General features: G+C 41.6%; 8 protein-coding genes and 2 long non-coding RNA genes across 18 annotated transcripts; 4 read left to right on the forward strand and 6 right to left on the reverse strand.

The window, feature by feature from the left end:
• Nucleotides 1–5,879: 5,879 nt before the first annotated feature.
• LOC133912636 (probable inactive heme oxygenase 2, chloroplastic) lies at nucleotides 5,880–9,412 on the reverse strand. The gene is made up of 4 exons (XM_062355478.1): nucleotides 8,888–9,412; nucleotides 7,696–7,919; nucleotides 6,624–6,731; nucleotides 5,880–6,546 (listed from the first exon to the last, which is right to left on the reverse strand). The coding sequence occupies exons 1-4, from the start codon at nucleotides 9,333–9,335 to the stop codon at nucleotides 6,454–6,456; spliced, it is 873 nt and encodes a 290-aa protein (XP_062211462.1). The 5' UTR covers nucleotides 9,336–9,412; the 3' UTR covers nucleotides 5,880–6,453.
• Nucleotides 9,413–23,879: 14,467 nt separating this feature from the next.
• Nucleotides 23,880–28,293, forward strand: LOC133912637 (probable protein phosphatase 2C 12). Its single transcript, XM_062355480.1, has 9 exons — nucleotides 23,880–24,724; nucleotides 25,430–25,601; nucleotides 25,867–26,020; nucleotides 26,100–26,163; nucleotides 26,322–26,429; nucleotides 26,572–26,697; nucleotides 26,794–27,026; nucleotides 27,220–27,422; nucleotides 27,510–28,293. Exons 1-9 carry the CDS (start codon nucleotides 24,497–24,499, stop codon nucleotides 27,542–27,544), a joined length of 1,323 nt encoding a protein of 440 aa, XP_062211464.1. The 5' UTR covers nucleotides 23,880–24,496; the 3' UTR covers nucleotides 27,545–28,293.
• Nucleotides 28,294–31,344: 3,051 nt separating this feature from the next.
• Nucleotides 31,345–35,246, reverse strand: LOC133912638 (protein WEAK CHLOROPLAST MOVEMENT UNDER BLUE LIGHT 1-like). Of its 3 annotated transcripts, none has more exons than XM_062355483.1 (4): nucleotides 35,058–35,246; nucleotides 34,253–34,467; nucleotides 33,519–34,142; nucleotides 31,345–33,324 (listed from the first exon to the last, which is right to left on the reverse strand). In XM_062355483.1, exons 3-4 carry the CDS (start codon nucleotides 34,020–34,022, stop codon nucleotides 31,501–31,503), a joined length of 2,328 nt encoding a protein of 775 aa, XP_062211467.1. In that variant the 5' UTR covers nucleotides 34,023–34,142; nucleotides 34,253–34,467; nucleotides 35,058–35,246; the 3' UTR covers nucleotides 31,345–31,500. The 3 variants fall into 3 exon arrangements, with proteins under 3 accessions (XP_062211467.1, XP_062211466.1, XP_062211465.1); XM_062355482.1 differs by having other exon boundaries at nucleotides 34,236–34,467; XM_062355481.1 differs by lacking the exon at nucleotides 34,253–34,467 and having other exon boundaries at nucleotides 35,058–35,245.
• A 20,191-nt stretch (nucleotides 35,247–55,437) lies between these two features.
• LOC133912639 (uncharacterized) lies at nucleotides 55,438–64,579 on the forward strand. 2 transcript variants are annotated; one of them, XM_062355484.1, is made up of 7 exons: nucleotides 55,438–60,269; nucleotides 60,360–60,601; nucleotides 60,681–60,831; nucleotides 61,712–61,898; nucleotides 61,971–62,306; nucleotides 62,396–63,081; nucleotides 63,616–64,579. In XM_062355484.1, the coding sequence occupies exons 1-7, from the start codon at nucleotides 55,677–55,679 to the stop codon at nucleotides 64,303–64,305; spliced, it is 6,885 nt and encodes a 2,294-aa protein (XP_062211468.1). In that variant the 5' UTR covers nucleotides 55,438–55,676; the 3' UTR covers nucleotides 64,306–64,579. The 2 variants fall into 2 exon arrangements, with proteins under 2 accessions (XP_062211468.1, XP_062211469.1); XM_062355485.1 differs by having other exon boundaries at nucleotides 61,977–62,306.
• A 634-nt stretch (nucleotides 64,580–65,213) lies between these two features.
• On the reverse strand, nucleotides 65,214–71,388 carry LOC133912640 (cold-regulated protein 27-like). Its single transcript, XM_062355486.1, has 6 exons — nucleotides 71,134–71,388; nucleotides 66,669–66,863; nucleotides 66,342–66,582; nucleotides 65,841–65,950; nucleotides 65,649–65,761; nucleotides 65,214–65,493 (listed from the first exon to the last, which is right to left on the reverse strand). Exons 1-6 carry the CDS (start codon nucleotides 71,173–71,175, stop codon nucleotides 65,472–65,474), a joined length of 723 nt encoding a protein of 240 aa, XP_062211470.1. The 5' UTR covers nucleotides 71,176–71,388; the 3' UTR covers nucleotides 65,214–65,471.
• Nucleotides 71,389–74,335: 2,947 nt separating this feature from the next.
• LOC133912641 (uncharacterized) lies at nucleotides 74,336–77,424 on the reverse strand. Of its 3 annotated transcripts, none has more exons than XR_009908840.1 (3): nucleotides 76,507–77,424; nucleotides 74,954–76,413; nucleotides 74,336–74,863 (listed from the first exon to the last, which is right to left on the reverse strand). It is a non-coding gene; the product is annotated as an uncharacterized LOC133912641 (long non-coding RNA). The 3 variants fall into 3 exon arrangements; XR_009908838.1 differs by having other exon boundaries at nucleotides 74,336–74,688; nucleotides 74,778–76,413; XR_009908839.1 differs by having other exon boundaries at nucleotides 74,336–74,521; nucleotides 74,622–76,413.
• Nucleotides 77,425–77,539: 115 nt separating this feature from the next.
• On the forward strand, nucleotides 77,540–83,328 carry LOC133912643 (uncharacterized). Of its 2 annotated transcripts, XM_062355487.1 has the most exons (13): nucleotides 77,542–77,874; nucleotides 78,578–78,616; nucleotides 78,690–78,838; nucleotides 78,995–79,070; nucleotides 80,670–80,967; nucleotides 81,042–81,148; nucleotides 81,268–81,315; nucleotides 81,396–81,602; nucleotides 81,914–82,015; nucleotides 82,242–82,369; nucleotides 82,459–82,588; nucleotides 82,914–83,006; nucleotides 83,094–83,328. In XM_062355487.1, the coding sequence occupies exons 1-13, from the start codon at nucleotides 77,678–77,680 to the stop codon at nucleotides 83,116–83,118; spliced, it is 1,599 nt and encodes a 532-aa protein (XP_062211471.1). In that variant the 5' UTR covers nucleotides 77,542–77,677; the 3' UTR covers nucleotides 83,119–83,328. The 2 variants fall into 2 exon arrangements, with proteins under 2 accessions (XP_062211472.1, XP_062211471.1); XM_062355488.1 differs by lacking the exons at nucleotides 82,914–83,006; nucleotides 83,094–83,328 and adding an exon at nucleotides 82,784–82,868 and having other exon boundaries at nucleotides 77,540–77,874.
• An 8,298-nt stretch (nucleotides 83,329–91,626) lies between these two features.
• Nucleotides 91,627–92,946, forward strand: LOC133911089 (uncharacterized). The gene has a single exon (XM_062353305.1). It carries the CDS (start codon nucleotides 91,695–91,697, stop codon nucleotides 92,856–92,858), a length of 1,164 nt encoding a protein of 387 aa, XP_062209289.1. The 5' UTR covers nucleotides 91,627–91,694; the 3' UTR covers nucleotides 92,859–92,946.
• Nucleotides 92,947–135,179: 42,233 nt separating this feature from the next.
• Nucleotides 135,180–136,240, reverse strand: LOC133911090 (uncharacterized). The gene is made up of 2 exons (XR_009908590.1): nucleotides 135,712–136,240; nucleotides 135,180–135,575 (listed from the first exon to the last, which is right to left on the reverse strand). It is a non-coding gene; the product is annotated as an uncharacterized LOC133911090 (long non-coding RNA).
• A 34-nt stretch (nucleotides 136,241–136,274) lies between these two features.
• On the reverse strand, nucleotides 136,275–140,756 carry LOC133912644 (pentatricopeptide repeat-containing protein At4g33990). 3 transcript variants are annotated; one of them, XM_062355491.1, is made up of 3 exons: nucleotides 137,460–140,756; nucleotides 137,262–137,365; nucleotides 136,275–136,371 (listed from the first exon to the last, which is right to left on the reverse strand). In XM_062355491.1, the coding sequence occupies exon 1, from the start codon at nucleotides 140,718–140,720 to the stop codon at nucleotides 138,468–138,470; it is 2,253 nt and encodes a 750-aa protein (XP_062211475.1). In that variant the 5' UTR covers nucleotides 140,721–140,756; the 3' UTR covers nucleotides 136,275–136,371; nucleotides 137,262–137,365; nucleotides 137,460–138,467. The 3 variants fall into 3 exon arrangements, with proteins under 3 accessions (XP_062211475.1, XP_062211476.1, XP_062211473.1); XM_062355492.1 differs by lacking the exon at nucleotides 136,275–136,371 and having other exon boundaries at nucleotides 136,403–137,365; nucleotides 137,460–137,588; nucleotides 137,732–140,756; XM_062355489.1 differs by lacking the exons at nucleotides 136,275–136,371; nucleotides 137,262–137,365 and having other exon boundaries at nucleotides 137,443–137,588; nucleotides 137,732–140,756.
• Between the last annotated feature and the right edge of the window lie 2,488 nt (nucleotides 140,757–143,244).

Below are 143,244 nucleotides of genomic sequence, written 5' to 3' on the forward strand. Positions count from 1 at the left end.
TGAAGAAGAAGACCGAGCCAGAGGATGTGGCTTGCATTAGTTTCTACTCCTGTCTAGTGCATGGGCGTTAGGTCATCCCTAACCATTTTATTTTGTTTCCCTTCTTGATTCTTCTTCGTTCTTATTTTTTTTTAGTTTTTTTTTTATATTTAACAACTTCAATTCGAAGAAATTTACGAAATAGAAGAAGAGAGAATCCTGAAGTAAAGAGAATGAATTTAAAATTTTCTTGTAAAAGAATCGTAAAGAGAAATTATTAAAATATTTAAAAAATAAAAATTGTTTTAGAAAGAAAATATAACACGTGAAGCGAATCTGCTAGAAATATTTTTAGGCCACGGTCACCTGTAGTCCACACGACGGACACTCTTAGTTTCGGTGTGGTGGTGAGCTGTGCAGTAGCCGCTAGTGAGCGGTGACGTACGCCGGGTGGAAGCTAACTATCTAGCGATCTCCATATGGAGGCCACACAGCAACATGTGGCTCCTCACCTAACTGCCACGCACGGCTTCAGAAACTTCTTGCAGAAATCAAGGTGGGATCGATCGCGCGAGCTATGGATTGCCAGCTCCTTCCATGTGACCTCCTCCTCCTAATGCGGGGCCCTATTGTGCTGATGGTATAGTGGTGCACACTTAGGCACATGCGACAGACGTGGTTTAAGGGTTAGCTTTTGATGCACGGTAGTTATATATTATAATATGTATACCTACTACGATCACTACTTTAAAATAAGTTATTACATATAGATGTTAAATCTTATTATAGACGAGTTTGAGTTCTGTATCTGTACAAATGTTAATATCGAGTTTGTCATAGATGAATCTGTATAAGACGTGTCTCTAATATAGTTACACATATGTTAGTTTTGCAAGTCTTACTGACAAATTTTGTTAAAAACCTATCTGTGTGTATAAAGTATCATAGATAAATTTTATTGAAAAATCATCTATATGACCATTTCCCCTATAACCTATTTTGCTTCTGGGATGTCCTCATAATATGGCAGACATGCCCAGTGCAAAGTAACATCACTCTGTAATACATCACATGCATACAGATCAAGATTGAACTTAGACCTAACATCACGCGGACATACATCACAGGCATCACAAGCAACTTAATATAAGATCATGGTTCACAATATAAACCTAAACATAACATAAGAACACGGTTAACAACATAAACCTAGACACAACATAAATCTTTAAGTCTTCGATGCCTTCGAGGATTCAGCTTCAACAACACACCTACATTTCATAACAATATCAGCAGAATTATCTTCATACATCTTCTTGGTGTCATCAGGATCATGCGCTATTCTGACTAACTCATTCATATGCTAGAACTAAACATCATTGGTTCAAAATCTCTTGCCCTTATTAAGTAAGAGATGATGGTTCAAATCAGACCTACAATTCACAAAAATGTCTTCATTGTGACGGACACAAATAGAGAAATTTCTATCATGAATAAAAGAGATAAGAACACATTTTACAACATAAACCCAGTCTATAGTGGTGCCCTTCGTAGCAGCGGAGAATACATGTGCCACATGACCAAAATCGACACCAATAATCTTGATAGCAAAAGCTGGCATAAGAACAACCTCATCCTCTCAGTGCAGATATGGGGTACATAAAACACAACTCAGTTTAGCTCCAAACCTTGATAATCAAACAGAACGCATAAACAATCGCAATGTATTTTAAACTCACCTCAGTGCAGCCCCAAACCTTGATTCGTTGCCCAGATCTCGATCCTCTCTTACAAAATCAAATCCTAAAAAGAGTGAAGCATCAAAGAAAGTCCAGAGAAATGGATGAATTGCTGAGCAAACTGAGTAGATGGATTACCAAACAAAGTAAAATCGTTTGAATAAGACCTTGAATTCACAGTTATAGAAGGGGTCCAGATGACAACGAGGGAGAAACGATGGATGAACTTTGTTGTTTTAGTAAACGAGATGATCAGTTTGTAAAAGGGAGGAGAGGTAGTAGGAAGAGGAGAGCAGTCAAATTTAAAACAGTACCGGGTCTTTGACTACAGACGGATAGTTACATACAGCTTTTAAGAAAATCCATATGTAGGAACTGACATGTCTAGACGGGAGCCATGTGACAGACAATTGTTTCCTAACACCTTTGATACTCCATCTATTTTAACTATTTCTGTGGTAAGAATGTATAGCCAGAAACCTATGTAAGTGAAATAAATGTATAGTTGGATACTTGGACCAGTAGTCTAAGTGCGGACGTAGGAGAACACAATTGTGAGATACAACAGCATGCGAATGCGAATGATCATATGTAGTTGTCATTATTATAGAAAGGGTCATCCGCTCCCCTTTTTCACTATCGGTTCTTAAGCTCAGGGCAAAAAAAAAGACATGCCAGTAACAACCGGCAACGATGTTCAAATTTTCACTGCCGGTTCTTAAAAAGACGTGCATAAAAAGACATACCTTTAATAATCAGCAGTGATAATATTTATCTCAATTAGTTCGTATTCCAAACCGGCAGTGATAAATATTTATAATTGCGACTCTTAAAAATACATGCATAAAAAGATGTGTCTTTAATAACTAACAGTAATAATGTTTACCACTGTTGGTTCGTAAGCTGCATCAACGGAGCAATAATTGAGGATGACGAACCGACGATGTTAATTATTATCACTATCGGTTAGTATTCCCAACCGATAGTGATAATTTTTCTATAAATTGAACCCATCTCGACGCCCATTTCTCATTTTGCTTCCTCGAAGCCGCTCTCGAGAGGTAGTGGTAGTCGAACTAGAGAGGTGGTCACTGGCCGCCTCTATCCCTCATCCCTGGCTTCAACACCACTCACACAGGCTCCTCGTCGTAGCCACTGTTTGTCTAGCTCGAAGTCCGCCGTGCCCGCCATCGCCCGAGCCAACACGCGCCTTCCCCGCCTCCTCATTCTTCTCCTCGTGGTCTCCTCTCACCATTTCCTCATCCCCTTTCACCATCTTCCGAGCAGGTAGCCACCTTGTGTACGTTCGCCTAGCCCGCCATCTCCCAATCCAACACGCGATCGTGTGCCTTGTCTGTCTCCTCTCTCTACATCTCCACTGTGTGAATGTTGTGTGAAAATAGTTATGGTAATAGGTAGATCTAAATGAATGGCAAAAAGCACAGTCACTTTAAGCTAAATTTGAGTGTTAAAGATTGTGCTTTTACCGTTCGTTTAGACTTACTATTATCACTATCTTTGATAGTAAATTCAGTCAACTAGTGCATAAGGTGCATAACGGATGGGCAGGGGTACTGTATCAAGAGCTCTTTGATGTGGAACGTCTAAAGAGATCTTGGTACATCAGCTTCACAATATATGTTTCTATTTTTAGATTTGGGTCTAAAATACTCTACAAATCCTCATGCTGAAGAGTTCACGGTAGAGTACTTTTGCACATCTAAAAAATATTATCACTGTCGGTTCATTTGTCGATAGTGATAAACATGGATATCATTGTCGCTAATTCATTGCTGGTTCAAAAATTGATAGTGGTGTCAATTTTAAACCAGCAGTGATGATATTTTCTTTAGCAGTGTGTTGGATATTTATGCTAGGGTCAGTTGACAAGTGCGGGACACCATCATTAATACATTCCATGTGCCCCGTGATTATCTATCATTTGATAGCTAGTGTTAATTACTGTACAACAACAACAGAACATTTATCCAAACAAGTTAAGGTAGGCTAGAGATAAAACTCACAAGTTTCAACTAAAAAGATGATAATAAAATAGTAATAAGTAAATGTACTACTAATAGTAAAAAGTAAAAGTAATAATGGTATAAGAAGACTGATGCATAAGTTTAGATTACTAATTTTCATGCGCTTCTATCTATAGAATGTTCTTTTGAGATATTTAATCCCTTCAAGTCTCTCTTTACAGACTCATCTCATATTAGGTTTGATCGACTCCTGCCTTTCTTAATATAATTAGTGAGCTTTAGTATCCTGCTATATGCGGGTGACTCTTGAGGCCTCTATTGAATATGTCCAAACAATCTCAACCGATATTGGACAAGTTTTTTTTCAATTGGTGCTACCCCTACCCTATCACGTATATTATTATTTTGGATCCGATCCATTCTTGTGTGAACATAAATCCATCACAACATACGTATCTCCGCTATACTTAATTATTAGACATGTTGTCTTTTAGTTGACCAATATTCGGCTTCATAGAATGTCACGGGCCAAATCGTTATCCTATAGAATTTAGGTTTCAGTTTTTTAGCACATCTGTGTCATAGAAGATGACATAGCTTAACGTCATTTCATCTATCTGGCTTTAATTCTATGACTAACATCTTCATCGATATCACCATCCCATTATAGCATCGATCATAAGTATCGGAAGGTATCCTTCTTAAAAAACATCTCTACATCAAGACTAGCCTCTCCTTTCTCATACCTAATAGCACCGAAATCAAAATCTCATATACTTAGTTTTTATCCTACTAAGTCTAAAGCTAACATTTCGATTCTAAAGTATATCGTCATCACTCCAATTTCTTATTAACCCTATCCTAACCTCGTCGGCTAGTGTTAATTATTGTGTCATTAATTAATTACCAGAACCAATTAACTGGTGTATATCCACTAACTTTGTCTTGCTGGCTAACGACATCTTTTCAGTTTTCCCAGACACGTACGTTAGCTCCGGATGAACTTGAGGCAATACTATCGCCGAAATCGATCATTTGCTAGCACGATGCTTTTCGCCACGACTTTGCGTAATTCTAAAGAATGCATGAATAGCACCCGATTTCATTACAAGAGCATGCAAGAGTAGTGTGATCATATCTTCCGTTACCAACCGTCATGGAACCGAAAAGGGTGATAAAAGTTCATGACAGGAAAATTTACATTACGATAGCTTCAGTGCACGTAGTTCTAAGATTGAAAATTACTACGGCAAACTGCAGTGTTTTTCTTTATCTGCCGCTAGTCAACGTGAAAACATGCATATCGTAAAAAAATTCTCTGACAAACCCACCTCTCAGAGAATTTCACTGCGCGGAATTTATCTCGATCGGAGCAATAGTAATAGCACCGGGACAGTTGGACGATCCACCACCCGTCAAGTAATACCAGTAAACCTTCCGATCATCAGTATGCTCACATGTGTACCTGACAGCGTGACACCGGTATTTGCAACAGCGATGAAAATAGCTTTACGGCATATTCAGCTGAAAAGCCATTTATAAATTATAGATCGTAAAAAATTAGATTGTGAAAGTTAAATTGTAAAAATTAAATTGTACGATCTATAGAAGCTGATATAAAACTGATTGCTGGATTATTATAACCTAGACATTAAATTATATTATCTATTTTTTACCATCTAACATGCTTATTTTAACTTACGAATTATAACCGCAATCTACCAACCGAAATAAACACAACCTTACTATTCTTTTTGATACCTTAGACAGGCACAGATGATGATGCGCTCCACTGGCATTGCTGTGGCCGTTGGGAGGGGAGCAGCAGCCTGGACCAGGCCCCACATGGTCCCTGTGGGAGTGGGAGCCTGCAGCAATGCACTAAGACATGGACCATGGAGATCGTGGTCCATGAATACAGCGGGTGCTATTTTCGAGCTAAATTGTAGCCTGGTACTATATTGTTAAAATCCATAAAAAATATATACCCGGCTTTTAGCTATACTCTTCCGTACCAAAATGTGAAAGCGTACACTTTTTCCGACCTTATTGCAAAATATAAGTTATGTCGCGATCTTTCTTTGTGATGTAGCTTAAGGACAAACTGCTTTGTAGATAGTAAGATAGGGCGAAAAATATTTAGCTGAACAGCTTGCAAAATCTAGGACAGCAACGCTCGCAAAATCGAGACACAGATTACACAAGTCATCCGGCTATACATTTTGGTTCGAGTATCCAATACTGATACACCGTTGTTAGCAATTTATAAGCTACGATAATTCGAGTACAATATCCGAGGGCAGACAAAATTCTGCAGGCCTCTCTAAACTACCCTGCATGCAACTTCATTGCTCATGTTGAATTGATTTTCAGGCAGGCACCAGTGAGTGGATAGCATGATCCCATGGTTTGCTCAGACCATCCTGACAACAAGTGTGCAGATCAAAGTTGCTGAAAGGAAGGGCCTCATTCATCAAACGGGCAGCTCTACAATGCACGCCAAAAAAGGAGACTGGCCTGCCCATTTCGACATCCAAAGTATCGTGCTCACTGCTCTGATCAGCTCCATCTCCTACACCACACGATTCTTCAGACTTTTGACATGTTATTTTGCTACTAAGACCACTGCCTTTCTCATTACATAACTGCACTAAGCCTGAGTGGTAGTATCACTACTTTCCTCAGTCTTTGAGAGAAACTCTACTAAAGCATGCAGTGAGATTAGTTGGTTATCCACCAAGCATTGTGGCTCATGAGATGATCAAACGGACCATCTTTCCCAAGTACTGGAAACATTTTGCAGCTTCTTTCAAGCACAAGTTCCTGTCCTTCCGAGTCCAGTGCTGCACAGCAGAATGGATGGGCTAATCAGATTAAATTTAAATGAAATCAGGAAATGATCATTGTGTATACTGCATACCTTGCTAAGTTCATTAAGCTTCTCCTTGGCATCTTTAAGCAAAAGTTCAACATCGTCATCCCATTTGTAAAACTCCAGTTCCCTCCCTTCCAAAATTTTCTCGCAGATCTATTACAAATCAAACTTATGTTTCTTCAAAGACTTCATAAAATCCAATAACATGATTATGAAGAGATTTTTTGGCAAATATTAAAGCTTGCACGGAACCAATAGGCGGACCTAGATGGGGCGCCTAGACACCAGCACCCCCAAAATTTGTTAAGTTACATATCAGGTATATACATTCTACCAAAATCACTAATTTCTTTACAACGAATCCAGCAACCCAGCATGTGGTCTCAACCAAACTTTGTGGGTGCACAAACAACTTGGGCCGACCTCACGTGGATGCAGGGCACTACACACAGGTGCACCCAGGTTCATTTGGCCCACTTGGCTCTTTTGTAATAGCCCAGTCCCATCCCTCTGACCCTCCATAATTTCTACCTCGAGCTGTCAAATTCTCATTCAGAATCAAGCCACAGAACGTGTCCGCCCTTATCACACAGTCACCAACCAATATTCTGCCTCTAGGTAGACACCTCAACCCTTGTGTCTCAACAGAGGATGACAGCCATCAGCCTGAGCTCAGAGAGGTGCTAGGCCAAGTTGGCCAACAACATGTCAAGGCCAGGCAACACAGGCACGCAGATCAACAAGTGGCAGACCCTTAGGGTCACAACGGATGACGACCACCACCCTACTAGTGTGCCAAATGCCACAGAGGACACAGCTCACAATGCAAATGTATGTTTCATGTTTTTTTAAGAACTACGATGTACATTGTCTCTGTTTCAGGAAAAAAAAAAAAGGCATTTCTTGAACAGTTCAATTATATCACGATTCACGAGAGTGTGGAAACCTAATTTCATATCACTGAAAAATAGAGGAACATAGATTTTTCATACCAAGATGGCAGATAGGAAATGTATTACTGAGACTGCAAAGTTAGCATATGGGTATGATCATGGATCACTGACCATCATAGTTGAAAAAGTAATGGAGATTTAATCAGGTCTGGACAGAGAGTTACCTTGTTACCTATTGCCATGCCTCCAGTTGTATGCGCAAAATAGATATTGTAATAATGGGAGAGGAAGGCAGGGGCGTTGCTCTCAGCCAGCTCAGTCAGATAAGCTGCATACGTTGATCCAGAAGTACTCGGCTCTGGAATTGCAATCCCTTGTTCTCTGAACCACTCCAAATCTTTTGCAATGCTATCTGAACGTTCCAAACCACTTTTCCTGAAGTAAACATCTGAATGAACATTAAAATTAATGATATGTGAGTAAAATCTGCCATTTCTGTACCATTAATATGACATGTTTCCTAGGAGCTTGAGCCAGAATGCCATATTGTAAGCTGCGGCTACTAAGGCAAAAAAATATTTGTAAGTGCACATCTATTGGTTCATGATATTAGAATTTGTTTTCAAACAAGTTATTTTTTGCAAGATTCAAACAAGGTATTTGAATAAAACATGTGTAGATCTCTTCATGGAGATGCTCAAGTGCACTAACATGCATGAGTAACCCCTTGAACATGCTTTTTTTTTTTGCCAATATGGTCTGTCATCTTCATCTCAGAACAGCCTAAATAAATTCATATATTCGGTAGCCCACTACTAAAACTTGAATGAAAAGAGACAACAGTAGATAGCCCCCACATGCCCCATTGCATATGATTTCTAGGAATGCATCTTACACCACTCTTTAGTGAACACACACCAACATAGAAATGTATCCATTTGCTATAATGTATCACATCTCATTTAAACATCCAAACTTTTAGTAGCATCGCTGTCCAACTATCACAAGTTTGGATCAGAATACCACAGGTACCACATAGGCTACAAACTGAACCTCATAAGATGTCAAAAATATACATTGTTTGTAGCATATCTCAGCTCAGGACAAAAGGCATTTCTATAATCAAAATATGTGCTCAAGCATACCCTATCCCAAGACAATTTACCATCTTACCAACAGAAATCATACTCAAGACTCAAAAGAACAAATCTTTCACAAGCAATCCTTTCATCTCATCACAACAATGCACCGCTAAACATCCCAATGCAACCAATATACGCCCAATAACCACTATTAATCACACTCCAAGACTAAAATTCCAATTACATAAAACCATTAGGTCAGTCAATCTTATAAAGTTATAATTAACCAAAATTGTAGTGGTAGAAAAGAACGGGGACGAAAATTGTCACTCACAGGCGACGTCGGTGGACTCGGCAACGATCCGCTCGATGGTGCCGAAGACAAGCTTGCTGTCCACCAGGTACCTCAAGAATCCCTCTATACTCGGCATCCACTCCCCTTCCACGAATTCGCCGTCTTCCTCTTCCTCCTCCGACGCCTCCGCGTCCCCATCCTCCGCCCCCGTCTTGTCCTTGATGGTGGTGCGCTTGGGGTTGCGGAGTCTCATAGCTACGAACCGCATCTCCTCGGCGACGCCCACCGCCTCGCCGGGGTATTGTTTCGGGTACCGCCGCGGCTTCGGCTTCGCCTGCGGCGGCGCCTCCACGGCCGCAGGCGAAGGGGAGGGGGAGCAGCGGGGGACGGTTAGGGCTAGGGTTCTAGGAGTGTGGAGGGAGCGGAGGGAACCCGGTGGCCGGAGTGGAGGCGGCGCGACCGCCGAAGCGACGGCGACGAGCGGCATGGGTTATCCGCTTTGGCAACTTCGAACCGCATGTGCCCGCAATAAACACCGCAAACTCTGAAGAGTTATGCTTACGCCTTTCCATGGCGGTGACGTACTTGTTCCAACTGGGTTCCCTCTATAGCCAACGGTTGGATCTTCTCTCTATCGCCTCTCACAATCACACAATAGATAGAACAGTAAAGAGAATATTGCATAATTGCCACTCTCCCGACTCCCAACTGCAAACTTGACATTATAAAATGTTAGGAAACTTGTCGTGATCTTTGAAAGATTTGATTCTATCTTTTAGATATTTTTTATACTATATATGCGGGATAACATCTCTTATTATAAACGCAGATGAATAAATAATAGACAGTTTTTCCCTTACGCTTGTGTCTTCTTTTGCAATTATTCCAAAGAGATCGCTGGACTACACCCGGTAGTAGCGATTTTTCAACACGTTATCAGCACAAAGCTCTGCCGCAGATCAAGCTAGCGGAACGAATCTACCTACGACCGATCTGCACTGCATCAGTATCGAATATTACTAGTAATATGAAGCAATTTTACTAGTAGTAATACTTGCATCATTTAAATATGTAGATGGCTGGCATCACGAACAAGAAGTTCGCTGAGCTGAGTGTTGATGGCTGCAACTATCTCACTTGGGCATTAAATGTTCGGATTGTACTAGGAGCAAAAAGGCTCCGTGCTGCAATTGGTCTGGGAACAAGTAGTGCAATTGTTCCCACGGAGAATGAGAATGATCAGGCACTTTATTTTCTCTGCCATCATCTCTCTCCCACTTTGAAGGATGAGTACATGTCAATGATCAGCTCTAAGGCACTATGGGACGCACTGCATGAGCGTTTTGAGCGTCTTAAGTACACCATCAAGCCTCTCGCAGAGCAAGAATAGGTCCGGCTCCGTTTCTGTGACTATAAGCATGCCAAAGAGTACAACTCCGCACTGCACCGTATTTGCACACTACTATGTCTCTGTGGAAAAGAGATCATAGAAGAGGAGAAAATTGAGAAGACTCTCTTGTGGGGAACCGTCCAAATAATATTCTAATTAATCACCAGGAGGATCATCATTCATAATAACCACCTCGATGATTAACCAGCATATCATCCCGGTAGTCCCAGCATGTGTTTTGTGCCTAAAAATCGGAACACATACCTTCCAACATGTACATCACAACATAGCTTAATAAAGAGCGAGATATAAACATTTATATCACAAGTATTAAGCATGCACTGATTTCAACAATTTACAACAAAAGCGAGGCAGGAAGAGACAAAACCCATCAACTCCTAACCACAAAAGAACTACGCAGTGGAAAGTTAAACTTAGAGACCACAAAAGAGAACGACGCCATATGCCCTTAGGCATCGTCTCAAAAACGTCACCTTCAGAGTAGGATGCACTAAGCTTTCTAGACATATGTGTAAGCGACTAAAATTTTACCAAAACATGAGAAAGTTGCATTACAACTAACAACTTAACAAGTGTAACTGTAAACAACATGTATATCAATAAGTAACAAGTACCAACATCACCATCTCCCACATACCGAACCACAAACCATACTCGAAACTCTACGATCGATGCAGATGGACAGAAGCATGCTCATGATCGAGAGCGCGGCAATTCGATCTGTTTATACACCCTGCAGGAGATACTCCTGGACCCACACGACACCAAGACCATTCGACTTGTGCTACCGGCCAAAGTGCACACAACGGGGTACTCATGACAACCTTTCCCAACCAGCCCAACCATTTGGATCATGCATCGCTCGGCGCGGCGATACTAGAACTACTCCCAAAGCAAACTAGTACCGCTACAAGCCCGCCCGCACACACCGTTAATGTCCAAGCCCAAAAAGACACAACTGCGAAGGTATTCGGCTCGCCTTACCATTAGATCGGCATGTGGTGAGTATGGTAAGTGCTAACGCCAACAACACCGACGATCGGTGCTTAACTGGCGCAAAGCGGTCTATGGTGTCCAGTTTCCTCTACGGACCTACTCAGTGAAACTCCACATCCGGGCAGGACAAAACACCATCCTAGCACCACCCACACCTTGTCTCATACTCACCACTCATACAACCATCTCAACCTCGACAAGTGTATATAATCATAAGAAGGTCCTATGCTCGCGAACAATGGAATGCGCCGTCGTTCGACTTCTACCGAATGACCTAAGCATGGCTAAGCATATAAGTCGAATTCATACCTAGACATTGACAACCTCTCAAGGCTACAAGAAATGTAAATACACAAGTATTCACGATAGAAGAATGCAATCAGCATAGGTTTTATCCATTGGCACCCGACACTGACTCACTAAACATGCATACATACATAAGCATAATTCATCAATTTTAGACTTATCCAATTACACAAGATGGGTCAATATGCTTAGTTGCTTGACTTGTTTATTCAGATGGCTGCCCAAAGTTTCCCTCACCCTCCTGGATCACCAGCTCGATGTCCTCTAAAAAGAAAAATGTGTGCAATGCCATGAGTATAAATAAAGTGCAACAATGCATGCCACAATACTTAACAACATGCTAGAAGTATAAGATATACGAATCGATGCAATACTAAATGATCTAAACGAAACCCAAAAAATAACAGTCATCCGGAGTATCCGGACTGGTTCGGAGTATCAGGGCTCGGACCCTCCGGATAACCCTCCGGGAGAGGCGCTCTGTTACTGCCTTTTTTATCTGACTGGCTCGGAGTATTCGGGTGAATCCGGAGTATCTAGGTTCCGGAGTATCCGGGCCATCCTCCGAGAAAGACATTCATTTAGCACTATTGTAATTTGACTTGGAACCTCCGGGTTGGTCCGGACTATCCGGGATATACCGGACACTCCGAGTGAAAATTCCAAGCGGAGCTCTCGGCTACGCAATCACATAACTACCCGGAGTCTCCAGGCTTATCCGGATAATCCGAGCTATACAGATTTGGTTTCTTCACGATTTTTGCACTTGGGTCTTTTTGACTCATTTTACAAATCTGTGCTACATAAACGTGTACAAGCCCTATTCAAAGGATCCTAAACCAAACTCGCACCCTAAACTATAACCAATTTTGAACACAATTCATTGGCTGCTGAACCCGGAGTATCCGGGTGAGTCCAGAGTATTCGTGCTATACAGAAAAGATGTTCTCGAGTGGATTTTTGGTCGATTCGAGTTGCGATCTTTTCCAAGCCTAAAGGGAACATGTTAGGGATAGTCTAAGGGTACTAGAACTTGTTCATCAACTACCAACACTACTCTAGAGCTCAGATTCAACCAAAACTCCATTTTTGCTCCAAAAAGCTCAAGAGTGCCAAGAACTTCAAGAACTACTCGATTCCTCCACGAAAACTAAAATGGATTGGATAGATGAGTAGCTTATGAGCTAGAGAATGCAATGGTGCCATATGCATACCTTGAATCCTCCACTTGAGCTCGGATTTTAGAGGAAAAAAGAGAGTGAGTGCTTGAGCTTGAGTGAGAGGGGGAGACACGAGCTGCTGCTGGGGGAAAGCGTGGGGAGTGAGTAGAGGAGAGAGAGAGCAGGTGGGCTGCTGCCCACTTGAGAGAGGGAGTGGGTGAGGAGTGGGGCCACATGTGGGGCCCACATGTTAGAGAGAATAGGTATTTTCAATGCATTTTCTATTATTTTCTCCCCCAACTTTCTCTCTTATCCAAATGATTATTTATGAAGTGCATTAGCGCTCTGGATTACCATTACGCAAATTCTAAGCACAATGCTTAAGAAGCATAATTTTGCTTAAATGCGTGATTATGAAATTGGGACATGACATCTCTTCACTTTCCACCCAAATGCGGCAGAATCCGCACGCAATCACCGTCAATCAAATTACAAGAAATATTCTGAATTGATTGATGTGTTGCAACTTCATGAAGTTCATGATGAAGTCATAAACAAAAACTTTTTATCCCAGCCGTAGGGGAATAGTAGTGGTCTAGAAGTCAATCACAGCTCTTTCAATGCACGCAAGAACCGCAATATGAAGCAGGTGAAGGGAGGAAAGAAAGTGGTGGCAGACAAAGTCAAGCCTGGTGATGATAATGGTAAGACAAAGAAAAAAGTCAAGCCATATGGTGAGCAGAACCAGACATGCTATAAGTGCAGTGTTTGGGGCCATTTGTCCCAAATCTACAAAGCACCAAAGCATATTGTGGAAGCATACCGGAAGAAGAAGGAGGAGCAGCCAGAAGCACACCTCACCATTGCAGTGGGGATGGAAGAGGACAAAGCAGTCGAAGTTGAAAGGGATGCATATCACATGGAAGTTGATGACGCTCCCGCAATGACATGGTAAAAGACCTCCCAATGAAGGATGCGGAGACCTCTACTTTGCCCTCCTCTACTGTCATAGAAGATGCCATGAAGAATAAAGCAGAAAAGAAAGCCATTGAAGCAGAAGTGGCTGGATATTTCGCAGACTCTATCTAGAATTAGAGTAATTAACCATTCAATTAGTTGCTAAATTTAGGAGGATTGAATGAATAAATGTAAGCTCTAGAAGAGAAATCTTAGCTGCAAATAATTTTTTTTCGATAGTTAATAAACCATTTAGTCTTGTTGATACTTCCTCGCATGTGAATGATTGAATGTTTTATTTATAGAATATGTGTGGCACCCATATGGAGAAAGTGTGTATTATGGATAGTGGAACCAAAAACACCATCTTAAGAGAAAAGATGTATTTTCAGTCTATTAGAAATAGCTCTGGAAAGGTGATAACTGTCACTGGAAGTGATAAATACATAGTAGGTTTTGGAAGAGCCACAGTTATACTACCTATAAGAACTACTTTGCACATTAAGAAAGCATTGTTATACCCTGAATCTAAAAGAAATCTCTTAAGTTTTAAAGACATTCGCGCTAACGGTTTCTATGTAAAAATTGATGAAGAAGATGGTAGGAAGTACCTACACATCACTAAGCGTGATAGCAAAGTGAGAATACTAGAAAAACTTCCCTCCATGAGCAGTGGCTTGTACTACACTCGTATTAGGGCACTTGAAATGTTCACTACCTTGAAGATTGTGTTTCGTAGTGCAGAATTATTCTCCATGTGGCATGATAGGTTAGGCCATCCTGGTCTTAGAATGATGAGAAACATAAATACTAACTCACAAGGTCATGGCATAAATGTGAAGAATTTTCCGAATCATGAAGATTTTGTATGCCCTGCATGTTCTACTGAAAAATTAATAATAAGACCGTCTACCTTGAAGGTACAAGATGAAATCCCTGCATTCCTGGACCGAATTCAGGGGGATATTTGTGGTCCTATTCAGCCGCTTTCTGGCCCATTTTGTTACTTTATGGTATTAATAGACACATCCTCGAAGTGATCGCATGTATGTCTATTATCTACCTGCAACCACGCCTTTGCAAAGTTGATCTCGCAGATCATACAAATCAGGAATAATTTTCTGGATCATCGTGTGAAATCCATCAGAATGGACAACGTTGGTGAATTAACTTCTAAAGCGTTCGATGATTATTGCACTGGTATAGTTATTAAAGTTGAACATTATGTACCGTTGTCCACACTAAGAATGGACTAGCTGAAGCGTTGATAAAGAGAATAAAGTTCATTGCTAGAACTTTGTTGCAGCACTGTAATTTGCTCTACATGTTGGGGACACGCAGTCTTATATGCAACAACTCTCACTAATTATAGATCATCCTCCTACAACATCCAGTCACCTATGCAACTAATGCAAGGGGTAATTCCGAAGATTTCCCATTTACGCAAATTTGGATGTATGGTTTATGTGCTAATACCGCCACCACAGGAACCACTATGGGACCTTTGCGGAAAGTTGGAATATATGTCGGTTATCAGACTGCATCCATAATCTGATTTAGAACCAACAACTAGAAATTTGCATACGACCCGCTTCGCTGACTGCATTTTTTATGAAAATATTTTTCCGTCATTAGGGGGAGGAAATATACCCTTTGATGAAAAATGTTAGGAAATTATATGGTAGGCTGAAGGAATTGCGGCACATGATCCTCGCACTAGTGAAGCAAATAGTGAAGTACAGAAAATTATCAATTTGCAGAAATTAGCAAACAATCTGCCTGATCATTTTTGTGATTTGAAGAGCATGACTAAGTCACATGTGCCTGCACGCAATGTATCGGAGAGGGTGGAAGTACCAAAAGAAGGTACCCCTCATCTTATCCTAGAAGCTCCGAAAAATAATAAAAGGACAAGAAATTCGGTTTTTCAAGCCCCAAATAACCGGAGACGTCCGACGAAGGTGGGAAATGAGAGCTTACCACAGCCGATTGCAAAAGTGCCCCAAAGGAAAAAGAAGGGGAGCCAGTTGAGACCTGGCGATGGTATGGAATCTCAGGAAGTAGGTATACCAGATTTGAATCTTCCCACGCAGGAAGGAACCAGCTAAAATATGCGCACTGAAATAGACGCTGGTAAACTAAAAGACCTTGCTCCAATAGTAAGAAATTATGAAGAGCAAGATGAAAAAGCAATTGAAAGTGCAACCCATGATGAAATAGCAATAAACTATGTGAATTCAGGGGAATCTTGGAATAGACTAACCACAATAGTCGACACATACTTCGCAAATAAAATTACCACAATCATAGATCATGACCCTGAGCCTGCATCGCTCGCTGAATGTAGAATGAGGTCAGATTGGAAAGACTGGCAGAAGACAATAATAGCTAAACTATTATCCCTGAACAAAAGAGAGGTTTTCGGGCCAGTATGCCGCACACCTCCCCACATTAAACCAGTCGGATATAAGTTGGTTTTTGTTCGTAAGAGGAATGAAAAGAATGAAATTGTGAGGTACAAAGCACGACTAGTGGTACAAGGTTTCACTCAATGACTAGGCGTTGATTATAAAAAACCTATTCCCCGGTGATGGGTGGCATTACCTTTAGATATTTAATCTCAATGGCAGTCAACATGGAGTTGAAAGTGAAATTGATGGATGTTGTGACCGCATACCTTTATGGGAACCTAGATTCGGACATTTATATGAATGTACCTGAAGGAATACCATTTCCAAATCAGGATAGAGGAAATACACCTTTATAGCGTACAATTGAAGAAGTCACTGTATGGGTTAAAATAGTCAGGTAGAATATGGTACAATCGTTTGAGTGAATTTCTTGGAAAACGAGGCTACACAAATAGCACGAATTGTCCCTTTGTATTCATAAGAAGGTCCCAGAATGGATTTTGCGTAATATCAGTATATGTAGATGATCTGAATATCATTGGTACAAAGGAAAATATAGAAGAAGCAAGTTCCTACTTAAAATCTGAATTTGAAATGAAAGATTTGGGTAGAACCAAATTTTGCTTGGGCCTGCAGCTAGAGCATGTAGCAGATAGAATCTTTGTACATCAGTCAAACTACACTCAGAATGTGTTAGAGCGGTTTGGTTTTGAAACATCATTTTCCGCTAAAACCCCTATGGTCGGAAGGTCATTGCAAGCAGATCAAGATCCCTATAGACCTAAAGAAGAGGGGGAGGAAGTATTGGGACCGAAATTCCTATACTTAAGTGCAATATATGCGCTTATGTATCTGGCTAATTGCACTAGGCCAGACATAGCGTTTGCAGTAAACCTACTTGCACGATACAGTGCAGAGCCCACTAAAAGGTATTGGAAGGGCTTGAAGGATATTCTACGCTACTTGCAAGGTAGTAAAGATCTAGGCCTGTTCTACAAAAAGAATCAGGATCTAAGTCTGGTTGGATACGCAGATGCTGGGTACCTGTCAGACCCGTATACAGCGAAATCACAGACTGGCTATGTTTTCTTATGTGGTGGAACTGCAATATCCTAGAAATCGTCGAAGCAAAGTCTTATATCAACTTAGGCGAACCACTTGAAAATAATAGCTTTTATACGAAGATGCACGGGAATACGCATGGCTTAGAAGAGTGATCAATCATATCCAGCAGTCATGTGGTTTGAATACTACTAACACCCCTACCATTATCTATGAAGATAATGCTATATGTGCTGCACAAGTGCAATTGGGGTATGTGAAAAGCAACTTAACGAAGCAAATCAACCCTCAAGTTCTTTTATGCTCATGAATTGCATAAAATGAATGAAATAAAGGTAATGCATACCAACTCATGTGAAAATCTTGCAGATTTATTCACTAAGTCTCTCCCTGCATCTAGTTTTGAAAGATGTGTTTATGGCATTGGGATTATGAGGTTTAGAGAGTTGCACATTTCAAGGGGAGATTTTTCACATAATACTGGTATTAAGAATTAAATCTTAGTCAGGAAGATCCAAAGTTAATCATGAAGATTATATGAAGCATTTTGGGTGGATTGTACTCTTTTTCCCTTAGATGAGTTTTCTTGAAGTTTCTCATGTTAAGGTTTTTAACGAGGCAATTCGTGTAATCATGTCGCGGGCTATGTACTCTTTCTCCCAATTTTTCCCATTGGGTTTTTGAGAAGTTTTGATGAGACATATGCATTTCGCGATAAGTGCTCAAGGGGGAGTGTTAGGAAACCTGGAGTTTCACAACCGAATGTGAGCCCATCTCGATCTCTTGAAAGATTCGATTCTATCTCTTAGGGGTTTTGGCACTATATATACGGGGCAGCACCCCTAATTGTAAACACAGATGAATAAAGAATAGACAGTTTTTCTCCTACGCTTGTGTCTCCTTTTGCAATTGTTCTAGAGAGATCACTGGACTACACCCGGTAGCAGCGGTTTTTCAACATAAAAGACCAAACTGCAAAGAGGTCACTAGAATTATTGCTTATACGTTCCGTTTGTCACTGCCCCACCCTCCTATTTAGGATCTTTCTTTCAGACAAAAAATTGTTGAAGCTAAAAGGAAATAAGACTGCACATAGAAAGACCCAAATACCCATGTCTTTCTCTACTTCCCTATAGAGCTCATTCATTCCTTCCAGAACCGATCCAGTCTCTCGAACTCCTCCACGAATACTAACCCTAGAACCCCAAATCCTCCCCTCCCCTCTCCCTAATCATGTGCTAATACCCTCAAATCGGTCGCAATCGGTCCACAGAATATGGATTCCTGGTCAGAGGAGCAGTGGCAGGTCGGGATTTAGAGCTTTTTGGGTGGAGGTGGCTTCTGGGAACGATGGGACGGTAGAGACTCGATGCTAGATGGCCGCTGCTCGTGCCTGTGCTGGACTAGTGATGGATGCCCGTGAATCATGTGGGACGGGTGGCCATGACATGGAAGGGTATACCCATCATCCCTTACAATACTCTAGTGTTATTTCTAAGGGCCCTTAGTTGTTTCAAACTTTAGATGTTTCCCTATTTTTCTTATGTTGTAGGAATCGTCCAATCTTTTACATAGTCATCATTATGGTCAGATCCTTTTTCTTAGTATCAGGGGTCAGAAGGCATATGTGAAGGGAAAAAATGTGAAATTGAATGCTGAAAGAGATAGGTATTAGATGCTTGAGCTAGTTGACGATGTAGGTGGAAATTTCAATTGGGACCAAATCAATACATCACCTTTTGGAAATTGGTGGATGCCTCAACCCATGGTGAAGTAGAGATAACAACAGATGCAGATTTGTTGGATTGGTTTGATCAGCACAATGAGGAAGGGTTTGTCCACATACATGCTATCATCCATGATTTTGGTGGCCCATTGCAATGTTTACCTTCCCCAACTAAAAGAAGGTGCCACCCATTAGTGAGGAAGAACCATGCTAAAATGTCATCCCTTGCACTCCACAACTCTTTAGTGACCCATGGGTTGATGCTACACAGTCCACCCAACCTGAGTGAATATTCCATCCAGAGAGCTCCACTCATCTTGAGAGCACCAACCAACCTGAGAGTTCCACCCATACCGATAAAGCAACATCACCAATTAAGGCCAAATATAAGAAGGTTGCAAAGAAAGGTGCAAAGAATGGCAAATGTGGGCTAGATATGAATAACTATGTGCATGAGTACTACTTAGTGCAGAGGTTGCGGCAAACATATGCTGGGGTATGGAACCCAATGACATCCAAGAACCAATGGATAGTTGTTGATCATGGTTTCAAGTTGAAGAGGCCAAAGCTGAGAAGAAAGTCTGGGAGACCAAGGATACAAAGGTTTAAAGCTTCTAATGAGGTTGGTTCTAGGAAGAAGAGGATATGCCCGAAGTGTGGTGACAAGGGCCACTTTGCAAAGACTTGCCAGGGAGGACCTATAGCTAGTAAAAGGAAAAGAACTTCATCAACAACTCCATCCTCAGAACAAGAGAGCAATGATCCATCTATTTCACATGATTCAGCATCTAGGCCAAGGTCCAAGAAAAGCTCTACTCATGGATCATCTAGGTAAATTAGCATGAACCTGCCATTTTAATCACTTATAACTTGTTTAACACAACTTATGCAAATGTTGTTGTAGTGGCATAGCAAATGCATTGACAGCAAAGCCGCCAAGAGGGAAGGGGAGGGGGGAGAAAAGTTTTGTTCCTGTCTCAATTTAATGTCTCATGGAGCATTATGATGTACTCTTGTCATCCTATGGCCTATTTTGGTATTAGCTGTGGTGTGATGATGCTAACATGTGGCCTATTTTGCTACTTGTGCTGTGATGCCAATCTATGGCCTATTTTGCTACTTGTGTTGTGATGATGTGAATGTCTAGATTGTAATATATATGTCATATTTTGCTACTTTACTTGTGTCAGGCTGAAAAATGTAATGTGGAAACCCCGTCAAAATGTTGCATTCAAACGATATTTTTGCTGCGTTGGAATGATGAGAATGTGTGTTGGCTGTGTTGCCATGTATTTAAGGGTATTACTGTCCAATGTTATGTTAAGAACCCCTACCAAACGGTGTTAGTCAAAGGTGTTACTCTAGTGGCAGGTTTTTTGGGTTCCAACCAACTATAATGGCAAGTTTGCAGTTCCAATTTTTGTAATGGCAAGTTTACAATAACTATTCAAAATAGTGGCAAATTTGCAAAAGCCCTAACAATAAATTGGAGTAAGGACGTAAGACATAAACATGTAAGTGGCATAAGCTTTTTATTATTAATCTTTCAGCAGTTGATGCAACTAGCTGTTACTCCCTAAAGTCAAGAAAGAACATTATTTCAGACTACGAGAAGTCAAAATATCTAAAATATGCCAATCGTATGACATTGAACATCTAGAAATGGTATAGGTAGATCTGTCTAGAATGGAGTTTTGCAATATTGTAATTTTGCTATGTCTTATAAATATATTACAACAAAAATTAGTATTCAAAATTGCATTTAAGGAGGTGACAATGTCTAAAATAAATTCCAACATTTAGATCATAAACACTTCAAATCAAGCAATCTTTACTACCTAACATTGATCACTCCTCTCTTGATTCGTTTTCCTTGACTTGTTCTTTCTGATGTTTGATGAATGAAAAATATGGGCTAGACATAGCTTTTGCGTGCTGCCCTTGTTTGTTGCAGAGGTTAGTGTGAAAAATTATAATTGCTTGCTTGTGTTACGGATACCGGTCCAAGCAAGGGAAGAAGGGGCCTCGGACATCTCTCCCCATGGAATTGAACTCTGGAGGCTGAAAAGGATCAACAGTAGCCAAAAGAATTGTATATTTTGGTGTCTAGCACCTAAGGAATCAATACACTATTACAGTGAAGTATGATGGCTGTATTTATAGCCCCATCCCAATTGTCATGCGGTTCTTGACCAAAATGCCCTCGTGCAGAGGCATATTATGTGATCTAATTACTTGAGTGCCACAATATGGTTTTCGCAGCACATTTATTGGAAATGGACCCTTTGAATTGGCCTTAAAGGGTGCTCTTTCTGTGTTTGGCCCGGCTTTGAGGTACCTTCGAGTCCACTCTCCTTGACCGCGAAGATGCACCCATAGTTCCATGTCTTTGGCAACTCTGTGTTGGCCCTGCATAGAGCCAACGATTGCTTGCCTCTAGTTATGTGGGGATGATGTATTGTTCCCCAACAATGTGGTTACTTGGTCAGTGATGATTTATGTTTAAATTGAGTGTAGCCTTTTTTTGTTGTTGACTTAGAGCTTGAACCTCACCCATACATGTACATTTTATTGTAATTCAATTCATCATGCTCATTTTATTCCAGTCAGTTCTCTCTTATCTCAAAAGAGTCTCATTTTGGCATCAACACGGTCACCAATATGCTACTTTGACTATCAAGCAAATAAAATTGTAATATTGTGAAACTACTTTTCTACATAAAGGTGTCTATACCTTTTTAAAAGTTCAACTAAAATATTCAAACATATACCGAAGATCAAAATTTAAAGTGTTTACTGCACTCAACTTAAAACATCACTCTTTTTTTAATATATTAATTAGTACATAGTATAGCATTCTGGATATTAATGGTTTGATGGAGACCAAGGGATAACTTTCTCATCTGTATTTGATAAACCACCGTGTGTCATGTATCTTCTTTTCTTCTCCTTTTTTTTCCTTACTCCTTGTATTTTTAGCATTGTTCATGGTGAGTATTCATTTTTAAGTGGGTAATAGTCGTACGCATTGTGAGAATTTTAGCCTATTTATTCTTTTTTTTCTTATGTGCTGCTAATTGCCTCTCTTCTCCTTTTATTATATAATAGATTCTAAGCATGTTTATGGGGTAATGGTTGTTTGTAATGTGAGAATTTCAAGCATATTTATCATGTTTTCCTTAGGTACTACGGGTGGCCTCTCGTATCTTTCTATTGTATAATAGATGCTCACATAGCAATGCGTCTTTTAATTTATGTAAGATCTATAGTTTTGTGATACTTTCTTTGGTCGAAGTGGAGTCGTAGAACAGAATGTGATGGCATACTAAATTTGTAGTCATGTGATACAATAGTACACTAAATTTGCATTTTTACGATACAATTCCTTAAATATCTAGTTTTGTTATAGTTTTGCCAATTTATATGTAGTTTTATGAAATTTACTCCTTTTATATTACAAGCGTACTCTCTTCAACCCTCTTTCTCTTCTTCTGTTATCCATGGCGGCTCTCTGCCCTGGTTTGAAACTAGACACCTACCATACTATATTATCCATTTCTCTTTTTCACCTCTAGGTCTAGAGTGCCACAAGTTACCATCTATATGTTCTATCTTGTAAAACACCATTTTTTTCTACCAAGTGTCAGAAACCTAAGTACTTTGGCAATGCACCATGGACCAGTCTCTCTCTCTCTCTCTCTCTCTCTCTCTCTCTCTCTCTCTCTCTCTCTCTCTCTCTCTCTCTCGGCTTCGGATGCTGCCATCAACACCTTCATGCCACCTTGCCACACCTTGTGTGACTTTAGATCCTCTGACTTTGCTCTTTTGAAGTTATGGCATGCAGTCGCTCGGATCCACTGTCCATTGCATCCAACGGTCCCCTATCTCTCCTCAACTTTTGTGAGAAATCATCCTCATTTCATCGTCTTAGTTCAACTAGCCGAGGACACCAATAGCTACAGCTTGCGATGTGGAACTAGCTTGTGTGGGTACCGACGGACATGCCCAACTAGAGTACGGCCGTTGGCGAGAGCCATATTGCAGCGGCGCTCCATTTGCACGGATGGTTGCACTGGCGACGGACCAAGGGAGAATTGACGCATGCCACAGACGAATGAGGGTTATGGGATGCTCACCACACGTTCGGTTGGTCAGGAGAAGCACTAGGACTGTGGCTCAACGTGTGACTGAATCAATACTTGCTAGAGTTAGGGAAGACGATGCGTGAAAGCTTGATTTGATCGAGCAGAGCACAAGCAGCAGTCATGGAGGCCGAGGTGTCGCTGCTTGAGATGATGGACGACCTCTTAGGAGAGATCCTCCTCCGCCTCCCTCTAGACAAGCCTACATGCCTTGCGAGGGCAATATGACGCGGTGGGGATGAAGTTGGCTACGGAACACTTGTTGCGGAAGAAGCCAAGCACGAGAGGTGTCTGATGAAACCTGCGGTAGCGGTGGGGGGTGGTGGCATTGGTGAGGAGGCGGTGCCAGGGCTTGCAGATGAGGGCGGCACTAGGGCTCGCAGTCGAGGCAACGAAAACTAGGGAGAGATAAGGAACCGTTGGATGCAATGGACAACGGATCTAGATAAATGCATGACTTCAAAAAGACGAAGTCACCCCATCCAAATTCTATGTTTAGAACTTTGAGAAACTTTAGTATTCTGGTAAATGAATTGAACCCTAACTCGTTGCAACCGGTGAATATCATATCACCAGAGAAGAACACCGTAGAAAGGTAGAGACCATATTCATGCTCAATTTCTAGCTACAACAAGATTACCATACTTTTAGTAGAAACCACTTAAAGCCGCGGAAAATTTCTCATACATCTCGGCGATATGTTCTCTCGCAAAATAAAAATAATAATTCGGCGACATGTACAATGATTCTGGTATCTATACAGCAATTTATAATTTTCTGAACAAGAGGCACCTATCTGTACTCTAGGAAATTTTAAAACGGAGATTAGGTAACGAATAACAACCCCCTCCCCCCGGGTCATCAAGAATTCATTTGACAGGTCGATTCTGATCTGAGCGCCCTTCCTGGCGCGCACGTTGAGGCGCTTCTGCCCTCCCTTAACGGCTTTAACTAATTCCTCCTCCCCTCCAGGTAACGTGACCTCCCACCCTCTCCTCTCAATTCTCAAATCCGCCCCGAATTCCCAATCACCACCTCGTCCCCCAGCCCGATCGCATTCGAGGTCTCCCACTCCGCCCTCGGCCCCGTCCAGAATAAGTGCGACGGTTTCTGTGCCCCAGGTTTTGTGGTTCTTGGAGGAATTCGATCCGATTTGGCCAATGCCCTTGCTGTTTCTTGGAGAGGCCGCTGAGATTGGGATCCATGCCGCGTTAGCTGAATAGGGCATCGAGAGTCGCCGTCATTGTCCGAGGGATTCCGGTTTCTTGCGCGGGGATTTTGTTGGGGCTGGAAAAAAGAATTCTTTGATCGGATTGGCCAAAGTTCTTGGTTGATCCGTTGGAAAGGTCTCCGCTTTGTGCTCTAGAAGCCGTTTCTTTGCGTTTCTTTCCTTGTGCCAGATCCATCTCCGCCCAATTCTTTTGAGAATTGGCGAATTGGGGGTGAGGGTCTGAGGGATTTGGCGTGCGAAGTTCGGATGGAGGTGCACGCAGAGGTAGATGGCTCCGGCGTCCCCCTGGCCGTGCTCCTGAAGCGGGAGCTGTGCAACCAGATGGTGGAGAAGCCGGACATCCTGTTCGGGGAGGCCAACAAGAGCAAGAAAGGGGAGGACTTCACGCTCCTCATGGCCAAGTGCCACCGCAGCCCGGGCGAGGGCAGCAGCGGCGAGAATGCAAGCGACGACGACGCCATCTCGGTGTTTGCGGTAATGATTTACTGGTTGTGTTCTTATTTCTGTTTTGTGTTCAATGCATTGATTTGCCATTTTGGTCCCATGTACAGTTTGCCGCATAATTGTTGGGTAATTGGTCATGTGGTTGGACTAAAAGTCTTGTAGGAATCTCAGGTTATCGTAAGACATAACTAGGGCTCCCATTGATGCTTCTTGGCCTGGACTTTGTAGTCGTTTCATCATTCACAGCTTTGAATGTGTTAATGTAAAAACACCATTTCTTGACCTTGTCTAATTGTTTTTTGTTAAGCTTTAGTGTTTGTCCATAATGAAACTTTGTGCTTACTTTGGTGCCTTAGTTTGCTGTTTGTCTTTTGCATAGAGTAACATGATTGATAGGCCTGATTTTGCGGAGTGTTTGCATCAAGGCACATGAGGACATATGTCAGCTAATATTTTACTGGTCTTAATTGTCTTGATTCTATCATTTCGGTGGTCAGAAGACCACTGGTCTAGTAATATTCAAATGGAGTCTTATCGTTTTAGATCCTTCAGCCTTCCAGCAGTTGGCAATATGAATTGGTCCTAAAAAAATTCGTGTATCAACTCAACATGGTTTTCCGACACAAAATATAGCAGTTTAAATTTATAAGTCAAACCATAATGGAATATTCCTGTTATAATTCAGTGTTAAACTAGGAGTTGAGACGATTTCGTTTTCTGGTTTCTTTCCTCCAGGTTTTTGATGGCCACAATGGATCTGCTGCTGCCATATACACCCGGGAGAATCTATTAAACAATGTGTTGGCTGCTATTCCTCCAAATCTTACAAGTGAGGAGTGGACAGCTGCATTGCCAAGGGCACTAGTTGCAGGTTTTGTAAAAACAGATAAAGACTTCCAAACAAAAGGTATTATTCTTTCATTAATCTGATAAGCTCTAGTAAGGTGATTTATGCAAACATAATCTCTATTCCTCTTTTGTTTGGACAAATAGGATGTCAGCTGTGCATTTTTTTAGCCATCGTAAAGTAAAGTAATTCTCAATGGAAAGACAATCTTTACAAAGTGTACGGCATTTCTGTTTACTGAATCGCATGGTTTAGCTGCTTATATAGCTTGGAATCCTCAGTACTGTTGCACTGGAGTATAAACTGACTGTTACAATGCTTTCAGCGGCACGTTCAGGGACCACTGTGACTTTTGTTATCATAGACGGATGGGTTGTCACTGTAGCATCAGTTGGTGATTCACGCTGTATTCTAGAGTCTGCTGAAGGTTCAGTATATTTTTTGTCAGCTGATCACCGCCTGGATGCTAATGAAGAGGAGTATGTTCATATGTCCCAGCTTAGTTTTATACCTACAATATCCTCAGACTTATGGTTAACCTAAGGTCAATATCTGCAGGGTGGAGCGTGTAACAGCAAGCGGTGGTGAAGTTGGGAGAATAAATATTGCTGGGGGTGCTGGGGTATGTAGTTTTTCTTTATGTATGTTGGTCAGTTACCAAGTTGGTCATTCAGTTCATCCCCCCACCCCAAGTGTACAATACTGTATTCATGTGAGTGAACATATGCTATTTTAAGGACAATTTTGAAATCACTTTTTTCCTCTGCAATCATTATTTAGATTGGTCCACTCAGATGCTGGCCTGGCGGATTGTGTCTATCAAGGTCAATTGGCGATATCGACGTTGGGGAATTTATAGTTCCTGTCCCACATGTGAAGCAAGTAAAGGTGAGGAATCTATATGAGCTATTTATATCTGTGCAATGGTGGAAGAGATTCTGTCATGTTATTAGATAAGAGCTGACACCAATCATAAAGATCAATGGTATCCAATAAAATAGATCTGAGGTTTGATGGGAAAAAATTGCAGTTGTCCAATGCCGGAGGGCGGCTTGTTATTGCCAGCGATGGTGTCTGGGATGCGCTGCGCTTTCAAGAAGCTCTAAACTACACCAGGGGGCTGCCAGCTGAAGCTGCTGCTAATCGCATTGTTAAGGTATCAATATCTGTTTGCATTCTAGGTGTATCCCGCATTGAGAGTGCATGTTTTATGATTTTATCTATGCTCACGAGTCATGATTTTGCTATATAGGAAGCTGTGACTTCAAAGGGACTACGAGATGATACTACCTGCATAGTAGTTGACATACTACCTCCAGAAAAGTTAAGCCCTCCATTAAAGAGGCATGGGAAAGGAGGCATCATAGCTTTGTTCCGTCGGAGGCCCTCTGATGAAATGTCTGAAGATCAGATGGACAGAGGATGTTTAGAACCTGATGTCGTGGAGGAAATATACGAGGAGGGTTCTGCAATGCTTGCTCGAAGGTCAGCTATTCTTTTTTTGCGCTGTATACATTGGATACTTAGTAATTAAAGGATATGTTGTGGGAGCTGCATCAGTCTACATGCATCTGAACTGGAATATCTACAATAGATGCATTTATCACCATTAAGATTTGAACAGAAACTATACATATGCACGTGAAATTCAGCCTAAACCCTTTTAATTGATCCACAGGTTGAATATAAATTACCCAGCAGGAAATATGTTTAAGCTGCATGACTGTGCAGTCTGCCAATTGGGGATGAAACCCGGTGAGGGCATCTCTGTTCGTGGTAACATGCCAAAGCATTCAAGAGTTGACCCCTGGGGTGGTCCTTTTCTATGTTTCTCCTGTCAAGTGAAAAAGGAGGCCATGGAAGGGAAGCTGCATTCGAGAAGTACGAATGTCTTTACCTAGAAGCTATAACTTTATTTTTACACTGGATAATAAATGTGCTGAATCCTGACTTACTCTTTATTTCCAGATTCTCAATCCGCTGCCGAACCTGTGCCCAAGTAGCCCTCCCCTACAAGTTTTCTATACATTGGTTTATACACACTAACTCTCACTAACGACAACTCTAGCAAATAAAGTAGACCCGTCAATGTCATCTTATTCATCAATCAACGGTAGACAGATTCAGGAATTTTCACTGCTACATTCCTATCAAACTGGAATATCAAAATGGCCGTCAATACAGATGATAGAGATTTATGGTGTTATTTATATGAAGCACCACAATTATTGTGTAGAAGGTTCAAGTCTGATCTCAGACTATGCTTATCAAGTTTATCTATTTGGGGAGACCACAACTGACCTCTAGGTTCAAATGAACCGGTAGCCTGAAGGTGTGCTGCCTTCTGCCATTGATTATCAAGTCTGCATGACTTGGTCCTTTTGTGAATACCAGTCATTGAGCACCATTTAGTCCAAATGTAGTTTTTTTTTCTCAGGTCATGCTGTGTGATGAGTGGTCATAAAGACTAAGCTTTTCCCAGCGTCACAGTCACATGTGATGCTTTCTCCCTTGTTCATTGTCTCGCCATGAGCATTTTCCTTTCCTTTTTTTATTCTTTGCCATGTGTATAGCCATGAGGTCCATCACGTCCACTAACATTATTCTTTCTATTTGCACCACAGTTCTACAGTTGTACAATTGTACTCACAATTTCTAACAAACATTTATTCCTTTTTCCTGGAAGTTTTGCTTCCTATTGTACTTGAAATGTTACTGAATTTGAATATAATTCTAAGGTTTCTGATTGTAATTTGGTACTTGTCAATCTTGTCCTGGAAAAGAAAAGAGGAAACTTTCCGAAATTCCTTGTGTATATTTTTTTAACTAAGTAACTGTAATCTGTAAGCAAATTTACTTCTAGTAAGAATAGACATGCTCCCAAAAATAGAAAGAAAGAAAGAAAGAAGCACTTGAGAATTCAATAGGTAATGCGAATTATATTGAAGCACAAGTACAAAGAAGCTTTGGTTATATCTTCCAGTCATAATATTTAATCAAAATATTAGCACGGGAACACTGATAACTGCATCACCTCCTCTTGCATATCAAGTTCAAGCTATGGTATAAAAGTTAAAAGATAGTACTTTACAAGCTCACTTCTAATTCACTAGTGCAAGGATGAGTTCATTGAACTGCCAGGCAGTAATTATGATGCCTAGTACTTTTCTGGCCAAGGCAACATGATTATAAATATCGGAGTCATCTGTGTAGCCATTCTTATCCTTGTGTAGGGATCGATAACGTCCTAAGAAGGGGTGAATTAGGACACTTAGAACTATCTCAGCTTCAAAAACAACATAAGATAAACTTATATCAATTTCTATCTAAATGTATTCTAAATTTATCTAGTATATTTACTCTACCGATCAAAGCGTTTGTAACATATCTAAGAAGATAAATTGCAAGAATGTAAATGCGAAAACGTAAATAAGGTAGAGAGAGCAAACTCGGTATAAGGATTATTTTTTTTTTTGGTATCGATGGCATGAATGCCACCCCTAGTCCACGTTGAAGCTCTACAAAGGATATGCTCACGGTCGGTACCCAGTCACGGCCTTTGAGCTACCAAATCACAAAGACAAGGCCTCCACCTGGATGAGCCACCAAGTCAAAGTCTCACCACTAGCCTCTCTTCTAGTTCCTCGCCGCCGTGATCACTTTGGAGCTTAAGCCATAAAGGCAAGGATCTCCTCGTCCCCGCACAATCGTCTTGCTATCACTCCACACCAAGTCAGAGGGTCAACAAACTTGTCAACGAGTCACCAAGACTCTAAGATATCAGTGTACCAAGAGGTACACTGTTGGATCACTCATTGATCCACTCTCTAAGCAGCAATCACCTAGCAACTCACTCTCTAGGTCTATAAACACTAATCACTCACTAATCTTGTGCTTAATCGTCTTTGATGATAACTTTAAGCACTTTGGTGGTTTAGATGTCTTCTCAGGTGTACATGAACTTCTTTGGACTCTAGCGCCCTCAAATGATTGAGTGGAGGAGTATTTGTAGCCTCAAACTCGCGCACTAGCCGTTAACCTAACGACTCTAAAAAGATGTTAACATCGGATAATCTGGTGAGAATAGTAGTACTAACACCGGATCATCCGGTGAGTACTTTCTTAGAAACTAGCCGTTGAAACCCCACTCAAGCCTCTATGAACACCGGATACTCCGGTGTATAATTCATCTTTATCACCGAACTTTCCGGTGAGTATACCTTAGCCATCCGAGCTAACATTTTCTCTATGTAAATTGCTCTGGTGACTTCTCCGTAACTTATCATATCATCACCGGACTATACGGTAAGGTCACTGCATTCTTCCATTTGTCAACAATGCTCTGGTGTATTCCTCCGGTGTGTTCAAATCAATCACCAGACTATCCGGTAAGATCTTCTACGTCTTTTTCATCTTTACGCCGTTTATTGTCCGGTGTATTATCCGGTGTATTGTCCGGTGTTGTCTTGCTTCGTCACCGGACTATCCGACGAGGCTTTCATGCCTCTGTCCCCATTTGACAGAGATGCTCCGGTGAGTGCAAATATCTGGAGCACTGGACCATCTTGTGTAGTTATTTCTGCTGAGACTTTTTTTCAATTCAACTAAACTTTATCCTAACTTCGGTGACTTTTTCATGTATTGCATCCATAAGACCTATTAAAATATATTCTTGATAAACATGTTAGTCTCAATGACTATGTTGTTATTAATCACCAAATCACAATCATGACCTAATATGACTATTTTCGCTACACCTTGTCACCTAATGAAGAGCCCATATACTCTGCCACCATGAGCTAAACGATGCATCGGCCTCAAATGTGACCAACTGCCCATCCTTGTTGAGCCACGCCTTGAATTCGTGAGATGTCATGCCATGGTGGCTTCTTTAGTCTTATTTGGTTTAGATTGAAGCTTTATTATGGTTCCCTCTTTTATATGGGCTTGGCTCATCTATCAAGTGAAAGAAAAGCTATGTTATTGGTTACATATAGTCATATATTCCTGTCTACCTTGAGAAAAAACTTCCTCAAATTTATTCGAGGTTTATGATTTGTTCCTTTAACATCATATCCATCAAATGCTTTGCTTTTAACTTAAGTTCCATAATGATCATTGTGTTCTGGTGTTCTTTTTGCACTGTGTAATGATTGGTATTTCTCTGTGGATCCTTGCTAAGAATGGAATCACAGAAAGTCTGTTGATGCTTGCTAGATAAACATCAAATTTGTCGAGTAGCCTTTATTGCTGTATCATATAGTTTCTAGTTAAGCTGTGTGCATCAGAACACTGAATTGCTAACCATGGTTTTCCCCCCTTCTTCTTTTCTGTAAGTCGTAACAATTGGTGTTTGTTTCATTATCGCTTGGTTTGTTCTCTCTCAGTTGATTCTACTCCTGGTGCCACCGTTTTGGCAGGGAATGATATTCTGAGAATCAGTTTTCAGAAAACCTGCTGTAATATTCTGTCACATTATTGTAGAAAAAATTCACAATCTTCTGGATCTTGACTGAGTCCCGCCACTTGCTATCAAAAGCCAGGTCTAACATGACTTAGGATGACCCGAACTAGTTTGGAAATATACATTAAAATCGAAAAAACCTACCCGTCTGATATTCTTGCGTTGCAAATGATGAATCACCAATTCAGATTTCAATATGTTCTACCGTTGGCAATTACACAAAACCCCTGCATTAATTAACCAAATTTGACAAAAGGGAGGAACAAATTGCCTCCGAGGTTTCCAAAGTAAACAAAAAATAATATGATTTGAAGCGGCAGGGAATATACCAAAGAAAGATTTAAGTATCAACATCTTTCCCAAAACATAATACGAAGACGTACAATCCGTAAAATGTCAAACAATTTACAGGGTTGAAAAACAAACTTATTCAACTTTACACCATTTACATTTTACAGAAGTACAGTAACATTGTCTGTACATGATCCATCTCTCTTATGTTTGTGTCTGAGCCTTTCTAGACAAAAGGGTGGACATCTGAGGGAAGAAGGACTTCTTTTTCCGTAACTTCTGGTCCGATACAAATTGATCCATACCACTAGGTGACATGTGCAACTTTGAATCTGCAAGAGATTCTTCATCTTCCTGGTATGAGCCCTTGTGCTCTACAAATGTCCTGGGTGGAGTGTTCGTAGGATTAACTGCATGTTTTGCAGCTTCATGGGCTTTCCGACGCTGCACGTGTTCAGCTCTCCATCTTCTCAGCTCCTGTTCAGCACCAAGTTTCCCCTCGTTTGCCCTGTTAGCCCTTCCCAGAGCGAATTCGAGAGCATCCTTCTTCTGGCCCATCTCCTTGGATGCTTCATGTAGTTTCTCTAGGCACTTTGATTCAGATTCTTTTGCCAACTCTATTTGCGCCAACGCTGCTGCCACCCTCTCATTTGCAAGCTCTTTGGCTTCATGAGCCCTCTTGCTAAGAGCATGATATTCACTTATAGGAAGTGTTACTCCCCTAGGAGAATCGCCAACACTTCTTGTTTCCTCAGTCTCTTGCAGTGCTTGAGCTGCCACCAGTGCTAGCCTCTCAGATGCTTTAGACACCTCTATTTCTTTCAAGACCGCACGTAACCTGGTATCTGCAGTTGTTGCAGCAGCCTTGGTTTGTTCAGCTTCTTCCTTGGCCTTTCTCAGTTCTTCTTGTGCCAAATGAGCTGCCATCTTGGCATCTTCTGCTTCCTGGGCTTCTTGCTGCAATATCCTTGGAAGGTCCACCATTTTATCCCGGGTCTCTGCTTCTTTCTTGTGCACCATTTCTATTTCTTGTTTCATGCTAGTGAGCTCAGCTTCTAGAGAAGAAACTGTGATGGATGCCATACCCTCCCTCTGCTGCAATGTAACAAGTGAAGCTTTCTCCTTATCAAGCTCTGACATGAGCGATTCTACAACAACTCTTATTAAGTTGGCTACCTCTTTTGCTTTTTCTATTTTCCCTTGAACCTCATCAAGCTCCTTTCTTGTCAAAGCTAGATCTTGCTTGATTGACCTACTAATTTCTTTTGCTTCGTCGGAACCTTGCTCCTGAACCACTCCAGCTTCTTCACTCAATTTGTTTTCCATATAGGCAGCTAGCTCACTTTGGAGGCTAAGCAACTTGCGCACACTTTCATCAACTTTGGATTCCACATCAGTTTTGGATAGAATTTGTTCATTGAGTTGGTGCAACTCCTCTTGTGCCTGCTGCAACTCTTTCTCCCAAGCAAGGCAATCCTGCTCCTTCGCCAAAGCTGCCCCAAGTCTGTGCTCTTCTGCTTCGTGGTGTGCAGCGTGGGCTAACTCGAGAATCTCTTTGGATGCAATAAGTTCTAAAGTAAGTTCCTCGACTTGCTTCTCGGTTTCCTTTGCAGCAGAAACAACTTCCTCAGCTCTTTTGATTGCAATATCCCTTTCAGTGGTTAAGACAGCATACTGTTCATGTGTTGATCTCAATTCCTCTTTTACCAACTTCAGTTCCTCAGCATACTGTTCATGTCTTTCTTTGGCAACTGTCAACTGTGTTTGGGCTATTACACTAGCTTCATCATCAATGCCCTGCTCCATTTCTTGTGCCCTAAGCTGGGCAAGTTCAGAATCTTGTTTTGCTTGGTCCACTTCAAGCTGTGCCCTGTCCAGCTTATGCTTCAGCTCCTCAACGAGTCTCTTAGTTCTCTCAAGCTCTTTGATTACGTGTGATTTGGCCACCTCAGAAGCTTCCCAATCTTCTTTGAACCGTGGAATCTCTTGCTGAACCTTTTCAAGTTCAAGTTGCATGATCCTGCGTCTCTGCATAAAACGAAAATTCCTTTGTGATGGTGTTCTACACGATGAAAACTGTGTTTGAACAACAGTTAAAAGGTTGGTACTGTTCCTCAAAAAGGAAAGAATTGTATCTGTTCAGGGATGGAAATGCATATAAAACAAGATCATCCATATGTCTGACCATGATCCATATGCGGTGTGAAAAAAAGAGACATTACCTCTAATGATTGAGTTCTGTAGGCTTTCCAATCAACAATGCCTCCAAACTTTGTGACAGCCTCTCTTACAGACTCAAACGGTGCAATAGAGTCAACAGATCCCTTTTCTGATTCTGCTTTCTTTGTTGGGGTGACAGAAATGTTCTGATGATCATTCATATGGTCTTTGGATTTCATTTCAGCTGTTAGCATAGTACCACCAGTTGAACCATTTTCAGATATATTTTTCACTTCAGTCATATTTGTTAAAGTAGCATGATATGCCTCTTCTTTCAATGAACTATCAAATGCCTGAGCTGGTCCTAAGTGGGAAGGCATTTCCAGTGATGAAATTACAGTGTGGGCTGTCGGGGACTCCAATCCCGCATGGTGCTCTGTAAAATTTCGTGGTAACTTTTCTTGGACTTCCAAGGATGAATCTGGACACTCAACAGAAACTGGTGCCGGATTTTCAGGATTCTGTATTCTTGTTTTATCATGACCATTGCTTTCATAAACTTCCATGGAAGCAGGAAAAATTGGTGGTAAAAATCCTTCTGTTGTTGATGAAGATTTATCAGCTAGTTTATTTCCCAGGATTAGTCAACTCCATGCCCAAAGCTTAGTGTCCACAAGATTTTTGTCCTAAAAAAATTTCAGACAAAAAATGGATCAGCTTATAGAACGTGAGCTGTATCATAATTACAATAAGCAGAATACGCTCATATCTGAAACCACCTTGTCATGACGGATACCTTTTTATTTTCAATACAATATAGGAAATGCAGGTATTGCATTTGTCACTACTTAAGAATCACCCCACTTTTCGTGTGTATATCATGCATCCATCCAAAAACGCCCTTGTCTGCAGTAAGCTGGAGACATACCACCGTAACAGCCAGCACAAGAGAACTATGATCTGTTCCTATATGCATGAATCATTGCCACCGACTGACATGAAGTCACGAACCTGCTTTTCATGTCTGCAATTATTCAGCAGCTATTCCACCTAAGCTTATTTTCATGTAGCTAAAACATATTTCCAACAAATTATAAGAAACAGTTTGGTACAAGCTTTTACTTTTGAAATTTAAAGCAAAGGAAAAACAGCATGATCAAACAAGATGATTGAGACTGGGCCAACTAGTTCAAGTTCCTGTTCTAACATCGTCTCAACTATGGAGTCTCAAATTAATTCTCTTCGCCGATTACCATGTATAGACGATGTAATCACATAACGGTGCCTATGAAACGAAACAAATCAAATTTTGCATAGGACGACATTAAACAGGAACTACTTAGCTGCTCCACCAACTGCAAACCCAGAAAGCTAAACCCACAAAAACTAAAACCAACCCAGCCTTCTCCAAGCTATCGATTTGATGATCCAAGAGAGTGCCACTAACTGGCCAAAATCCCCCAGGGAAAACCACAACCGAACCCTTCAAAAAGTTCGTATTCGGGCCGCACCGAACCCAAACCCAAGGCCATCGTCAAGCTCAACCAAACCAGCTTGCAGCCAAATTAAGCTCGAACTGCAGCGAAAGGGAGGAGCTTTACCGGGTCGCGAGCAGGGCGGGTTCCTTGCAGGCGAAGCGACCAGCTGGAGTCTTCTTTTTTTTTCTCCGCCGATTCGAGTCTCCGCTCCTAGCCCCGGCCGGCGACTGTTTCTTTCCCTCTCTGTTTCCGCCTTTTCCTTGGTGCTGTGCTGTGCTGTGCTGTGTGCGCGTGTTCTTGGAGGTGGAGTGGGTGCGTGTCTTCGTCGCTTTGTCGTTTGTGCTCGCGTCACCGCGCACTCCACGTCGGAGGCTCAGCTCAGGATTAGTGATAAGTAGCAGGGGATTAGGCTACGTGGCCTTTTTGTGAAACACCCTCTTCATTCATGATTTCTTCTAGGAGGCCCTACTATTGTTGAAACTATAATGCCGATATCTTAGTAGAAATCCCGAAATCACGAATTCAATCTCTATGACAATTTGCATGTTTTGTTTGAGAATGGAGTGTTTGGTTCGGCTTACGAAATATCGTGTCAAATGCATATTGTGCAACCACTTATCTGTTTTAGGATAGAAATTTTAAAAGTAGGGTATCTTTAGCATTAAAATTTTGTGAAACAAGAGTAAAAGTATATTATGAGTGTTCGGATGAATTATATTGTTTATATTTTAGATTAAAAATATATATTTAAATCACTATATTAACCTACAAACATTAAATCTAAAGTCTTGCCAAACAAGATCTTAGTAAGTGAAAATTGATTTGGATTTGGGGATCTCAACTCAAACTCAAACGATCCTATGTATACTCCTAAACATAAATCTATTTATCAGTTTGGCAAACATGAGACTTGTGTCGTATGAAAAAGGAACTCATTCCGGTCATAAATACATGTTGTTTTTAACAAGACGCGTCTCTAACGTATAGCTTTGAACACCATATTTTATTAGAATATATTTATAAGATTCATTGAATTAGTGACAGTATGAATATTTTTCTAAGAAAAATCTACACATATGATTTTAAGGATTCCAAATTAAATATTTTAAAAGTTATTATTAATCAATGTTTTAAAATTTTGACCAATTCTTTTCTAAAACAACGTGTATTTATGACTAGAGATAGTACGTTACCTTTGAGGTGCTTTGCTGCACTAGCATGTTGAGCTCAGTTGGCTTTCGTGGCAATATGGTAGTAGTAAAAAAGATAGCATCTCATACTAAAACCACAGTTATGGAATATGGAACGACAAATTTTAAGACTCACCCAACCATGCATTCAAATCATCGCTACTCTATAATCCAAAAAGGCAAATACTGTTCGATCCAATAGCCAATGTGGCATATGTTCAATTCCTTGCACTTAGTGTCCATTTAAAACTCGAGAATTTCCCCCGTTCACTCGACAATTTTATCGCTTTCTTCAAATACCTATGAAATACTACAGGACAATACGTGGAGATTTTCCCAATCTGCCGTGGAAGAAACGCAGAATTTCCAAGGGCGTGTTCAGTGTGTTTGTTTTTTTTTTTCTTTGGTATTTTTAATGTGTTTACTTTGCAGAAAGGCCAAGGGGTACGGGTGGTTTGGTGAGTGTGACGCCTCGCCAACGGAGTCGTCGGATTTGTTTGGACTTCGGAGGCCCCTGCGCTGCGTGCACATCGGCTCCCTGTCCCCCAGGGTCCAAACTATTTCTTTTTTGTTTTAGATTTATGTCATTATAAATATCACAGTTTTAAATATGTCACTACACTTTTAGTATTTTAAAAGATATCATTATAAATTTTCTAAAATTAGACTATGACATTACTTAATCTCCAATCACATTTCATATATATATATACGGGGCTAAGGGTCCAATTGCACACATATGCTCCATCCATTTTCAAGCCATATATTTGTGCCGAACAAGCTGGATGGGACAATATGTTTCCTTCTGAAAATATTCGGGATTTAAATCTTGAACCTCTCTATTCAAACAAGTCTCTAGTTTCTCATCAATCCATTAACAACCATCTTTGTTTGCAACTGTCATATTTCTTGGACAGGCTCATTATTGGAAAAGGAGGACAAGATGGATATACAAAAGGAAATGGGTCTTATTTTTCGAGAAGCTTCTAAGAGCATCTCTAATAATATAGTCAACCACTCCCTTCTAATGACACTAGTTACATCGATTTCTTCTAATTTATTATGATATAATGTGGTATTAAAAGTCTGTATATATCTTAGAATGTGCTATAGACTGATTGCATGTTAGTAGCTACTCTTTTTAGTTCAAAATAAGTATCGTTTTGAATTGTGTGTAGTAAATTGTTTCAAACTTTAGTTACAAATTACTTTTATGTATTGAGTTTAGATACTTGGGAATGACAGGAGCAGATTTTCTCAAAAATATATTTTTATAATAGTATACTTTTGCTATGTTTTAATAATATATTATAATAAAAAGTAGTAATCAAATTTGTATTTTGGGAACCATGTCAATATCAAAATGACACTTATTTTGAACGGGAGCGAATAGCTTTTCGCTCTCCTCGTATTAACTTTCCTCCACATAAACCAAAATATGATGTAAATATCTTTACAACTAGCTGATATGGATTGTTAAAGACCTAAGTGGTGACTAGTAGCCAAAGTTTTTACAAACCTTCAGATATTGGTATCTCATTGTAAATGAGAAGTTGACTTCGTGAACGTGTGTTTTGCTCTACAACCCTTGCTCGATTTCAATATCTCTTTTGCTGAATTCACTTTGCCATCTTTGTGTGTACTGTATTCTTGTTGTCCCTATAGTGCCATGTTTTGCTGACTTTTGTTGTTTTTTCTTATATAAAGACTTAGGTTCTTGTGTGACGCCTCGCCAACGAGTCGTCGGATTTGTTTGGACTTTGGAGGCCGCTGCGCTACGTGTACTCAAGCACATCGGCTCCCTGCTGCATCCCTAGTCCGTCCAAACTATTTCATTTTTTGTTTTAGATTTATGTTATTATAAATATCGTAGTTTTAAATATATCACTACACTTTTAGTATTTTAAAAAATATCATTATAAATCTTTTAAAATTAGATCATGACATTACCTTAATCTCCGATCACATTTTTTTTTCGTTTGGCACATTGCCGACGCGCCTCTCTGTGAGGACCGGCCGCCGTCACAACATGGCCGTCACAACATGTGTTTGAGATCGGAGATTTTGTCTATCTTAAGGTGTCGTCTCTCAAAGAGGTTCGACACTTTCAAGTTAGATAGCATCACGCTATGTTTGTCCATTTCAAATCATTGCTCGGCATAGAGAGATGGCCTATCAATTGGACTTGCCTCCATCCCTCTCCGCCGTGCAAAACGTCTTTCATGTCTCTCAATTGAAGAAATTTCTTTGAGTCCCAACCAAAGTCATTGAAGTTGCAAACCAAGAATTGCAGTTGGATCTCTCCTATTGCGAACATCCAATTCGTATTCTTGAGGAAGATGAATGGAAGACGCGGCACAAGTCAATTAAGTTTCTCAAGGTTCAGTGGAGTAATCACTCTGAAGGCGAAGCGACGTGGGAACGTGAGGATCCACTTCACGCCGATTATCCCGAGTTCTTCTCCAAATTGCGAGTGTTGCATTAGTTTCTATTCAGCATGTAAATTGTGCTATAGTAATATAGATGCCATGAAACGCCCTGCATGATGTTGAGATGCATTCACTTTTCAGTATATGAAAGTTCCATCGTTCCGCCCACACCACCTGTGGTTTAGTAGGAATCTTGTATTCCTATTTTTCTTATGTATGTACTCAATCACCATCAAGTCACCAAGTAGACCACCCTCACTTTTTCTCTCATGAATATAAATAGAAGTTGTAACTTTGTCATGTCAGTGAACTGAGATGAGAAAGGATGATGAGACCACCGTCACTCACATGACAGCGACCTTGTTATCTTGTAATATCCTTATTACAAGATTAACTTGTTTAGGTGAATATGACACTCAGAAACCTAGGACTTTTCCCGAGGTCTGAGAAATATGTCATGCAGCACTGTTGTATAATCTAGTGATGTCATTATCGTTCCAGTCCTGAAAACTCCTTTTTCCTCGCTCTCTTCCCCGCACTTCACCCGAATATCAGGACAAGATTCTTTTAGGGGGGGGGGGGCGAGTTTTGTGACAGCCCAAAGTCGTTAATCAGGTCATTAAGCATTAATGAGCATCATTAGCATTATGTTTATTATTTTGAGCAATTTTTTGCATGTGTTTTAAATTGAACTCAAATTGTTAAAGTAATATTAAGTAATGCTTTGTGAAGGAACTCATAATATTACTATACAACATAGGGTTGGAAATTTAGTCCATACCATATGAAGAATATAAATGAATTTCCTAAATTTTTGGGAATTATTTTGAAGGCATAAAAATTAGAGCAAGTTGGAAAATGATGCATTTTTGAAGAATTTTAATTGGAAATTGGCTCGGGCTATTGGGGTCAAACAAGTTTAAATGGATTTCCTGTGAATTTAGTTTCACACAAAATTTGTCCTAGGATTTTTAGACCTTGGGAAGATCAGTTTTTGAGTAGAGCAAAGGAGGGGGATATTTTTTCTTTGGCCGTCACTGTTCACCATGCCCCACATGTCATCCCTCTCTCTTTGCCTCTCACCTCCTCTCACTCGCCGAGCACTGCTCAGGGGCGGCCGCCGCTTTTGCTGACTTTGGTGACCGGCAAACGCAGCATGCCATCAAGTCACGCCTGAGCCTTCGAGAGGAAGCCTTGGCTACGCATCTTATCTCCTCCTACTCGACCCTCTCTCGTCTCTCTGCTTCACTCTCCCCCTCACTTCCCTCTCTTTCGCCACAGAGCATAGCACATGGCACCACACCATTGCCCGTTTTCCTCGTTGCAGAGCTCATCTCCACCCCAGAAAGGTCCCTCGGAGCCCATTGAAGGATAGCCCAAGGTCGTCCCTGGTGATTGACGCGTGAGCCCCTGCCTTCCTAGCCGAAATTCAGGTTTGCGTGGTGGTCTTCTACAACTCAGGCTGCCTCGAGCTGCCGTCGATTCTGTCGCCACAAGCCTCCTCCTTCTCTGGCCACGCCCGCATGACATGAACCCTATCGACCGGTTCACCGTGGCACGCTGTGGCTCCCACAACTAGCCCTCGGCCGTTTCCCCTTTGGATTCGTCGCCGACCCATCATGACGGCCGTTCTTCCTCAGATTTAGCGTCGAGCTCTGTGACTCCACTGCCGACCCCCTACTCTGAGCTGCCTCTATCCAAGACAAACCGCTAGTGAGCTCCCTCGTGCCCTCGTGTAGCTAGTGCGCGCGTGTTTTTCTGTTTGGTACGTCGCCGACACGCCTCTCCCTGAGGATCGACCGCCGTCGCAACATGGCCCTCGTCGTCGGCCCTGTACGGCCAGGCCCACCAGTCTGTAGCCCCTAGGAAAGTTCCCCGTGCAACGCTTGTCCTGCTGGTGCCCTCGGCTGGCCAGTTCTTGCCGCCGGCAAGGCAGAGCCGAGCCGCTGGCCGGCCGACACACTAAGCCGCCATTGCTCCGGGTCAATTTTGATCGAAGTCAAATGCCTGGGCCTGCTTTCATGGCTTGGGCTGGTAGCCTGCCTGTGTAAAAAGGATTTAGGCCTTTTAAATTTTGCTAAAACCAAAAAAATGTGAATTTGAATATTGGTTCAACAAGTAATTCGGCTGAAAGTTGTAAAATGAATAGAAAATAGAATATTGCTCCAAAAATAGTGAACCCAGTTTTGTTGGGTTTTTATGAGCATAATCTACATGTTAAAAATGCTAGGAGCTATGAAATATGTACTTGAGTTTCATTGGTTAATAAAATAGGTTTAAGCTTTGTTAATTCATAATTAATTAGTGATAACTCCAAAATTGATGAGCAATTTTGTTAATACTATTTTGATATACCCTGTGCAGCAAAAAAAATCACCTACATGTTAGATATGGTTAAATTCCTATTTAAGGTTAAGCTTCGTGTTAAACCTAATTAATCCAGGAAAAGATTAGATGCTTAACGATAATTCAAACTAAGGAAAACCTTTAATACTTTAAAACCTATGCATGATGCATTGCATCTCCACTATTGTCATAAACTGTGGAGCATCCGTCATTGCATGCCGTTCATGCTCATCATTGCATGCGTTTTTCATTAGTGAATGAAGATCCGGAGCGTGACACGAGCGCGATTGAAGACAACGCCAACCTTCCGCATTTCTCTGAGTTTTATGTGAGAAGTATCGGGCAAACCCTAGAGCAGCCAGGCAAGCATCTAAGCATATTATACCCTTTGTTCAAATTAGATGGAGTCTAAAATTGATAAATTATGCTTTATGTATGTTTGCATGTGTTGAGTCCAGTGTCAGTTTGATATGGGTAGGACCTATGTTGATGCATTATCTCTACCTTGACTTATTGATGAATCCTTATCCTTGTAGCCTTGATGATATAGTTGGTGTCTACTTTCAACGATTATTCGAAATACTTAGCAATGCTTAGGTCCTCGGTAGAAGTCGAGCGACGGTGTTACCGTTGTTCGCGAACCTAGGGCTTAGTCAGTGTTCACAGATATAAAGATGAGGTTGAGAAGGATGGTTGAGATATGAGATTGAGGCAAGATGTGGGTGGTTTAGGGGTATCTTCTACCCAGGAGGATTCCTCTGGGTAGTTCGGGAGAGGAGCCCTAATGCCATAGACCGGTTGCATCATTTAAGGTCGTCCATCGGTGCAGTTAGCTCTAACATTTTCCGTACTCACCACATAGTAATTTAATTATAAGATAAGCCAATTATCATATGTCGTGCCGACACTTGCCTTGTGGCTCTATGACGCATAAGAGAAAAAGAAAAGGAGAAGCAAGGTGGCGGGGAGCCGAATGTGTCTGAGACACGCTCGCGGTAACCTCGGTACCCTAGGGGCATTGCATGTGTGTGGTTCCAGGTATGAGAAAGGTTGACACGAGTACCCCCTTGTGTGTACTGTCATGAGTAGCACAAGCCGAATGGTCTTCGAGTCGTGTGGGTAAAGTTATACCCCCTGCAGGGTGTAAGAACAATTCAAATCGCCGCACTCTCAGTCATGAGCATACTTCCGTTCATTTGCATCGGTCGTAGAGTTTACGAATGTGGGATAAGGTTATGGTATGATAGAAATGGTTGGTGAATATTGTTGATGAGATACTATAGTTCCTATACATACATGTCCAAGTTGTGGATTGCAGGGTAGAAAGGGATTTTTTTTTTAGTTAAGTATAGATGCTCACACATATGTGTCTAGGTTGATTACTGCATATGTTTTACTTAACCTTGTGGCCTACTCTTGTTAACATCTCAATGCATAATCCTTGGAGTCGAGCTATGTATATGTGCTATATATGATTTAAGTCTTGGGAGTACCTTCATACTCATGCCTACGCTTTCAGTTTCTGCTGGTGAGGGTGAGGCGGTGTTTGGTTACTTCGTGCCTGCCCATACAGGTGGTGGGCAAGAGTAGTGCATTCTACTCTAGTGCGGTGTAGCTTTTGGGGTAGAGTCTAAGGGCATATGACTCCACTCTCCTTTTGTTGTTGTTGAGGTTTTAATCTTCCGCTGCATAGTTCCTCTTTATGTAAACTGTTGCAAATAGTTGCATGCTTAAGAAGTTGTAATATAATTTTAATTACTTGCTCTTTCTTAAGCTATGTTGTGATGTACATGTTGGAAAGGCATGTGTTTCGATCTTGGGCACGAAACATGTTTCGGTCTTGGGCACGAAACATGTTTCGGTACTACTGGGATGGTATTCTGGTTAATCATTGAGGTTGTATTTATGAATAATGATACTTCTGGTGATTAATTAAAATAGTGTTTGGACGGTTTCTCACACTGCAACTGTCATATTTCTTGGACACATTCATTATTGGAAAAGGAGGACAGGATGGAAATACACAAGAATGTGCTATAGACTAACTGCACGTTAGTAGCTACTCTTTTTAGTTCAAAATAAGTGTTGTTTTGGATTGCGTGCAGCTGTTTCAAACTTTGGCTATAAATTACTTTTTATGTATTGAGTTTAGATACTTGAAAATAACACAAGCAGATTTTCTCAAAAATATATTTTTATAATAGTATACTTTCGATATGTTTTAACAATATATTATAATAAAAAGTAGTAGTCAAATTTGTATTTTGAGAACCGTGTCAATATCCAAAATGACACTTATTTTGAACTGTAGGGAATAGCTTTTCGCTCTCCTCGTATTAACTTTCCTCCACATAGACCAAAATATGATGTAAACATCTTTACAACTAGCTGATATGGATTGTTGAAGACGATCTAAGTGGTGACTAGTAGCCAAAGTTTTTACAAACCATCAGATATTGGTATCTCATTTTAAGTCAGAAGTTAACTTCGTGAACGTGTGTTTTGTTCTACAACCCTTGCTCGATTTCAATATCTGTGTTTCGCTGACTTTTGTTGTTTTCACTTTCACTTTCTTATATAAACATTTAGGTTCCTACGAATGGAAGATGGGTGGTCCCTACAGCCTTAAGAAAACACCGAGGATAAAGCTAAAAAGGGAAAATCACAAAAAAATCGTTGCAAGTTTTGGGGTTTTCAACACCCCCAGCCCACAATACACGACACAAAAACCCCATCATACGTCTGTCGCTAAAACTGGACCAGCACCGATATATCGTCGGTTTGCAAAGCGTAGTGGTGTTAGCGCTCATACTAATGGAGAAGGCAATGCTGAGGAAGAAGGGCGTCCACTCCACGGGTTGCAGGGCAAAAGAACCAGAAGGACCAACGTGAGATTGAGTCGGCTTGAATGTTTGTGTAACATGTGCATGGGCTCGTGTCACGACCCAAAATCCGTAATTACATTGTTAAGCATAAATATGCTTCTTAAGTATTATGTTTAATTTTATATAATTTTGTTTTGTAACTCTAGAGCAATTCGTTTAAAGTCATTCGGATGAGAGAAAGAAATCCGTGAAAGAAAAGAATAAAAATTCGCAATTAAAATAGACTTTTTCTCTAACATGTGGGATCCACACCTCTCTCCCTCACATGCAGCCCACCTGCTCCCTCTCTCACTCCCTCAGCTCACTCTCCCCCACCGTGCAGCACACAGGAGCAGCAGCTCCTCCCCCCTCCCTCACACTCACTCTCTCTCTCACCCTCAAATCCCACCTATAGAGCAAGATTCGAGGTGAGTATGTGGTACCATCGCAATCACAAGCTCCTAAGCTACGCACCCATCCAATTCCTTTTCGTTTTTTCGAAGGATTTGGGCTGGATTTGATGTCTTTTGGTGTTTAGGGTTGAAACACGAGGAACACTGGTGTTTATCCTCCTCCCGAGCAATTTTCCTCCGTTTCCTCCTTCACCCAGTGGTCAACAACCTCGGCAAAGACCCTTGGGTGAGTCCCCTAGGCTTACATGTCAAGAATCGGTGTTTTGGTTGGATAGATTTCGAATTTGAAGCTAAGGTTGTGAAGTTCTAGTGTTCTTGAGCATTGAAGGCAATAGCCGAGTTTTGGTCGATTTCGGCTTATACGTGTGGTCCTATACGGTAGAAGAGGTCAAGAGGGTGCTCTAGGTCCAAATCCCCACCCCAAAAGCCACCAGAATCATCGGAATCATCACTGATGAGCTCACCTAGTGACCCCGGCCGCTCCCAGCGGTCTGACCGCACTTTTTGGCGGTCTGACCATCGTTCCAGGGGTCCGACCATCACTCGGGCCGGTCTGACCGCCAGAACCCAAACCTCTCTGCACGCCGACGGTCTGACCGTGGTTTTCGATGGTCTGACCACAGTTTCCGGTGGTCTGACCGCGACTCCTAGCAATCTAACCGCCCCTGTTGGCAGTTTGACCATGGTCAACTCGGCAGAACCATTTTCAGCACAGTTTACTAATGACTGAAACTTATAAAATTCATAATAAATTCTTTGTAGCTCCAAAAATTATGAAATTAATTTTGTTGGTTTCATAATAACCTAATATACCTATTAAAAATATCCCCAAACATTAAATAATTAATTAAATTTATAAGATTTATTAATTAGGTTAAAGCTTCATTAATTCACCGAGTGATATTCCAAAGACAGCGTTCTCTACTCGATACGGCTTGTATGAGTTCACCGTTATGTCGTTTGGCTTGACTAATGCGCCAGCTTTCTTTATGTACCTCATGAACTCGGTATTCATGGAGGAGTTGGACAAGTTTGTCATTATTTTCATCGACGACATTCTGATATACTCCAAGACTGAACAAGAGCACATTGGGCACCTCCGTATTGTTCTGGGCAGGCTCCGAGAACATCAGCTGTATGCCAAGTTCAGCAAGTGTGAGTTCTGGCTCAGGGAGGTGGCTTTTCTGGGACATGTTCTATCAGAGAACGGGGTGGCAGTTGACTCGAGCAAGGTGCAGGATGTGCTCGACTGGGTTCAGCCCCAGAATGTCAGTGAGATCCGGAGTTTTCTTGGACTTGCAGGCTATTACCGCCGGTTCATCGAGAACTTCTCCAAGGTTGCGAAGCCGATGACTGAGTTGTTGAAGCAAGGCAGCGTGTTTGAGTGGTCAGATGCCTGTGAGTCTGCTTTCCAAACATTGAAGAAGCTGCTCACGACCGCTCCAGTGCTGGCTCAGCCTGATGTGACCAGAGGATTTGATGTGTATTGCGACGCGTCCGGCATCAGTCTCGGCTGTGTTTTGATGCAGGAGGACCGAGTCGTTGCATATGCATCCCTACAGCTGAAGCGTCACGAGGAGAACTATCCGACACATGATCTTGAACTTGCAGCTATCGTGCACGCTCTGAAGATGTGGCGCCACTACTTGATGGGCAACTTGTGCCGTATCTACACAGATCATAAGAGCCTGAAGTACATCTTCACGCAGTCAGATTTGAACATGAGGCAGCGCAGGTGGCTTGAGTTGATCAAAGACTACGAGCTGGAGGTTCACTACCATCCTGGCAAGGCGAATGTGGTCGCCGATGCTTTGAGTCGAAGGGCTCATTGTCACTGTCTTATAGCCTCGTCAATGGATTCCACATTATGTGATGATTTATGGCGTCTTGGGCTTGATATGGTGCCGGATGGTTTTATTGCCAATCTCGAAATCAAGTCCACGCTCATTGATGAGATTAAGGCTGCACAGAGGGATGATAAGGGTATGGCCCGAATTCGAGAGAAGAGGAAGATCGGGCAGGCCTTGTGCTTTACTGAGGATGATCAAGGCGTTATCTGGTTTGGGAACCATCTAGTGGTTCCGAGGGTCGAGGCGCTGAGGAAGAAGATCCTTGATGAGGCTCATGATTCGTTGATGTCCATTCACCCTGGCAGTACGAAGATGTATCAGGATTTAAAACCCCATTTCTGGTGGACTCGCATGAAGCGGGAGATTGCTAGGTATGTGTCTGAGTGCGACGTCTGCCGAAGGGTGAAGGCTGAACACATTAAGCCTGCCAGCACACTCCAGCCTTTGCCCATTCCATCTTGGAAGTGGGAAGAAGTTAGGATGGATTTCATTACCGGCTTACCGAAGACTTCGAGTGGGTATGACTCTATTTGGGTCATCGTGGACCGGTTGACAAAGTCCGCGCATTTCCTTCCTGTCAGGACCACTTATTCTGCTAAGCAGTATGCGGAGTTGTACCTTACTAGAATCGTTTGTCTCCATGGAGTGCCGAAGAAGATCGTTTCTGATCGGGGTACACAGTTTACTTCTCATTTCTGGAGAAGTTTCCAGGAGGCTATGGAAACCGAGTTGTTCCACAGCACGGCGTATCACCCGTAGACGGATGGTCAGACGGAGAGGGTAAATCAGATTCTTGAAGATATGCTCCGTGCTTGTGTGCTCACTTATGGGAAGAAGTGGGACATATGCCTGCCGTTCGCGGAATTTTCGTATAACAACAGTTTCCAGGCTAGTATTGAGATGGCGCCATTTGAGGCCCTTTATGGTCGGAGGTGTCGTACGCCGCTGAATTGGTCTGAATCCGGTGAGCGGGCTTTTCTGGGTCCGGATTTGGTCAAGGAGGCAGAAGACCATGTCCAGAATATCCGCAAGAGTATTCTAACGGCCCAGTCTAGGCAGAAGAGCTATGCGGATCGACGTCGCCGAGAGCTCACATTTGAGGTGGGGGATCACGTGTACCTAAAGGTCTCACCTCTCAAAGGCGTTCGTCGATTCCAAGTCCGAGGCAAATTGGCGCCTCGGTATGTTGGCCCATTTCAGATTCTTGCTCGGCGTGGAGAGGTCGCGTACCAGTTGGACTTGCCTCCGTCTCTCTCCGCCGTACACAATGTGTTCCATGTGTCACAATTGAAGAAGTGTCTCCGAGTTCCGACGGAAGTCGTTGATGTTGCACCCCAAGAGTTGCAACCGGATTTGACATATTGTGAGCGACCAATCTGTATCTTGGATGAAGCCGAGCGCAAGACACGACGCCATTCTATCAAATTCCTGAAAGTCCAATGGAGCAACCATACAGAAGCCGAAGCGACATGGGAGCGGGAAGATAAGCTCCGCTCCGAGTATCCTGAGTTCTTTGAGGACTTGTGAAAGATGTCGTAATATGGCATATTTGGAATCTCTCACATGAGTGTGCTCATCGTTCTCTCCCCGACTCGTACTGAATCTCGGGACGAGATTCTTTTTAGGGGGGGAGGTTTGTCACGTCCTGAATCCGTAATTGTGTGTTTTAATCTAAAAGCATGCAATTTCAGTTTCATGTTCCAGTTTGGGTCACTAGAGCACCTCACTTTGGATCAATGAGGTGGGAGAAGGAAACTAAGAGAAATAAAGGAGCTAGAAGCAAGTCTGGATTTTTCCTCTAGGTGAATGGGGCCCATTTGTATGGAAAATATCTCTCTATAAGTGGGCATCAGCTCTCTCTCCCCCTCAAACTTGCCCATACGTACTCCTCACCCACTCCACCATATAAGGCTTTTTGAGGAAGCAAGTTGGAGTTGGCTGTCTCTCACTCTCTCTCTTAGGCTCCCTTTTTCCCCTTGGGATCCCTACCTCTAGGAGCAAGATCAAGGTACGAATGTGGTACTCGTGTGACCACCAGCTCAAGGACTACTCGTCCATCCAATTCATTTTCAGTTTCTCCGAAGGAATTCGAGCTGGTTCTGAACTTGTTTGGTGTTCTTTGGGAGAAGCAAGGAAGCATCAGTTTTTCCTCTCTTCTCCAAGCCAATTTCCGTCGTTTCCTCCTTCAACTAGCGGTCACCAACCTCAGCAAAGGACATTGGGTGAGTCTGCTAGGCTCACATGGCAAGTATGCTCATTTTTGGTTGGATAGATCTTGAATCTGGAACTAGGATTGCAAAGTTCTTAAAGTTCTTCAGTCTGGGAACAAATGAGGATTTATGTGGATTTAAGTTAGGAATCATGTTGCTAGACGGTTGAGCAAAGGCTAGACCCTGTACACCCGTCTATGTATTTTTACTTTTGATTTAGAGAGACTCCCAGGTTAGTTTAGCCCAATTTTTCCCTTTGTAATGGCTGCTGTTCTGGAGCTGCACAAGGCTGATTTTACTGTAGCGCCGAGTACTGTTCACCCCATCGCCGAGTACTGTTCATCCGAGCACTCGAGGTGCTGTTCACCCCCAGGACCCGAGCGCAGTTCACCCGAGCACTTCCAGTACTGTTTCACCCCGGGCACCGAACACAGTCACCGAGCACTCCCCTAGGTACTGTTCACCGAGCACCCGAGCACTCTCGGGTACTGTTCATCCCGGGGCACCGAGCACTGTTCACTCCGAGCACTCCCCTAGGTACTGTTCACCGAGCACCCGAGCGCTCCGGGTACTGTTCACCCGAGCACCGAGCACCGAGCACAGTTCATCTCGAGCACTCCGGGGGGGTACTGTTCACCGAGCACCCGAGCACGGTTCATCCCGAGCACTCCTGGGTACTGTTCACCGAGCCCCTGAGCACTGATCACCCCGGTACCCCTGAGCACTGTAGCAGTGGTCGCAGGACGGTTGTCAGGTTTTTTTAGAAGCTGGTAGCTTGTAAAATTCATAGTTAATTCGTACGAACTCCAAACTTCATGAGACCAGTTGCGTTGGCTTCGTACGAACGTGAGCTACATGTTAAAAATGTTGAAACTCATTAAGTACGTTCTGAGAATTTATTTATTGATTAAATGTATTTCAGCTTAGTTAAAGCACAAATAGTCAATGTCATGTTCGAAAGTTATGAGACCACTGGGAAAACTCTTGTCTTGCACAGTGCGATCTGGGAAAAATATTGTCATGTATTGTGGAGCATATTTTTCTTATATGGTCGCATTTCATACATGCTCATTACATTGCATGCGTTGCTCTCTATAGTGATCGCCGATCCGTCGATCCCGGAGGCCGTGGGCGATCGTGAGGCGTCCCACCTTTCTGATCCAGGGCAGCAAGGCAAGCATCGTTCATATTGCACCGTGTCTACTTGAAAATTTAATATGTTATCTACGCTTATGTATACATTGCATGTGTCGGGTACCGAGTTGGGTAGAACCTATGCCGATGCATTATCCCATTTCGGTCACATGTCATGTGTTGTTCCTAGGAGCCTAGTGGTGTCGTCGCGGTCAAATTTTAGTTCGCTATGCTTAGTGGTACTTAGGCTTTCCAGTAGAAGTCGACGACGGCGTCCACCGTTGTCGCGAGCCTAGGACTTATTACCTGTTCACATTTGTGGTTGTGTTGATGATGAGTCGGTTTGGTGAGTGGTGAGTTGAGACGAGGTGTGGGCGGTGTTAGGGGTGTCATCTGCTCACGAGGAGTCCTCAGGCAGTTCGGGGAGGGAACCCGGACACCGTAGACCGCTTGCACCGGTTAAGCACCGATCGTCGGTGTAGTCGGCTTTAGCACATACCTTACTCACCACATGCTGATATAATGGTAGGCGAGCCAATTACCTTCGCAGACGTGGTCATGTGGGCCTCGTCATAGACGGTGTGAGTCCGGTTTGAGTCTGGGCTTTTAGCGGTATTAGTTTGCTCGGGGAGTAGTTCTAATACCGCCGTGCCGAGCTATGGTTGATCCACATGGTTGGGCCTGGTTGGGAAAGGTTGTCACGGTTACCCCCTTATGCGCATCCTAGCGGGTGGCACAAGCCGTATGGTCCCTGTGTCGTGTGGGTCCAGGAGTATCCCCCTGCAGGGTGTATAATCAGTTCAAACTGCCGCGCTCTCGGTCATGAGCATCGCTATCGCTTATCTCCACCGAGCGACCATGTTTTGGTCGTAGAGTTTCGATGTGGGTTGTGGCATAGTTGGTTTGGGGTGGTTTGGTCGGTATGTGGTTGGTGGGTTGGTGGGAATGGTTTGCTTTTATACACATGTTGTTCATATATCTGTTCTGATCAGTTGGTTGGCAGGGTTTGAGTCGGTGGTTGGTTAAGTCAGTTGCTTACACCTAGAGTCTAGGTTGCTTACCGTTTAATGAACTTAAACATGTCTTAATCCTTGCTACAGCTTTAAATGCATGATCTTTGGAGTCGAGAATATATATACTCATACTGTGTAAGACTTGCTAGTACCTTCGTACTAAGGGGTGCTGCCCTTAAGTTGCTTTCAGGTTCGCAGGTTGGCGAGGGAGAGGCAGTGTTCGGCTACTTTGTGCCTGCCGATCAGGGTGGCGGGCAGGAGTAGCACCTTCTACTCCGAACTCCGGCGTTTTTGGTATGGAGCCTAAGGGCATACGGCTCCATACTCTTTTGTTGTATAGGTTTTTCTTCCGCTGCGTAGTTGTTGTTGTTCCTCTTTTGTTGTAAATTGTGGAAGCAGTTGCGTGTTTAATAATGGTAATCCAGTTTAATTATTTGCTCTCTATTAAACTGTGTTGTGATATTTGAGTTTGGGAGGCATGTGTTCCGATCCTGGGCACAAAACACGTGCCGGGACTACCGGAATGGTATTCTGGTTAATCGTCGAGGTTGTGATTATGAATAATGATCCTTCTGATGATTAATTAGAATACTATTTGGACGGTTCCTCACACTATAGGTATGCTCCTGTATTAAAGGATGAGATTGAGAAACAAGTGTCTGAAATGCTTCATGCTAGAATCATACAACCAAACAATAGTGCTTTTTCTTCTCATGTGCTATTAGTTAAGAAAAAAGGTGGTTCATAGCGTTTTTGTGTGGACTATAGACACCTCAATGCTCTAACTATCAAGGGGAAATTTTCCATTCCAGTCATAGATGAGTTCTTAGATGAACTAGCCTTAGATAGCTAGTTCTCAAAGCTAGATCTTCGCGCTGGCTACCATCAAATTCGATTAGCACCAGGAGAAGAGTACAAAACTGCATTTCAAACACATTTCGATCACTTTGAATTTAGGGTCATGGCTTTTGGTCTTTCTGGGGCTCGAAATACTTTTCAAGGTGCAATGAATACAACATTAGCTCCTCTACTCAGGAAATATTTCCTAGTCTTTTTTGACGACATTCTTGTATACAACAAAAGTTTGGAAGAACACTTATATTACATTAGACAAGTCTTTCAGTTGCTTGTCAAAGACCAGTGGCAAGTTAAGCTTTCCAATTGTATTTTTGCAACGAGGAGTATATCCTACTTAGGACACATCATCTCTGCACATGGTGTGTCAACAGACCCTGCTAAAATAGAGGCCATTAGACAATGGGAACCCCCTTGTAATGTCAAATAGCTCAGAAGTTTTTTAGGTTTGGCAGGCTATTACAGAAAATTTGTGAAGCCTTTTGCTCTTATTAGCAAGCCTTTAACTAAACTTCTGAAGAAGAACTCTATTTTTCATTGGACTTCTCATCAAACAGCTTTTGTGACTCTACAGAGAGCATTGATAGATGCTCCAGTGCTTAGTCTCCTAGATTTCAGTAAACCATTTTAGATTGAGATTGATGCAAGTGATAAAGGTGTAGGAGCTGTGTTGATGCAAGATGGGCATCCCATAGCCTTTATTAGCAAGGCACTTGGCCCTAAAACTGGTGGATTATCTACTTATGAAAAGGAGTATCTTGCAATTCTTATTGTAGTAGAACAATGGAGATCCTATTTGCAGTTAGCTAAGTTCATCATCTACACTGATCAGTAGAGTTTAACCCACCTGTCTGATTAGAGACTTCACACCCATTGGCAACATAAAGTCTTCACCAAACTAGTGGGTTTACAATATAAAATTATCTACAAAAAAGGCAGTGATAATAGAGTTGCAGATGCTTTATCAAGGCATCCCAACCCCCCTTCACAACTCCTACACACTTCTGTTGTCACTCCTAGTTGGCTTGCTATTGTGACTGAAGGATATCAAAAAGATCCAAAGACTCAACAGATTCTGGCATCTTTATCCATTGATAGTAATGTTGTGCCTCATTTTACATACAAAGATGGGTTGCTGCAGTACAAAAATAGAATTTGGATTGGTCACCATCCTCAACTCCAACATCAAATCATGACTGCACTTCATAACTCTGCTCTGGGTGGACACTCAAGCTTCCTTGTTACTTACAGGAAGCTCAAACAATTGTTTGCTTGGAAAGGTATAAAATCAGCAACCCATACTTTTGTGCAGTCTTGCATTGTGTGTCAGAAAGCTAAATCCGATAGATCTAGATACCCTGGTCTTTTAGACCCTTTGCGTATTCCAACTGGTGCATGGCACACAATCTCCATTGACTTTATTGAAGGCCTACCCAAATCAGGTTCTGCTAACTGCATATTTGTTGTGGTGGATAAATTTTCAAAGTATAGGCATTTCATTCCATTACATCACCCATTTACAGTTTCCACAGTAGCACATGCATTCATTAGCAATGTGTACAAGTTGCATGGTATGCCTTCTGCCATTATATTTGATCGCGACAGAATCTTCACAAGTAAATTTTGGCAAGAACTTTTTCAAGCTAGCTGATATCCAACTTCACATAAGTTCATCTTACCATCCTCAATCCGATGGCCAGACAGAGTGCATCAACCAGTGCATTGAAACCTTTCTCATATGCTTTGTGCATACATGTCCAAAACAGTGGCATTCTTAGCTTCCTTTGTGTGAATATTGGTATAACACCGGTTTTCATACTGCTCTTCAGCATACACCATTTGAAGTACTCTATGGCCATCAACAAAGACACTTTGGGATCGATGTTTCTATGGTCAATTCAATGGCTCACTGACAGGACGTTGATGCAAATCGTGATCCAGCAACACTTATTCAGGGCTCAAGAAAGAATGAAAAAAACATGCTGATAAGAAGAGATCAGAGAGGTCTTTTGCAGTTGATGATTTGGTCTTTCTCAAAATTCAGCCATATATACAGTCTTCTCTTGCTAATAGGTCTTGTCAGAAGCTGTCTTTCAAGTACTATGGCCCTTTCCGCGTACTAGAGCGTATTGGGAACGTGGCCTATAAACTGGAGTTACCATCGCACAGCACAATTCAGCCAGTTTTCCATGTTTCCTAGCTCAAGAAAGTCATCGGCAACCATCAGGTACTATCTCATTTACCTGACGATTCTGTGCAGTTTCAGGTGCCGGAGTCAGTACTTCAAAGGCGCATCATCCGTCGGGGCGACAAGTCTGTCGCTCAGTCGCTGATCAAATGGTCTTCTCGGCCGATTGAGCATGCGTCATGGGAGGACACAAAGGCACTTCAGCAAGCCTTTCTGCATGCGCTTGCTTGGGGTCAAGTAGGTCGTCAAGATCGGGGGAGTGTCAGCGCTCATACTGATGGAGAAGGCAGTGCTGAGGAAGAAGGGCGTCCACTCTACGGGCTGCAGGGCAAAAGAACCAGAAGGACCAATGTGAGATTGAGTGGGCCTGAATGGTTGTGTAACATGTGCGTGGGCTCGGGCCGTAAGAGTGGTGTGGCTCACCGTTGGCTATTTGAACCCGAGTGACGAACGGGATCAGACAGGCTGTAAGACAACACATTGCTTCTTCCTCCTCTGTAAGGAACTCGTCGTCACCATGACTAGGTGCTCCGGCTATCCTACTCTCTCCCTCTAGCCTCGAATTCCCTTGTTGTTATTCCTTCCCTCCTACCGAGTGCTAACAAGTGGCGAATATGGACAATTCAGTGTATTTTGACAAACAATTTGTCGGTAATTATTTTGACATTTAGAGTCGGTGTTTGGGTCAGCAATTCTTCTGTAACATCGTCAAACAGCCGCATTTGCCGATGAGACATACAACGATGGATTGTTTCGGTTGGCAAAACGATTTACTGATCGATAATTTGTCACAAACGGGTCCTTTGCCAACCGATGCTCTGCCAAAGGATATTATGGTCCTGTTTAGCGCAGATTAAGCTTCTGCACATTCTGCTTCCCAGATAATTATGTAAAAAGTAGTTTCCGTTTCTTCGGATCGTACAATTTATTCTTAAAATCCGCTTACTAATAATCTGTTGTAGAATGCTGTCGTTTAGCACAGCTTCTGCACAATCCTTCAAAATCCACGGACAGAAACTATACCAAACAAAACATATGCTGTGATGTAAAGTGTACTAGACCCTTTTAATCCGATATGGCTCTCTTTCGCCTCATATTTTCTCTCCTTTTCCCCTCTTGTTTGTTAGAAGCCAGGAGCTAGGGTCCGGGGCACATTGATGATGACATGACAAATCAGTTGGCAAACAACAACTTGCCCTGATTCCAATCTTTGAGCTCTGGTGCCTAACCCAAATCCAACCAAATCACACCCAATTCCAACTGAATCATCACAAAACTGGGTGTAAACTATACTCCGTGAGGAACCACCCAACCGTATGGCAATGCAAACATATCAGCTAATGCGCCGTCACAATGCCCTCTCCACGACATCGTCATCTTTATAGAACCACCACAAGTAACTACAAGTCATACGAAAAAAAAGAAGCTTGTGGATCCTTACTCGTCTTCTTCTCTTTGCAATCTACTATCAAATCTAACTTATGATATGTATAGTAGGGTAATATCAACTGTCTATAAAATATGTTACGTTAGATCTTAGATGACATGATAAGAAAGAAGGGAGGAAAACACTGTCTGGTAATTAATAGACAGTATATTAAATGGCTCATCACTATTTAAACTATTGTATAAATGGTTATTATTGTCTAGTATTGCATGTAAATCTTTAAAATAATATCTCTAAATAACATGGATGTGATTTATATATGGCCTTAGCATATACTACAATAGACGGTTATTTCTATTGATGCCACAACTGGGTAACAGCCCCAACAACAAGAGCCAAAACCAGCAGCAACCGCTTAAAGATTCGTGCTGCCATGCACCCTCGCGTCAATCACCACCATCCATCACCCGCCTTCTCTCTTCCGTCGCCTAGGGCTGCCTCTCGCCGTCAGCGTATTTGATTTTTTACCACACTGTCATCTAATAAAATGTAAATTTATCATTAAACCTAATAATATTATAAACTTGAGAGGATTTATTTATCAGAAATTGTCATTTGATAGAATGAAAAAAAAAGTTAAATATTCCCTCCCGTCCCGTACTCCGACCCGACACCAACCCTCCCTACCCCGCAACCCCGCCGTCGCCGTCGCCTCCTCATCGGCGGCGAGGGCGCGCCGCCCCATACCCACCCCCTCCGCCCGCCCTCGCGCGTGACCCGGAGGCCCCGCGCGTGAGAGCCCCCTCGCACCGGCCGGCGCGTCGGGGGTTGCGGCTAGGGTTTCATGCGCCCCGCGGCCGCCGATGACGCACATCGGCAAGTTCGTCTCCGTTAACCTCAACCGATCCTACGGCCAGCCCGCCCCTTCCAACCATGGCGGTCGCCCCTCCCGCCCCGCCGCCGCCGGCTCCTCCGGCGGCCACAGCGGGGGCATGGTGGTGCTCTCCCGCCCTCGCGGATCCTCCCTGGCCAAGGTGCAGCCGCCCAAGCTCTCCGTGCCGCCGCCGCTGAACCTCCCTTCACTCCGCAAGGAACACGAGCGCTTCGATGGCGTGGCTGCCTCGGCGGGCGGCGGGGTCGCCTCGGCCCCGCCTCGATCTGGCGGGCCCGCGGCCGGGTGGACCAAGCCCGCCCCGGCCTCTGAGAAGCCTCCCGGCTCGGTGGCGCTTCCTGGCAGCGCCGCCAGGCCGCCGTCCTATGGGTTCCTGGAGAAAGCCGTCGTGTTGCGTGGGGAGGACTTCCCTTCCTTGAAAGCAGCTGTCGCCCCGCCACCTCCGCAGCCTGTGCAGCGGCAGAAGGATGCTGATGGGGTGCGGGTTGCCACACCAGAAGCACGGCCAATGCCCCTCGGGATGCGACCTCAGGTGACACCCACGCGAGCTGCTGAGCCCCTGGCCTCTGGTGGCGGCATCGAAGCTGGCGCTCATCCCTCTGCTGAGAGGGCGCAAAAGCATGATCTGGGCCCGCTTCCGATGGTCCGGATTAGATATGATTCTGACTGGGCTGATGACGAGCGTGACACAGGGCTGAGCCTCCCAGAGCGGGACAGCAGGGAGAGGGGATTTGGTAGGAGTGAGGCCTTGATCCCAGGGCATGACCATTGTGGCGCAATGAGGGAGCCCTTCAAGAAGGAGCCGTTTGGGAGAGATGCAGTTGCGACAAATAAAGAGGGTGGGCAGGACGGGCTGTGGCGATCTCCTTTGTCAAGCCAACATGATAGAGAGCGAACAGATAGCCGACCATACAGTGCTGGCAGAGGAAGCAGTGATCAGTCATATAGGGAGAGCATAATTGCTGGTGGCTCCAAGGATTTATGGAGTAACAGCAGGGAGCCTCCTATGCGTACCTATGGACAGAACGGGGTAGAACCATATGGAATCGCACGAGCTGGGGAAACTGCAAGTGAACGTTACGGTGACAGTTCGAATAATTGGCACAAGGTGAATTCTTTCCACAACAATGTTGGTTCCAAGGCGCTGATTTTTGCTGGTAATAAAGGTCCTTCAATTAACGAGCCAGTGGCAAAATTTGGTAGGGAGAAGCGGCTCAGCTGTTTCCCTGCTAAACCGTTAATAGAGGATGCCGGTTTTGATAGCATTTCTGCTGTTAACTTGAGTGCAATAAAGAAGAAAAAAGAAGCAACCAAACCAACTGATTTTCATGACCCAGTAAGGGAGTCATTTGAGGCAGAGCTTGATAGGATCTTGAGGGTACAGGAGCAGGAGAGACATCGAGTAATAGAAGAACAGGCAAGGGTCAGAGAAATTGCTAGGAAGCAGGAAGAGGAAAGGGAGAGGCTGATAAGAGAAGAGGAGGAGCGGCAGCGGCTGGTGGAAGAACAGGCAAAGCAGGCTGCTTGGCAAGCCGAGCAAGAGAGGCTGGAAGCTTCCAAAAGAGCTGAGGAACAGAGAATTGCCAGGGAGGAGGAAAGAAAGAGGATTGATATGGAGGAGGAGCGGCGTAGGGAGGCAGCGCGTCAAAAGCTCCTAGAGTTGGAGGCAAAGATTGCTAGAAGGCAAGCAGAATCAAACATTGACAGAGGAAGCGATGGGAAATTTTCTTCAGCTGTCAGTGATGAAATGGCTTCTGGAACCTTGAAGGAAAGAGATGTGTCACAGTCTGCTAATTTTGGTGACACAAAGGATATTGACAGAATGGGTGAGCGCATCAATACGTCTGCACCATTAGAGTCCTCTAGTTTCAACAGGTACAGTGACACAGTTCCAAGGGTTCACACTCTGAGGGATGGGCACTCATCGTTTATTGATAGAGAACACACATACTATGGTGCAAGGGCTGCATTTCGAGAACAAGATAATGTGCATCATAGTCCACGGCGTGACCCTTTTGCTACGAGGAGAGGGAATTTCCCTGAGAAAGATTTTAATGATGGATTTGGGAGTGTGTCCGTTACGCCATCTTCGAGAGGCCGAACAACTGATTCTCCATGGGCGCTGGAGGACTACCGACATGAAAAGGTTCCAAAGTGGGATGCACTTAGGGAGATTGACCGTTTTGACAAGCAATCTGACTTTGACACCGAGCTTTTTAACAGTGACAGATTTGGAGATGCAGCTTGGCTACCTAGTAGTTCTCATGGAAGCCCCAGTGCTCAACAAGGAGATATGATGTTTCAGAGTTCTGAGGCTAATGACTTTTCTGCTTTTACCAGACCCCACTACTCTATGCGGCAGCCACATGTTCCCCCACCCCCTGCTGTGACCTCAGTGCACCGAAACACAATTGGTGCTTCAGCTCAACATCCCAATTCATCTTTTGTGGATGTTGGGATGGGGGAGAGTTCCAGTAGAGATGATGAGCAAACTATGTGGGGTCAGTATGGAAGTGCATACCAAGAGGCATCTCACCAGCATGGGGTACCAGCTGACCATATTGCTGTCAATGAACACCAAATTGGGGACAGAGAAAGCCCTGTATTGGGTTCACAGTCTTCTCTTTCTGTTTCAAGCCATCCTAGCTCACCTCCACATGTTTCACATGACGAGATGGATGTTTCTGGTGATTCACCTGCATTACCGACTTCTGCTGATGGTGAACGAACTGTGATGTCTGACAATCATCATGCAGCTTTGACCTTAGATGCAGCCACCACAAGCAGAATGGCTGCCTCAAGATCAGTATCCCACATAGAGGATGATGAGTGGTCGAGTGAAAACAATGATGACAGGCGGAAACAGGATGAATACGATGAAGACGATGATAGCTACCAGGAAGATGGAATCAATGAAGCTGATGACGAGAATCTTGACTTGGATGATGACTTCTTAGAGGAGCAGAATACACCTGTAGAACTGGAACCAGTTATACTTGGATTTGATGAAGGTGTGCAGGTTGAAATTCCCTCAAATGGTGTGTTTGAACTATCTTCTATGAAGAGCACTGAGAGGGCAATTGGAGTACATGTAAGCTCAGGTGTTGCAGAGCAACAGAATGCTAGTGGTTCAGTTGTTCATTCTGACCCTGTTACTGAAGCAGAGAAAACACTGCAGCACTTGACTCTTGATCATGTAAATGCCCTGACAGATGACAGTAATGGAGAGCCATCCGGCAGCTTAGTGACGTCTGCTTCAAGCTCCCAGTTACCTCAGGCATCTTCAACAGATCCTGTTATGTCATCAGCTTCAGCGGTAGTTGGCCAGAATGAAGGACCTATTAGCCTCCAGTTTGGTCTGTTTACTGGGCCTCCTCTAATACCGACTCCGGTTCCAGCCATTCAGATTGGATCCATACAGATGCCAATCCATCTCCACAATCAGATTAACCCATCCCTGTCTCAAATGCACCCTTCAACGACCCCTTTATATCAGTTTGGCCAGTTGAGGTATGTCCGCCCTGTCTCTCAGAGTGCTCAACCGCTGCCTTCTCAGGCCATTCTCCCTGCTCATTCTTCTGCACCAGCTCAATATACATGGAATCAGAATGCTCCCAGTGTTCTCCCAGAGCTAGAGAATCGAGGCACACACCAGAATATCCCAAGACAGGCAGTCTCATCCACCTTTATCGATAAATCTGCAGTACCTACAGCCAAGCTTCCCCTAGGAATGGACAGTTCAGATTCACAGTATCTCATTGCATCCGCAAGCAACCAGATGGCTGGTGTGGAGGGATTTCATGGTCAGCTGGACAGACATTCTATTGAGGGTACAACTTCCAGTGTTTCACAAGCTGAAATACTGAGGAACCATGATTTTTCTTTGAAGAGGAATTACAAACCTACCTCCAATAACATAGAGTCTTCTCAATTTGTTTCGGAGGGGAAAGTCCCGAGCGGCCCAAAGGCTCAAGGTGCTGTATCTGGTGGAAGAGGGAAAAGGTATGGTTATGCTTTTAGAGATATTAACATGAAATCAACTGGTTCAGTTGTTGAACCTTCTCTTAAAGATTACAGAGGATTCCAGAGAAGGGGTCGTAGGAATGTAAGAAGAACGGAGTTTAGAGTTCGGGAAAATCTCGAGAAGAACCAAGTCCAGGCTTATGAGTCATTTACTCATGGTGAACAGGACGAGAGGCCATACACCAATGGAACAAGAAGAGATTTTTCAGTGAGAAATGGAAGCAGAAGGGAAGTTGATATTAGTAAATCATCCAGGATGAATGAAGCAAGTAATCAGAGTGCAGGTTCAACATTTAGAAGTATACCGAAGGCTGCTTATGAAAGATCTCATGGTGGGAACAAGAAATCTAGAACAGGTGCTATCCCTGAAGGAGATGCCACCTCGTTGCAAGCTGGCACTGTACGTGTTGTTAAGCAGCAAGGCATTGAGGTCCCTGTTGATGCAGATGGCTTCATTGAAGTAAGGTCCAAGAGACAGATCATGAGTGTCAGGCGAGAGAAGAGGGAGAAAGAAAATAGATCTAAAATGAGGATGGCAAAGGTGACGACTATCATGTTTCATATGCTTAAATTTACATCTTATTTGTTGTCTTCGTTCAATTAATAAATGTTTTGGTGTTCGTTGAACCAGAATCCACGCAAACAGCACCAAGTTTCTGTACAAAGTTCGGGTGGTCCAAGTGTGAATAAACGAACAGTTCCTTTGAGTGGAGAAGTTTCAAATAAAGTTCATGTGGATTCTGCCATCACAGTAGAAGGAAAAGTTGCTGATTATGTTGAACCATCGGTTGCATTGAAGGGTGATATGGCTTCTGTGAATCCCATAGGGCCACCTTCAACCACTGCAGAGACTACAAACTGCTATGCCAACCAGTATGTAGCTTAGTTATGCTTATACTATTTATTAATTAAGATTATTCTTGAGGATTTCACTCACGAAAGCTTTTTACAGGCCTGTCCAAAGTCAGGCATCCTCTGACATGGTCATTTCTGGTGCTTCTGAAAAGCTCGTGGCAGGCTTATCTGAGGACAACAATACAGGAACGTCCATTAGTACTCCATTTAACATGGTTTCCTGGGATAATTCACAGATAAACCATCAGGTAGATTGCTTTTCTCAAGGTTATCTATGTTCCTAATGGGCAAGTCGTTCTTTACTGGAAGCACTTTGCATTCTATATTATCCTAATTGAATCTTCAGTTGTTTGAAATGGTAATATTAGCTTCTCGTAAACAACTAGTCTTCAAAAGTTTTTGTGAGAATCTTCACCATGGAGCTTCTACTTATGTTCTCTTTCAAATGTAAAATTACAGGTGGCGTAGGTATGCTAGTTGTGATTTTTTGTGAGAACTAGTTGTACATATCATTCACTCCCAATATGTTGGTGTGTTTATAATTTTTTTCCATGGATGCAAACCAGATCACCTTTGCAATTTTCTTAAGTATGGAAAGTTAAACTGTTCTTACGCAGACCTATTGCTATATACAATTGTAGATTATCATGATTCAGGGAGCTTTCTCTCCTGAATCTGTACAAATTAATAAATAAAAACAACAGAACAAAAAAAATCCAGGAGTCTCATGATAAACTTCCCGATACTAAAATGTTAGATTACCATACTTCTACATGTTAATTGGGAATTCTATCACAAGACTATGTTTTTTAGACAATACATGACTGACTTTTTTAAGTTTTCATGTTGCTCTGTTGGTAGCATATGCAGTTTAAGCAGTTCTTACAGTAAACTGCATCCAATTTAGTTCCCATGATCAAAGTTATTATGCTTCTCTGCCTTATTGTGACAGTAGAATACATTTGTCATAATACATTAGCACACAGTGAGTAAAGACTGTACATTTATTTTGGATTTTTAGGCAGCAACTCCAGTTGTTTTTTTTAGTCTCGCGTATCTAGTCACTATACTGTCTTTATATTTTATTTCTGTGGTCTATAACTTTTTGGCAACTTATGCACATGTTAGGTTATGCCATTAACTCAAACTCAACTTGAAGAAGCTATGAGACCAGCTAAATTTGAACAGCAAGCTGGTTCTGGCTTTTCTTTGGAGTCCAACAATACTTTGTCCCCTACAGTAACCACAGAAAAGGTGTTCCCTTCATCTTCTAGCCCTATTAACTCCCTTCTGGCTGGTGAGAAGATTCAGTTTGGTAAGCACTTTTCATTAGTACTGTACAATGTTTACCACAACTTGACTTATAAACGAACACAACAATGCTCAGGGGCAGTTACCTCGCCAACAGTACTACCTCTGGTCAGCCGAACTGTCTCAAGTGGGCTTGGAGCTCCAGGTTCATCTAGGCCTGATATGAAGATTGATCGAAGCTTACCAAGTGATAACAGTGGTACTGATGTTTTCTTTGATAAGGAGAAGGCGAGTTCTAAGGAACCATGTCCAAATACAGAGGATGTAGAAGCAGAGGCTGAAGCAGCCGCTTCTGCTGTGGCTGTGGCAGCTATTAGTACTGATGAGGGATCTCCAGCTGATGCAACTACAGCGTCTGCTCCAGACAACAAGAGCTTTAGCAGCAAGGATCTCAGTGGGTTAACATCAAGAGGTATGATATCCACATTGTCAATTTGAATAAAAAACATTACCCTGTTTATGCAGCTATATTCAGAGAGTTTATGGACACAACTGAAACAGGTACAGTAACAGGTCAAGCTGGTCAATCATCCACGGAAGAGCCTCTCGCAGTTGCTCTTCCAGCAGACTTATCAGTTGATACTCCATCCATGCCCCTGTGGCCTCCTTTACCCAGTCCACAGGCATCAGGGCCTATGCTTTCTCAGTTTCCTGGTGCACAACCGTCCCACTTTTCTTGCTTTGATATGAATACAATGTTAGGAGGGCACATTTTTGCATTTGGACCAAGTGATGAATCTGCTGGCTCTCAGGGTCAGCATCCTCAAAGAAGCAATGCATTGCCTTCGGCACCATTGGGAGCTTGGCCACAATGTCATTCTGGGGTAGACTCATTCTATCGTCCTCCAACTGGGTTTGCTGGTCCTTTTATTACTCCAGGAGGAATCCCAGGTGTGCAAGGTCCTCCACATATGGTGGTCTATAACCACTTCGCCCCAGTAGGGCAGTTTGGTCAAATGGGACTTGGTTTCATGGGAGCCACTTATATCCCTGGTGACAAGCAGCCTGATTGGAAGCAAAACCAAGGACTTCCTGTTGGTGTGAGCCAGAGTGATCCAAACAACCAAAATATGGTGTCTGGTCAAGTAAACTCTCCCAGTGTGCCTACTGCAGTGCAGCATCTACGCCCAACTTCTATCATGCCAATCCCGTCCCCACTGACCATGTTTGACATTGCTCCTTTCCAGGTATGCAGTAGTAGCCGTTCATATGTGCCGAGACAATTGAACTATAAGATGATGGCTTATATTAGATTTTTATTTGATTATGAAAATGGTCCTACTTCCTTCCGTTCTGTGGTTTGTTAGGGCCGTAGGGTTGTAGGGTGAATACATAACGAGATTTGAAAGTGTTCATTGTGAATCTGCCATGAAGCAGACATGGATATTTTTCCTCACCCTGGTTTTGCTTTTTCACGACAGTATGCATGGCAGCTTTAGATTTTTCTTGCATTGGTTAGTCAATTATTGTTTTCTCATCATCTTTTTAGTTGGATCTCGTGGGTTTCATCTCTAGTCTACCCCAACTTGCTTGGGACAAATGCTGTTGTTGTTGTGGTTAGTCAATTAAAGGATGAGCACTGTGTACATGTGGAAAAAAAATGAAAAACATGTTGTGGTTCATTAGATTAACATGGTTAGAAACTCTTGCATTTTTTTTTTGTCACGACATTTTCTTCTCCATTTGTGTTGTAATTAACTCCCTTCGCGCTGTTTTTCCAGTCATCTACAGACATACAGATGCAACCTTGTTGGCCACATATGCCTGTACCACCTCTACACTCTGTCCCATTATCAGTGCCATTACAGCAGCATCCAGTAGAGGGTACAGCTGCACAGCAGTTTGCTCATAATGTGCCAGTAGGCAACAAGGAAAGTACAAATAACCGGTTTCAGGAGCCCTCTGTTTCTGCTGTGCCATCAGATGGCAACAAGACCTTCCCAAATGCAGCTGCCTCTCAGTTCAAAGATGAGTTAGGTCTCGTTAAACAGCCAGCCTCCAGTAGTTCAAGCACTCAAACTGTTCAGCCTTCATTTGGCCAGGCGCATGTGACCAGCAATGAATTCTCAACCAGTGCCAAAGTTGTGGTTAGGACGATACCACCAAATGTCAACCCTGGGATTGCTACAGGGGTGACTAGCAACCCCAACGGAGGCCAGGTCACCAACATGCCCTCCAAGGCCGACCAATCTTCATCGTCATCGGATCAACAGCACCAACATCCAGTTAATAATCAGGATCGTCGGGCACGTATGACTCAAAAGATTGGTACTGGCAATGAGTGGCAAAGGCGATCAGGGTACCAGGGGAGGAATCAAAATCCCAGTTCTGACAAGAACCTGGGCGCTGGTAGGATGAAGCAGATATACGTCGCGAAGTCTTCAACAAGTGGTCATGCCCCATCTGGCTAGAGAGCGCGCTTCAGGTGGGAAGACGAGCTTCCTTGTATCAGATACATGCAAAACATATTTTTGATGCGTGTCTATCCTTGTTTATTTGGTGATTATAGCTTGTGCTGGTTGTATGTTTTTTGGTTCACTTTCTTGCATAGAGAAGAAATGGAGTTGGGTTGCAGTGTTATAACAACTCAATACCGCGTCATGCCTGGATAAATTTTGCAGCCGATCGGATCTGCTGCCGTCCAAGTCGATGGTGTGCTATAAGAATTATTTATTCTTACTATTATTTAATTCTGGACTGACTAACGTCCTGGACAACCACAGAAGTGCCCGTAAGGGTAGTAATAAGAATTATTTATTCTTACTATTATTTACTTCTGGACTGACTGACGTGTCCTGGGCAACCTCAGAAGTGCCCATAAGGGTAGTAACATGTACTTATTATTTACATTGTGGAATGTGTTCATAATTCAATTCAGTGCTATTTTTTGTTGAAACATATGCGTGCCAGTCATAGTTTTGTGATGTTATTTTAGTAGCTGTACACAAAGTAAGCTTGCCATTTTATCATCTTATTGCATATTCTTAGTTACAATTTACTAAGTTGAAGCACCTTGAAGACGTATCCTGTGCTTGCTTCTTAGGAACAAAGTTTTTTAAAAAAATTCTCAACATTTGGAGTGTTAGGGAGGGATGTTTACTACAACTTTGCAACATTTTAAGATCAAATTTGATTCCAGAAACTAGCGGTTCATGTAAGATCTATGTTTTCATATCTTTCAATCGCAATCGAGCCATTACAGATGCGTTTACAGACCCATTGACGCGTGAAATTGTCAATAGATCATTCACTAGTCGTATATAGCAAATAGCAGCCCAAGAAAGGTAAGGAAAATAATGAGTTTGGGAGACCGAAGGACTAACTTCCACCATGACAAACAAAATGTCATTAAAAGGCAAAAATCAACTTTCCATAATATCTTTTACATCAGGAGTACAACAACAGTTATGGGACTGTACCCAGCTGCTTCAGTTCAATCACTGTAACCATCCTGCCAATCCTGGCAGATTTTGTAGAGGCAGCTAGCGATCTACAGCTTTCCTTTTACGAAACATACTAGCTGGATCATCTTGCAGGAAGCAGCTAGCGATCTACGGCTTTCTTTGTACCAAACATACTACCTGGAGTCCTGGATCATCCTGCAGGAAGCAATTAGCGATCTACAGCATTCTTTGTACCAAATATACTATACTAGGAACCAGCTACCATTTCACTATCCAGATATGAACCGACTTAAGTCTACAGAAGAACTGCACTGCTACTTTTCTTACAAACTTGTGGATCCGAACCTTACATGGACCATCGCCCTGGCCCCGGAGCTTCCCATGAGGATGAGGTGCCACTATATTCTCCTCCTTGATCATGGAACAGCTCCAACTGGAATTCTGCATTTCCAGATGGAGCAACCTAATCAAAGCACAGATTACATGTTAGAACAAACGAAGCAGCAACAAGAAGAAAACGACCATAGAATTATGTCCCTCACCATGCCCACATTTGTACCAGCCGCACGTTCCAGTCGCTTTTTGCTACACCCTATGCTTTTTTCGCTGCTACCTTCAACCTCCCCGTCAATGAAGTTCTGATCCGATGACTCTGAAGAAGTTCAATGACAGTTTTCTTTATAGTATACCAGCGAGAAGCAGCAAATGCAAGATATACCTTCTATGTATAGCTCATACAGGTTAAATATAGCAGACATATTAGTGACTATAATTCAATAGAAAATGCTACTTCTTTTCTTGAAATAGAGTGATTAACTGTTTGAAGGGAGATGCCAGTACAACTCTATTTCCATTAATCTAAAATTCAGACTGGCCATCTAGTATGTAATAGATACTACCTGACAATAGTCTCATCCAAGGATATTTATGGAAAAGGCCAAACATCTTAAGGTTTTGTTAGCTTTTCATAAACATGGTTCAAATTTTTCATGAATATAGTTACAAACTAATGATCACGGAAGCATCCAGGAGAAGCCACCGACCTGTTTTCCTAGAAACGGAATGACCATTCCGACGTAAATAGGAACCAGCAGACCCTCCAGGGTTCTTTTCTCTTGCATGGTAGCTGGTTCTCTCAAGTTGTGGACCATTAATTGATGCATCATCATCCATATAATAGGCTATGCTGTTTTCCTGATACCCTGAACAAGAAGGTGATCCAATATACTCAGCCTGTGACAATCTGGATTCAGCTCCATCAGCCTCAAGCATCCCCGAATATCCCTGATGTTTTGTTATGAAACAAGAGAACAATTTCAAACATTGCAACAGTATCTAGTTGAGGAATGGCGACTCGGTATTGTTGATACCTGATTGACTTCTGTGTTTCTACCATTTCCATTACAAGAAGTATTGCGCCATTCACCTGGAGACCGACAGAGCAACCCCTTTGAATTGACTTCTCCGCTGTATAATTGAGTAATAAATGATTCCTCGAGTGAGGTAATATAGAGCATGTGCTTCTCATCTGTCCATCCAGTTGATGAACCTGCATTCAACGTGTCCTGGCAGAAGAAAAATAGAATAAATATCTTAAACTCAATTATTGCCTCCAATGATCTGATTGATGAAAAGTTTAACACAAGGAGTTATCTACTTAATCAACAATTTAAGTCTAAACAGTATGGTGCAACACCTGAGCAATAGGAATGCTGCCTACCATTCTAAAACTAACGTCACTTGGCAGTTTTGTTACTTCAGCATTGCTTTGGAGGCATTAAAATAATCACATACAATACACATCAAAATAATCAAGCAAGCAGCAGGAACGCATGATAACACAAGTATAACAATAACCTAAATAAATGTGAGCATGTATCTTTGATTCCTCCATAGAAATCCAGCCAGGATTCAAACAGAAAACGTAAGAAGTGATGCTTTCATTAGGAACCTCAGAAACAAGCACATTGGACCAGGACAGTTGATAGAGCTGACGAGGCTGTACCGTACTTCTCCTTTTCATCAGCAGTTCGTGAAATTCTACATCACGTTTTTTTTTTAGAGCAGCTGCATCATATATTACTCATCCACCACAATGCAATCAGAGTTCAAAACCGAAAATAAGAATGATGGTGGAAAACTAAACCACGAATTAGAGCACTTATTTAAGCAACTGTGTTTTTCTAACAAGTGTGCCGCCTCATTAACCGAACGCCATACCCACATTACACGGAACTCGTCAAAATCTCGTGCCCTCATCTTAATCTCTTAGACTAGAGCACCGTACGCCGAGCGATCCATGGACTCAGCCATGATCATATTACGGACAGCCAAACAATCTGTTTCTAACCATACCTTCTGGAGACCCGCCTCTTCAGCGAACAACATGGCCCTTTTACAAGCCAGTATTTCAGCCATCTCTGCTTCATGGATTCTTTCCATAAAATGTGCCATCTGCATCTCTACAAATAACCCTGCAAGCACCATACATCTCCGCAGCCATAAAAGCTCCATCAACATTAATTTTCCCATCAACATTAATTTTCACCCAACCCGTTGATGGTGCACGCCATCGATCAGTAGGCCTAGGTGCTCTTTGTTTCACCTCATTCAGATCAGCCCATTCCTGCAATAGATAGACCACACGGTGTGCCACCTTACTAGTGTCTTCCGATCGCGATGCATCCCTAGCATCATTCCTTGCTTGCCACAGCTCGTAGAGGATGGAAATTAAAGCGCTTAGAGATGCATCATCCAGTTCCATCAATCTATCAAGTAACCATCTTGATAGTCGTTTAGGATCCGCACAATCCGCAGTCGGTGCTTCGATGTGAATGGAGCTCAATTCGTGGACCCATGTCCACACCCAAGAAGAGTATGAGCATGCCCAAAATCTGTAGTATGCAGTATCCTCTCTCCCACAAAACAAGCACAAAATATCGATCCTAATCCTTCTCCTCTTTAACTATGAACCCACCGCTAACCCATTCTGGATAAGCCGCCAAAAGTGCACCTTCATCTTATTCTAACATCAGCCTGCCAGACCTTCAACCATTTCGTGTATTGGGATTGGGTAGAGGAAGTGGACGCAACAGCCCCTCGACACCTTTCACTACACATGAGGTGATATGCCAATCGGACCGAAAAAACCCCCATTTCTTGTATAGTTCTAGGCTAAAAAATCATGACCATCCCAATCCGACAGAGGGATACGAAGAATATTGATCACATCACATTCATAAAACAGCAGTTGAAGCTTCTCTTCATCCCATCGCTTTTCATCTGGCAAGAGCAGATCACAAACCCTCGTAGCATCTGATTGCACTTTCCTTCCCAGCAGGCTCCCACGTCTGTCTGTAGGGATCCATCTATCTGTCATGATCTTGATCTATTCACCGTTACCAACTCGCCATATAAGTCCTTTTCGCAGCAACTCCCTCCCATGCAAAATACTTCTCCATGTGTATGACGCTCGGCGTGGACAGGAGGCCTCCATAAAATTCCCATTCCTAAAATACCTCGCTTTTAACACCTGTGCACAATGCGAGTCCGGCACCATAACCAACCTCCATCTTTGTTCCACCAATAAAGCTTGATTAAACACCTGAAGGTCCCCTGAAGCTTATACCTCCTTCTCTCTTTGGAAGGCACAACCTATTCCACACTATCCAATGTGTTTTCCTCTTTTCATTAGCCGCACCCCACCAAAAAATAGATGTAATACTTGTTAATTGTCGGAACAATTTCTTCGAAAATTGAAAGACACTTTTTGTATATGTTGGTACCGTTTGCAGCACCGACTTGATAAGAACCTCTTTTCTAACCTTTGATAAGAATTGACCCTTCCAGGAGCCAACCTTTCCCCATGCACTTTCTCTGATATGTTTGAAAGCGCCCTCTTTGATCTACCCACTCGTGTGGGTAGACCTAAGTATTTTTCATTCAGCGCCTCCTCCTGAATGCCAATAATCTCCATCAACCGGTTTTTTATTATCTTCCGTGCAGCCCTTACCAAAGAAAATGGATGATTTCCATAGATTTACACGCTGCCCAGAGCTTGCTTCATACCTTTGTAGAATTGAGCACAACTCATGCATGTTCTCCGACGATGCTTCCACAAAGATCACACTATCATTCGCAAAAAATAGGTGGGCGATATGTGACCCAACGGGCCCAAAACGAACACCCCCTAATGGATTATGTTCTTTTGCACGTTTCAGTAGATAAGAGAAACCTTCGGCGCACAAAATGAATAGATATGGTGAGAGAGGATCCCCCTAGCGAATCCCTCTAGTCGGCGTAAAAATTTCTGAAGTTGCACCATTTAGCTTGATGGCAAAAGAAATTGTGCTCACATATCTCAAAATCATTGTAATCCAGCCTTCTGCAAAACCCCTGTCTCCGATGGTGAAGACCTCTCAAGGATAACCTTCACCGGAGGCAGTGAAGAAGTGTTTAGATCCATCATGGATTTTTCATCAGATTGCTCCGGATTGGTATCTTGATAATACATGTTGTCAGAAGCTATGGGGGTAGATCCCAACTTGTTGTGAATTAGACATTCACGATTGTCTTAGCAGCCGAGTGGTTCGAACTCGATGCTGTAATTTTGTGCATTGATCCATAAAGCGACTTACCTTATCGCTTGAATCGTCACCGGAAAGTTTTTCGTCGAAATTCACTTGATTGATCACTGGCTCGCCGAGAAGAGGAGTAAGCTGTTGTAGAACCGCTCATCTAAAAATCCAGCTCTCGACAAGACTTGAGCGAAGCTGACGGCATATTTTGCGTAGACCCTTCAATGCCTATTGTCATGATCCCCACGGACGACGTCAGTTGTCGACGATTGGTGAACCATCGATCTTATGAATTTATAGGATGAAGAGGGGATACTTCGAGTAGACGAATCACAGAAGAACATAGAGTTTTATACATGTTCGAACCTTCTTGAGAATAATAACTTTACATCATATTGATCTTGTATTGATTTGAGTCTGTTACAATATGGCATGTGGTTAGTCTAGATGGATCTAAACCTAGTCAGTAACTTTTATGCTCGGCTTCAGACGTCTTCTGACTTGTAATCGCTTGTTCAACTTGTACGACTTCTAATGGCTTATCCTCTGCAAGAGCCTCAAGCTCCGTATATATAGAAGGGACATTGTACGTTCTTTGAGTTTTTCTTTCCGTTCTTGAAGATAAACTTACATATTTACGGAATACCTTGAGTACTTACAGGTAATTTTCTTTTATCTAGAGATTTCCTTCTCGGAGATAGAGATAGAGATATAACTCGAAAATTACGAGAAACTCTAATGTGTCCCGGTAGTTATACAGTAGTCATCGTGAATCTAATTGCAGCCCAGCTTTCCTTCTACTTATTATCCTTATACAATTTCACGTACATATTCAAATAGCAAATACGGATCAAACAAACCGCATCAAGACAATACTGCTTCTCTGTAGTCCGACGATGATCTGATAATTTTGTTCCTCCGGCAGATAGAAAAAGCATTAAACGTAACCGACCTGATCGATCCCACCCAGAACCCTTCATCTTTAGTTGCCGGCCCCCATTTCTCCGATACGCAACAGCTTGATTTTATTTGCACTGGCGACTCCCGAATCACGTGGTGGTGCACGCTCGCGGAACAAATAAACGCGGACGAAACTACCGTCCCTTCCCGAACCAAGCCAAATCCAGCTTCAAGCTAACCGCACGCACAGGCCAACCAAACGAGAGCCCGCCCGGCGCCCGCGAAGGAAGGAGAAGATCGAAGGCCTCCTGGATGAGAGAAACAAAAGGAACAAGAGAAGTGTGATGGGTTAACTTACCCCCAGGCGCAGCGGGCCGGGCGGCGGATTCTCCCCCATCATCCCGCGTTCCGAATCCGCCGGGGGCGACCAGGAGGAGGCGGTGATTCGCGGCGAACCCTCGCGGCGACTCCTCGCGGCGAACCCTCGCGGATGGCTCGCTCGCTTGGCAGCGGACGGAGGAGTGGGGAACGGAGACTCGGAGAGGGGAGGGGGGCTCTTTTTATCCTGCGTGGCACGGCCGCTTTTCCACGTGGACGCAGCGCCACAGCGCCGCCGCGTGCCAGATAATAATACCTAATGGACGGTTGGCTGGTGCGCCTGGGGGGACTGGGATCCTCTGCGCCAGCGCTGCTGTGTGCTCCAGTAAGGGTGGAGGGGATATTTCTCATCTCCGGGCCAGCGTTGCTGTGAGAGAGCAAATAATGCCTGAAAAGTGTGCTAGCCTGGAGGCTGTTTGGAGCCTGCATAGGTGTGCTCTTTTCCCAGATGAGATGGTTCAACGAATTAAGGTCGAGAGGAAAGCTCTTCAATTACGTGCCATCTTTGTTGTGCACTAGCCGAAAGCGTAAGGTAACGCTGCATGCCGCTCAAGTTGGGAGAAAAATTTTATACGATCGGATCTCTCACAAGACCTTTTCTCTATCCGACACGTGTCATGCACAGTGTATACAGAGGCTGGCGTACTTGCCGTGTCGCGCAGCTGGTGGAGGGAGAGAGAGTCTGGCAGGGATCTATCTCTATCGGGTCCTATAAAATTTTTCTCCCTCAAGTTACGCTCACATTGCCTATCTTATCTACATTTTGCCAGATGAAGAATTCTTTTTATCTACCTGATCCTGAAGTCATAAAAAGGATGTCAGTGCGTGTTTTGACTTTCAAGACAGCAAACACCACAGTAACTATCTTTTGCCTTCTTTTCTTTTGGAAAAAACAACAGTAACTAATTGTTGGAAAAGGCACATACAATAGACTACAAGATCTTCTCGGTTTTCCGATTGTTTTTTTCAAATGACCGACTGTTATTGTCCTTCTATATAAAATTTCTCAAGTGACCGATGATTTTTTAGTCTAATTTGAACATTGTTTCCAAGAGTGAAAACAAATTAGCAACAAAATATTACCGACCAATAATTTCCAACAAAAGATCATCATCGCCATTTAATGAACAACGCTCAGTAGCTAAATGTATTTTAAAAAATCTTGGCCATTTAAGAAAATTTCTAAATAAGGATAATAATCATCGGTCATTAGTAAAAAGACAATCGGGAAATCTTGAAAATCTTATAGTGACATATAATTTGTGCAAAAACTGCATATATGCCATTCGAGAATACGCTGCAAGTGGAAACAAACCCTCTGAATTTCTATCTTTATTTAGACCTTGGACATACACGTGCATATATTCCAACCTTAAACTAGGGTAATGAGAATTTTTATTTTCTCCTCTTGCCCTAAACTAGGCAAGGGAGATATTTTTCTTTTTGTTGCCCTGATCCCAAAGGTTTCCACAAATGATCATTGCGGGCTATTGAAGCTTAGTTTCCAGATTAGGCATACAGATGGAAGCCCAAGAGAAAAGAACTTTATTAAGCACACCTCCCATAGTTCACCATAAAATCGTTGTTTCTCTATGTCAAAGAGTGTGAATATACTAACAACGATGTTAATGGAAGGGGTTGAGTTCCCAAAGAAGGATTCACTGTCATCGGGCTTAGAGGAAGAGTCTTGGAAAGGTGACGGCGAGTTAGCACACGGGAGCAGCCGGTGGCGGTAGGGACACACCAGAGACGGATGTAGGGTGGCGGTACAAGGCGATCACCATGAGAGAGAACACATGAGAGAAGAGATAGTCGGAGGTTGAAGACGATGTTTCATATGTTGGATGATGATCTGATGGCCCTGAGATGTTGACTTAGAGGAGCTTTGTTTTCAGGCACTAAAAATTAGCATCTCCCTTGTTTAGATGTCAACACAGTTGCTAAAGTTTGAAGACATATTTTTTACATATACATGCACTAGTTCGGTTGAGCCAGTATATATGAGGTGGTGTGAGTGTGATATATACAGGTTGTGTGCATCTTATTGTACTCTCTTAGAAGGAAAAGCTAGGTCCTTAAAAAAAAACTAGGTCAGGCCAAGGACATGCATCCCAAGATTTTCAGTAAAGAGTTTTTACTTGACTCACAAATTGTTAAAAAAGATCATACTAATTTTTTGACTTTTTTAAGCCATTTTTTATTTTTTTTGACTTTCGAGACAAAATATTTTATAGTAATTAATTGCTAAACAACATAACATCAGCTCGTCGACGAGGACGTGTTCTTTCAAAAAAAAAAAAAAAACATAACATCAGCACTGGGTACGTGCGGTTTCCATAGAAATCTAGATTGCATCACTGATAACATCCTGCATTGCACAAGCGGCGCAAGGCGTTACTTGCTGCTTTCAGATATTGCCATTTAGCATGCTCTTGCTTTTGCTGACTTGGTACACGAAAATCCCTTATCCTATACCAGGATACGGGGAGGAGACGATACATTTTTCGCTTTTGAACAAGTCGTGCGTAGCTCATGAGGAAAATGTGTGCAAGAAAACGAGACATTTTTCGCTTTTGAACAAGTCGTGCGTAGCTCATAGGGGAAATGTGTGCAAGAAAACGAGACATTTTTCGCTTTTGAACAAGTCGTGCATAGCTCATGGGGAAATGTGTGCAAGAAATAAGGAATGTCCTAATCAAATTCTTCATGTCGCTCTTTGTTTTCAAGTTTTGTGATGGTTAATGGAAGTGATTGTATTTTCTACATATCAGAATCAAATATTAGATTTATTTCATGTGTCTCATTAAAATAGAATTTTCTTTTAGTAGTAGACGACGAACATATTAACAGCGATGCATTTATGATAACTTCAGCAATCTTCAATCTCCACATTTCCAGTTGGTTTCCACTAGCTGCTGTGTGAGTGCATACATACATCTATATCTTATACTGGTGTTTAAAATTTTTTTGTCTACGTATCCATTATATACCTTTCTCTTGATGTGCAAGATCTCAAGAAGGAAGAAACTAGCGCTCAGAGACGGGACGCCTGGATCACCGTTGGATCGTGGATGGTTGTGCACGTATACTTCTCACGCCGTTGGATCAACTAGACAGAGTGGCGCGTGTTGCTGCGCCTGTATTGAATTTATGTTTTGGAGGTATGACAATAGCAAAAAATATAGTTTAAAAAGGAAAGTACATAGTAGTTGTATATGGTAGGGTGGTACATAGGAGTTGGTCTCTGGTAGTAGTAGTATTATCTGTACAGCAAGATACTATATTTATACATTGAGAGGTTGGAGATATATGTAAGGTAGGCATTAGGTAAACAGCTGGTGCTCATATTTAGCGGCAACACTTAAGATCTGAAAGAAAATGAAAGAGTGCAGTAGTCAAGTTTTTTTTTTTAATTTGGATGAACCTGAAAAGGAAATGCATGTGTATGTTCATTGGTGAAGGCCTTACCGCATTAGAAGTTTAGTTGGTAATAGTTTAGTCTTTGAAGAGCAGTTTTCTTGTAGCATGTCTTTTACTGCAAAGTATATTGAGTTTGAGTAAATAAGCCTTTTTACATGGATTAGAAATACTGAGCGTGAAATCGTAGCGGGAAAGAATTTTAACTTGATTATGTTTTTTGGATCAAATGAATCTGGGTCTTATTTAGTGAGGTGTCGTTTAGACGATTCTTTCACATCCGTAGCTAAAGCCTGTATGGTACAAAGAATTGTTGGTTTGTTATGTTCTGTTTTTCCTCCTTTTTGGTAATGCTGTTGAAATAAGTACATGGTAATACTCACGGTGTGTTCTGCTGGCGTTGTTTCAGCTGCAGATAATAGACTTTCTATTTCTTTTTTTTTTTTTGTTCCTGCAATTATTTGCACTCCCTGTCATATCTATCCTATGGACATATTATGATATGGAAATAGGAAATTTGTTTACCTTCAAAATATTAGCTGGTGTTGAGCTGCGTGCTTGAGCCAAGGTAGTTCCTGTGTAATCATAAGTATGGTAAGTCAGTATGTAGATATACAACGGTTCTTTTTTTTTAATTTAGTAATGTATATATATTCGTGAAGTATGAAGAGAAAGGAGATGTAACTAATATATGAAGCATTATATAACCAATTATTCCTCATTATTGTAAATAGTTTGTAAAATCTCAGTGATCAAGATGAATAAATAGCGACAGCAGTTATAGGAATTAAAGCAATAAATATAAGCTGAATGACAGTAAGGTATTCCCTAAACACTGGAAAATGAAATAATACTGAACTGTAGGAGTTGAGAAATAACATTAAGATTATATTTTAGTGTTGTTTCTTTGGCGTGAAGTATAAGGTTGCAACAGTAATAGCTGTGATAGCTTATTTAAAGGGACTATAAAGATTTTACTCACCAGCAGATCTATGCAATTAAGCTAAAATATTGAAACTCCTTGCGTGTAGATAAGCTACCTTTTGAAACACTATACTGATTTATACTTACTTGTGTCACTGTCATCATTCATCAAGGTTGTTTGCTTAAGTTGGAGATGCAAGTTTGTACAATGGAAGAAAGTAATTGTGGAAATAACCCTAGCTTGCTTCCTTTGGAAGGAACAAACGAATTTCCTCTATTCTTAGAGAAGTATCTCAGTAAAAAGATATATATGTAAAAAAGATAACATCACGGCTGCACAATTGTACAGCTGCAGTCAAAATTATGTTTGTGTATTTTAGCAAGAAAATTTGCCACTCTTCAGATTTTAGACCAGCAATGTACCTTGGCTATGGACAATGATCAGCACATTTATCATCTAAAAAAAAGAACCACCATTATAGCTGCAATCAAGATAGCAGGAGAGAAAATAGGCTACATGTTATTGTTTAGTCTAACAGAGATTATCATATCAGATTTCTAAGGTATTCACTATCTCCTCCAAAGATTGGTTTGTCACAGTTGTAGCCATTGCAAGAATACATTGAACATGAAGCTTTCGCTGAACTACATGTTATTGTTCAAGCTAACAGAGATTATTATATCGGATTTCTAAGGTATTCACTATCTCCTCCAAAGCTTGGTTTATCACAGTTGTAGCCATTGCAAGAATACATTGAACATGAAGCTTTCGCTGAAGTAGTGATGGACAGGGCCTTAGATACAAAGGTCTAAAATTATTGTTTGAAAAAGATCAAGTAATTTTTACATCTGTGTATTGTCTATTTAATGAAACTGTTATACCAATTTGCAAGTCCTGATGCCCCGGTGGAAAACATAGCTGATATAAAGATGGAAAGGCAAGTTAGCACTTTGTTGCTGCAAGTTTTCAATGAACAGTCGAAGAAAAATGGGTGAGGAAGAGGAGGCAGACCTGTATCCGCACCGATGGGAAGTCGTAGCTGATGAAGAAGGCGATTGCATTGTGGGCTAAACTCAGCAGCAGTTCGGCAGAGGGAGGGGGGCGGGTGGTTGGCACCGGCGACCTGACGACTGAACTCAGTAGCAATTCGACAGGGGGGAGCGGGGCGGGTGCTTGGCACCGGCAACCTGACCTCTCAGGTAGCCGAAGAGGGCGATGCCGGCGCGTCGGGGAGGAGGGGGGGGGGCGAGGTGGGGCGATGAGGGACGAAGCCGATGTGGTTGCGCCGGTGAGGGATGGAGCCAGATCGGGGGAGCTCGAGGCGAAGGAATGGCGTACGGAGGGGAGAAGGCTGCGTACGGGGTGAGGATGCGGCAGGAGCTGCAGATGCCGGAGGGAGCAAGAATGCGGCGGACGGGCAGGTGCGAGTTGAGAGGGAGGGGGGAGGGTGCGAGCTGAGAGGGAGGGCAGTGGGAGGGGGCAAGTGCTCAGCACCAGCGACCTGACCTCTCAGGTAGTCAGAGAGGGTGACGCCGGCGGGAGGGGAGGGGGGCGCGGCGGGGCGGGGCGCTGAGGGACGAACCGATGTGGCTTCGCCGGTGAGGAATGGAGGCGGATCGGTGGAGCTCGAGGAGGGGGCATGGAGTACAGAGCTTGGGGGGTGAGGATGCGGGAGAAGCTGCAGCTGGCGGATGGAGCAAGGATGCGATGGAGAAATGTGGACGAAGCAGACGCCGAGGATTTTTCGGCCAGCAGCTGGAGGGTTCTGGACGGGTGGTGTGCTAGATATTTTATGGACGCGTACCATGCGGCAACCAGCGACAAACGCCAGGGACTGGACCCACTTGCCAGGGAACGGCGCTACAGGAGCTACAGGGACGCGATGGCCTGGGCGTTCGGGAATTCTTCCACCGTTAGGATAGAAGTATTGATTAACCAATTATGCAAGAAGCCTTGTGTCACTCATTGTTCACACACAGACGAGCGGGCCCAGCTTGAAAACTGGCATCCAACTGGTCCCACCTTCGCCCCTGCTCTTGGAGAGTTCGGGAGGCGCCCGCCCCCGTCATCTCTTCCTTTCTCGCTTATCGCTCCCCACGTCGCTTCTAGCACCTTCCCCTAGGGTTAGGTCCCCGCGCAGCAACCCCTTCTCGGCTTCCAGAACCTTCCGTAAGGGCGCGCGATGTGGCACGAGGCGCGGCGGTCGGAGCGGAAGGTCCACGACCTCATGGACGCCGCCCGCCGCCGGGCGCAGCGCCGGGCAGCCTTCCTCGCCCGCCGCCGCGGCGACCCGCAACAGGCCCTCCAGGTCACCGGCGCGCGGTGCCGCGTCCACCGGGACGACGCGCTCTACCAGGCCACCGAGGACCAGCAGGGATTGTGCGTGCCCCGCCTCTGTCAACTTCTCTCTCCATCCTATGTGACGGTTATAGTGGAAGTGGAATGCTTGGTTTGGTCGAATTGGCTGGCCATCAGATGAATCGGAAGTGCAGCGTAACTGATGCAGATTGTGCTAGGCTAATATTGGCAACGGGGTCGACTGGTCGTCCTGTCTATGCTTCTGACAAGTGTTGGTAGTAATGGTAGCGGGGGATCGTTGGTGGTCCATTATCGGTTGGGGATTATTGAATTTGTTATGGGAATCGTGTCATTGTACCATTGTACGACACTCTAGGAATTGATTCATGCAATTTCCTTTCCAGTTTGAAGTAATTTGCTTGGTTGTGATTGTGCCCAATGCAATGATTCTTTTGCTAGAAATATACTCTTTTCACCGCCAAGGCAGCTAAACTTTTTCCTGTTGCATTCCTTTTATATAAACTAGTTTGATTACTGCCGTGGGGAATTTTGATTTCTATGATGCTGATTGAACTAAATTAATTCGATCATCCAGTATTGGTATTTAAGGTGTGTTCCTACTTGAATTTAGATTTTGTTCATTCAAAGTTTCAAATAAACTTGAATCTAGCAGCATCGATGCATATACTAGAAAGTGTCAAAGGATAGATTGATGATGCCAAAGGATAGTTTGTTGTCATCATTTGAGTGACACTACTCATTGACTGTACTGGCTTTCTTGCAGGATACCGTGGAATGGGAAACAAGATATTTTGATTGACAGGTAGTTTTTCCCGAGTTTTATAGACTGTTAAGAACAATAAAATTAATATCCTTTATCTTATCTTAATGAGCAGATTTGATGGTCGGGCACTTCTTGACTTCATCCGAGACTCTAGCTCTCGGCCTTTTCGAGTCCAAGAAAAGTCTGAAGAAGAGGAAGAGTTAGAGGAATTTGTTAATTTTGAACGTTATCGGGATTTGATTAAGCACCGTCGTAGAGGATGTCGGTACCGTTTTGGTTTCTCTGTTCTGTTGCTGTTGATGTAGGAATTTGATGTTTTGCTTCCATTTACATTACTTATGGGGGCTGCCCTGATGCACTTTTAAGGATGCTTTTAATTCCTAATGCTGAAACATTTACCAAGTTTCTTCTCCACAGTCTCTGACGAGGCGGGTTTGCAGCATGTTGTGCAAGAGTTGGAGGCAAAAGTTGTTCTTCCTTTTAGCTTTGAGAAGTATGCCTAATCTTAGTTTAATTTTCTGTATTTCCTCCTCTCATGTGACTTACATTTATGTACAGAATGATGCTGAGAAAGTTTAAGAAAATGAGAGGATTTATTCTGTGCTTTACCAAATGAAGATTGCACAAATCTGAGAATTTTTGAATCAGTAAATTACCTCAATCCCAAAATTTTGCGAGGTTATTTGTTTGTTATGTTGTGGATTTTACTTCTTAGGAAAACTACACTGACATTAGAGGATGATATAGTGCTTTATCCTTGAAAATTTCTGGTAGAGTAAAAGTTACACTTATAAGGTTCTTGTTGGAATATTTCCATCCCTCAGAGATTTAATCACATGAACACACGGGCATCCACCTATTGGCTGATTATTACCGAAATGAGTGCAACTATTTCAATTTTGCAGAATTCAGCTGCTACAAGTCTGAGAAAAAAATCACTATATGTCACCATATTGGTTTCATCTGTTTTTTCAATGACAATTCAGTTAAGAGTGTTGGAACTTGATAAAGATAAGCTTGAATATTTGTACATTTTTTATATGTTGTTGGCTGCTAGAAGACGCTCTGTGAAAGGAAGATATTTTCAGAGAATTAATTACTTTGGCCTGTTGGCACATTTCACTACAAATGAACGATAGCTTCTTGAACGATGTTTCTCCCAGCAGGCATAGATGGAAAGAGACTTCTACTTGCAGACTTAGAGTGGGTAAAAGTTAGACCTTCACCGCTCTTATAACCAGCCAGTTGAAATCTCTTCCATTTGTGCTTGTACATGATTAGACTGGAGTACTGGACCCTCCCTGAATTCCTGTTACCTCTGTACAATATCTTTTATGTCTTATTGCTTAATATATTTCAGTATGACACTCCCCTACTGTTTCCCCATTGAAAAAAAAAACTATTACTAGAAAGTGATTAGACTGGACTTCAAATATACTTTTATTTAGTTCTGAGGTGATCATTTGACCACCTGCTTGTTATTCTATGTTCATGCTTACCTGAAATTGAGATGATGATATGTTTAGTTTAAATTACAACAGTTGATTAACTTGACACTCATTTGTGCAGCATTAATGTGTATGTCATTGCCAACATCTGTTGTTCATGTGATAGTTCCTAGCAAGATTAGCTTGCATGTGGTTTAATACTTGACTGGGCTGGCTCAAATGTAGGTTTATGAGCAAAATAAGCTTAAGCTAGGGCCAAGAAACCGGTTGTTTCTGGTGTAACGTGATATAGTCTCTTATATGAGGAATCTGAAGTAGTGTGATGCTTGTGGGGGTTGCAATTTTGCATAGGCTAATGAGCTTCAGTTATCAAAAGAGTTGGAGGGGGGATGGGATGGAGAGAGATTTACCGAATAGTCTAGCTCATTTTGCAGTAGCAGCCGAAAAATTGAACCGGTAAGTAAGTATTTTGCATAGGCTAATGAGCTTCCAGACGTAAATCAGATTTTGGTTGCGAGGCACATAGTATTGTACATGAACCTGGCTCATGCCATGAACCTGGCTCATGCCTATTTTTACCATTTGGTATGATTGGTATTATTGCTGCTGGGAAAAGATACTCAGTTTATTCTTGTTTTTGGCAGACCTCAATCCTCACAGCCTCCTGCTAGCAAAGGTGCATATTCACAGGTTGGATACTCATATAATAAAGGGGATGGTAATGAGGAGTCTGAAGATCTAAACAGTGATGATGAAGATGAAGAGGAAGAAGATGATGAGGATGACAAGGACTTCAGTAGTGATGATAGCAGTGATGAGCGAATGGAAAGTATAGCCAAGGAATTTGGGGTAAAAAGATATAACTGGCTTGTTTACATGGACAAAAGAGCCAAAGAAGAGGAGAAGCGGCAAAAAGATATTATTAAAGGCGATCCTTCCATTGTTAGTACCTTAATATCTTAAAATGTTTTCTCTTGCATGCTTCTAGGAAGAACTAATACAGTAAAGTCATACAGAAAAAGTTGAGCCGTAGAGAAAGAAGGAAGGCTTCTCAAATTGAGAGGGAAAGAGAGCGGGAGGCAGCACGATCTGTTGGAAGGGTATCTTATCGTGATCCTTATAGGTAACATTTTCTATCATTCTTCTAACAAGGAAGAAAGTAACAAATTGAGATAATTTTACAACAAAGGTGAAAATTCCCCTAACACCTTGACATATATAATTATATATATAATAATATAGGGAACAAAGGAGAAGCCCATCATATGAAGCCTATTCTAGGGGCAGAAGGTGTGTTCCATGCTCATTAGACTTTTGTTTTAATAATTTTTTTGCTTTTCTTAACCTGGATAATTATTTCACGTTGACAGATCAAGGTCACAATCAAGATCTCGATCACCTTCCTATTCTAGACGTCATGGCCGTGGCACACATGCTGAAAGCAGTTATCGGAGCAAGCCAAAGCCTCCGAAGGTTGAATACATCACTGAATTTGGAGGTTCAGATGACACAAGTGAACCAAAAGTTGCAGGGATCTCTCCGCCTTCATCTCCAATACGAATTGACATACCTAACCGGTCGGGAAACTCGACTTTTAATATTTGCAAATATACATTGGCGGATCTTAATCCAATTCCAATATCTTGATTTCGAGCAGCAATGCATCGTGAACCCTCTGCTGGAGCTTATTGTCACTCTCCGGATACTCTAAAGCTGACTATGTCCGTTACTAGGATAGGTGAAGACATGGTCATGATATTGCTCTGGTGTAAAAATGAGTCGGTTGATAGATAGGCATGCATTTTATGAGTTATTATATATTTTACTGAGCAGGAAGAAGATTTTATCAGCTGTGGAATTCGTGACCTACTTTTCTCTGCTCCTGCAGGTCATCAGGCGGCCAAATTCTTGAGGCACTTCACAGTGATCCTGCATCTTCTTTGTCTGTGGAACAGGAAAAAAGTGCAAAAGCTTTGAAACCGCCTGTCAGGTTTGTCATCGCGATTACTTTATTATGAAGAGAGAGCAGCTGTTTGTGCACCCAGTTGCTTGCAATTGATATCCTGTGTTTGTCTAGAAGCCTTTACTCTATTTTTACGGGCATGATACACTGTCTTTAACTTGAGCATGTCTCTGGTACCAGAATATTAGCCTGTATTTTTCGTCATTACTAATATGTGTTTGGCACTAATTTGTGAATTATTTTCTGGTAACAGTACATCAGGACTAGCCAAACTGAGCAAGGGTGCTTCTGGGGGAACTGTTAAAACTCCCCAGACTGAAAAGAAAGAAACACCTCAAGAAAGACTTAAAAGGATAATGAGCAAACAGCTTAACAAGCAAAGTATTACTACATTCTACCTGTATTAATGATCTTGGACGACGCTAGTAGTTTCTCCTATGCACATAATAAGCTTTTGTTTGTCTCGACAGTTCGAAAGGACACAGCTGCTGAGATTGCTAAGAAACGGGAACAAGAGCGACAAAAGCAGGAAAAACTTGCAGAGGTGGGTCGATACAGGCGTCGTAGCAGCAGTAGAAGTCTTAGCCGTTCTCCGCCAAGGTACTTGAAACAATTTTCATTATTTCAATGCTGTTGTTTTTCTGCACGGGAGAATCATTCCAACTATGCAAATAATTGACTGTAATACAAGCCATTTCCTTTCCTAAGCTATGCAAATAATTGACTGTAATACAAGCCATTTCCTTTCCTAAGCTATGCAAGTGGTTGCTTCATTGATGTTTTTTTTTTGTCCAGAAACAAATTTTCATCTCAGAGGTTACTGTTCCTATGGTTCACAAGTTCTGGTTTTGATGAGAACACCTGATATTGACTAGTCCAAGGAACATCTGCTATGTGTGCTAAATATTATCATTTCCTATTGCAGAAGGCGAAGACATAGCAGAAGCCGTAGTAGGAGCAGAAGCCCAAGAAGGTACCATTCTCGCTCCGGTTCCCGGTCGCCCTCTCGCTCTCCAAGGTAATTATCAACGTTAGTTTAACTAAAGCCGATTCGAACATGCATGCTACTCGTTAGATAGCAGCTGAAAGAATGATGGCATCACAGGTACAGAAGCAGGTCAAGACACTGAAAATATCCCAACTCTGCTGATGAAGTACCGTCCTATGCAGCCTTACCATACCCTGTTATTTTGTGTAGTTCCCTTTTCTAATCTTATTGAGAGCTTATTGTATGAGTGTATTTGACGGTTGTGCTGTTATCAATTAAATAAACTGCAGTGCAGTTTCTTTTTTACGTAATCAATTAAAATGGTTGTATTATTGAGTTTGGGAACGCTTTATTCTTTGTTCTTGCTTTATTTCATATTCTGAGATTTACCTTTCCGAGTAACTAGCCTTTTACGAATCGGATACTAGAGCTTGAGTTTGAACAAAGTCCTTGCTGAAGTGAACTGAAAGCGGTCTCTTTTTCCTTGGAGGCGAACTGTTAGTGTTCTCTGTCGTGCATGAGCTAGTCATTAAGCGCTGAGACTTCAATAGCACAATGGCAGACGGGCCAACTCCTGTTTATGTGCTGGTCTGTTTCGTCTCTTGGCTGTTATGTCCGTCTTCAATTGAGCCTTGTTCCATCTCAGTCTGCGAAGACTGAGGAACTCAACTTTGCGCTGCAATTGGCCCAAAATGAATATTTGGGTCCTTGAACTCGCGATGTGTGCCATCTAGGTCTGAAATCTGGAAAATACCCCTTCGGCTACTGGTGAGGCTAAAGCTGATGTGAATGTTGACTAGACGCAAAACAATGAAGTGGCTCAACGATGCTCTCTTTGATGGGGATGGTGTTGCCCGTGTGTGGAGAGAGAGGATGACAAAGCATGTCTCGTCCGTAGCCGAAGGGTATTTTTGGGATTGTAGATCTAGATGATATATTTAACAAGTTTAAGGATCTAATCTGTATTTTGAGAGTTCGGAGACCTGAATCATATCCTCAGATAAGTTTAGATGTCGCTGATGCATTTTACTCTAAGCAATATATACATATCTATTAATCCTGTACTGAAGAATTACTTCGCCACGTTCTTTCTAACGCATTACTTGGTCATGAGTGGAGTACTATAATATATATGAACGGATGGGCACACGTTGAAGATATACTTAAAGCGTGTTTGGTTGGTTGCACTAGTGCCGGCCTGGCTCTGCTCGTGTAGGCCGATGGCAACTGCAGAGGCTACAGTGGAGTGTATTATGAGCCCTATACAGCCGTTGATTTGGAGATGTATGGATTGGATCAGTTGCTACAGTAACGATACAGTACACAGTGCTACAGTATGGACCGTGGTACAGTAGAAATAAACAGTAACAATCTCCATTAATAGACTCATATTACTGTACAAAACAGTAATCATCTGCATTAATCGGCATTAATGTAGAGGATCCGTGTCCTGTTTGGTTGCCTACGCGCGTGGGTTGGTCGGGTCCCGCTCCTGCAAAATCGTTGTGCTGGCCAGGCTCGCGGGAAATAGATTTTGATCATGTTTCTCGCAGGTCTAGCTTGTTCGGTGCAACTGGTGTGCATATATATATTTTTTATTTAACTTTCAATTTCATTGAGTGTTTAAAATTCTAAATGTTTTTATGAGAGCTCACTAGATATTTATTTTAATTGTTTTGATAAAAAAGCCTAGGCTAATATTTAATTAAAATTCTAAAAACCCTATTTTTTAACTTCTAGCAATTTTTGATATCTCAAATAAGTTTAAAAAATCAAGAAAAATTCACTAATATTCTTATAATGTGATGTAATAATTTATAAAAATATTTTCAACCCTACGTTATTTGGTGAAAAAGTAAATTCTTTTGTAATACAATATATACTCATACGGATAACCAAACACAATCTTTTCTCAACCAAGCTAAACACATATAACTAACCAAACAGATACATATCTTACCAACCTAGCTCAACTCAGTCTGACTCAACATATATGAGCCAGGCTGAGCATAGGAGCATAGGGGCAACCAAAGGGCCCTTAAGGACTGCTTGAAGACTTTTGGGCACAGGCTGAAGATATACTGAAGGACTGCTTGAAGACTTTTGAAATATCATGAAGATCTGACCTGGAACATCTGAATGAGTAACGCGATCGGAATATTAAATTGCCCGTCTGAAATCTACCGGACTCTTGCCAAATGCCAAAACTCACTTGTTCCAGAGCACTTGGCTTGTAGTGAGCTATATATATCTAATCGTTCTGAGCGAATCTTTGTTTGAATTGAAGCTACTCCAGTGCTGAACAATCAATCTTCAGTTGGGGAGCCAACGGTCTCCTGCCGTGGATGTCGATCGGCCGGGTCCTCCTCTGCTGGCTGCGGCCACTCGAGCCCTGTGGCTGTGGATGCCCCCCTCCCGGTCGTCTCCAGCCGGGGGTCGTCACACGTGCGCCAGGTCGAGCCATGTGGCGCGGCTCAACTTGCATGGTGGCACGTGCCTAGCTTCATCCAGACGCCCGCGCCATATGACAACGATGCGGACTGATGCCACTTTAATTAGGGAACTGGTGATGTTCTTGTTAGCTGGATTAGATAGTTTACGTTGTGTAGACATATATAGTTACTGTCAGATCTTGTTTTCTTTTTATTTTGGGAAGACTCCAAATCACCTCATCAACTTTGTTTTGATCTTCAAATTCCATCCTAAACTATGAAATTAGATATTTTTCAACTAAATTTTACAATAGCATTCACATAACACATAAACCGGCTTTCAAGGGTGGTTTTACCTACATTGAAGATTAGCATGGGCAGCTTTGGTCACGTGGGCTAATATGTCACTTAGGGTCTGTTTGTTTACTGCTTTTGTTTTTGATTTTTTCTGAAAAACTGTAATTTTAGCTTTTCTGAAAAAGCTATTTTTGGATTTTAGTTGTTAGTTTTATAATAAAATTTTAACTTCTTAGCACTCAACTTATCAAAAAGGCTATTGTCAGCTAACTTCTCAGCTTTTAATTCATTTTTTTAAAAGCAGACTTCTGATTTATCCAAAAAACACTTTTCAACTATCCTGTTTGTTTGACCATAAACTTTATAATACCATTCAAACAACATATAAACTAATTTTGATAGGTGGTTTTGTCTACGTGGCAGATTAGCATAGGCGGTTTTGGTCACATGAGCTGGCATGTCACTTATTCTTGTTTTATTCTCCTTTTTTGTCAATTAGTATTTGAAGTGATTGGTGACGTCCTAAGAGCAGGATGAATTAGGAAATTTAGAATCTATTTGGCTCTAAAAACTACACAAGATAAATCTATATCAATTTCTATCTAAATGTGTTTTAGATTTATCTAGTGAGTCTACTCTACCAATCAAAATATTTACAACCTATCTAAGAAGGTAAATTGTAAGAATGTAAATGATAAAACATAAATAAGGTAGAGAGATCAAATTTGGCATAAGAGATATTTATCTCGTGGTATTGATGACATTAATGTCACTCCTAATCCACATTAGAGCTTTATAAAAAATATACTCCTGATCGGCATCCGGTCACAACTCTTGAGCCATCAAGTCACAAAGACAAGGTCTCCACCCAGATAAGCCATTAAGCCAAGACAAGATCTCACCACTAGCCTCTCTTTAGGTCTCTTGCCGTCATGATCACTTCGATGCTTGAGTCACCAAGGCAAAAGTCTCCTCGTCCTCGTACACTCTTCTTAGCTTTTAGTTTATTTATTTTTTTCCAAAAATAGGCTTCTGGTTTCTCAAAAAATACTTTTTAACTATCTTGTTTGTTTGACCATAAACTTTACAATACTATTCAAATAATACGTAAACTTGTTTTGACAGGTGGTTTTGCTTACGTGGCAGATTAGCATGGGCAATTTTGGTCACATGGGCTGACATGTCACTTAATCTTGTTTTTGTTCTCCCTTTTTTTTTTGCCAATTAGTGTTGCTATGCATTAACTCAGTCATGTTGCTTCCCTATCCTCCGAAGAGAGAATGACAGGTTGGGCCAGGGTTTGCTCTGTCGGTGGATGGTGAGCTAGACCAAATTAACCATATCAGCATGCCCACGTGGCAAAATCACCTATGCATACTTGCCACGTAGGCAATACCGTCCTCCAAAACCGGTTATGGTATTATTTAAATTGTACAGTAAAGTTTAGTGTGAAAATATCTAGTTTCATACTTCCTCCAATTTTAAATACTTGAATACTTGACGTTTTGACCAAGATTCAATCAACTTTTTAAAATTTTTACTGTCAATAGCTTTCAAAATATAGTTATAATATCAATAAAAATATAATATTATGAAAGTATTTTTTTAAAGATAAATTTATGTCTAAAATCTAAAATTATACAACATATGTGATCGTATTTACCGAAATAGATAACATATCATTGTATTTATAATTTTAGCATCTTTGTCATCTCATTTACCGAAAACCGATTTTTGGTACACCGTACACCGAAAAAACGCAGGTACGATCATATTCAGCACATGAAGTGTCGAATATAGCATATTCGGCACCTCATATGTCAAAAATCAGGTATATTTGGCATATAAGATTTCGAATATGGGCTACAGTGTCGTTTGGCACATCGTGTGCCGAATATGGCATGTACTGGCTATGGGCACTTTGATACTGTCAGTTTATGGCAGAACCTCTACAAACCGTATTCGGCACCTACATCTGATTTTCGGCATATGAGGTACCGAATATAGGCTACAGTACTATATTCGGCACCTCATGTGCTGAATACATTTGATTTTTGATATATGAGGTGCCGAATATGGTAGGACCCGTGTTTTTTTAGCGTACAGTGTACCAAAAGTCAATTTTCGATAAATAAGTTGCCGAATACGGATACTAAAATTATAAACACGATGATTTATTATCTATTTCGATAAATAGGATCGTGTATGTTGTCTAATTTTGAATTTTAGCCCAAATTTACACGTATGATTTTTATATTTTTAAACTAAATATTTTAAAAATTATTGATGATTAAAATTTTAAAAGTTTGACCGGATTTAATCAAATCGTTAAGTATTTAAAATAAAAGGGAGTAGTTTATAATGAAATTTGAAGATTGAAACAAAGTTCAAAAGGTGATTTGGAGTTAACTTTACTTTTTACCATACCATGACGATGCAATTAACTTGTGGCAACATTTGCGAGCTAGCTGTTTTCTTTACGTACGGGCCAGCTAAATTAATTTGCAACACCGTTTCTACTAATCACTTCCATTTCGATTTGGGAGTTCGCGTCGGTGCTTTCATCCATGGGCTAGCAACTCGAACCTTTCAAATCAAAGCGTCTCACGGCGAAAACTACAAGACGTTTCATGTCCTTTCCATCGCAACCGCACCTTTTTGTTGGCGTGCTTAAGACGCTTTTTGGACTCCGGCTCTTCAAACTAAAAAGGACACATGAGTCGTACGATTTGGACTCGGAAAACATCAAGGGCTTGTTCATTACTTTAGTTTTATTTGCAGCCTGAAAAAAGAATATAAAGTAATATGCTGAATATTTTCTTTGCTTCATCAGTAAATATTATGGCTGAGAGAAACAACAGTACAGCACGACACGTACAATGGAATGTTGCCACAACATTTGATCTACTTGTGGAACCTAGCCCCAAATATATTTGGCACATATAAGTCTTGGCTAGGAACCAAATAAACCATTCAGGTCCTACTTATCCCGTCGTTTTTAGTCGGAGCATTTGTTTAGTCCTTTCTTTCTTTTTTTCTCTTTCAACAATTTCCAAGATACTCCTTTGATCACAAATTTTCATTTGTGTTAACTAATATATAAAGATAGTAAACTTTATAATATTACGAAAGTACTTTTGAAAAAAAAAACTCAAATGCTGTGGCCCAGCCGTCCGATCCATCCGACAGTTGACTAGGCCGGCCTATTTGTGTTAATTTTTGTGTCCTCACATCTTTAATATTTTAGATATTCAAATTTAATTTTTAGATGTTATAGAAATTTATTGTCATAGTTATTCTCGTATGTTGCATCTCAAAATCTCTTTCGTACAGATCTGGATCTGAAAAAATTATCTATTTGAGTTAATTCTCATATTTTCGCATATTCGATATTTTAGATGTTTAAATTTGATATTTCAGACGTTATGAAAATTTGTTGCTATAGTTATTTTCTTATGTTGCATCCCGAAATCTTTTGCGTACATATCCGGACCCGAAAAAATTATCCATTTGAGTTCTAATTTATACAGACTATTTTCAACAGACGGTTAAAAAAATATCTCACACGGGGTTTTCGAACTATCTGTACAAATAATTTTCCTACTAGTAGATTATTTTCACTACCGGTTTTTTTTAATAGAATTTGTAGAACCAACAGTAATACACATACACATCCGATAATGATAGTGAGGTAAGGAAGAGTGTTTTTAGTAGTGTCTCTATGTCATTCCCCTTCTTTCTTTTCATTATCCATCCCTCTTTCTTATTCTATTTCTTCTAGTCCGATCGTATTCGGACCACTAATGCTCCACGGATCGCCCTCTTAATAATTAATTCGAATCTCGCTCGTTGGGAGCTGTAACCGTTGATCTCAAGAGGAGTGGTCCCGGCCGGCACACGAACGTATAGGTTGAAACTCACTGGCTCCTGATCCTTTTGCTACTTCATCACTTGCAGAGTTACTGATGATCTCCTGCGAAATCTCCGAACGTGCACAGTAGTTTTGTTTTTTTAACTGTGTTACGTGCAACTTTTTTTCTAACTATAGCGGTTTATATATATATATATATATATATATATATATATATATATTTGTTCACCTGAGATTGGATAGAGTTGGTGCGAGCATTTCTGAGAAGGCAATTGTCAGTGCCGACGATCAGACTACCAAGAAAGTGTGGACCCTGGCAGCCTTGGACTTTGAACAAGCAGCAGCATCCGGCGAAGCAAACAGCAGGGCGCTGACAAAGGTTTCACGGAGTTCCAAGGAATCGCGGACGTCAATGCAGCCATTATAGCTGCAGCGATGAGCCCATGGGTAACTAAAGCCCATCGTATAGTACCCCCTCACCTCACTAACGGATACCGCGCTCGGGCGAGTCGATCGGAAGACGCATTTTGTTTTCTACGAGTACTCATCAGCAGGTAGGAGGAGGAGGAGGAGGAGGAGCACCATTGCCGGCGCTGCTCCGTGCATGGTTGCGTTGCATTGCATTGCTGCCCTCACCTCAGCACCCTGGCCGGCCACCGACGACCAGACAAGCCTTGCACGTCTACTTGATCTAAAAAACAAACACAGAAACCTTGCACGTCTATGGACCACGAAGCATGCACGCAGATTAGCCTCGTGAAACGGTACTATAAGAAAACCAAAGCTTCATGTTATTACGCTCCCTTTGAAATGCACAACTAGGAAAATATGTAATAAAAAAACTAGTATATTCATACTTTTACGCTCCTATAAAATAGATAAATAGTGATAGATACAAACGATATCTACCATACATTTTATACATTAAACGATTCACAATCAAAATTGATCTCACATCTCCTTCATTTTCTTATAATATGGAATGTCACAATTAATTAACCGATTAACAATCAACCTACTCCCCACACATCATCCTTTATTGCAGCGTGCTCTTTTTCTCTTTTGTCACTCTATTTCTAAAACTTAAATCAAGATAAATGATCATCATATAATTAAAAGCCAAGTTGAATCAACGATGCGGCATTTTCTTCCTCTCTTTTAAAACTACGACAAGATCTCCAACGATTATGCTTCATTTCCTTCTCTCATTCTATTTTAAAATCCGATCACAATCTATGGTCCCTAATACTTCTTACATGGACCAACAGACAACAACCATAACTCCAATCACAGATGGGCATTGGCTACCTTCACTCATCGGCTCACACCCATCTTATCAATGTCGACTACATCTGTTGATGGATGACAATAATCTCCTCGACACCATCCATCTATGTGTCAAACGGCCACTGGATTCAATCATACCTCTTTTGTTATGCAATATTCTTTTACTTATTCAAATTGCTATATTTTAGATTAATTCTACATGTGTAAAATATATGTGTAGTTGCTAGTGAATACAAGTGCAAAACAAGAGACCGGGAAATTAAGGAAAGTTACTAAAATTGACGTTTCAACATGATGTAGGCCAAACACAAGAAACTGCCTGGACCCTCTTCAAATGACTTAGGAAAAGAGGCTGCAGTGGGTTATTTTCTCATGAAACCCTTTGGAGTTGTAGAAAAGATACAACGATATCACGAAACTTCCAAATGGTTGGATAGATCAAATAATCCTATTTGAGTTGTTTTCCTTCCAAAACTTGTATTAAATTCCATTCGATCGAGGGCCCTATCTTGCTTGATCTATGCTTAGATCAAGCTTGATACTCTCTCTCCCCAGAGGTTTAATTTTTCAAATGAGCTGTTTAAATGAAATGTGGCTGATTAGGTAGCAGTATAAAAATTTTAGCGAAGATTCGCCAAAAACAAAAAGAAAATAGCGAAGAGGAAAAACAACTAATCATCGCCTGAGGCTGAGTGGGCCCATGCTAAACGGCCAAACCCACCCCTCGCGCCGATCCAACCGGGACCCGCAGGTAAACCCCGTATAACACCCAAGCCTTCCGCAGCCAAATACTTCCCCTGCTCTGCCTGCACCGACTTCGCCGGCGACCCAATGGTCGACGTCGACCGCCGGCCGGCGCTCCCGCACGGCCTCCCGCGCCCGCCGTCCCACGCCGCCGGCCTCCGCCGTCTCTCCACCCGCGCCTCAGCACCCTCCACCCCGCGCACCTCGGCTACGCCGTCTCCCTCCGCCGCGGCTGGCCCCGCCCCCGCCCCGTCCGCCGTCTTGGCTCATCTAGCCGCAGCAGGAGTCTCCGTACTCCCTGGTATGTCAGCCTCCGAGCTCGCCTTCGCGGAGGCCGCGCTCGGTGGTATCCAGCTCCCGCCCGACCTCCGCGAGCTCCTCGTCCTCGGCGTGCCCTCGGGAGACGGCTTCCCGGACTACCGCTCCCCCGCCGGCCTCCGCCTCCTCCGATTCGCTGCCCAAGAAGTCCCCGCGGCTGTCGCCGCGATGCTTCCCCTCGTCCCCCGCCGACGGCTAGGACGGGCGCCGCCGCCGCCTCCTCCTCCTCTCGTCCCAGTGTACGGTCGGCATTACGTGCCGGCGATGCCTTGCCTCGCCGGTAACCCGGTGTTCCACGTCTCCGACTCTGGCATCGCGTTCGCGGGCGCCAACATCGCGGACTTTCTCCTCCGCGCCTTCGCTGCCGAGCCGCCCCCCGGCGCGCCGCTCCGGCGCCAGCTCTCCGCGCCGATCCCGCCGCCGGTGACACCATCCCCCGCGCCGCCGTCCACGGCCCGCCGGAGTCTGGACTCCGTCACCGGGAAGGCCCCGCGCTGGATCGAGTTCTGGACCGACGCCGCCGCCGCCGGCGACCGTTTCTTGGAAGTCCCCGCGGCCACGGGCACCAAGAACACCGCCACTGCCACCACGATGCCGGAGTGGCTGTGGTCAAGCCTCGAGCGGGCGGGCTCCGTGCTGATGCGTGGCGGGTGGCGCGACGGCGAGGTGAAGGAGATGACGGGAGCGGGTCCCAGCGGCGGCGAGGTGACCGCATTGGCGTTAACGGTGGACCGGTGCTGCGAGGAGCTGAGGCGGGGAGGTTGGGCCGCGGAGGAGGTGGTGGAGGTGCTCGGGGCGCTGCTAGGGCCGAGGAAGGCGCGGCGGGCGCTGCCGCCGGACGTGGCGGCGCGTGTGGGGAGGCTCGCCGAGGCCGTCTCGCGGGCGGTCGCGTCCCGTGGCCACGCGAAAGCGAAACCCCCGAGGCCATCTTGAGAAACAAAGCATCCCCCTGTTTTAGCTTAGAGCATCTCCATGTTTTAGGCTACTCATATTTAACTTTTTATTTCTTCTATTTAGAAACTTTTCATTCGGATTATATATCTTACTTCTCATCGCGTTCTAACCGATCCCTCATATTTGATTTCCTATATTCCACTCATAACTATTTTATTTATATCTTGTACTTTCACTCTCTGAGCTCCTCTCTCTCCAGAGTCTATCTCCCTGCTCTTCTCTTTCCTCGATATCAGCCTGAGCTCCTTTTCTCTCCCCACTCCTTCTCTCTCACTGACGCTGGCCCGAGCTCCCTCTCCCTGAGCTCCCTATTTCCACGTCTACACAGGGCGGACGGGCGGGCAGGTGCGGGGTGGCACGACGGCGTAGGAGAGGGTCGTGTGCGGGCACAACGGCGTAGAAGGGACCATGCGGCGGGCCTGTGCACGAGCGTGGCGACGCGGGAGAGGGTCAGCGGCGGGGCTGTGCGTGGATAGGGATTTGGCTACGACCCATTACATGTAGGAGGTGAGGGAGGAGATTTAGAGCTCCTCAAAGAAAAGGGTTGGATGGGAGTCGGTTAAAAACCAATTTTCATCGTTTTTTTTTCTTAAATATAAGATAGGGGTGGAAAGAGGAATCCGTTGGAATTGGAAACATGGTTCGTTAATGCTCCTCGCATCATTTCCATGTTAATGAGCTACTACGTGTAGAGTAACTTTGGGCAGTTGAAACAACACTGGAGTATATGAAACCAGCATGCATGCACTCGTCAATGATACGACAAAACAAAATGCTTGCAAATGGTGCGTGTAGAAACAGAGAAAATTTTGCAAGAAACAGAGGATAGAGTAATTCTATCAAAACAAGGAATTTTCCATTGTTACAAGTGCAAAAACAGCATGCACTCGTCAACCGTACTTCCTGCAGCATCCAGTTTGATCTAGTACGTCACTTTCCAACTCCTTAACAAAAGGTGAAGGATAGAGTCATTCTATCGAAACCATCGGAATGGATGGCTAATTGTCATTCCAATGAATATCAGGAGCAAAATCATGTTAATGTGATGAGTCACTAATGATGTAGGGAACTCGGTTTTGAGGATTTGGCATGTACTGAAAATGATGCAACTGTACCCTCAGGCCTCAGTTTTTTTACTAAAACGAACACTTGAATCTCCCGACAAAAACATCACTGAACTTTGCACCTGGTTTCCAAGCCCAGCGGTGTCGGGACGACGACAACATTTCAATATATCTAGCAAGCAAAACAAACATCTCCTACCACACTTGTTGCGGTGCCAGCTGAAAGCGTACATGGGTTGCTGCAAGGAGGTCCCTTCCGTCCTTTGGCCAAAAAAAAAAAAAAAAAAATCCATTATGATCAACTGATGAACATGCCCTTATCCTGAACGTGATGTATATTTATACTATGTTCCTGCATGTGGCACAGTGAGACCTAATTTCTTTTCCCCTATCTTGGATCCTCATACACAGCAACAGGCCACCTCAGTTGCTCAACTCTGCTACTCCTATATGGCTGGTATAATGGATTGCAAGCGATTCTAGTGGCTATAATCAGGCTTTTTCCAGTATCAAATGTGCAAAACGGAAATGAAACGATGCGAAATATGCAAATCGGCATATACTATAGTTTGAGAAGTTCAAGTCTAGGATCAAGAACTTGCTAGAATCGGCCATCTAGAGAGCATAATCAATTTGCTAGTCCTAGAGCTGCATCTAAAGTCTGGATGCCAGGAGCCTAGCCGAAAATGTACTCCACAGAGAGGAGGAATAAAACACAAGAAAGAGGCTAAACATAAAAAACAATGCTTACCTAATAAAGTATTTCGTATGTATCAATACGCATGGCTATTTTTAGAGTAAAAACCGGATACAATTTAACGATACAACATGTCTTTGAAGCGAACCAAGCAAAAACAAATCATTTGGAACATCAACTTTGTTTAGAAATAAGAGTTATCTGTTTGTTTGAAATATCGCTACTGAATATGATGAGAGCTGCCATGTTGTCTGGCAATTGCATCGGTTACAAGTATCTCACTTGTTTCAGGATGCCTCATACTTCAGAGCATAGAAGAGTTTTCCAGTTGCAAGTAGTGTCTTCTCATTTCAGCACAGGGATGGATGGAGTTATCTCTGGCATGACTCTGAACACTTTAACTTTTATGTTGTTCTCTTGGATGAGCTCGAATGCGCATATGTCGTGGTTCTCTATATTGTTGCCCACAGCAAATGCGCCCCATCCACCACACAAGGCACCAAGGGACTTCTCCTTGAGGAAACATAGTTAACCTCCCATGGCTTTTCCTTTGGATCCCAGTGTCACTTTTGCGTCGACCTTTGGAAGATGCCTTCTCACAAATTCACTTGGGAGATCCTATGACACAAGGAAGTAAGTTCGGGAAGCAACGAAAGTTAAGATAGCATGCAAATATATTAATAAACAAGAATGATGCCATTATATAACAATGAAGTGACTAATGTACTTCCTCTATTTTTTTTGACACTAATAACCTTTTGCGTCTTCAAGATCTAACTTCGATGACTACCTTTTATAGTTTTATTTTTAATATGCACTAGTAAAACATCACTTTTATAAAGTATTTCTAAATAATGCAATTTTTATATGGCCAATCTTGATATTTTTCAATATGTCAATGGTCAAACTTTTGAAATTTTAGCTACATGACTTGTAGGGCGTCAAATAAAAAAGGACCGAGGGGGAGTAAATTACATGAACATATTAATACGATGAGAAATCAGTAAGTCAATAATGTAACTAATTAGTTGGTCCATCAGTCTAGGAAACACAAAATGAAAATTAAATTTTTTTAGTAGAACCATTACTAAGGAAAAACATTACCACAAAAATTGACTGATAAACATGAGACTCCTTCATTGTGTGCAGAGTGAAAGGATTATTAGAGTGAAACCTAATAGCCCTTTCAAGAGTATTATTCTTCTTGTCCTTTTCAGTTATCACCCCTCTTTGCGATATTAATACTGGTGTTTTACGAACCGTTACTATAGCTGAAAAGTGCAATAACGTTGAATTATCGACAAACATAATTCAGTGCAAAAGAAGAGCATCTCTACTCTCAAAACAATCAATTGCATATTTTCTTATCCAAAAATCATAAAAAATACATTTGGTCAAACAATGTAGGGAAGAAAATAGTCACCTTTACCATGTAGAGTCGCAATCTTCATCTTGCTAATTGTATTGGCTTGTGGCTTTATAGACTTGCCACATCTAAAAATGATATATACTATCTACCTTTGTCTAGAGCTTAGAATGGGAACTCTTCTAACAATTAATTGCTTTCAATAACTAAGAAAGAACTACTTGAGTTTTTTCCATGGTTGCAAATCAAGAAGATACATACTAAATAACACATGAAAATAATTGAGGGAGGCATTTATGATAGGATCAATTTCATGCTGTCACTCAAGAAACATAAAAACAAATGCATCCTAGACATAAACTTCTCTAATTAATATGGTTATGTAACAGATTCATTGTTGCAATAAGTCAAAATAATTAGATTAAGTAAGAAAATGATATTGGTTTTGAAAACTCCACGGGATCAACTTGTTGTACTTGATGTAATAAATTCAAAATATAAGGGATATTTTACCTTTCATGCTATTAAGTCTGCATGACATTGCTTCCTTAGAAGTACAAAATAAATATCTAGACCATCTTTCTTTAGCCTTTTGCGTGGATCTAGAGAAGTGATTTAGTAGAGAACCATTTTTTAGGATATCAACTAGTTTTCTAGTCCTTTCCCTAAGCTGGGGGAGAACTGGCGTACCTAATGCGTCGGCTGGATCATCTTCCTTTTATAATGGTGCAAAGCATCTGCTCCATCTATGCCCTCATATTGTTTCCTTTGAAATATTTGTTGCATAAATGCTCATGGACCTTTCATCATCTTGTAAAGAACCATTTGCATTGTTTCCCTCATTATCCCCTTCATAATATTCTGAAGTGTCAGTTACATCTAGGTCCATTACTGTTGCTTCCGTGGGAGTAGGAAATGAATCTCTAGACCATCTGCTCATTGCCTTTTGCAAGGATCTAGAGAACTTTTTAAGCAGCGAACCACTTTTTAGGATATGAGCTAGCTCTCTAGCCCTTTCTTTTTGTCGGGGAAGAACTGTTGTATCTAATGCCACGGTTGACTCAATGCTCATATCTACTCTTTTATCATGGTGTGAAGCGCTGACACCATCAAGACTCAATGCTCATATCTACTCTTTTATCATGGTGTGAAGCGTCAACACCATCAATACCATCATCTTGTTCGATATCCTTTGAAGTGTTTGCCGCATCAATGCCCTTGGAACTCCCATCATCTTGTAAAGAACTTTTTGTATTGTTTCCCTTATTACCCCCTTCATAATATTCTGAAGTGTCATCTGCATCAGTGCCAATTACTACTGCTTCAACAGAAATACAAAATGAACCTCTATACCATCTTTCAACCTTTTGAGTGGATCTAGAGAACTTCTTCAGTAGAGGACCATTTTTTATGATATTGGCTAGTTCTCTAGTCCTTTCCCTTAGTCGTGGGAGAATCGACGTATCTAACACGTCAATTGTATCAATGCTTGTATCCTCTCTTTTATCATGTTGTAAAGCATCTGCTCCACCAACACCCTCATATTGTTCGATGTTCTTTGAATTGTTTGTTGCATCAATGCCCATGGGCCTTTCATCATCTTGTAAAGAACCGGTTGCATTGCTTTCCTCAATATCCTCTACATATATAATATTGTGAAGTGTCATCTTCATCAATGCCCATTACTGTGTTATCACCTTCTATGATAACATCTTTGCATGGTCGGGCAAGAAAAGCTGATTTCTTCTCACAGGCTGTTGGATCGAACACCGTAACAGAGAACTGCGAGTGCCCGTCATAGTAAAATATTAATAAGTCAGCAGTCTCAATGTGATGATCAATGAATAATTCCTTCCATCCATGCACAAAGTATAGTCGATCAGAGGCATGAACCAACTTTGCTCTCCATTTATTCCTGCTCCGGCCTTTTAGGGAAATAACTCCTAGAGACTCACTCTCGAGGAATTTGTTGAATGCTAGTGGTATTTTCTACAAAAATCAAAGGACAAAAATGTCTCAATAGTGGAGAGTAAATATATAATACGATCTTATCCTAAAGCTGTAAAAAATGCTAAATGTGTTATTATGTGATAGCTGAAGTAGTTAGTTAACTATCCCTACATACATTATATTTTTCTACTTTTAATAGTCCTAGAGTATAATATAAAGCCCCTATTATAAGTTGCACTTTTTGTTTAGTTAGACCAAGTCCAAAACTAAGCATGAAGATCAAAGGCAAAAAATTGCATTGGTGTTTGTTTGAATGATAGTGGAAACATGCGTACTAAGACATCTTTAAACATCTAAACAAAGACATATATCTAAATAAAATTTAAGTTGTGTTGGAATAACCGAGGAATGTTCTTTCTAGATAATGCATGTGAATAGTGAACAATTATTTCATGATCTACATGGAACTAACTCCATGCGCATACAACATGAATACATTGTAGCATACTTCACAATTAATATATATTACTCAAGGATACCAGCCTCTAGATAATTCCATTTTTGTCTACTTTTAGTATCATATTCAAATTCTGAGGAAATGATTCAATAAACAATTTGTGAAGTCTACTTAACAAATAAAGCATTACATGAGTTCAGTAAATTGTAAAAATGCAAATAATTATCTATCTATTCTACTTATGATGTCAATTTTGTTTTCCTACTTTAAACTCTCTAAATTAATTAATCTCTCCCCTTTGAAATCAGAATAAATTTGTCCAAGAAAGTGTGACTTAATTATCAATTTTCTGTCTTGATGGAAATAACATACTCCTACAATGAACATTTCACACCTTTTCTCTTATTATATGGCTATTCACAAAGGCATATATTCACCTAAGATTGGAATATAGTCTGTTCAATGAAGGAACTAAATTGCCCAAGCATAGAAAAAATGTTTGTGCATCATCTCTATTAGACTTTCCCAAAGTAGTATACATGACCCAAAAGAATCATATCAATGTAAAACAAAACATTAAATTACAATACTTCATAAAAATTTAGAAAACATCTGAATGAAATAAAATTGCCAAAAAAGAAATGGTGGCTTAGGTGTGTTAGATGATGAATAAATCATTAGCACTCTGAACAATATAGCATAACAAATATAATGAATGAAGAAAAACATAACCAAAAACAATAAGATTTCATAGAAAAGATCTAGTAGTGCTATTGCAGGATAACAATTATTGCATCTCTAATGACCATCTATAATTTCAACTAATTTTTTTGGCAATAAGAAAGCAAAACAGGTATGCTATTAACATAAACAAGCCTACTAATTTTTCAGTGAACTGTTGGGGAAATATCACCAAAAAGAATTGAGGAAATCTCTCTTTTTCTTTCTTCATCTCATCATACTTCTTTTGCTTCTTCTCTTCCTCTTTCTTCTTATTTCTCTCTATCTGCTTCTCTTTTTCTTCCTTTCTCTTAATCTCTTGCTTCTTGCGCTTCTCTTCCTCTTTCTTCTTCTTTTGCTCCTCCTTCTCCCTCCCATCTTCTTTCTTCTTCTCCTCTTCCTTTTTCTTCTTTATCTTTGCCTCCTTCCTCTGCTTTTCCTCTTCTTCTTTGGTCTCCTCCTCCTCTTGCTTCTATGCTTCCCTCTTCTTTATCTTCTCCTCTTATTCTTTGTTACACTTCTTCTCCCCCTCCTTCACCATGATCTCCTTCAACCTATCCATACCAGGTTCTTTCTCCTTATGCTTCTCAGCTTCCTTCCCCTATACTTCCGCCTCCTTATGCTGAGTGTAAGCGGGCCAAGGGGAGTTGTGGTGGTGGGTGCGGAGCAGAGAGGACCAATAGTGCGTTCTGAGTGTAGGGTGGAGAGGGGCTGGGTAGGGGCTGTGTGAAGGACGGGAAGGGTGGTGGTGCAGGCTGCATGGAGGGTACAGTGGAGCGACGTCAGAGGTTCATGGGAGATGGGAGCTCGGGTGTGTGTTGAGCTTGCTAGGGTTGCCTCTTTTCTATGTGAGACCCGCTTGGGCCGCACCAAAATTTTTTGGCCCATGCTGTGAACCTAAAAGTCAATACTACTACTAAAAGACAAAATGTTGTTCATGTTTTTCAATAGATGATTTGATGTTAGCATAGCTGATAAACAATTTGCTACGTATTTTGTCCTTTTACCACCATATATGTGCCATTAAAGGTGGGTCATGGTGTAGTGTTCCTTCTCATACTTTTGCTTATGCATTCTAACATTCTTCAAATCTACCATTGCTTTTAAGGTGTCGCCTAGGTGACAAGGCAAGATTAGGGGATAAGACATCCCCTCCACTTTAGGTAAAGAGGAATAAGAGGTTGTGCCAAATTCCATGCATCGGATTTAGCTGCCACCGGATCCAGAGCTGTCACACGCAGTCACCGTCACATGGGTTGCCTCCGAATCAATCCCCATTTCAAGATGCTACTCTGGGATCCCAACTCTTTGAGGAGACGGAAGAAACATGAGCATCAAAGTGTGGGGGAGTAGGAAGAAGCATAGCAAGTTTGGGATGGGGAGTAAGCGAGGGATGTGGTGGCTGATATGTGAACGTGAAGAGGAGCGAGTAAGGGGATAGAGAGTAGGGTTTGTTGAGGGAGTTTTGGGTCTAGCATAAGTGGCTCATGAATAGGCACCCACCTATGGGTCTTTGTATTGGTGGGCTTCTGTTGGCCAGGTGGCATGCTAGTCATTTTTCTTTTCTTTTTCTCTTTTTTACCTCTACTTGTCAATCATGTCTTCTTTAATCATTTCTAGATTATGTTTGTATGGCGTCACCCAAAGTCACGTAGGCATCCACCATAAGATGCCTAAACGGTATGAAGAGGGATTGTTTCCACTCCTCGCTTTACCACCTTTATAACAATTATGGTGTCATGCAACTTTTAGCTTTTTACGATGGCTAGACATTTACTTTATTCACGGAGTTTCTCTGTTCAAAATCAATATTGTTATATCTAGGACAACATGTTTGCTAGAACAATATTGTAGGAATGTCAATCACCTGGAAAATTAGGATATCCTTATGCTCTTTGTATTGTTTATTTCTTTATCTGTTTTCACCTTGCCATTATTCCTTCATGGAAGGGGCTATCATCAAGAACATTAGTGGCAATCTATACTATTACAAAATTAAAATTTATCTGAATATTTATCACAAAAGTAAAAACACTCTATATATGTGAACTATTTGGCAAACAATTTATTAGTATCTTTGAGAGGCTTAAGCAAGAAGAGCAAAATTAAACATTTGTTTGGTGTAGATTAGATAAACTAGATAATAAACATATAGAGTACTTTTGAGGCTTGAAATTTATTACATCATGCTTGTCATAGTAATAATAAAACTCTCTCTCCTAGTAGACAAGAGTTACGGTTCTTCAGGAGGGAAATAAAAGAACACAAAAGTGCATTACCAATAACCTTATAAACTATTTTTGAGGTTTTTTCATAGGTTATTGGATTTGCACAGGGTAAATAAGTTCCTGTGTTGCAAGAAATATGTTCACATAAATTCTTTGGCAAATACGAAAGCTCTATTGCAATCAATCAGCTTGACATTTAGGTGAACCATGAGCATGAGAAAACAATCTTAACAATCTTTTTCCAGCTAGCTAAAGTCTCAACATATATGCCCCTATTAGATCTATACATGATTGAACAAGTAATAATATTTGTTAGATAATTCCATAGTGTTTGCAAAGGTGATTGCCCCTTGCATCCTATAGTGCAATAGGACGTACGTAGGAGTGAACATGTTCATCAGATTGATCCACAACATCAAACAAAATAAGTACATGTTGAAAATCATATACCTACGATGGATTGCTCAACAAAAATACGGAAAGAAGTAGAACTTCAGATGAAGATTTGGATTTGTTTGCTCACAACACAATACAAACCTGACTTAGGTCTTACCAACAAAATAAACAAATACCAATAAAAAAAATCAATTGATTGATACTCCAACTTACACCAATCTAGGATTAGGATAAGATGCAGAGGAAAGAAGTCAAGGTGCCTGTATGGAATAATGGTTGAACTGGTTGCCGGCTAGGGATCCATCAACCTTTCTTTTACTTTTACCTTATAAATATTTCAAAGTGCCACTTTGGATTTGGGATGTGATCAATGCAATTTGATAAGGGAGACACACTTGTTTATAAAAGGGATTAGTGTCTTAGAAAGGTAAGAGAGTATTCGTCAAGGAATTTCTTTTAATATAATTTGGTTCTATATAAATTATATAAATTAATATTTTTTTGGTATTTTATATGTGGTACTACCTCCGTTCTCTTTTAGATGCCATTTTAGCCTTTATCATGTAGAACAATATTGCAATAAACTCTTCCATCCATGACATGTTTACCTTCTTGATTTTTCACACATTCAATCAATGATACATAAGTAATCAATTCACCATACTCATTGAATTGAAATTCTACTTTTCAATAGCCTTTAATAGGGGCAATATAGTAAAACACCACCATGAAAACCTAAAATGACATATATTTGAGAACAAAAGTTCCTAAAATGATATATATTTGAGAACGGAGATAGTATCATATTTTCCTTTATTTATTAATTTAGCAATATTGTGAAATGGACTAATATATATATGTTCTCAGTGTTTACTTGTTCTCTAAACAAAATGTACTTATCATACTAACATTTAAATTTTGGAAAACTTAGAATTCATATTACAATTTTCTAGAATTTGCAGAACCCTTTTCAACTAGCAATGATTTTTTTTTTGCGGTTGACAAAAGAGGTTGTGGAAAATTAAAATACTAATTTCTTGAATACGTAATGCTTTAAAAAGTCTATATGAATTCTTGTGTAATACTTTTTTAGTTTCTTTGCTATATATTCAAACCAAATTCCAAATTATGTGAAAATGCAATATGTGAATCTAATTACACTTTCAAAATTGCTCTATTGAGCTAAATAATCAGGCCAATTTGAGCCTAAAAAACAAAGAAACACATGATAGCTACCAATGCTGCCAAAATAAAGAATTTACCATTTCATTTAGTTTATGGTTAATAAAATGTAAGCCAACTGGTAGCTACAGATTTATCAACATGTCAGGTTAGGATGACGCCCCAACTTACCCTTGTAATTTTAAGGTTTGGTCATCACCAAGACCTTTGGTTCCAAAACAAAGAATAGCAAGCATATGGGTGACCCAAACTTTCGCTTGTTGATAATGAACCTACACGTCATAGAGAAAGAAGGGGGAGAATTGCCTTATCAAAATTTGCTCATTATTTTTGCCACCCATATCTTTGCCAAAAAGTTAGCATAAATGTTGGTGGCCTATTGACGCCAGTTATTGTACCATTTTAGCATCAGATTCACTTAACATTTTATTGATTATTGTCGTTTACCTTGACAGTTTTTTACATCGTGTCACTAGAGCATGAATTGCATAATCATCTTAAAAGATAATGAAATTAGGCACATTTAGACTTCACTAAAAAAAGAGGCAACCATCACCAAAGGTAGGCCCAAACCAAGATGTTGTCGTGTGGCATTGGGCCTAGTACCGCACAACACCACCTTCCAAAGGCTTGCTTGGCCCATCCAGCACCAAGGGCTTTCCCCTTACGCAAGTCTTTTAGAACCTGCCACAAGCCATCACCAAGAATATTACAAAAGTATAAGTATGAAATCTGGGAATCTTTGGCGATGTGGATACTTCCCTAAGTTTATGTCATGAAGATTACACGCATTGGACCCATATCATGCCACAAGGCATCTTCTAGAAGGCAGATAACACTACGTCAGAACAACACATTAGTGACGAGTGATAACCATCATTAGTGATAGGTCCTATACCCGTGACTTCGAATGCGTCACTAATGATGACACATTACCATCACTAATGACAGTTATTAGTGATGAGTCATAGTTTGGACCCGTCACTAACGTGTATTTCCTATAGCCTCTAGGGGTTGGTCGCTCGTCACTAATGAAAGTCTTTAGTGATGGGTGAACACAACACATATCACTAATGATAGTCTTTAGTGACGGTGATGGATGCCTGTCACTAAAGGCACTCATTAGTGATGGGCTTCATGAAGAAAGCTGTCACTAAAGATCCTCATTAGTGACGAGCTCTGATGGGAACCAGTGACAGGTTCTGAAGGATGCCTATCATTAATTACCTACATTACTGACGTGTTATAATTTGACCCGTCATTGATAACCTACATTAGTGATGGGTTCTCGTTTCACTCGTCACTAATGTGCTAGGCCCCCCTAGGGAGTCTTCCCTACTTGGCTACATCCTGAAGCAAAGTTAGGATTTGGCAGTTGCCTTCTCTGCAAACATATCCACCCGCAAACATATATATCCACCCGCAAACATATCCACCATATCGACATCCAGATAAAACATCAAGGTCACTCAAGTTCAAATAATAACGTATATTAGTCGAACAGGGGACAATAAAGTAAATCGAGATCACCTCAAAATAAATACAAATTACATAAGTCAAAAATAGAATCACAAATTACATAAGTTAGTATGCCACCTCCCTACAATGGAACTTGCCTTTTGAAGAGACGATTTTGGTCATTATGAACGAGACGATTTGTCCTCGAATGTTGAAGAGTGCTGACTCCTTGATGTTGCCATCCAGTAAGCTGAATTCCTGCTGAATAAAAATAGTAATGGAAAAGTATGCAATTAGTATGAGCAAAATCATTTTATCATCAGATGTTAGTGATGAATGAAAGCAGTTATAAAAAGACTATGCAATTATCTTACATCTGGAGATTTCATATCCTTTACTGTCATGGTTATCAGCATGTGATGAGCAATGTAGAAGCCGCAAGCATTGGCCGATGGTTGTTGGTGACACTAGAAAGAAAAAAATAGTCAGTTAAAAAAAATAGTAGTAGAGTATTTGCAAATATGTTTGCTAGCATTTACCATGAAGGCTATCACATCCCGCAACCGTAATCACATAATTAAGCATAATCATGGTTCATAAGTATTATGTTTAATTTTGTGTAATTTTTGTTTTGGAATGCTAGAGCATTTCGTTTAGAGCCAATTGGTTGAGAGGAAGTAATTTGAAAGAGAAAAGAATTAAATTCGCAGTTAAACATGCTTCTTTTTCTAGCATGTGAGGCCTACATGGGTGGCCAACCACTCCTTCTCTCCCTTAGGCAGTAGCCCCACTTGCTCCCTCTCTCTCCCTCACTCCCCCAAGCTCTCTCCAACTTGCCAAGGCAAGGGAGCAGCTCCCCTCTCCCTCCCCTCAAGCTCTCTCTCTCTCTCTCTCTCTCTCTCTCTCTCTCTCTCTCTCTCTCTCTCTCTCTTTCTCTCCCTCTCTCTCGAATCCGCCTTCTAGAAGCCAAATCGAGGTATGCATGTGATACTCACATGTTCCTTAGCTCCTAAGCTCCTCATCCATCCAATTCATTTTTGTTTTTCTGAAGGATTCGAGCCGGTTTTGATGTCTTTTCGTGTTCTTGGTTGAAGCACGAGGAGTACTGGCTTTCTTACTCTTCCCGAGCTTTTCCACCTTCCATCGACGGTCACCAACCTCGGCAAAGCATCTTGGGCGAGTCTCCTAGACTCCCATTTCAGAATACATGGTTTGGTTGGTTGAAATATGAGTTTGGAGCTTCGGTTGCAAAGTTGTGAAGCGCCTCATGTTCTTGAGCTTTGGAACATATTTGAGGATTTTGAATAAGTTTTGAGCTAGGAAATCGAGTTGCTAGTTAGTGAGTGAGGTGTAGACCCTATGAACTAGTGCAAAACCTTTTCTCCTTGGATCGAGGAAGTTCGCAAATGAAATCGGCCATTTTTTCCCGTGAAAAGACCTCTCTACAGCAGCCCGAATAGTCCGGATTAAACCCAGAGGTTCCAGGTAGCCCAGGGAAAACGCCGCTATTTTGTACTCATAAATCGTTAGGGTTTAGGGTGCATATTGGATCTAGAAAACCTTGTATAGTGTGTATGCATGTCTATGTAGAATAGATTTAACATGCGAAACAAATCAACCAAGGAAAGTCATCGAGAAGTTCAAGTCTGCTCAACTCGGATATTTTGGGTTAAACCCGGAGGGTCCGGATTTTTTGCGGTGCTTTAACCGAGCACCCTCGCTCGGAGCCTCACCCAGACATTCCGGACTAACCGAGAGGTTCTGGACTTAGCCTAAAACTTTCGAGTTAATCCAAAAATGGCTAATCGAGAACCCCTGTCCGGAGTACACCCCGGAGGTTCCAGAACCCGGATGTTCTGAGTTCAACCCGGAATCTCCAGCCCCCTGTTAGTTTTTCGGTGTTGTTTTTATCGCAAAGTTTGTTATGCATATTGCAGCATACATTGTTGCACTTCATTCATGCTCATCATCGCATGCATTCTTCTTTAGTGAACAAAGAACCGAAGTGTGATGTGAGCATGGTCAAAGGTGACGCCAATCTATCAGAATTCTGTGAGTGTTACATAAGTAGCATTAGGCGGTCACCAGAGCAACAAGGCAAGCATCTAAGCATACTCTTCCTAATACTTTGGATCAATATGTGTCTATGTGATAAACTATGCTTTATGTATGTTTGCACAGGAATGAATCGAGTGTCAGGTTGATATAGGTAGAACCTATGTTGATGCATTATCTCCCTCTTGTATTATTGGTAACCTGTATCCTTATAGCCTTGATAATATTGTTGGTGTCTAACTTAAGAGTCACTCGAAATGCTTAGAAATGCATAGATCTTTCGGTAGAAGTCGAGCGGTGGTTCAATCCCTGTTCGTAGGCTTAGGGATTACTTACTTGTTCACAAAGGATATGACTAATATGCCGGGATGTTTGAGTGTGAGGATGAGACGAGATGTGGGTGGTTCTAAGGGTAGGTCGGGATAGGAAATCGGATGCTATAGACCGCCTGCATCGGTTAAGCACAATCCATCAGTGTCATTGGTTTTAGCACATCCCGTACTCACCATATGCTGATCTAATGGTAAGGTAAGCCTAGTACCATATGCCATGCTAACGCTCACCTTGCGGCCCTATGATGCGTATGAAAAACAATGGGACACGCTCGCGGTTACCCCGGTGCCATAGGGCCATGTGCGAGTGGGTAGTTCCGGGTATGAGAAAGGTTGCCTCATGGGCCAAGAGGATGGACTCGGGGTGTGTGGGTAAAGGAGTATCCCTTGTAGGGTATAAAATCAATTTGAATTGCCGCGCTCTCGGTCATAAGCATGCTTTTATCCATCCGCATCGGTCATAGAGTCACGATTGTGGGTTGGTGTGGTTGAGGTGGTTCTGTTCAATTATGCTAATATGGTTCCAATTACTTACATGTTCATGATATTGGTTACATAGTAGAATGATACTTTTAGTATAGTATAGTTGCTCACATGTTTATGTCAAACTGTTTTCGCATATGAATCTACTTAACCATGTGGCCATTTTCTTGCTAACATCCAAATGTATAATCCTTGGAGCCGGGTTATCTATAAGTACCCATTATGGATTAAGTCTTGCGAGTAACATCGTACTCACACTGCTCTTTTAGGTGCTACTGGCGTGGAGAAGTTGGTCTTTGGCTACTTCATGCCCACCGATGTGGGTGGCGGGCATGAGACTTGGAGATCATGCTTTTGTGATGGAGCCTAAGGGCAGGCTCTATCCTCCTTTTGTTGTTTATAGCTTTAGCTTTCGATGCGTAGTTTCTCTTTGTCTAGAGGTTGATTAGTTTTAGTATCCTCCTAGCTCTTTTACTGTAAATTGTGAGAATTCGCAAATGCTTAAGAACTTGTAATATAAGCTTAATTACTCGTTCTTTATTAAGCTGTGTTGTGATGTTAAATGTTGGTAAGAAATGTGTTTAGATCTTGGGCAGAAAACACGTGTCAAGACTACTAGGATAATATTCTAGTTAATCATTGAAGTCATGATTATATAAATGATCAAATTAGTGATTAATTAGAATATTTTTTGGATGGTCCTCACAAAGGTGGTCTTATGTGTTAGTGTGCGGGGCACCTTCAGACCGTACTTTAGATTAGAGCAATATGTAACATAAGTCATGAAGAACTTACTCATAGAGGATTCCTTTGACCAAAGTATAGTCGCGTTCTCCCCATTCATCGTTAGGTCCTACTACTGGCCTTGATGAATCGAGGTACTAGACCAAGTTCCACTTGGGAGCAATAACTAGTAAGATCCAATGACCACCTGTGTTATAGATGGTCATCAGGTAGTCCTTCCTCGAAAAGTGGCTCATTGCTCTAACCACATATCCCATAACGGATTTCCTATCTTGTTGCATAACCGGGACCGTCATCGTTTGGGGATCAAGGAATCCGAAGGGCTCATTCCACATTTTTGCACCAAGTGTCTACGGATAAGAAGTTAGTTAGATTGGAGAATTAGTGGTAATAATTAATGAACGTCTAGTTTGAAAGGGCTTACAATGTGAAACATCGTAATAACCCCACATCCAGAGCATCAAGGTTAAAGAGGTCGTAGAAGTCGTTGAAGCCCACAAGGAAGTAATTGTCCCCATTCAAGAAGTGACGATTCTAGTACTAGAGGACAACAAAACTCTTCTTCGCTCTACAACCTTACATGTAGTAATTATGCAACTCGACACAAGGGTATCCTGCCCTCTGAAGTGGACCTACCATCAACAATGACTTCCCAAGCTAGAATTTTGGGTTAGCCTTAGTCCAAGCTGCCCCTATGTCACGCTTCTTTCCTTACCAGAGGACTTGAACTTTTTCAGTAGCTACTTCTTGGACCCTGGCTTGGACTTCTTTTTCTTCTTTGGGCTACCCTTATATTGCTTAGCTGCAGACAACGGAGTGGACAAAGGAGACGCAGCTGGCTCATCTCGAGGTTGAGGTTGGGGTAGGGAACTTGGTGCACTTGAGCGTTGAGGCGGATCGCTCCTATATGGTTCCGTGTGCACTACAATGTTCCCCTTTATCTATTGGATCCTTTGAAGACGAGCTTCACCCAGTTTTTGGATCTCATTATTTGGGGGGGGGGGGCAAATCTATATCCACGTTATTGGCATGTACAAAATCCACAAAAACCATGACATAGCCAGAACGTATCAGGACCGTATGTAACACCTAGACCTCTGGATGCACTTGGCCCTTTGCAACCATAATTTGGTAGCCACCAAGTCTTATGACCAGTGAGCATGGCGTGGGCCCATCGAGAAGGTCTATAGTATCCGACTCCATGAATGGAGAGAAGACAGGTTGTTCGATCTCCCTGGAGGCTTGATTACGCTTGAGTCCAGCAATGGGGCTATCACCCGCTGGTGCACTAGGAATTACGACTCCCTGAGCCGTAAACCTTTGCAAGAGGTCTTGATAAAAGCTATCTATGATTGATTGGGTCAATGCTTGCACATCGATTGCACCTGACCTCTTCCTCTTCTTACACATCCCGACATGTTCGGAGAAGCCTAACTTTTATCCCTTGAAACTAGACACGCCTCGCACATGACCTGGGTGCTAAGGATTTCCCAGTGTAGTGGAGAGCTCATCATGTTCCCTGACCCCGGTGAATGAACCTTCAGAGGATTAGACTGCTATTTCTTTCACCTTTTCAGCGACTGCTTCAATTTCACTTCATTTGAAGGTGATTTATCCACTATCTGACAGCTTACCCCTTGCTCACAAATACGATTGCGATCGTCCCGGGAATTACAACCAAAGATTCTTGTGACCTTCGTTGGCTAACTTTTCATCCTTCGCTTGCCTTTCTCCCTTTTCCCCATGTACCTGCCTGTGCCCTGGTTATGGTTATGCTTGTTCTTTGCCTGAAGCTGCTTCTTGCTGAACTCTCTATTTGGAATGCCTTTGAGCTGTTCAACCCCATAAAAGCTTTCCAACCCTCCCTTTTCATATATGGGTACTTGCTGTAAGGATCCAACCCTTTTGCCATATACTTGTTTAAAAGCTTGCTCTTGTGGCTTCTCCAAAGTTTGGCGATAATTTTTTATAGTAGCCCTTTAACCCTTCGCCTTCATGTTCTCCGGGAACTCTAGAAACATATTGATGCCATCATTGAACAAGGTGTTTTTTGAGCCATAGTGAGGTCATCGAACTTCAAAAGGGTTAATGGCACTACCTCCTGAGCATTAAGGCATGTGAGCTTCTGAAACATCTGCAGAGCCTTCTTCTCTGTAGGCATGCCATCATCATCGATTTCCATGACGATAATATTGTCCGTCGGCCACTTTGTTTGTTCCCTTGGCCTTCGTACTATTGCTCAACTAGGACTTGGTTGCGCAAACGTCTGACTGGGAGCTTGTCCTTCGTCAGAGGATCCCGATGAAGACTCGTTGGCAGACATCTAATAGATACGAATATGTAGATACAATCGTATAAATATTAGTAACTATATATTCACTTTTAGGACTTTCCTATAAAACATGATATACTTATCTAAGGTGAAGGATCCTAGCTAATTTCTACATAGGCAGAGATAGGTCCTAATCCCATTCAAGGATATGTAGTCCAAGTAGGTTTCTATGCTCTTGTATAGTTCTAGAGAAAATTTTAGTAGTATCTCCCTGCTGTTCTCTAAATACATGTCTCGACAACAAATCAAGAGGGTGTGTATCCGGAAAACAACAGGGAGTTGCCATCGAAATTCTCTCTAGAGCCATACAAGAGCACATAAACCTACTACTCGGGCCATATATCCTCGACCTATCCAAAGTTCATGGATAATTCAGAAGCATCTTCTTATAAATATGATGAGTTGCTAGGTCATATTTATAATCAAACACTCCTGAACAGGAGACGTAGGTTACACATATACACTAATTCATTTTTTAGGATTTTCTTACAAATTTAGTTTTAACATTCTGCAAACTTTAATATGGAAGCAATGGCACTAAATAGAAGCAGAGAATATATTAAGAGATATGATAATAATATGACAGTAATGACATAACTGAATAAAATAGCATGAATATCTTGTAAAAGAGCCATACAAACATGGAACCAAATCTGAACACTGGGATTAAATATAATCATGGCTCTTAGTTTGATCATTACAATTGGCTCCAGGGCTAAGAACTCCTTGCGCTCTAACTATACCAGTTTGCACATCATTAATTGGGAAAAATATAAGATCTCAACTAGGTATAGAACCTGAGAGGTTTTCTAGACTGAAATAGAGCATAGATGCAATAGCTATTCTACAGAAGAAAAAGCACCAATTCTGTCCAGAAATAGGTCTGCTACTGCAGCATTAAGTTCATCAATAGATTATCACGCTAGGTACAAGCATTTCTGAATATCATTAGACATGAGTAAACCACAATTATACCTAGAATCTTGCCCAATTTCAGTGTCTTCACATCATCATCGAGCATTCAAGTGGTAGATGACCACCAATGTATCCAGATCAAGGGAAGAAAGAAAGAACTCACAACGCAACGTGGGGGGGGGGGGCGATGGCGTCGAGCGACGACTAATGGGGGCTGTGGGCTCCCTCGGGTCGGTGACAGCGGGTGGGGGCGACGGGCTCCCTCAGGCGGTGACTGCGGGTGGGGGTAGCGACCTCCCTCGGGTCAGCGATGGCCGGTGAGGCGACGACGGATGGGGGCATCGGGTTCCCTTGGGTCGGCAATTGCGGATGGGAGCGGCGAGGAGGAGGGGGTGGCAGCTTTGGAGGAGGAGGCATCGGGCTTGGACTAGAGAGGGGGCATCAAGACTTAGGCAAATGCGTATGCTAGGGTTCCAACCCCCTTTTATATAGGCTATCAATAGTGACAAGTTGTAGCTTCAACCTGTCACTAATGACCTTTACATTAGTGATAGGGAAAACAATTCACATGTCACTAATGAGTCTATCACCCGTCACTATTGACTGCGTATGGTTGGGACGTGTTGTGAGGAGGTGTGGTCGGGTTGTGTGGTCGGGATGTGTAGTCTGAAAGTTATTAGTGATGGGTTATAGCTAGACCCGTCACTAATGACTTTCACATTAGTGATTGGTCATAGTTGTCACCCGTAATTAATGTATTTACGACTCATCACTAATGAATAGAATTTCAAAAAATTTCCTCTGATTTAATTATTTCCTTTATGAATTTATTTACAATTGCAAAATTATGATTATGCACTATTTAATTGCAATATTCATAAAAATTCATCACAAGTAATATAAATTCGTCACAATATGATAAAAAGATACTAACAAGTGTCATAGATTCAAACTTAGGGTGTCAATCCTCATGAAATTTTTACTTAACAGAATATTATAAATATTATAAATTTGAGGTTACATTGATTCATGCATCATTTAGCATGTACTCACCGTTTCTATGCTTTCTTGACATAGATCCCTTCGTTATGGTCGGAACGCAGATATGAAGTCTTCTCATTTTATGCAACTTGTGGTATGATTGCAATAGCAAAATGGGGGATTTCATCAAATTGATTGTACTCGTACTCATCAACCACGTTTTTAACTTCGACAACCCGTCTTTTCCCAGCAAAAACCATATGGAGTTTCTTATTTGCCATGTCCGTCACATAAAACACATGGACAACATGTTTAACCAGTATGAAAGGTTCGTTCTTATATTCGATATGTTTGAGATTAATGCTAGTGAATCCGTGCTTGTCTTTCGTAACGCCCTTTGTCCCGTGCACCCAACGGCACCGAAGCAGGGGTACCTTGAATTCTAAAAAATTCAGCTCCCAAATCTCCTCTATCTGACCGTAGTATGTGCTCCTATGCATGTTGTTATCATAAGCATCTATACGAACACTGCTATTCTGGTATATGCTTTTCTGATCTAGGGTAACCATGTAAAATGTGTAACCGTTTATATCGTACCCTTGATATATTGTAATTATTTATATAGGGCCCGCTGCTAGTTTCCTGATCAAATCACTTGAAGGAGTACTCAATTGATTGATTCGATCTCGAAACCAAGTGTTGAACCTTTACATATGTTGCTTCGTAAGCTAAGCTTCGGTACGCCCTGAATTCTCTTGAAGAAGCAACTATGAGAAAATAAGCTTGGTCGTATGCCTTTGGCTCAGAAGTAATTGCATGTTCCCCTCTGGTAGCATGTCTCTTAGCAGATGCAACAATGCTTTGGAACTCCTATAAGACCAACTGCCTTCAATTGCAGAAGTGTAAGCACTACAAACATCAACATGTATTTCTCCTTATAGCTAGAATAAAATGGTGTCTTCAAGTCTCACATCAATTGCTGGAATTTGGCAAACTCACCATCACTATACTCGTCATGCCCCTCAGCATCACGCACCATTTGGTCCACATTCTCCACCAAATCCATGTAGTCATCATTGTATACAATATGTCCGCGTCCCTGAGATAATTATCCATATCACTGGCTGGCGGGAGTCCTTGATCCATACTGCTGTCCGGAGGGACCTGATCCATTTATCCTTCATTAAGGACTTTCTCACCATGTTTGTTCTAAATGTTATATCTCTCTTTGAATCCATACCTTAACAAGTGATCGTACATATTGTCAAGTTTTGGGAAATTCTTCTCATTCTTGCAATCATAATATGGACACCACATTACTGTTTTACCCCGACCTTCCATATCCGCTACCGTGGCACTCATGAAAGACTTCACATTGCTTATGTACTCGTTACAGGTACGACAATCAAGGTACATCCAACTTTGATTTGGCATCTACAAATTGAAAAAAAATGTTCATTGTTAATAGAAACGATAGAGTACATACAATTGAATAAGTATAAAATTCTAACTATATTTAACTAAATTAAGAGTAGATTGAAGCCAATTTCTTATCTAAGGTGAATGATCCTAACTAATTTCTACATAGGTAAAGATAGGTTCTAATCCCATTCGAGGATATGTGGCCCAATTAGATTTCTATGCTCTTGTACGGTTTTAGAGAAAATTCCAGTAGCATCTTCCCACTGTTCTCTAAACACACGTCTCGATAACGAGCCAAGAGGGTGTGTATCTAAAAAACAACAAGGAGATGCACTACGTAAGAAACCAGCAAAGGAGACACCACAATAGTGACGACTACTCAACACACGTCACTAATGATCTATTAGTGACGGGTCCAATAAGGACGCATCACTAATGTGTTTTCTGATTGGGACCAGATATAGACCTGTCACTAATGAGTGATCATTAGTGACGATTGTAACATGACCCGTCACTGATGATAATAGTGACAGGTCATCCTAGGCCAGTCATTAGTGACGGATGAAGTTGTGACCCATCACTAATGATAAGGTCATCAGTGACGAGTCATCTTAGACTAGTTATTGGTGACAGGTTAAATTGTGACCCGTCACTAATGACTAGGTCAGTAGTGACAGGTCATCCTAGGCCAGTCATTAGTGACGGGTCATAACTTGGTCTGTCACTAATGATCTACTCATGAGTGACGGGTCATCCTATATCATTCATTAGTGACATGTCAACTTGTAATCTGTCACTAATAACCAACTCCAGTCACTAATGAAGGTATTCGCAATTATTTTTTTTCTCTTATTTTTTCTCACCACAGTATCACTAGAATATGAGATTTGGCAAAATTAGTCATTAGTGACGGGTCATGGTTAAGACGCATTACTAATGACCTTACATGTTTGGCAAAGAAGGTTAAAAGGATAAAATATCATGTTTCTATCATAATTACGTGATAGTAGAGGTGGTAATGTGGCTACATGTGCGAGGAGGAGGTCGTGGGTTTGATTCCCATGGAACGCAAACTTGAAAACAATATGAAAAAATTGTGGCTTGTGAGGTATATGGGATGGGCCTGCGTTGGGATAGCTTGGGTGAAAAATATTTTTTTGACTTTTTGTGTCCAGAAAATATGAAAAATGTTCATCGGTCATTAGTGATGGGTCAAAATTACAACCCGTCACTAATGTTCAGTCAATAATAACATGTCACGGTTACGACCTGTCACTAATGACTAAACATTAGTGACGGGTCACGGTTATGACCCGTCACTAATGACCTCAATAGTGACGGGTCACCCGTCACTAATGACCTACATTAGTGACATGATAAGAGTGAAGGGTACAAGACCCGTCACTAATACATGTTATCACTCATCACTAATGACTTTTTTTTTACGTAGTGATACCACTGAAATTCTCTCTAGAACCATACAAGAGCACAAAAACCTACTACTCAGGCTATATATACTCGAACTGTCTAAAGTTCGTGGACAATTCGGGAGCATCTTCTTACAAATATGATGAGTTGTCAAGTCATATTTATAATCAAACACTCCCGAACAGAAGACACAGGTTACACAAACTGGGTTCACTTTTAGGAATATAATTAATATAATTGCATCATAAATATATCAAGATTTGCACCTAATAGCATGATAATTTCACCATAATTGCAACATAATTTCCCTTTTAGAATATAATAGCATCATAAACATATCAAGATTCTACTGAAACCCTAGAATCTAGCAAATAGTAGTATGGGGAGGAGGAAAGGGGATGCAAACCTTCAAACGCCAATGAGGACAATCCACATGTATCAAGATTTAGGAGAATGAGTAAAATCGTTGATTCAAACTCAAACCCTAGAATCCACTATATATGAGCAAGTGGAGGAGGAAAGGGGGAGGTAAACCTTCAAAGGCCAAGGGACAATCCCAACTTCAAATCACCAAGATTTTTGTTAGTCTTTAATAAAATCACAAAAAATTGCCCCATGTGCCGAGTAGCCGACGGACAAACACTATCTGGTCAAGTTGCTCGACGCAGAAACAAACCTAAAATCACTCATTAGTGACAGATGATAAGGAAACATACCACTAATGAGTGAGACATTAGTGACAGGTGTTCTCATAACCTGTCACTAATGAGTGGCTCCGACAGTGAGCCACCTGAGGCTATATTTAGTGGCGTGTGTCCTCTCCACCCGTCACCAATAATTAGATCATTAGTGACAGTCTTTGAGGTGACCCGTTACTACTATCTTTAGTGATGGATCGTTCTCTCGTTGTCACTAGTGACATCTCCTTAGTGACGGGTCTTGGGTGGATCCTGACCCTGGCCACACATTAGTGACAAGTCATCACTAGACCCATCACTAATATTGCATTAGCGATGTGTTCCATTCGGCCACCACTAATGCTGTGTTACTAAAGGTGGTTTCTTACGTAGTGTAAACTAAGTTAATAGAAGGCGACTGCCACGTCGGTAGAGTCCGGGTGCCGCATGATACAAGGACGAGAAACGGGTGGGAACCTGCCTCCGCGTAAAAAGAGAAGTTTTATTTGGATTTGAATTTAACGTAGACAGTAATAAAGGGAAACATGTATTGCGAGTACATTACTTCTTGCATTCATATATTTACGTAAAAATTCAGTTATTACATCTCCGTAGAGAAAACCCGTGATTTAGAATTCCATAAGAAAAAGAAAATTACAGCACATGGCTATTATAAAAGTGTAAAAGAAAAGACTTCAATCTTGTTGGCGTGGATGGATGCTCGCCGAATAATCTAACTTTGCATTTTGTTTTTGTCTCAAACGTGCATGATATCTCCATTTTCTTTAAGACCCATGTATATGCAGCATGCTTGTAATTTCTTCATGATTTTTAGATGTTTCATTCCACCTGCATCACTAGTAGCATTGTAGAGTGCTCATGAGTATTGAGCGCTTGTGTGGGGCGAAACAAAACGGCGGATGTTGTTTAATATATAGGTTATTGTGCGAAGCATATATGTACATAGCATAATTGAGACATGATGTCTTTTTTTTGGTCATGTTTCCTTATTTCATCTTATGACATGGTATTCATTGCAATAGAACCCATGTACTGAGCGGCTGGAATGAGAAATGTCAGATGTATATTTTGACTCACAAGTTATGTGCAACATATGGTTCATTTCATATATGTAACTCAGCCTGTGTTACCACTAGCATGGCGTAGTACTTGACAAAATACACTCCACGTATGTAGCATAACCGAAGCGAATACTTACTTAGCTTGATACTTGCGTTTTAGTAACCTTGCATGGCTTTCATGTATGCATTGCGATCGCGATGCAAGCTTAATAAAACCCTGTTATTACCCGTGACATGGTATTCGCGGATTAGAACCCATGTGCTGAGCATGAATAACAAGATGAAGATTATTTATTTTGGTATTTTACTTCACCCGGACTGCCAGACTGCTGCTATTCGTGACATGCACATGATGCAATCTAGACAAGACTTACTAGCTGATTTTAGTAAGTCAATGCTCATGACATGTTTACTATTGTTTTGCCAAGTAAATAACCATGTGACATGACTTTCATGGACTTACTAGCTGCATGATTTAAGTAGTATCATTGTTACTCGTGACATGGTGCAGTTGCTCATGCGCAAATTGCAATATGACAAATTAAGTTCGTTGATTGTTAAGTTTGGCTAAGCCACTATCAATGCCCATGACATAGTGCGTGCATACCGATCTCACTGCCCATGACATGGTATATATGGACATAGAACCCACACGTGAGCACAATTAGCATGTAGCATCTCTATTATTTTCTTAAACATGGTGTCTATTTGGTTTCTTATAGATGCATTGTGACCAAGATAACTGCATGATTGGATTGTCACCGCTACTACTCATGGCATGGTAATCATTATCGCAGAACCCATGCGCTGAGTATTTGTAAGGAGAAAATTAGTTGCCCCCATATTTCTTTTTACCCAGCCTTGATGCTCTTGACCAGGTGCTTACCAGAGTGATGCCTATGCGCAGGATGCAATATGCATAGTTTATTATCTGTCGATTTTGGTAGGCTGGTGCCCGTACTCTTGACATGGTATATGTTCACGTGGGGAGAACCCATGTCCTAAGCACGACCGGAATATATCATTTTAAGTATGTGATTACATGATGGCGTAAACTACTATCTTGACATGATTTCTCATTGAGAAATTAAGTTGAAATAAACCTTGGTTTACATATGATATGATAAGTGATTGATAAAGGGTTGCTTTAGTTTGATGATGTTTTGATTGCATAAACATGTATATATATTGTAATTATAATCATGAATAATCAAAATTGAATGAAATGGAATTGTCATAGTTATGTTAAAGTTAAGAGAAAATTGTACTTACCGGATAGTCTGGTGTGTGAGAATTTATACACACCGGATGATCCAGTGAGCATATGGAGACAACACCGGAACATTTAATAGAGATGTATGTTTTCAGTGCCAGAGTGTTCTACACACCGGATAGTCCGGTGATCAGAGGCAGTACACGCTAGAGTATTCTTTCTTTGGTATTAAAATTTGAATATTGCACCAGATGGTTCGGTGTTCAAGGGATGTGAACACCAGACATTTTTCCAGAGAAGTCTGTTTTTAGTGCCAGAGAGAAGATGCACACCGAACAGCCCGATGATGAGTTGTGTGAGCACCGGAGGCTTTGTTGGACTATTTAACAGAGATGTTGTGAAATAAGGTTTGATGCAGTTGTACTCACTGAATGATCCGGTGATGGACCTTAAACTCACTGGAGGGTTTTCCAAGAGATTTCCAGAGAAAGAATCATTATACTCACCGGATGGTCCAGTGTTCAGAGATTGTACACACTGGAACAGTCGGTGTTTAGTTTTTTTGATTGTCTTTTTGCAATAGGAATTTGATTTGAACTAACTTGTGATAAGTTTATATGATATTTTGGAGATACATATCTGCTTGTCTCATGATGTGTAGGTGATGGATGCAACTTGGCGGCCGACGGTGTAATGATCGGGGCCAAGCAGCAGGGTGCTTGGTACCAGACGATCGAGTAGGCCAGGTGGAGTCGAGGGTGATCCTAACTATGCACATGGAGGTCAAGCAAAGCTTAAAAGGAAGGATGAAGACATCGTATTGATAAAGTCAAGCGAAGGGGATGCCGGTGAAAGTGACAAGTCCGTCTGAGAGATTAGGAGCAGGAGAAACTGTCGGCGGTTAAGATTGTAAGATGGAGTACACACGTCGACATCGAGATGCTTGCTTGAGGTCAAAGCAAGAAGCAGTGAGTCACGCTTTGAGAAGCGTGCGAGGTGGTTTCGCGGTTTAGCCTCAAATCCGTAGAGGGGTGAAGTCCACATGGCATCATTGCGGAGCTAGCGTTGAGGCGAAGATAAGTCGTGAAGGTGTCACGACCGTTTGAGGAACGAAGCAAAAAATAGATAAAAATACCCTGGTGGTAGTTAGGAGGCTAATGTAGGTGAGGGGTATTTTGGAAACAAGAAAAATTAAGGGCTAAGCTACCTCTCTAGGTATATAAATAGAGGGATATGACTATATGGATGTAGTGAGTCAGCCATTTATGCTTGAGAGCTAGGGTTTTAGAGGAGAGTAGAAGATAGACTTAGCCTTTGTAATAGGTCAGAACTTTTATGAGAGGAAAATACTTTGTAAGCTGTCTAAAATAAGGTTGATCTCTTGTTGAAATGAAGTGCAAGTTTCCTTCCATGTTCGAGTTCATCTCCTTCTAGTCTTCCTCTATTGGCTCCGTATTTTGTTGCAAGTTTTTCATTTTGGATGCCATTTTCGTTTTGGTTTTTGGGCTGAAAGTTCAGCACCTTGTGAAGTGATTATCTTTGTTGTTAGAGATATAAAATTCGCACACATATATATACAAGTAGATATTAAATTTCTTTACCTCTGTTATAGCAACTTGGGAGGTTTTTTTTTATCTAGGTAGCTCATGTTGATTCAAAATTACAAATTTTTGTGTACTAAGACACATGAAATAGTCTTAAATGGAACCTATGGGTCATATACATGTTTAACATACATAATTTATTTTAATTTATAGATTTGTATTTTAAAGTACTTTTAATATAATATTAATTTTATAGTAATTGACAATGTGTTATATATAATTAATGGTTAAAATTTATTTTTGATGATTTTTTAAAACAAAATATGCCTTACAAGTGAGTAGATGCTAGTTAGTACTCGTGGCAGGTGTCGTTCAAGGAAAGACCTATGTGCGGAGCACTAAGACATGTCACTTGAAATATGCTCTTTTGCATGGCATATTTAAACATGATTTCTTACGCATGCAGACTGATATACTTGTCTCTGTAACACCAGCATGACATGTGCATAATATATGCACCCGTAGCACGACCATAACGGAGGCGAATTCTTGTATGTTTTTAAGAATACCCACTGCTACTCATGGTAGGTACGTATTCATGATGATCATATAACCCATATACGGAGTGCAGCCAAGACATACATACTTAGCGTGATTTTTATAACCCTTATTAATATCATCTTGTCACTACTATAAAACATGTCTTATATATCGACTTATTATTGTCGGTTCCTTACGAGTCAATAGTAATATAGTATCATCATTTGTTCGTATCAAGGACCGATATTAAAAATCTATTTAAAAAAATTAAGTTTTAATCATAAACCGACAGTAAAACTTGACTATCACTATTGATTCTAACTATAAATAGACGGTAATAATGCGTATTACTGTTAGCTTATGTTACGAAGTAACAGTGATCAGTAGGTATAGGTCATCTAGAATGGTGAAGTTATTGTGGTCGGTTGCCATGAGCAGATCGACCGACCACCATGATCGATGAACAGACCACTTTGGTTGATGACCTGACCGGAGGGCCGACTGAGCAATATCCCTTCTCAAGCAGTGATAATAGATGATAGTTTATTTAAAAAATTTATAATTTTTTCATATGAAGTCGGATGATAAAAAACTTTATATAAAAATTGTAGCACTTGATGATATGTATAATTTTGTAGTTGAAAACTTTTAAATTTAAGGTTATTTAAATTTTTAAATAATCATAACAAAGTTTCAGAAAATCAGAATCAAAAGAAAAGCATATCCTATTCTCACTTGTACTTTTGTAGTGGGATAAGGACGTATCACGCGAGCTACCAGGTCACATGTTCGAGTGTCATGAACCATATATATATGTATTTTATATGAAAAATCGTGCGACTTGTGGCTTGCAACGACACGGCTACGAGAGGTGCTTGATTGGGTCAATTTTTTTCACTTTTTTCGAGCCAAAAAATATCTATTTAGGGATCGACTGTCATTACCGACTGAAGGCTTCAACTGACAGTAATAACTTATTTCACTATTGGTCCCTAAGCCGATAATGATAGCCAGAAACTATTACTACTTATTATCTACTATCGGCTCTATAACTAATTGTAAAGGTGATTTTAAAGCTAACAGTGGAAGAACTTTATATAGCAGTGCGTCCTGATTTGTATCTGAAGACCAAACCGAAGACCAGGGCCTTCATACATCTCATTTGTGATTTGTATCCGAAGACCAAACCGACGTGAGGCCTTGTGCCTGCCCGATTTGTATCCGAGTACCAAAACGATCGAAGGGAGGCAAGAACGCACACGATAAACCGAGAGAGAGAGGAGGGAGGAGGGAGGCTACTTGATTTGTATCCGAGGAACAAACCGATGGAAGGGCCAGGACGAAGATCGATCGAAAATGTTATTCATAAACCTGTCGCACATTTATCTTTGGTTAGTACTTTCTGTTAGACTTAGGCCATGTTTGGGTCAGCTAGAGATTATAAAAACCAACTAAAAAAATCTGTAGTTGATCCAATCAATCCAGATTATAGTCCAGATAATAAAAATCCAACAACCCAGATTCTTATAATCCCATAATCTGGCTCCACCCAGCTAAAAGCAGATAATAGATGGTAAAAAGACATTTTTGCCCCCGCACCTTATCCTTTCCGCCAAGCTTTTCTCCCTCACGCATCCCGGCCTCTTCTGTCTCAGTCGCGTGCTCTCCCAGTAGGGCGTCGTCGCCGCCGCCACCTCAAACCCCGCTTCCCTGCGTGCTCCTGCCGCCGCCGCCCAATCCCACCACCGCCGGCCCATCCCAGCTCGCCGACGCCGCCCAAGTCTTGTCATCTCCCGATGGACCTGTTTGGGAAGCAAGGCGACGACTCCGAATTCGTGCATCCCATCACGCCGCCGCCCAATCACGCTGTCAGGGCCATCTTCTTGGAGCCCGACACCTCCCTTGGCGGCCGTGCCGTTCCTCCTCGACGCGGTTCCGACGGAACGGAGGGCATCGACCTCAATTCCCAGGCCTCCAACTTCCCCAACATGATGTTGTACAACGACCTCCTCCTTTCTCCATCGTTGCCCAACATCGGCGAGGCTGAGGTCGCAGGTAGTCATTGGTGCACTGGGCCTAGTCGATCCGCCAGTGCTGGATGTGGGGCCGCGGTGACACGCACCGGATGGAGAGTCGATCCTGCACACACGGCGGCAAGGTCCTTCCGCGCTCCTAGGACGGCTACAACGGCTACCAGAGGAGGGCGTGCAACACCTCGGGGCGCCGCCGCCGCAGTCGGGGGTCGTGGAACACCTCAAGTGCCCGCCGCCGCATGTGTGAGTGGTGGCACACCTCCGGTGGGCGCCCCCGGAGGTGGGAGTGGTGGCACTCCTCGTTTTGGCACCGGCACAAGTGGGAGTGGTGCCTCTCCATGGCCGGCCGATGCAGATGGTGGTCCAGAGGATGAGGATGAATGATTTGGGGACAGATCGTCGGTGAGCAATTTTTTTCTTGCCCTTTTGATTTTGTGAACTGATGATGTCATGCTTTAGGCATGTGTTCTTGACTTGATGTCAACCGAGGACCTTTGTCTCAAATGAAAAGGTTGTAACTGATGAGGTCAAGTTTGTTTGTCTCAAATATTTGAACTGATGACCTTTCTCTCAAATGAAAGGCTGTAGGCATGTGGTCAAGTTTGTTTGTCTCAAATATTTGAACTGATGACCTTTCTCTCAAATATGCTTATTGGTTTTCAGCCATGTGGTCAATATGCTTGTTGGTTTAGAGTTTAACAGAAAGCTTTATGATCATGTTCATAACTGATGGATACATGAGAATTGTTGGTTTAGAGTTGGACAGAAAGCTTTAGAGTTGTTCAATACATGAGAATGTGATTGGTACAGGCTAGCTAGTTGTTTGGCCCTTCCATCTCAATATATGGATATGCCTATATTGAGATATGCAAATCATAACTGATGCATTATATACTTCTCCCACTCTCCTCATGGTCCTTTATAATGGATGTGCATTTCGTATTCCTTGGAGTACATATCAGCTATTGTGCTCAGAATATACAATCTGTGTGTTGGTCTGTAATTTTATAAATTTGCTGATATATTGCCATCTGTGTGTCTATTTATCAGCTACTGTGCTCAGAATATACAATCTTCTTGCGGTTGATACTGTCACTACTGACATTGCTTTTGCATTCCCAAGATGCTTGTTGGTTTTCAGCTACATAAGTTGCCATGTACTTGTTAAGGAAAAAAAGTGCTACATAAGTTGCTAGTGTCATCTTATATTGTTCTGCTTACATAAGAGCAATTTTGCTTACTTCTTTTATATGACAAATCTGCAATAGAAGGAGGACCTATATGACAAGGCTAATTAGACTTCGCCCAATACTGGAATTTTCTGTGACATATGTGTTGAGGAAATAAAGGCTGGGAACATGAACAATGGATTTATGACCTCTAGAGCCTATAAGAATATGACTGAGAAGTACTATATAAGTACTAGGTTAACACACTCTAGACTTCAGCTGAAAAACAGATGGCAAGGACTTAAGGGGCTATATAGCTTTTGGTTGTGGTTGAACAAACAAACTGGACTTGGCCGGGCAAATGGAACGGTGGTGGGTGATGACACCTTTTGGAAAGTACACACCAAGGTACTTGTTAACTATATTGTTCATACTGTCTTTGTTGATCAACTTGTTAATGTCCAATCAAATTTTTTCAGGGACATTCCGAATGGAAGAAGCTAAGGAATGGGCCCCCAGAGTGGCTAGACCAACTAGAAGTGATGTTTGAGCACACTGCTGTGGATGGATCATCCTCTTGTATTCCTTGCGAAAACATTGCTGACGAAGATGATGAAGGTGGCGAAGGTGATGCAGGTGATGGATACGATGGAAGTCCTATGAGTACCACTAGTCTGAAGAGAGGTACTAGTTCTAGTACTTGTGCTACTAGTCCACAGAAGAAATCAAAGAGCCCTATGGCCAGAATTATGAAGGGACTATTGGACACTATGCAGTCCAACAGTGCTATAGCCCAAAAGGTGATGCAGGGGGAATTGAGGTCAGAATCAATCAAGCAAGCGATGCGATTGGCTGTGGAAAGTGGGGCAGCGGAAGGAAGTGTGGAGCATTTCATGGCCAGCCAATTGTTTGTCAAATCTGAGAATCGTGATGTTTTCTTTACCTTTACCATCAACGAAGGAAGGCTTGGTTGGTTGAAGAGGTGGTGCCAGCTGAAGAATATGTACTAGTCACTGAAGATTTGAAGTTGTCAACTCGCTTATGTCCTATGAACTGATGTTGATTTATGACCTTATTTCCTTTATGTAGTGCTAAACAGAATTTGCTATATCTGTGAACTGATTTTTGGATATATGCTATCTGTGAACTGATGCTTGTTTGGTACTGATGCTTGTATGTGAATTGACGCTAGGCTATCTATGAACTGATGCTTGTCTGGTACTGATGCTTGTTGGCTATGAACTGATGCTTGGATATATGCTTGTTGGCTGTGAACTGATGCTTGGATATATGCTTGTATGTGAACTGATGCTTGGATATATGCTTGTAGATGAACTCTTCTTCAAGTGATGTGGAGGATGAAACACTTGAGATTGCACGGTATCAACTTGAGGTGATGCAAGAATATGGTGCTCTATCATGCATAATTGGTATGTACTATGATGATACATTCATGAACAAGTTTGAGACGAGGGAACCTGAACTCTCTGGGTATGATTGGGTTATGAGAACCCTTAATAATCCAACATCTTGCTTCAACATGTTTAGAATGAGTAGTACACTTTTTGGTAGGCTACATCAGTTGCTAGTGTCATCTTACGGCCTGAAGTCCACAAAAAAGATGAGCTCCATAGAGGCTTTAGCCATGTTTTTATGGATTATTGGTGCCCCACAAAGTGTTAGACAAACTGACAATCGTTTTGAGAGGTCAACCGAGACGGTTAGTCGGAAATTTGAACAAGTCTTGCATAGTGTCTATATGCTCTCAGCAGATATTATCAAACCAAGAGATCCAGAATTCAGGATGGTGCATCCTAAGACTACGAGGTGCTTGTTTTTCACCATATTTCAATAACTGCATTGGAGCAATAGATGGTACACATGTACCTGTTGTCGTGCCAGCGTCAAAGATGCTTCAACATGTGGGATGTCACGGGTATTACATACAAAATGTCTTGGCTATATGTGACTTCGACATGAGGTTCACCTTTGCTGTCGCGGGTTGGCCAGGATCGGTACATGACATGAGAGTGTTCAATGATGCTATACGCAAATATGGCGACAAGTTTTCACATCCTCTACTCGGTAAACTCACTTGTTGACATCTTATCTCACTTGTGACGAAGTCAAATTTGAAATGTTCTTTTTTATATATAATTTGTAATGTTATAAATTTTTTAGGAAAATTTTATCTTGTCGACTTAGGCTACCCTAACCGAGCGGGTTATCTTGCACCGTACAAGGCGACGAAGTATCATTTACCAGAGTTTCAACAAGGCCCAAGACCAAGTGGCAAAAAGGAGGTATTCAATTTTTTTGCATTCATCTCTACGCAACGTCATCGAGCGTTCATTTGGTGTTTTGAAGATGAAGTGGAGGATCTTGTTGGACTTACCAAGGTATCCAATGATAAAGCAAACCAAAATCATACTTTCATGCATGGCCCTTCATAACTTCATTCGAGAAAGTGCAATGACGGATGCAGACTTTGACATGTGTGATCGTGATGAAAACTACATGCCAATCCCGACGGCCTCTTCATCTCAACGAAGTGGTGCTAATAGTCAAATAGGTGACGAAGATCAACACATGAATGTCTTCCGTGATAATCTTGCTAATGCTTTGTTTGCTATGCGAGAGTGATTGTGAGAGGCTATTTGTATGGACATATATTTAAATTTGTATGAATCTTACAACTTTTACTTTTAAAATCCCTGTATGGACATTTGTATGCGAGAACCTCGGGCTGCAAGAGCCTTGGCGCTTGTTCTCTGTACATAACTTTGCTACATACATCTCAATCGGTCTCTCTATGCACCGTCAACCCTTCCTTCCGATCTTGGCTTATTCACTACATCTCTGTACATGCCAACTCGATCATGAGGTCGTGGCGGCGTTGCTGTTGCCGACGGCGGAGGTGTTGGATGAGGAGCTGCGCAAGCACAGCAATACTAGCAACAGTGGTTGCGGCAACGCCAAGCCCCCTATGGGTGCTTGGGGACTCATACGCGGACACAAGGTTGCTGGAACCTGGGTGACCTTGGGTGGGAGCTGACGCACGCGAGGTGGCCAAAGAGTTGGCGCTAAACTGCAAGGGCAGCAGGAAATTAGGAAAAATCAGCAAGGGCATTATGGACAACTAAAATCCAACCACCTATAATCCAGCACCTATAATCCAATTATCCAAACAGCTCTTAGATTATTATTGGCCAACTTTTTACTATCCAGCTTTTTATAATCTCTAGCCAAAATCTAGATTCTTATAATCTCTAGCTGATCCAACATAGCCTTAGTTAGTTACTCGTTTGTTTTGGCCTTAGGCGTGCTTAGTCCACGTCGAGGCATCTTTGCTATTCCGCCGCGGCGAGCTCATCGTGGCCTCGTGGGGTGCGTGATCTCGCACGCTCATCGTGGCGTAGGACTCGGGAATCTTGTTAGCCCACCGTAACTGCTTCGCGTTTCTGTTAAATAAGAAGGTGCCGGGAGTCAAGCTGCAACGTTTGTTGGGCAGCTAAAACCAGCGCTCTGTGTTCTGTTGTGTTCGAGGCATTTGCGTTGAGTGTGTGCGTGTGCTCACTGATCTAGCTACAACAGTCAAGAGCATCGATTACCTTTTTCAATACCTCTCCACACGCAGCAGTAGATATCTTGCTTAGTGCTACTCTCCTGCAGTTGTCTCCCCTCTGTGTTTGCTCTCTCTCTCTCTCTCAGCTATACTATCTATGTTTCTACTGGTTGAAGTCCTTCAAGCCGGTCGGCAGCCTATCGGTGTGCTTAATTATTTCTTGCCGGCCGATCTCCCCAACTCTGCCACCGGTCTCCTATTTAATTATAGAGCAAGGAGCAGGGAAGTTATGGCAACTCCCTCTCTAATCTCCTTTTACTACCATATAATCGAGGGAAGCAAACGGAATGTCACAGATGATCTATTAAGAAATATCACGATAAAATAGTTTTTATAAATCTGTCTATTTCTATCATACAGACACAAACGGAGTTTAAAAAACACATATGTGATATTGTTGCAGACGGTTTCTTGTAAGATTTATATGTTCCTGTATGATAGATAAAGAAGGATTTTCAAAAAACCTTATGCAGTTAAAGACCTAGGTATTGTTTAAAATTTGACCCTCGCTCTTCTGTTTTCCACTATCCCTATAGACATAAATCGCTCGTCTCTCTCACTAAAGCAACAAGAAGTTCATCTCCCTCGCTCTTCATATTGCCATCCAAGCCCTTTTCGCAAAAGTTTTTTAGGTTTGGTTTCATGAGAGAGGTTCGAGATCTGGGCGTCGAATCCCATTCCTTGCACAAAGGTGAGTAGGGATTTCATCACGGTTTTGTTAGAGTTTGATTCGAGCTATGTAGTGAGAGTAACGTGGTGTTCGTGTGTCTCAGATTTGCCATATAATGTCTTTGTTCACTTCTATCAAGCACAGGGAGGATAGAGTTGTTCTTATGGCTGCTTTCATGGTCCGGATGTTTAGAGTCGATTTTAGTCATGTGGATTATGTATTGTAATCATATGAAATAAACTCAATATCATAGACACTTTTGTAGAGACAGAATCTATAACTGTTAGGGAACGGTTAGGCTACGCTAGCAAAAAAAAAATTATCGCATTCAACTAGAAAACCATACGCATAGGGGATCATAGATTGTTACCAATAGTTGTATAGTGCAACAAAAGAAGAGTTAGAGTAGACTGATCCAATGTTATACGCGTGGATGTAGAGTAAGCAGCTTCGATAAGCTCTGGCAAGCTCTTCAACAAGCTCTAACGAGCTCCCCAATAAGCCTTTTCTAATCGAGATTGATCAGGAGATGAATCAACAACAACTTGAGTCCTTGTTGCCGAGCCGATCATCACCGCAATAGCAGCAATGTCTCTACAATATCCACATGTTCTAGGCCGGAATGTCATACGCCGATATGCTAGCATCATGCCCACAACGAGGGTCTTGGGAGATCGGGCAGAGGGGGCACAGCTAGGGTTTCAGACTGGCTTAACCATATGCACCCCTCTTCATGCCTCCCCTTATATAGATCTATTATGGGTCTCATGTTGGTATCCCATCAGGACTCTAATCTCTTATGGATCTCAATCTGATCAAACCCTCTTATAGATCCAATCCGTGTATCTTGTTTCAACCCATTAAGTTTGTGACCCGTAGGTTCATATACAAATGGCTATGACTTAGAAATCCCTTTCTGAACCAAAATCATCAGCGGTCCCTAGCAAGGCTTATTGACTTCCGAATGTACATAAAGATCATATCGACTGAACCTTGATATACACATGCACTAATCTCTTTGCCTCATACTACCGGTCAATCTCAAGATGAGACACGTGTCATCCTTGTGATAACTCGACCGTTCACTCAATCTTGTAATGGATTACTCAACTCATGATTAACTTTTTAATCATATTGGCATAGCCATACACTTTCTAGTCCAACTACATTAAGGGTCCCAGAGATATCTTTCCCATTATATCAGAGGGGCAAATTCTATCTTAATCACTCATACCCCACGATATGTTTCATGACAAATCCGAAAACTATCTTTATAGCTACCCAGTTACGGAGTATCGTTTGATAGGCCAAAATGTGTCACTACACATTATGTGAATCAATGATAATCTCAGATTTAAGGATCATAGAGGTACATTATTTGAGATTATAACTGATGGTATACATATAATAATCTCAATAGTATCTCAAGGTGGGTCTATCCAATACCATATTAGGTAATATATATCTACATTATTGATGTGATATATCTGTACATATGATCTGTGGAATATGATCATCCATCAATATATGTGCTATATGCTAGTCTGTGAATCATTATTGTAACGTATAATAATATAAGACTAGAGATCATTTAAAATAGGGCCATTTGGAAAAATACCACTGAATAGTGAAAATGTCACTATGTCAGTGACATATGAACTCTGAATTTTTTTGTTTCAGTGGTATTTTTCTAATTTTTTCTTTAAAGGGTTTCACAGACAAGTCATATACTTAATAATCAATGTAAATAATAATTATCTAAGGAATCAAATAATTATTTGTAGGACATATTACCAATTATAACTATTTGTGATAGGATTTAAAATTTATCTATAATAACCTGTTCTACAATAGTGTTTGTCTATTAAGTGTGTAATTAAGATCTTAAGCGGTAGCGGCCTTGTTTGATTACTTTGAACTATTACACGCATGTTGTACACGTGTTCTAGGCAACACTGCTGTCGTGTGGGGCCTTTTTGTTTAGTCGATTGATCACTTAATTCCGCCATGATTTAGCTAGTGCGTTCATTCAGCCTAAACATATATGTGCACGCATGAGTTTATCTTTTTTTTATCACTCATTGCTTTTTTTCTCTTCTTTTCGATGGATCAACACGTCACTCACATGCCCACGTACAGACTATACCAATTAATTAAAAAATTATTTAATTAGTCAACTAAATATTTGGTTTCCATATATTATCTATATTTCGGAGTAATCTATCACCATGTGAAACAATGTCTTAGTAACGGGTTATAACCTGTCAAAAATTAATCATCATTAGTGACGGGTTGTAACGTAGATTCATCACTTATGATGGACGTTTTTCGTGTTGTTAGGAAAAAAAGTTAATAAATATTTTTTTCATCTGAGTCATCCCACGCAAAGGCCCATCACATATGCGCCACAAGCCATACTATTTTCTAAACTATTTTCAGTCTGCATTTCTTGGCCTCGAAACCGCAACCTTCCCTTGCGCACATAGCTCATTTATCATCTCATCTATCTTGTAGTTACGATAAGAATAAGATATTTTATCATTTTAATATTATTTGTTGAAGGTTATAGGTGACGGGCTATAACCGTGATCCATCACTAATCACTAGTGACGGGTCAGAACCGTGACCCGTCACTAATGACTGATTTTTGCAATTTGTTAAATGACTCGGAGTGCCTTCGGTAAAACGGGCATAACTTTTGCATACAGATTTCAATTTTTGATATTTTTTGATTCTATGGACATCTGCATAAAAAGTTACATCCGTTTCTCCCCACTTTGTCGGGTTTGATAATTTTTTCGAGGCCAAATTTGGTATGGAAGATTGAGTTCTCACCTTTTGAAGTTCATGCAACATATTTGGAACACGCGTTTGTATCTATAGCGGTCACTCCTTATATCAAAATTATGTAGAAATGTACAATAATTTATATTCTAGTGCTGCTGAGGTGAGAAAAAATAAAAGAAAAAGCAAAGAAAAAATATTTGTACCTATTGACTGAAAATCTATGAGTTTTGTTTAGCGTGTGAATGGAAGTTCATGAAATAGGCTAAATATAAGTTGTAACTTGTTGTGCATTTTTCTATAAATGTTTGTAGTCTTATATCTTTTTTTTGGAATCTTAGCTATAGTATGGTTATAAGTTAAGTGTTTACATTTGTACTTTTATGCGTAAATATTCAGCTATAGCATGATTGTAAGCTTTCTGAACAATATCTTTTCAGATTTGCACAGTACGTTTAGTTTTTAGTTAAGAAAACTAAGTAAGAAAAGAGTTGTTCTCACTTGAGCACTAGCTGATCAGCTCTAATAACAGAGCTGAGTCATAAGTGTTACTTATAATTTATCATCAGTGACAGATCATAATATCACCCATCACTTATTACTGGCCTACGAGACCTTTCACTAATATCATCAGTAACAGGTAACTTAATAACTCGTCACTAATGACTTATTATCAGTGACAGTGATGGGTTATAGTTCGGTCCTGACCCAAAACTACATAAGTGATGGGTCGTAGAATGATCCATCGCTAAAGGTTCTTTAGTAACGGATCCTGCCGACCTATCACTTATATAGTGTCTTATTTATCTGTTTTTCACATAGTAAATCGACAAGCCACTTATTTTTTAGGGTAATTAATAATTTGCCACTCTTACAAGTGACAATTGTCTACTCTCGTTGGCATATGGACCTATCTGAGTCACTGATAGTGGCTAGAATGATAAATTATTAACCACTCAATCCTAAAAGTGGCAAACTGTTAAATAACCCTCTTACGAATAGGCCATATTCGCATGTATGCTCTATATATGAATTTACCTTTCGACAACCATGCATATTTTGTTTCTGGGGCTCACTATTATTTTATGAGAGATTATATTGGTTTCTGTTATTTTTAAGAAATTATTATTTAAAATTGTTCCTTTATTTCATATTTAAATGAAATATATCTATTTACATTCTTTTTATTTTCACTACAAGAAATTCGATCATCTATGACAAAAATGGTTGTGACAAAACCTAAAAATACCACAAAATGGCGGTTATTTGGTGACGATTCAAGAAAATTTGTCATGAGTTCGCAGTGGAGAAGTTTTGTCAAATGTGTATATGACGAACTATTACCGTCGTCATCGAATGACTGTTTTATGATGTTACTATATATCAACATCACAAAAAATATGAGGCGGTGCCTAATACACCTCAATGACGAAATATGTTTTTATCATAGAGCCGTCTTCATTCCACCTGCACTGCCTACTTTTTTTCCCCACGCCCTGTTCCCTTAACCCGTCCCCAAACTCAAACCCAACACTCCAAACCCTAACCCTCGCCTCCACGATATCGGCCGCCACCACTGCCCCGACCCCTCTAGTGACCACCTTGATAGCACCCCCATCGCCCTACCCAACCTCCTCCGCGGCTTCTGAAGTTGCTCCAGTGCCACATGGAGTTCAATGTGATCTAGAAGGGATATGTCAAGGACGAGTACAAGAACCTCAAGCATAAAAAGTGAAGCTGGGGAGCGGGGGTGAGGTGGCAAGGGTAAGTCATCGAGGCTAGGGTTTGGGTTTCCGAGGAGGACATGGCGTCGCTATAGATCTGCCTACCGTGACACGACGAGTGGAGTAGCGGTGGATCTAATGATCAAGGGCTCGGATCTATGGGTGCGTAAGCCTCAAATCTCTCCGATCCGTCACATGGAGTTGTGTTAGAGCCAAATCTCTCTCCCCCAGCAAATAATCTTGGCACGATTTGGCTCTTTCTTCGAACGCAAATGCAAGGGGAACTAATCTAGAAAAAGAAGGAGCTTTTCTATAGCAATGTTAACAGAGACATCGCTGCAGTGATGCGTCCCTTCTGTATTAGAAGATTTTCACTGCAATTCCAGTTTTCTACCACCGGGGATGGGGGAGAACTCTGCTTGCAATTCATTCTCACCAATATGTGTGCAGTTTGCTTCCTGACAACTGAGTAGCTCGGTATCCATGTCTTAGTTACGCTACATTCCGTTGAGCTTAGGGTTTGAGTGGTGATCTTGTTTCGCGCTGTAAAGTTGTGCACTTTCACGTTACGATATGAGTGTGCTTCGGGTTTGATTCAGATAAATTTGGAACTTCTACTGAAAAATTGAACCAAAAAATACTACGCATTTCTTCTTTTGTACAAAATTCAGTTGTTGATCTGCATGACCAGACAGATAAAACCCAGAACTATAAAGTGGCTGTGAAGCGCTTGTTAAGCATTGTAGCATTTGCATTTCTTCAGCTATCTGGAATTTAACCGTTATGGAGCTATTTCTTGGACAAGCAAGGCAACCTCATATTCGATTCGCCTTCCGTGAAAAGCATGCGGATGCAAAGTGCACCCTTAAAACCTTCTGCTCAGTGGCAACCCTTATCAGGTACTTGTAACCAGCTCCCTATATTTTTTGTGGTTCCTAATTTAGGAATTTGTCTCTAAACTAATAACACAAACTGATTTAGCCACCGGCTCACATGTTCCATTCCATTTGCTCTGTGTTATCATGGGCCAAGTGAACTATGTGGGTGTCTTCTGAACACAGTTGTACCAAATGTTTCTTGTATCTCCTACCATTTTCACCTTAACAGTTAATGCCTGTGAATATTCTTTCTTAATTTCTTTAGAAGAATTACTTCAAAATACGTTTCAATGTTATCTACAGGAAATAAATAATAAACAAATAAGAAAGTAGAAAGTCAGTGGCAAATCAAATGCTCGTCGCTCGTCTAGGAAAAAAATCGACATAGTAAAAATAAATGTAAGTTCTTCCAAAGCATTTACCTACTGTTTTTGCATTGAACTGCTTGTGTTCTCTTGGATCATTCTGTATTTTTTATTCCTAATTAACTAATTCCTAGACTGGCAGAATGGATATTTAACTATAAAAAAGTACTTACTGCTTTATTGAAGTCAGTTACCAAATTCAGCAACCCCTTATAATTATAGTATCTCCTTGTCATTTATTTATAATAACAATGACCTACTATACTAATTCACATATACGACTTAATTTCTTGGTGAATGTAAAAACAATGAAACTAACCTTAATTTTAATGTAGCTTGATATGAAAATACACAGCTAATTCTCCTGTGTTAAAATAAAATTGTATGTCTGCAGGTTGGAAATGGTGAGGTTGAGAAGCCCGTCGAGGATGGCTAAGGCCGCCGGCGTGGCACTGTGCCTGGCGGGGTCCTGACCATCGCCCTGTACACTAGGTTGTCGATGGGCCCGGTGAACCATCACCGTGCCTTTACTGGCAGTGGGCCTCATGAGACTAGCAGCAGTAAGGGGACATTACAAATGCGGTGAAGGTAGCTTTTGAAGTCTTTGATGAATGCACGGTTCAGGTTAATCATATTTTTAGTAGAATATGGTACAAAGTACCTTTTGAAGTTTGTGATTATTGCATGCATGGTAAGATGTAGATATGCTTATATTTTGCGCATGTGAACTTGACCTGTTTTATCTATATTTTTGTGAAAGATTATATGACTTGATGTAATGAGATTGTCCAAATGTTCAGATTGTTTTGTAATGTATTTCTATATTGCTAATGTTCTCATGGGATGCATGATAATATAGAGAGAACTATATGACGATTTCTTTATTTCGTCATAAACAAGTAGTGGCTGTGAGAATTTTAATGATAAAACTCAAGCCAATAATGATGTTTAATCTCACATTGCATGATAAATAAAATGCCACCGAATAGTCTCTCTTCTATGACGATAGTATAATCGTCATAAAATGTATGACGTTCCATGACGATTTTGCGAACTTCATCACTAAGTATAGTTTATGACACATATTTTGTGACGAAGTGAGAACACAAAAAATATATCATTATTATTATTCTGTGATAAGAATATCGTTACACCATGATGATAACATGTCATCATCGATAGTTAGATTTCTTATAGTGTTTTTAAAATTGATTTGCACCAATTTTCGGGACTAAGTCAAAATTGGTGTCAAAAGACACCTAAATTGTGCCATGCAGCATCCCTAGGGTTTTCCTTGGCTAGCCGTCGACGCTTTAGTCTAGTTTAGACAAGTTTAGACGATCTAATTATACCTTTGGGTTCTAATTTGGTCGAGGTTCAGAGCCGGATCTGTCACCATCAAGATATGTCATGCTTGCATCAGTTATATTAATAAAGTGTTAGTTGCTTTTATCTTGAGTTAGCGATTTTATTTTCTCTCAGTCTTGATTATCATGAGTAAGCTTTATCCTTCACTTTGTTTGCGACTAGACAACTAACTAAGTAGATGTAATCGTGGTGACTAGATCAATTAGTCAAAATAACCATAATAGTTCAGGGATAATCTAAGTGGCATGTTGCTAGTCAGTTGGGTCCCATGACAACGCGATAGCAAAATCTCCGAGGTATAGATGATTGAAGTCACTTGGGTTCAGGTATGAAGGATTTAAATCACCTGGACGAAAGCTCGCACACACGAATCATATATAGGTTCCTTCTGCACCTCCTCCAGGTCCCGACACAACAATTCAACGAGCACTGCTACATGACATCCGTTAAACCAAGTTCCAGCCAGGAGACTGCCATTTTAGCAAGCACCCAAACAAGGATAGTGAAAGTCACATTCAGAGTTTCAGCCATAGCTACAATTTTTTTTCGCCAGAGATCTCCCGACAAGTACAGTACTGAAGTTTGCACCACAGCAGCCAGTTTCCGAGCCTTGCTGCACCGGGACGACGACGCCGTGCCTCCACGACACTGCTGTGAACAGCATTCTATATTATCTACAGCTCCAATGTACCTGGCCAAGCAAACAACGAGCACCTCCTGCCACACTTGTTGTAGTTTCAGTTGGCAGCGTACATGGGCTGCTGCAGCGTAGCAAAATAATAATGGACATCCTCTTCGTTCTTGTAATCTTATCCTGGACAAAACAATATACTCTATTTGACATGTCTGTCCTGCTGTCACATAACAGCACGCAGCTATAGCTCAACACAAAGCTCTTATTTAGTTACAAGACATCGGATTCTGTTGAAAACGAAAAACAAATGCTGTACCTGAATGCAGTCAGCAGGAGCTTCCATGTGTCGATGTCTCACTATCGCCCTACAAGAGAGGCGCCTGCCTTTAGGCTTGCATCCTCCTGTCGGTTGCTGCTAGAGTTCATAAAACGTCACGTCAGCCGGCCATTGATAAGACAGGCAAACAATTCACCACGTGGCATTGGGAGAGTACGAGAACATCACCACCAAAAGGCCTTTGTTTAACTGATGGTTAATTGATTGTTCAGCCATCCGTGTGGGCCCTGAGACGGCTCCTGGCAATGATGCTATCTCATCCTGGATCGGCGCGTTCCCCGTTTTGCAACACTCTGATTTGGACATCTGAAATTGTATGAAATTTGAACGATTGTGCAGATGAAACATATTTTCTGGTTAGAGTTCACTAGTGGTTAAATTGATGAATAATCTATGTGTTCATCAAGCCAGAAACAAAATAGCTAAGACTGGCAATATGTAAGCATAACAGGGTAAAGACAGAAGGTACCACAAACACGAAGCTGACCACGCATACCAGCTTTCTCCCCATGTCACCCCCCCCCCCCACCCCCCAGACAGTGCTTACGCCACACCAGTCACCAACTTCCTTCCAGAAACACAAGCTTCTGTTCCTTAATACAGTTTGGCAAAACAAACGAATTCAGGGCAACGGCAATCCTACAATATAAGGTACAGGCATTTCAGATGTTGTAAACTATAACCATATCCAGAATAAGTTATGTTAGGGAGCCTATAAGGTACAAGAACAATGAACCGACCTAAACTGTAAAGCTAAACCGAGCCAATCAGACTATCAGAGCCTGAAAAATCAACTAAATAACACATGATAGCGAAAGGAGTTGCCAACATAAAGAGCTAAACATTTCATTTACTTTCTGCAAATAAAAATATGCACCAACATTAAGATCATGCTTCATGGCTACGTGAACTCAAACAATGCACGTGCAGCATATGAGTTAGGTTCTTAACACACACAGTAAAGTTCAACATTCCTTCTTCAGTTGTCGAAATTTAAGCACAGTTCATTGCACCCTTTGCAAAACTAAGGATTCTAATCCACTGCAAAAGATAGAAAATAAACTTTTCTTGCTATCGTCGATATAAATATGCTGGAACAGTCACAAGGGTGTGGTACTACAACATTATCATGGGACAATCACAGACTTACGAAATACCTGGGGGAATTGTACCTGAACAGTCACAGAGGACGAATGAAACAAACTGTATTTATCATACATGATGCTGAAATTATGGTCCACTTAATATTTCAGTAGAACCGATGGTCATCTTCAATAATTTGTATATTCCAATAATTTTCCAATTTATGTTCCGTAACCTGGACTGTCTATTCATAGATCCAGCAGACATGTTGTATTGCAGAGTGAGGCACTGTAGAACAATACAAGCTACAAACATCTAACATGGTCTTGACATCAAACAATTCCAAAATTCATAGCTAAGATCCAAAATAAAAGATAAAAGTGGAAGCTAGCTTAAGCTGCAGTGTACCATACTGTCATCGATGCCACTCAGTAGAAAGCACCTACATTTGGGCTTGTCTTCTGCCACTGCTAGAGCTCTCTATGATGTCACATCACCAAACTATGCATAATACGGCAGCCAGTGAGCAACAGTTCACCATTTGGACGTCCTGCAACAATTTATAGGAGTTGAAGACATTATTGCAAAAGGTGCCTTGTTTAATAAATGTTACTCGACAGTTCCATGTTGACCATGTGGCAAACCTTCATGCCAGTGTTATCTCATCCTAGTTAGACAGTTCTGTCTTTTTCCCTTTTTTTTTGCAATGGCTGAGACTGGACGTGTACAATACTACACATTTACATAATTTGATTGTGGTGAGTTCAGAAGTTCTGCAAAAGAAAAAAAGCATTGTTTGGCAGATTGAGCAAGTCATTAGTCTGTCCTTCATCAACCTGGATAAAAATGAGACTTGGCAGTTTCTAAACATGAAATTGTAAAGACAGAATGAACGTCAAATGTGAAGCTCACTGACTTCATCTTCTTCTTCTTTTGTTCCAAAATAACAACCAGCTTTGTCGTTGAGTAGCTTTCCAAGTCTTCTTTTTAATAGTAGCTTTCCAAGTCTGACAAGTATATTCCTTGATTGATTTCATTACGCTATGCAGAAACTGTATAAGCATTCCTTTACCAGAAATATACCCGATGATGAAATATATCTTGATTCTGCCAAAAGAATAAGGAATACAGCAGGGAAAAGAAACTGCATAATAACGTTGGACTGCAAGGAAACCACTCATTTTCTCAGGTTTGACACCAGAAATACCATGGACAACAGAAAACCTAACTCTGGTAAGAAAAGTTATGACACATTTTGAACTGAAGTTCATCATTGGTAAGCAACAACTAAGCTGTTTTCCTGTTAAATACTGCCAGATCAAGAATATATGGCAGATGGGCATTTGCAGAGTGTTGCTTGGACACCCTAGGGCACTTGACACCCGTTTAGGATTCCAAGTGCTATTTGCCCAGTTCAAATTTTTTTGGCTTAATCAGACACCCAAGTTTGAATCGGACTCTGATGACCGTGTCCATGTTCAAGTACCACTAGTTTTGCCAAGAACTAAACCTTCTATCTTTTGACATCAGCAAATACTTCAGTTCATTAATAACCTCATCAACAGATCAAGTATTGACATCACACTGGATGCCCAGGCGAACTCAGTTGGAGAAACGTTGTACAAAGGAAAATAATATATTACGCTTTACTGTTACCAAAAATCTCCACAAGAGCAGTGCCCATCTTTAAAGTGGTGGAATCGGTTTGAATCTCGTACAATGATCTCTCTCTCAGTTATTTTTGATATATATTTGGTGGCATTGTGACAATCCCCACAGACCCGCAAATTCTTGTATATATGGAGCGGAGTTCTTGAAGGAGTATTTATAATGCCAAAAGCAATAGCTAATCTCTCACTATGATTATTCAAGATATGGTCCTTTTCATCCTCTTCTACATCCTGTAGGACAAAACTGTAGTCAGGAACATAACCTAGACTTCTCATCTTGGCCAAAAGATTCTGTAGCTCTCTCTGGATGCCTTCATTTTGAGGGTGGGGTTCTGTCTGGGTGCCACTGTAAAATACACTTACTGATCTTTTCACCTCTATTGAACTCCATCCAGGAGTCTTTTGCAAATTTTGGCGCCTGACTAAAGACCTTACTTCATCAACTCCATCCCATTTCCCAACCCTTGCATACATATTTGACATCAGAACATAGTATCCAACATTCTCTGGGTCAAGTTCAAATAGGTTTTGTGAAGCCACCTTACCCATTTCAACATTCCCATGAATCCTGCAGGCACCAAGCAATGCACCCCAAACAGCAGAGTCAGGCTTAATTGACATGCCTTGTATGAACTCAAAAGCTTTGTCCAACTGACCGGCTCTGCCAAGCATATCTACCATGCATGCATAGTGTTTTGCAATTGGCACAATACCATATTCAGTTTGCATCATATCAAAGAAACTCCGACCTTGATCAACTAATCCAGCATGGCTACAGGCAGCCAATAATGAAACAAACGTGACATGATCGGGCTTGATTCCTTCTTGCTGCATTTGTGGGAAGAGACTGAGTGCCTTTGTGCCATGCCCATGAACCCCAAGGCCAGCTATGATGGCATTCCAAGGGCCTGTGCTCCTTCTAGGCATATGTTCAAACAAGAGCATTGCTTCCGCCAGCTTCCCACATTTAGCATACAAGTCTATCAGACAAGTACCAACATACACATCCAGATTTAACCCAACCTTAATGGACAATGCATGCATTCGCATTCCCTGCTGCAATGCACCAAGATGTGAGTACGCAGGCAAAACACTGACAAACGTCCCTTGGATTGGCTTCACCTCATGCTTCTGCATATGATTGTATGTCTCGATTGCCTCATAAGCAAGTCCGTTCTGCATGTACCCTGTGATCAAGGTGTTCCAGGAGACAACATCTCGAGCAAGCAAGCTATCAAACACTCTCTGGGCAGTCCCAATATTTGACAACTTGGCATACATATCAACCATAGCATTTCCGGCAATTATATCACCCACATCCCAGCCCCTCCTCATCACATAGCAATGCACTGACTTTGCGCTGCAGTCATCCCCGGACTGGGCAACAGTAGAAGCCAAGCTGACGAGTGTCAGCACGTCAGGGGAAATCCCACTGTCCCTCATACCACGAAACAGCTTGACTGCAGCAGCAACCAGCCCAGCTTGCTCATACCCTGAAATGATCGAATTCCACGTCACTAGATCCCGCAACTCCATTCCATCAAACACCCTCTGCGCCTCTTCCAGCATCCTCAGCTTCCCATACACATCGATCATAGCGTTGCACACAAAGAGGTCCCCATACAGCCCGTGCTTCACCGTGTATACATGCGTGACCAGCGCAAGCACCCGGTCCCCCAGTAGCACGCACATCGGCAGCACGCTGGAGACCGTCACCGCGTCCCCGACGAGCCCCTCCTCCACCATCCTCCCGAACAGCGCCACCGCCTCCGCAGCACGTGCGTTGCGGCACAGACCAGAAAGCATCGCGTTCCAGGCGGCCACGTCCCGCTCCGGCATTTCGTCGAACACCCTGTAGGCCTCCGCAACGCAGCCGAACCGGAGGTAGGCGTGCACGAGGGAGCCGGAGACGAAGACGTTGGGGTGGAGGAGGCCGAGCCTGAGCGCGCAGGAGTGGATCTGCGAGGCGGAGGCAGTGCTTGGGGCGGCGCGGACGAGCGGCGGGAAGGTGAACGCGTCGGGGCGGAGCGGGTGGGCGCCAGCAAGGAGGCGGCGGAGGAGAGGGAAGGCAAGGCGTGGGAGAGCGGCGCGGGAGAAGGCAGCGATGAGGGAGTTGGCGAGGAGGAGAGGGGGCACCTGGAAGTGCGGGTCGATGTGGCGGAGGTGGCCGGAGGTGACGAGGACGGCTTGGACGCCGCGCGGAAGCGCGGACGATGGCATTGGTGGACGCGGCATACGCGCACGCCGCCGCGCGGGAGTTTCTTTTAGCGCAATTTTGTATTTTTTTTTCCTCAATTGGGTTTTGATAATAATGAGTTGGATGAAAAACAATTAAAAATCAACCAAATTTTGGATTTTTGGATGTATATCGAGATCCATGCTCAGATGCATTCTGGTTCAGCGAGCTTTAAGTCTAGACTAGATGATCTTTAGGGTTCACGGGCCCCAAATCTTGAATTAGTTATGCGGTGGTGCATTTAATAAAGATCGGGATTGGTTAAGGTAACATTGACATCGGGAACTATTTTTTAAATTTAAAAAGTCACGATGGTTTTCTAAATACACCACGAAGGTGCATTTGAAGGAAGGGCGTCCACACTGTCAATGACGAGTCTATTTGACATAGGTTTAATTTAAAAAAAAAATTAAAGTTAGATATTTCTAGCTTAAGAATTCGTGGAGCTAGAACTATTAATACACCGAGAATATATATCACTATGCATAACAAAATATCTGATACTTTAATTATCAGGTAATATTTTTATTGATAATAATATGTAGTGATAAAAATGCTTACGTAAACAAAGATTTCCACATGTAATAATTGTAGCTAAGTGAACTGATCATAGATAAAGTTCAAAAATACATATAGTAGATGATCTCCATTAGCAAAAAAAACAGCATCCAGCCATAATATCAAAAAAAAATGAATAAATTAGTTAGTAAATATTCCATATCTATAACAAGTAATTCTGGTTGAAAACATTACATTTTAGTTTTTGTAATTTTGGAAGCATTTGATTAGAACATCATTAGTAACTCTTTCCAATTCGCGTTTTTTCACATAGCAAATAAGGCTTTCACTCAAGTATTCATCACCAATGTGATTTCACAATTTTCATTGCTAAAAAACACATCTCTACTGTAGCAATTGCTACAGGAAAAACTAGTGCAAGCTTCAATATCCGATAAACCAAAAGATAGCAAATATGTTTTCTTGTTTTCACCATTTTTTGAGAAAGCACACCAATAGACTCTATGTGAGAGAATCTTGCATTGACCCGCACATCGACAGCATAGAGGCAAAGATAATGCTGAAGGTCCCTCAATTCTCCATCATTAAAATCATTGAGATAAAGTTTAGCAAGACTCATCAAATGCTCCAAAATAAATTCACTAAATGATACTTTTGGACTCAAAGTAGCAGTTTAGACAAGCAACTTAGATGTTTTCTCATTGAAGCGAGTATCGAGCTCTTGTAGTAACCAATCAAGGACATCATTGAAACAATCCACTTCATAATGATGTTGGTTGGTAATTCCGCTTCTTTGGATTCACATAATCATCTCTCATTTCCAATTTGAAAAGATCATGTTTGTCACAGAAGGCATCAGCTTCACCTAATACAGATTCCCAACCATCCCTCCTAAGCTCACCCTAAAGATTTTTGGTTGAGTTGATACATGCAATGGCATTTACAATTTCTTGATCTTTCTGTTGTAGAATTAATGACAAGGTGTTTGTGATTGTTAAATCAATCAACATAAGATGCAAATAAAAGACAAAATCAAATGACTAGAAATAAACTAGTACACCAAATGTTTGGCTTATGTTTTGTCATCCTTGTCTTCTTTTCCCACATATTCTAGCACCTTGATAATTGTTGGGAGAAAAATCAACCAAGCTCTTAAGTGTCTTGTAGTGTGAGCTCCAACGAGTGTCACCAGGTTTTTGAAGACTTAGCTCTTGATTTAAACATGTCCCAGTTTTAAGCTAGCCACAACATGTGGTCTTTCTTACATGTTCTTGATTGATATCTCGAATCGTGTCCTTTCTTCTAGAAGATGCACCCACCATATTCAGCAAGAGAGAAATCATACAAAAAAATTACCAATGCATGTATGCTTCCTTACAACAACCACAACAACCAATTAAAGTTTGTGGGCAAAACAGTGACCATAGTAGGCTGAGTTGTTTTCTCTCATAATCAATTATTGTAAGCCATTAAACTCACCTCACATGTTGCTTGCACCATCATATCATTGGCTTCTAAGTTACTTCAAGTCAAGACTATATTTCACAAAAAAAAGCATCAATATAAGACTTGAGGGATGCTAAAGTTGTCTCTTTCACATGGACAAGACCAACAAACATTGTTTTTTGACAATTCCATATTTATCTACGTATCGCAAAACCACCGCCATTTGTTCTTTACCGGACACATCCCTTGACTCGTCAACTAGCAACCAAAACAGATCATTATCAATTTCTTCAAAAATAGAGTCCAATATTTCCATTGCAAAACAATGAACTATGTCTTTTTGAATCTTTGGAGAAACCATCATATTATTACCTAGAGCATTGTGAGCCACGACCTTGCCTAGTGCTGGATTTTATTGTGTTGTATACACAACAAATTCCTTGAAATTTCCTTTGTTTAAGGAATCCTCAAACTTATCATGGCCCCTGAAAGCCAACCCTTGCTTCAATAACACTATGGTAGTATCAACTGAACCATTTAGACGAGTATAATAAGCAA

The sequence above is a fragment of the Phragmites australis genome, chromosome 3 (assembly GCF_958298935.1).
Source record: "Phragmites australis chromosome 3, lpPhrAust1.1, whole genome shotgun sequence".
Lineage (NCBI taxonomy): Eukaryota > Viridiplantae > Streptophyta > Magnoliopsida > Poales > Poaceae > Phragmites > Phragmites australis.

What these genes read in the sequence shown, in the direction of transcription:
- LOC133911089 (XM_062353305.1), top strand. Translation starts at nt 91,695, where the DNA reads ATGGTCGACGTCGACCGCCGGCCGGCGCTCCCGCACGGCCTCCCGCGC.
- LOC133912636 (XM_062355478.1), bottom strand. Translation starts at nt 9,335, where the DNA reads ATGCCGCTCGTCGCCGTCGCTTCGGCGGTCGCGCCGCCTCCACTCCGG. An exon ending in CGAGTCCACCGACGTCGCCT is followed by an intron (nt 7,920 to 8,887) that starts GTGAGTGACAAT and finishes ATGTTCATTCAG; the next exon opens with ATGTTTACTTCAGGAAAAGT. An exon ending in GCATGGCAATAGGTAACAAG is followed by an intron (nt 6,732 to 7,695) that starts GTAACTCTCTGT and finishes GATTTGTAATAG; the next exon opens with ATCTGCGAGAAAATTTTGGA.
- LOC133912639 (XM_062355484.1), top strand. Translation starts at nt 55,677, where the DNA reads ATGACGCACATCGGCAAGTTCGTCTCCGTTAACCTCAACCGATCCTAC. An exon ending in CTAAAATGAGGATGGCAAAG is followed by an intron (nt 60,270 to 60,359) that starts GTGACGACTATC and finishes TCGTTGAACCAG; the next exon opens with AATCCACGCAAACAGCACCA. An exon ending in ATTCACAGATAAACCATCAG is followed by an intron (nt 60,832 to 61,711) that starts GTAGATTGCTTT and finishes TGCACATGTTAG; the next exon opens with GTTATGCCATTAACTCAAAC.
- LOC133912643 (XM_062355487.1), top strand. Translation starts at nt 77,678, where the DNA reads ATGTGGCACGAGGCGCGGCGGTCGGAGCGGAAGGTCCACGACCTCATG. An exon ending in ACCGAGGACCAGCAGGGATT is followed by an intron (nt 77,875 to 78,577) that starts GTGCGTGCCCCG and finishes GCTTTCTTGCAG; the next exon opens with GATACCGTGGAATGGGAAAC. An exon ending in CAAGATATTTTGATTGACAG is followed by an intron (nt 78,617 to 78,689) that starts GTAGTTTTTCCC and finishes CTTAATGAGCAG; the next exon opens with ATTTGATGGTCGGGCACTTC.
- LOC133912640 (XM_062355486.1), bottom strand. Translation starts at nt 71,175, where the DNA reads ATGATGGGGGAGAATCCGCCGCCCGGCCCGCTGCGCCTGGGG. An exon ending in TTCCGTTTCTAGGAAAACAG is followed by an intron (nt 65,951 to 66,341) that starts GTCGGTGGCTTC and finishes GAACTTCTTCAG; the next exon opens with AGTCATCGGATCAGAACTTC. An exon ending in GGGCCAGGGCGATGGTCCAT is followed by an intron (nt 65,494 to 65,648) that starts GTAAGGTTCGGA and finishes TGCTTCCTGCAG; the next exon opens with GATGATCCAGGACTCCAGGT.
- LOC133912644 (XM_062355491.1), bottom strand. Translation starts at nt 140,720, where the DNA reads ATGCCGCGTCCACCAATGCCATCGTCCGCGCTTCCGCGCGGCGTCCAA.
- LOC133912637 (XM_062355480.1), top strand. Translation starts at nt 24,497, where the DNA reads ATGGAGGTGCACGCAGAGGTAGATGGCTCCGGCGTCCCCCTGGCCGTG. An exon ending in ACGCCATCTCGGTGTTTGCG is followed by an intron (nt 24,725 to 25,429) that starts GTAATGATTTAC and finishes TCTTTCCTCCAG; the next exon opens with GTTTTTGATGGCCACAATGG. An exon ending in TAAAGACTTCCAAACAAAAG is followed by an intron (nt 25,602 to 25,866) that starts GTATTATTCTTT and finishes CAATGCTTTCAG; the next exon opens with CGGCACGTTCAGGGACCACT.
- LOC133912638 (XM_062355483.1), bottom strand. Translation starts at nt 34,022, where the DNA reads ATGGAAGTTTATGAAAGCAATGGTCATGATAAAACAAGAATACAGAAT. An exon ending in ACAGAACTCAATCATTAGAG is followed by an intron (nt 33,325 to 33,518) that starts GTAATGTCTCTT and finishes CGTTTTATGCAG; the next exon opens with AGACGCAGGATCATGCAACT.